The sequence below is a fragment of the Cryptomeria japonica genome, chromosome 1 (assembly GCF_030272615.1).
Source record: "Cryptomeria japonica chromosome 1, Sugi_1.0, whole genome shotgun sequence".
NCBI classification, from domain to species: Eukaryota; Viridiplantae; Streptophyta; class Pinopsida; order Cupressales; family Cupressaceae; genus Cryptomeria; species Cryptomeria japonica.
The window spans coordinates 536,072,084-536,216,262 of NC_081405.1; the positions used below are offsets into that span (position 1 = coordinate 536,072,084).

Below are 144,179 nucleotides of genomic sequence, written 5' to 3' on the forward strand. Positions count from 1 at the left end.
TAATATCATAGCCCGATCCTGATATTCCTTTAGCTCAAATAGTCATGTCACGCCCTAAAGGGCACCTATTTTTTTACCTTTGTCAAGAAATTGAACCAAAGAGGATTGCTCCTCAATTGGATCGTTATCTTGGGAGATGTATGGTGATTGTCTTGGGGGAGGATTCTTCCCCACCCTAGCACTATGATATTACAAATGTCTGGTTACTGACTTGGCAAAGTTTCTAATTCTAAGGCTTTTTAGAAAAGGTTTCATTTGGCACAGTGAAAGATAAACTCCCTCAAGAGGCTTCCCAACCTTTAAAACAAAGTCTTTTTGCATCTCAAGGATATTGGGGGAAGGCTATCAATGCACACTATCTTTGGAGGGGATTTTCATCAGCCTCCACTTTTAATTATATTGGGTTGGTAAACTTGGCTTTAAGTCGTTCCCCACTTAGGTCGTTCCCCTATCATCGACCTTATGGGCTTCTCCGGATAGCAGGAATGCTAAAGGTTGTATCTTACTTGCATGAATTGAAAGAAAGCTTGAAATAGTGAGTTTGGATTTTTGGTCACCCAATTAAGGGGAGAGCATATACCTATCACTTTCGAGATAAAGCAATCAATAGTTCATTTTAAACCTTCATAGCAATGGTTTTCTAACCTCTATTTGGAGATGTTACTCCAACAAGCATAGTGTTCAGTTTTAATCCCATATACTAATTTGTTTTGAACTTCAAATCAAATCCTGGTTAACAAAAGAAATCGCATGGTCAACAAAAGTAAAATCGCCTACTAAAACAAAAGGGTGGCTTGTTCTTTTTACTTGCAAGAAAATGAGATATTGATTGTTCTTTTTACCCCTTGTGAGAATTGAGAAGTTTGTTCTTTTTAGAGCCCAAAAAATGAAGTGTGGTCCTAACTTGCAAAAAATGAATGTGAGTTTTTGTTGTTCTTTTTATGCTTCCAGGAAAGAAAGGTTTGATTATTTTTAGAGCCCCAAAAAATGAAGTGTGAGGTTCCTTTTAATTGCACCAAATTAAAAGATTGAGTTCTTTTTAACCCTTTGTTAAAAAAAGAAGTGAATTCTTTTTACTAACTTGAAAGAAAGCAAGTAAACAAGCTTAAAATTAATTCCCTTGGAACCTGCAAAAACCTTTGTGACCTACAAAAACCAGTTAGTAAACATCAAAGATCAATGGTGGGCTAGACAAGCCTAACTTTCCAAACTGTTACAAAGTTTTTCTGCTTTTGTTTTATATGCACTACAACAGAGAGTATATGCGCTAAAACAACAATAAATTGCGCTAAAACAGAGTTCAAATGCGTCAAAGAAACTATTATATGTTCTACAAGAAACAACATATGCGATAAAATAATGTTCAAATGTGTCAAAAGATAGATTGTATGTGCCAAGAGATAGCTTGTATGTGCCAAGACAAAGTTCAAATATGCCAAAAAAGTTACTGTATACGCCAAAATAGTGTATGCATGCCCTACAAGAAATGTTGTATGTGCTAAAACATTTTTTGGTGTGAACCTGCGGAAAAATGTTAGAAATTTTGTGGGTAGCCCCACGGTGGGCACCATAAATGTATACCTGAAATGTGGGTTAGCCAATAAACAACATAGACAAGCAAGTATACCAATGAAACATAACAAAATCAAGATCTAAATGACAAAGCAAGTTGAGTCATCCATCTCCTAAGATTGTTTCATTGTTCTCTATCTCCAAGGATCCTTCAAATCAAGGTGGCTCTCAGCTTGGATGAGCACTCGATCTGTAGGATGACTACCTAAAGAATGAGGGATATATGATCAAAGATCTAAATGCAAAACAACTAAGATCTTAGCATGATAATGATATTGAAATAGCTATGATATGGTGCAAGATGATCGACATGAAAATGATGTTAAGATGATATTAAGATAGCATGGAAATGAAATTAACATGATATATTACTAATATAATATGAAAAACATGTTAAATATATATTATGATGCTACTAAAATGATCAAACTACTATTATCAAAGAGAGGCTAAAATGCTTGATGAAATGAGACTATAAATTAGATGCATGAAGACTTGGATTGATGATAATGAAGGAAATGAAGCCTATTTATAGAAGAAATTGGCAAATGAAGGGTTAAGATTGAGTAATCTTAGCAAGGGTTAGGATTAAATGATCTTCAATCCTTGTGAGATTTTTAACCCAATCCTAGGTTGACAAGTGTCACTATGAGGAGGCTTGAGAAGAGATGTAAGAGGCATTGAATGCCTGAGAAGACATGGTGGTTACCTTAGGAGGTAAGGTTAGGGTTGAGTTATTGGATAATGCTTTTACCCAAAGGATAAACTCTTGTACAAGAATTAATGGTTAACCATGGTTAAAGCAATTAATGCTTGAAGAGACCCATGGGTTAGATAAGGGTTAAGTTAGAGAGAAAGTCTCTAACCAAGGGTAGAGGTTGAGTTAACCATTAATGGTTATTGAAGACTTTGGAGGTTAACTTGTTGGAGACACAAAGCCTTTAATGGTTTATGAAGACTTTGAGGGTTTGAGAAGTGACTTGTTTTTGCTTAGGAATGTGATAATGTTTAGGATAGGATTAGATTTAATTAAGTGGGATTTAAGAGGTTCTAGCAAAAGGATTAGGATGCAAGTGGATTTTGTAGGACGATGCAAGTGGGAGAAAATAGGATTTTAATTAAAATAAAATGTTTTATTTCAACTAAAATGGACGCAACTTGTATTTGTAGGAAAATGCAAGTGGGGGGGGGGAGGGGGGCAGGGGTTATAAATAAATATTGATATATTTATATGCAAGAAAGGATTTTAATTAAATGTAGAAAGAGGATTTAATCAAATAAATAGAATTTATTCAATTAATAGAAGAAAGAGGAATTAATCAAATGTTGAATTTGATTAATGGTTGGATAGAAGAAAAGGGGATATTAATTAAATGATAATTGATAATTAAAAAAATAAAAATCATTTAATTAAGTGGATAGAAATAGGTGTCTACACCAAGTTTGACATATTAGTAGTGCATATATTTGAGGGTAGAACTAGAAGAAATAAAAAAAACTCTTGTGTAATATCTGACAAGACTCTTGCGTAATATCCAATCAATTTACATGTAATGTGATGATTGGGGCAAGGTGTCAACAATTGGAACAAGTTTCCACATAGATTGGCATCTTATAATTGACCTGCATATATTACAAGCTTTATATGGATTGTATACACCATAGGTGAATGCAATTTTTTTCACACTTTATCAATCAACCATTTGCTACATGCACAAAACCTCCTTCATATTTTGATTGCAATTATCATAATTCTACACAATGAGGACATGTTGTCATTTGAAATCTTTTTAGTCATGAATTATGTTGCACTGAAACATTCATTTTGAATGGTCTATGCAACATAATTCACAAGTATAAAGGTCTTCAAATGGTTGTGTGTTCTCGTTGTAGTCAATTATGGAGATCAATACTTGTAAGATGGAAAGCATGTCTTCAATTGATAGCTGAACTTGCACACTCCCACACTGAATACATTGATGGGTGAAAGCACTTGTGGGATAGAAAGGAATGAAAGTTGGCTCCATCTATGATGAGTCAGGCGTATTGAATGGAGCTTTGCTTGATTAATGTGAGTCTTTAGGTGCAAGTAAGGAGAGGTGACATGTAGTTAATACCACTGCACTCCAATTTTTTTAGGTGGCAAAGGTAATTTTTGACAGAGGAGGTGGTTGATTGGGTTGCCATGCAGTTGATTGCCACACTGCCACCCTGTTCAATACAAATTGAAAGCATGGTAGGTTCAGGGTGTGGGCCCAACCACATTCCAGTCAATGCACTGAAGTGGCATAATTTTGACAAGTTGGATGACTCCTCATGGGACACGTTGCAAAATGCCGAGCCAACATCCAAAATTTTGATTTGGGATAGCCACCTCAACGGTCTACTTGGCTAGTGGGTCAATTGTGGACAACTAAATACTTCAAAATAATAAAATCCTGAATCATTCAAATTGATGAAAACTAAAGCATGTAGTTGTTGACATATTTGCTCAATCATCCCATTACATGTTGTGAATTGCATCGACATATAAAAGAAAAAAATGCACATAATTGGAAACAAAAAGCATGTAGTAGTTGACATCTTGCTCAATCATCCCATTGCTTGTTGCGTATTGTATCGACATATAAAAAAGATACCAAATGAGTATAATTCGAAACAAAAGTAAGACATATTCACAATTCTTATCTATATTGCTAATCAAGATGCCAAAAAAATAATTAGATATCTCTTTTTAGAGGTCAGTTAAATCAAGGAAGAAAAGAAGTTCTTTGCAATGCAGATGGTACCCCTGAGGCTGTAACAGGTACCATGTTCTTGTCACCTTCTCTTGGTTGACTGCTGCCCAAATAACTTGCTCTTGGACTACAATACCCAGGCCCGTCTGCATATGCTGGCACCCCTACAATATAACTTTTAGGACTAGAAACCGCCAAGAATGGGGAAGTTGGTGGACAATTTAATGTTGTTGGAAAGTTCAGGATGTTTATGTTTATCATATCCTGCATTATGCCATGTCGTTTAGGCAAGGTAGTGGATGGACTATTTAACATCCTCTTTCTTGCCATAATTATTCTCTTCTCCTTGATGGCCCTTTCCTTTGCCTCGTGTTACTTCATTGCCTTCTCTCAGTTTTGTCTTTCCTCATTTTCCTTCTTCTATAGCTCTTTTAGCCTTTTGTTTTCCTTACGTAGTATCTCCTTTTTCTCTCTCTCTTGATCCTTCTTTTGCTTTGCCAATATGCGTACTGCCTTATTCTCTTTGGTCTACTCTTTCTTTTTTTCTTTGATCTCCTCTACTTGTTTCTTCCTCACCTCTTGCTCCAATACCAAATCCATGTACTCATTAGATGTCAACAATTACGTATTGTGGCTCAAGCAAATTCCATTATCAACCCCTTCCCTTATTTCTTGTTGATAATGTGAATAGGTAGCTTTAAAAATATTGGCAATCCTATTTCCTGTTGAGAGGTGGACATCTCACTGACTTGTGATAGTAGGCTTTCCTCTTCCTCATTACTAAATTTTATTGTATCTTTGTGTCAAATATGCATCTACTTGGCTATCTGATATGCCACAATTGACATAGTAATGCACCACCTGGCATGATAGATGTGGGTGGTGAAGGGAAAGTGAAAGTTCCCTTTTCATCTTGCCCTTGCAAGTCAACTCCTAAATCCATTGCCCCTTTGACCACCTATGTCAGTGGTATTTGCTCGGATGGAAGAGAAAGACCGTCCTCGACACTCACACTCGCGCTTTCAACAATGTTGTTGGCTGGCTGATCATAGTCCACATGTGCAATGGAATTAGATTGATGGATTTCAACAATATTTTCTGCAATAGCTTCAGTTGAAACATCAACACCCGATAGGCTAAGCATGTTTTGCGCTATCAAAACATCCTTGCCATCGTTAATATTGAACGTGTTGCCAGTTGCATATTCTCCATGAGGGCGTCGAGATTGAGGGGCCATATACCTATCCTTTGGAATCCAACAACAATGTTATAAACAATCAATGTCTTCATCAAAGACTTTTGGAAACCTTGTCAACCATGATGCTCTTTCTGATTTGAAGTAGGTATTGAATGGAGAGAAGACACTCACATCTAGTGGTTGTAATTTGTGAGAGGTGTGAGCTGAGAATGTGAGCAAATCTATACCTAACATCCTTTCCTCCTAGATGGTTGTCACTGCAACATGGCTTCCATGGCCATCATATATCAACAAGTGCCTGCTGGTGGGTGACACACCCCTTGGGACTAGATCGTGCAAAGTGGTGCAACCAATTAAAGAATAGTTCCTTGGTCATCCATGCGTGTTTTTGTGCTACCATGCAAGCACCTAGTTTGCATTTGGAGATGTAATTCTGTAAGTGATTCTTGCCTTTGAACAAGTAGAAGCCTGAAACACTTTGCCCGAAAGTGTTCATGCAGCAAAGAATGGTAATCCATTCACGACTCTTCAAAATTATGTGACACATTCTGGCTTCCTCTCCTAGCAAGCACCCTCATAGCCCCATTTCTACCCGCCATAACACCAGTTTCATCACAGTTTCATATCCAAGTAGGACCATATAGATTTTCTAGAAATACTTTTGATAATTTGTCGTAGAAAAACAACTACAACTGCTGGTCTCAAACTCAATGCCTTGTCTTTATCAAGGCCTCCAGCTGTCCATAAGATGAGTTCTAGATGTCAGTCCTTAAAACCAAACCACCATGACTTCCTAGGCATGCCATCCTTGAAAGGGGTGGGTCTACCCTCACATATCTGCGCTACAATTGCTTTCAAGTTGATGATCTCCATGCCATGACCAACTACCGCCATCTCTTGACACCACTCAACAATTTGTTCTTCCTCTTCACTGGTGAGGAGGATCGGGGGACCTTTCTTGGATGTGGTTGTGAGACCACCCAACCATTTCATCAATGTCATAGTTGGGATGCCCCATTTCTTTGCTCCAGACCTTATGGACGTGTCATTTTCCCCTACATCATGGAGTGCACTTTCCATGGCAGTTGTTGACAATAGCTTGTGTGGCATTGTAACTTTTGTCGCAGTTGAAGGTGTACTAACATCCATTGTGGGTGGGATAGACTGTGGACCACAATCCTCCACTTTCGAGGGCATAGGGTTTGGTTTGGTCAAATCAAGAGGTGGGGTATGTGGCTCAACTAGAAACTTGACACCTCTTTTATGTGATGGCCACCTTGTTGATGCTCTTTTCTTTCCACCACGGGTACTCATCTTATTTGCCTTCCTCATCTGTAGAGAACAAGAAGAACATGTATGTTAGATGTGGAAGCATGCCAAATTTACAGATCAATATGTATTGTACAGTATGTATGAAACAAATGCTTAAATTTATATGTAACTTGAAAAGTGAAATACAGTACAACATGGGTAAAATTAAGATGGAACCAACTAACCAAGTGATGTTTTAGACCGATGCCTAATGATCAATATTAACATTGATGTGTGTTGTGGAATTGTTGTGCATTTTAAGACTGGATGAGAAGGCATTGTAAGAAGACAATAATGTTTGAACAGTAGAAGTATGGTTCCCTGTACAAAACACAATCTTTTTATGAACATTTATGCTTGAAACTATTTTTTTTTAGTAGTTGATTGGACACTTATACAGTAGGGATTTAGAACAGTGGCAATAGTTAAAACGTGACACTTACTTTGGTAGGGATTCATGGTCAAAACAATCTGGGTCGATTAGATGTGGTAGTGTAGCTAGAATGGGTTCCTTCCAAAGAATTTGTTGACTGTATAGTTAGCAAGGTAGATTAGAAGACAACCCAGTTTGTCCACAATGAGGTTGAATGTATACTTTGGTAAAAATCCATGATGGGATTTGTTCATTAACTACTCTTCAAAGCCTCTATTGCCATGATAGATTTTCGGAGCTTTGGCGAACTTCTGGATCATAGTTTTCTAAGAAAAATCTATTCAGATAGTTGGTTTGCCATGATTCCATATTGACCTTGAATAATTTTGAATAGAAACAAGATCTTGTTCGAAAGAGATGATCATCATAGGGGTATGGATAGACAAAGAGTTGGTGAACAACATGAGCATGCTTAGCAATCCATTATTGTTGTGCTCAAATGTGTGGAAATGGGATGTGAATTGACCATTCTATGGGGGGAATTGCTAAATGGGACAAGGAGTAAGATTCATGGAGATATGTTAGGATTTTATCATTTCCATCATCTGGAGAGAGGGTTGCAAGAAGACCTTGACTTTTTAGTGTGTGATGGGCCTTCAAATAATTTTCATTGTCATTTTCATAATTTTGAACACTTTGATAGTGTTAATCTCTGTTTGACACATCAATGCTCAGTTGTGCCCATGTCCGTTGTCTCTAATGCATCAATGTGACTTGTCCATAGTCATCTGCATCATGGTTTAGATTACAAATATATCATGTGATCTAAAAGTTGAACTATGGAATGTAGCAATGAGTGGTGATTTACAAATAGGGACATGATAGTAAGCACGAGGATGATGATGAAAGGATAATGAGGATTCATGTGGAGGAAGTGAAACAATAAGGGTATAAACTCCGAAACAAAATGCTATATATATTATATGAAATTGTGTATTTACATACATATATGTACATCAATTCTATATGTACATGTATGTAGATACACACATGTATTTCCAATTAACATATATATTTGTTTTCATAGTTGTACGTACAAAATAAAGTTTGAATGTTTGTTTGAATTGGCATATATTTGGTTGAATGTCTGTTTCAATTGGCCTGAAGGCTGTCGATTTCCTTGCTGAAGGTTTCATTTTTCATTCTTTTACGTCTGCATGTACATTACCCTTAATTCTGTAATATATGCACATATATGCATATTCTTCAAAATACACTTATATGTATGTTCAATTGTGCATTTTGATGTTTCTGTTTGATGTTCTATTTGAGACATTGTTTGATTGACTATTTCATTGGCTGTTTGAGTCATTGTTTGAATGTCTATTTGAATTGGCCCGAAGGCTCTCAATTTCCTTGCTGAAGGGTTCATTTTCACTCTTTTACACTTATATGTATGTTCAATTGTGCATTTCGATGTTCTATTTGATTCATTGTTTGATTGACTATTTCAATGTATATTTGAATTGGCCTTATATGTATGTTGAATTTCCTTGGTGGAGGGTTTCAAAATACTTCAAAATACACTTTGATGACCGTTTCAATGTTTGTTTGATTTGGCCTTATATACTTGAAAATGCACTTATATGTATGTTTAGTTTCCTTGCTGAAGGGTTTAAGTTTCAGTGTTTTAGGGATCCAATTTAAGAAAGCATATATATATATAAAATTAAATATATGGGATTAATGGACATTGATTGTAAAATGCATGGGAAATAAATGTTGAGCCATGGGAATTGAAAATGGACAATTGTTCTGAGCAATTAATAGTGCTTTTGTAATTTCCCATGCATTTCGCAATTAATGGCACATAGTTAGTGGTATGAGGTGATGGTTGCATTGTTCAAATGGGAAGGGTGTATTAATTGTGGGAAGACCATCGAGAGATTTGGCTTGCTGGCATTTTTCCAAAGCATTTAAGTGGAAATCATGAATTTAAGAGGTTGGTAGTATTTATAGGGGTGAAGTAGGTTATGTGTGGAGAATGTAGTCTACTTCAAATACTCTGTAGGGGACGAGAAGCAATGGGGAGTTATAGGAAACCATGGAAGCCACCTTCACCCTTTACACAACAAGGCAACAACTGGCTTTTGTTGGCCAAATTTCTGACAAGAGGTTGAAATCTATTTTCAAGTACCATGGTGATGAATTCCTCACTCCATTGAAGGTGTTTCTTGGGGAATGCTTCATGCAAACACCACAAAAGTATCGCACTAATGTGGATATTGCTAGTATGGTGGCGACATGGGCACTGGAGATTGAGAATAATGTAGACAAAGTAGAGTGGATGTTGAAGGGAATAGTGGGGGAGGAATGGTTGCTTGGCTTGCAACCTTTGCTCGACAAGGCCATCACATGTATTGGATTTGATCTTCAGAATGGGGCCGATAAGGGAGGAGTTACTACCCTCTTCCCCTTTATTAGATGGAGAATTGGGGAAGACCAACAAATGAGGAGGTGGGAAGCGGTCGTGGGGTGGAAATTGTTGGAACAATATGTTTGTGAGAAAGAAGGTGGTACAGAGGAGTTAGGAGGTGCAGGTCGGGAAGAAGGTGATGAGCAGTGGCCACTGCAACCAAAATGGGAGTTGGCTGACTTCTGGGTAAATAGACCCATGGGGGACCGCAAGAAATAAAAAATGCTGTATGGCGATTTTGTTTTTCGAAGGTTTTTGGTAAGGTATGTAATAGTTGTTTTCTATAACATAGAAGTACATGTATATATAAATGATTGTATGAAACTGAAAAATAGAAATGAAACATGTATATACTCATTACCATAGGTAAATGAAAACAAATGTGGATTGTGAAGAAGATTAATACCTGGAAAAAATAATTTGTCTTCTTGCTCCTCTTCGACATGCTTTGTCTTCTTGCTCTTCGATTCTTGTTGTGTCTTCTTGGTGACTGCAATGGGATGATTTCATGTCCATTTGTATATATAGGAATTTGAATTTGAATTCATTTTGTTGTTGTGCCTTCTTTAATGTTTGTACTGTGTTGAATTTGAATTTTGAATCTCTGTTCAATTTGTAGACCCAATTTCTTTTCACCATTTAAGATTGAGTTGATTGATTTTGTATGGAAATTGGTGGCCTTACACAATTGTTGCGGTGGATGTAGGTGCGAATGCTGGTGACATGACCAGTATGTGCGATAAAGTGACCAGTTCATGCTTGTTCGAGCTAGATAGATATGATGACAGGTGTAGAAACGTGTTTAGGGGGTCGCATGGTACGAGGTACATGTGTACAAAAGTATCCTTACGTGACCTTTGTTGGGCCAGATTTGAGTCCATGGGTGCGCATGTGGCATGACAGTATTGTTATGTTAGTTGATATGGAAGACGATGTGTTATATTAAAAGTTTAATGTTTTCCATTTTAATCTTTTATGAAAACACTTAATGTTTAAACTGTGGGCCCAATCTTGAACACATTGGATTAGGGACTTGAATAGGACAAGTCAATTTTGAAATATGATGCATGTAACGAATGCTTATTTTTGAACTTTATGTTTTTTATTTTTTATATAAACGAAATACTTTATCACTAAAATGTGTAAAAATTATATGGGGTTGATTGATCTATTGATAAATGCACTAGTTTTGGGACAAGTGTTGACATGCATTGAATGATCAGGTGCACATATGTGACCCCTAATCGCACGACTATTTCGGCTCCAAAACGGACATTTTGTACAACATGATAGTGATGTGTTAGTCAATGGCAACCGTTTATTGCAAAATCGACAGTGTAAAACGCGTGTTAGTCAATCCGTACTGCCGTTTTGAAGCCAAAATAGACACATCCTAATCACACGTATTGGTCCTGCGCACGTTTGACTCCTCTCCCCTATACCCGCGATTCACTTTTGCTGACCGTAAGAACCTTGGTGCTGTGGGGTCGACTAAAAGAATTTTCCATCTAGGGCCGCCATCTCCCTCTTTTTCGGGGACGTGGAATTTCCTGACAGGTCGTAAGATTTAAGCGGCCCCTTGGTAATGGTGACTTTTTCTTTCTTCGGTTTGTGGGTGTAAGCTTTGGCGTGAGATGCTCCTTCCTGGCGCGGGTCCTTACTCTTTGGAGTGAACTCATGCTCCCAGCACGTGAGAATTTATCTTACCTGGAGACAAGGTTTGGCATAAAGAATAAAGGGAATTCGTGGACCTTGCTGGTGGTTCATTCGGAAAGGAATGCTGATTTCGTAGACCCTTTGAAGACACAGTTATGAGGGCGTTGATGTAGGTACACAATACATTAGTTTCTGTATGTAGCAAATATTATTCATTGTAATTTTCTGAGATTTGTTCAGCACTGGAGTACGCGTGGTCTTTGGTCAGATTCAAACATAATATTTTCTGCTGTTGTTATTGTATTTGCTGTTCTCTTATCATTGTTGGAAGCTGAGATATAGGCAACATTATTGATATCAAATAAGGTCAGAGATTCCAACTTTGAATCTGTATTTTGCACATAGAATATCACGAAGGAAATCTTTATTTTTGTGTTCAATACATGTTGCTATATCTGCATATATTTGTTGGGCATTCAGCAAAAATCATAATTCTATTTCCTCAAAACAAGAACAACAAAACAGTGAAAGAAAAACCTTGTGAATGAATCAGAAACTTCTTTAATATTTCAGTTTGATAACTTTCAAGGAATGATTGCAAATTGTTTTATAGAATTACTAGACTTATAGTTGGCAGGTTGATTTTGGACTTGGTCTTGGCACAAAAATTGGGAATTTGAAAGGAAAGATGAGATATAGAGATATTTTAAGGAAGCACATTTTTGCCTATGCATTCTTCTCATTCAACTTTAAGTACATGAAAAACTAATCAATAACAAGCTCACATACACAGGGATACATAAGAGAAATCTGTGCAAAAGTGGATCTTAGCTGAAGTAAACAAGATTCTTAAATACATAAATGCTCAGAAGTGTTTTGGGTGAACAAAACTCATGGATTAGCATATAGGGGAGCTTATATTACTTGAATCAACATCAGCATCTCTATGTTGGGTTTTGTGCTCACATCTTAGATATGTTTTCAATGTTGCTGCATCCATGATTCCTGCACTTGTCAGAAATATCCAAGGGATTTGCTCGTGCTCTCTCCTCCTCCTTGGCCACTGCTATTGCCTCTTCCTCAAGCTCAACTTGATCAACCCATGCATGCTTAGTCCTTGGTAAAACTAGATCCTTGACCTCAGTGATCTAATCTGATAGTGGAACAATGAAATAGCTTGTTCTGCCCTTAATTTTCAGTTTTGATGGTTTGGCATTTTGTCACACACTTGGCATGTAAACCTCTGAATTCTGATTTTTCTGGGTTTGATATGAATTTCTGAGTTTGTTGTTTGAATTTTGGATTGATTGTGTTGCAATTATATGTACCAAATAAGAGAGAACATAACAAACAACTTAACAATACCAAATGAACCCTTTATTGGTTAAATATGAGGTCTGATTACAAATAAATTAGGTATTTATTAGACTGTAACAGCAAGTACAAACCCTAAGTATTTGAGTGTTCAACAATTACAACATACTTGGATAAGGCATAACTCTAATGACAATGAGATGAGCAACGTAGTGTTAATGTTTGCATACGCTTCAGGAGATTTTATATATTTCTCCGATGGTTGTCTTTCTGTTTTGCTGTTCCTTATTTCTTGTTCGGCTATTAGCTGGGAATATTCTGTCTCCGATTTGTATGTGAGCTGGCAGCAGTTACTTCTTCGTGGATTTCTTCCATTAAAGTTCTTTGGCTCTTTGTGTATGTTGGTTGTGTAACTGACATCTTCTTTTGGTGTTTGGCCTTCCGTCTTTCTTCTTCGTGAGCTATATTGGGTTGTGTTATGTGTTATATATACGCCGAGGGATGTGAAGTTTAGTGTGATCGATATTCTGATGTATTTGATGATTATCGATGAAAAGCTCAGGACTTTGCTGCTGTGACCTTGCATCATCTTCAGTCTTCTAATATAATTATTATGTTCAGCTGAGATCATCTGTGTGTGAGGATTTGATCTCTTAAGTTCTATACACAATTTGTGCATTCAATAAAATATTTTTTTTGTGTGGCTGGGTTTTTCACCCTCAAGTGGAGGGTTTTCCCAAGATAAATTTTGTGTATCTTGTTCTTGTGAGATTTTCTAAGTTTCAGATTTTTGTGTCTTATGTTTCTGGTTCTAACATTAACATGGTATCAGAGCGAGTCTGAGGCAGTCTCCCTCACAGGAGGCCTCAGGATTCTGGGAGGGTTGCTTGTTTATTGTTTGGTGTTATTCGATCTAAGTTTTCTGAAGACAACGCCATTCTCTAAGCTGTGACTTCATTTCTGCCTATTTCGAATTTCTTGAGCAGCCCTGCAAAACATGACGGGATCTCTGTAATGCGATTGATTTGAGGGTATTGCATCGTGTGAGGTCCACTTTATTGTTTTGGAAGGACAAGATCACGGCTTCTCTGTGTCGTTGCTCTTATCTGGCATCTGCATCCTATCAGCTTGTATTTGCTGTTATCACTTATCACATTGTTGTCATTGCTATTGTTTGCAATCTCTGTTTTGTTCAAAGGAGAGAACACTCAGTATGTGGTGTATTTGGGCAGACCTTAATGCATACCAAAAGATTCTTGATATAAAGAACAATGCTGGAGGAGGCTTATGAGAAGATAAGACTTAGCTACAGGACTAACTCAATGGGAACCGACAATAAAGAAGTGAAGGCTACACATGTTCTAGGTCCCAAGATTGTGATCTTTTCAGCTTCAGAGGGAGCTTGACATTTCAGCTTCAGAGGGAGCCTAACATCTAGCTTCAGAAGGAGCTTGTCATTTCATTAGAGGCAACATTCGACGAGGAGGTTAGAAGGTTGATATTAGGAAGCCACATCATCATGAAGATTTTGTTAATGCATTTTTCTTTGTGATGGAGAAATTTGAGGTGAAGGCCCTTGTAATGCATTTTTCTCTGTGATGGAGAAATTTGAGGTGGAAGCCCTTTTAATGCATTTTTCTTTGTGATGGAGAAATTTGAGGTGAAAGCCCTTGTAATGCATTTTTCTCTGTGATGGAGAAATTTGAGGTGCAAGCCGTTGTTAAAGCAGTCTTCTCTGCTAGAGAAGTTTGAGGTGAAAGCCCTTGTTCCACCCTTTGGGAGTAGCCATGGTGGATGTCATGTTGAGAGACTCCATGACAACATCACGTTGAGTGACTCTGTGATGAGAGCTTGTGTTTATTTCACTCATGGGAGTAGCCATGGTGAACATCATGTTGAGAGAATCCATGATGCTATCACGTTGAGTGAATCCATGATGCTATCACGTTGAGAGAATCCGTGATAAAATGTTGCTTTTTACACATATGGGTGTAGCCATTGTGTTTGTCATGTTGAGAGACTCCATGATTTGAAAATCAGAAAATAATATCTCCTTTGCTAAGAGGGAGTGTTAATGTTTGTGTACGCTTCAAGAGATTTTATTTATTTCTCCGATGGTTGTCTTTCTGTTTTGTTGTTCCTTATTTCTTGTTCGGCAATTAGCTGGAAGTATTCCGTCTCCGATTTGTATGTGAGCTGGCAGCAGTTACTTCTTTGTGGATTTCTTCCGCTGAAGTTCTTTGGCTCTTTGTGTATGTTGGTTGTGTAACTGACATCTTCTTTTGGTGTTTGGCCTTCCGTCTTTCTTCTTTGTGAGCTATATTGGGTCATGTTATGTGTTATATATACGCCGAGGGATGTGAAGTTTAGTGTGATCGATATTCTGATGTATTTGATGATTATCCATGAAGAGCGCAGGACTTTGCTGCTGTGACCTTGCATCATCTTCAGTCTTCTGATATAATTATTATGTTCAGCTGAGATCATCTCTGTGTGAGGATTTGATCTCTCAAGTTCTGTACACAATTTGTGCATTCAATAAAATATTTTTTTTGTGTGGCTGGGTTTTTCACCCTCAAGTGGAGGGTTTTCCTAGGATAAATTTTGTGTATTTTGTTCTTGTGAGATTTTCTAAGTTTCAGATTTCTGTGTCTTATGTTTCTGGTTCTAACATTAACACGTAGAAGACCATGTAATGATGAAACAAACTAAAATCTGGACTCCAACAAGTCTGAGATTTCTATAGATAACTGGAAGGTCTGAAACACAATGCTGATTGCAAATTTTGTGATGCCAAGCTCTCCAAAATCTCCTCCAAACCGTATCACAACTTAGCAATGAAAATGCTAACAAACCCTTGCTCAAACAAATCTAAACCTGCTGCAAGCACTGTTCATGTCACTGTAGCAGCATTCATAGTACTGTTCATGCTAGTGTTCACGGCACTATTCATGTTACTGTTCATGGCACTGTTCACGCACTGCTCATGGCACTGTTCATATCATTGCAAATAAGGTCCAAAATGAATTCTAAATGAATCCACCTCTTCAAGGAATGTTGAGTTTTTATCCAACCTTCCAATCTCCAAGGAGTTTTCGTTCCCAAAAGTCTGATCTGCTGTTGAAACTCTTCTCCAAAGCTCAAATCCAATTTGCTGTTGTAAAAAAAATGAATGATTGAATGATGAAATGATGCCTTCTCATGTTGCTTTATTGACTCCCAATGCTAATTGAACCTTTTAGGGTTTCCACTTTATTTAATTAAGTTTATTTTATAAACTTATTTCTCCTGATCAAGATCGAACCCCTTGTGACTCCCTTATTAATAATAATAGTTGTTTTTAAAACAACTTAATTTAAACCTCCCTAGGCATTATGTCCCATGGTGGTCCACTTATTGGTTACTTTATTGAAATAAAATAAAGTAACTTTATTATATGTTTATTTATTAATTTATTCAAAACATTAAAGTCATAACTTCAATATTCCATTTTATTTTTGAAATCATCACTTGGACTCCAAATTGAAAACTTTGTGCTGCCACCAGTCCAAAGGTGATGTCTAAATATAGCAGGGTCACTGCTAGTCCCCTCCTAAAATTTAGGAAACTGTCTCAAACCATCCGGAATGACCCAAAATGCTTTTCGGACCATCTCCCAGACTCCTAAAAAATAGGGACCCTCCTAAAAAATGGGAGATTGCATCTACATATTTGGAAAGGTTTGTAAAGCCCCTTGCAAAGTTCCACTAACCCTAGTTGGGTCCTTGTTGACGTGTATTTTGTACACAGCCAAACACAGAATAAAATACCCAAATGGTACCTTATCCTCTCTTGAATAAAGCCTCTGAATGCTGAAGATATCGCGGAAAAAAGATCAATCAGGATGGCTTCAAGGTTCTTCGTTGTAGGATCTCTACGTGTGGATAAGCACCAGTGGTTGTTGTATATGCTGTTTCTTCAAGGGGTCTTACGTACTTTCTGAGAAAGCTTGTCCATGTTACTCTCTTTTGACTGCAGGAACAGGATCTTCCTAACATTAACGGATTCTCAAAAAAAAAAATAGCAAAAGATAAGGGTTTCAAGGGATGAATACTAATCTAATCCTAAGAATGACTCAATGTAGGCTAGACTTGGTAAGATTCTACCAGTTTCAGTATTGCCAAGAAATTACAACTCCACTGGAATTGATGCGATCTTCTAAGGTAATTCAGTAATTTTCAAATCATCAAGGATATAGATACTATCATAGAGATACATATCAATACTTCCAAAAATGATTGATGTTTTAAGCAATCTCAATATTTCCAGTTGACCACACAAGGCGTCCTTACAATCAGTAAGAAGCTAGTGGTTTGGAACGTGAATCTCACCAAAGATCAAGCACAACACTTAGTCCTTCCAACTTAAACTTAAATACTACTTCGACTGAGAGCGATTCAAGAAAATAAACAATCATGAAGATAGCCACAAGTATTGCAATAAAACACCATAACTTCAATATTTTATTGATCTCAAAGCCAAATAGACAACAATTGTTCAAAATTCTTTCTTCACTACTCAATCTTGCTACAATAACTTTTCTCTCTAAGCTCTCTCTCTTCTCTAACTTCTAACTATTATCAAAATGAAAATGAGTGAGGGTATATATAGCATCCTCAAATACAATGAATGGCCCAGGTCGAAAGAAGATCAAAGGCTGAGATATTGACACCTAAACCCTAATTAGGGTTTGTAAAAAAGGTCCCCATTTAGATGAACATTATTAAATGCATAGCCAAATATTTAATTGGCATAAATATCGAGGAAACATAGACCAATAGGAATTAAGTTGCCACATCATCCTATAACAACTTTTCATCTAAAATTTTGTTCCCCTTCCTATGCTCTTTTTTAGCATATCCAACGAATCTGGACACAATTCCCTCAATCTCAGCAATGGGAATCTCAAGAAGATTCTTCATTCGTTCTTCCAAGTGAAGGACTTGATCAAAAGCAGTGAGAAGAGCTGTCTCCCATCCAGGTTCAAGTTCTTTGATCTTCTCAATCATCAAATTTGCTCTTAATCCTCCATCATTTAGCCCCAATCTATTTCACAAGGTTAAGCAATGATCTTCTTCATTCATGCCATGCATGCTTGGTTTGTTATTGCAAGGCAAAATAGGTGTTTGAAAGATTTTCGCCCTGGACCCTTAGCAAGGGTCAGGAGCGAATTTTGCAATTTTGACTAAAAAATTCTCATTTCTTCATCTAAAAACCTCTTCACTACGCAAGACCATGTTCATTTCTCTTTTCAATATGCCTTTGATACTTCATTTCAATCAAACCAAGCAAGAAAAGCCTTCTTCAAAGTTTTTCGCCCTGGACCCTTAGCAAGGGTCAGGAGTGAATTTTGCAAATTAGACTCAATCCATCATCATCTTTCGTTGAAACTTTCATTCATCACTAGGTAATGTCCGTCCTTATCCATCCCATCCAAATTTGCCTTGTTTCTGCAAGGTAGAATAAGAGTTTTAGGATTTTCGCCCTGGGTCTCCTGAGAGGGTCAGGAGCGATTTTTGAATTTTAGACATATTTCCTCATGCTTTTAACTTGAAATCACTTCTAAGGCATTACACACATGTCTCTCTCCCATTTGAGTCTTGAGAACCAAAATATCATCTCGAAATGCAAGGAAAATAGGAAGATTTGGAAATTTCGCCCTGGACCTCCTGAGAGGGTCAAGAGCGATTTTCCCAATTGGCATCAAAATTTACATCCTTAGTAATCCAATTCCACTTCAAGGCAATTCAAACATCGTTTTAAACCCATGCCTAGGCTCAGCTTCGTTCAAAACTTTGGAGAAAAAAATAGGTTTTAGAATTTTCGCCCTGGACCCTCAGGAAGGGTCAGGAGCAATTTTCCTTTTTTGGGCTTGGTTGCTTCTTGTTGGCCATCCAAATTATCTTCAAAGGGTAAAACATGCCTTTTCACATCCACTCCAACCATAAAAATCATTTTGACCTTGCAAGAAAAAGGTGTTTTTTGAGAATTTCGCTTTGGACCTCCTGAGAGGGCCAGGAGCGAATTTTGCAATTTTGACCAAAATGTTTCACTTTTCACCTTGAAACCTCTTTGCCAAGTAAGATTTCATCTTGTACCATGCTATGAATAGGATTTTATGCCCAAGAAAACAAAAAAAAAAGTGTTTGAAAGGAATTTCGCCCTGGACCCTCAACAAGGGTCAGGAGCGAATTTGCCTTTCCTGGGCAAAACTCCTTCATTCCTTCATCTTCAAACAAGTTTGGGGGCTTCATCATGCTCATTTCGCCATTCGCTCATGTCTTAAACACCTCAATTTGACCAAACAAGGCCAAAGATGACTCCAATAGAAATTTTCGCCCTGGACCCTCAAGAAGGGTCAGGAGTGATTTTCTCAATTCATGCTTGTCTCATCATCACTTCAAGTTGATTTCTCCTCTCCAAGGAAGAAAACACTATTCCTCTCCCATCCATACCCAAGCTTGACTTGATTTTGCCAGGAAAACAGGTGATTGAAGGAATTTCGCCCTGGACCTTCAGCAAGGGTCAGGAACGAAATTTAGGTTTTCAACAACGTCATTCAGCTTTTCGAGTTGAAACTTTCTCAGGCGGGTAAAGGGAGATGCCTTTATTTCACTCATGTTCAAAACTTGATCTTTTTTCACTCCAAAATAAGGAAAATTCAAAATTTCGCCCTGGGCCCTCAGCAAGGGTCAGGAGCGAATTTGCCTTTGTTGCCCAAAATTCATCAATTTTCATGCTTTCAAACCCTCAATTGCATCAAGTGACGTCCAATCTTCTCTCCGGGAGACCCTGCACAAAACAAGTTAGCCAAAATTAGTGACAAATAAACTTAAACAAAATTTTCGCCCTGGACCCTCAAGAAGGGACAAGAGCGAATTCTTCATTTCAGGCTGCTCAAATTTTAAGTTTCAAACCACTTCACAAGGCCAAGCTAGGTCATTTTCAAGGCCAGGAACCAGTTAGCAAGTCCACTCAAAACAAGAAATTGTGTTTAGAATGAAGTTCGCCCTGGACCCTCAGCAAGGGTCAAGAGCGAATACCCTATTTCAGGCATCATCTTGCTCTCCAACAATCGATCAAAAACCTCTCCAGGTGAGAACACACAAATTCATCTCCAAACACGTTAAAACTTAGTGAAAATTATGAAGGAAATCCAATCTACAAAGAATTTCGCCCTGGACCCTCAGCAAGGGTCAGAAGCGAATTTGACATTTTCAGGCTCTTGATCCATTTCATTCCCTATTTAACTTAGCCCACTAGACTCACTTTTTTCACTAACCAAGCTTAGCTTACCCAGACTTAGAAACAAACTGGACCTTACCCGGGCAAACCCTTCCTTCAATCTAGACCTATCCTGAGTCCTGTCCTATCCCTGACCTAACCAATTTGACTCTCCTGAAAGGTATACCTCATTCGGACAATCCTAAATCCTCAGGAAGACCAACAATTTTCCAAAATTTGATTAGACTTAACTTGGATGAAACCCTAATACTAAGCTTCCAAGGTTCAACCCTAATCCTGCTAGCTCAGACAGACCACTCACTCACTCAAAAACCTAAAAGTAGAGAGAAAAACAAGCAGAGAGAAAGCAAAACAAAAAGCAAAAAAGAGGGGGGCCCCCATTCTAATGGGGCGATGTGTGAAATTGTCACAACAGTCCCCTAACCACTCTGCTGACCTACGAGAACCTCCTGATTATAGGCCAACCTCTGCTGTAGTTTGAACTACCTAAGGAGGGGAAATTACAGTCCTCCCTTTCCTGAATTGCTTGCCCTCAAGCAAACACCAAACAACTCGCTACTCCACTCTAATTAAAAAGCCCCAAACACCACAAATCGTGAAGCAACATAATGGTATCCATGTGAAATAATGTACCAAGTAAATCAATACTCGGATCCCAAATCAAAATATAGAACCTGCTGTATGAGATGTAGAAGAAGTTTCTTAACCAATCACCATAAAGTAACCATCCATGTATGTAGAACATCAAGACAGCGTGAAAATGAACTCCCACATGTCAAGATTCCAACACAAATGGCTACCAAACCCTGCTGTCATAACTCGGACCAACAACATATGTGATGTCATCTAACCAAAGCAAATCAAAATTATCCATCTCATACCTTATGTCCCTCCAATAGACTTCATGCCACACACTCCCAAGCGACTCGAAAGCTGATATAGACCATGCTAAATCTGAAAGTGCAATGGTAACTTAAGTAGGACAGCCACTAATCCGTGAAGTATCAAATAAAATGAAGTCACCCACCAACAAATATATTGCTGCCATATCATAAGATATTGATGACATAACCAAAGATGAGCTATGGATGCCATCAACACCCATCAAAGACAACTCTTGAGTGGCCGACCCACTATGAGTGTCATCAAAACAATCTTCATCATAATCATGAAAATGATCAACAACAACTGAATTTTCTGAATTGGCCAACATTTGCGCATCATCATCTATGGAGTGGTGAATGTCATGAATTTGTTGAAAATGAAGTTTAGCTTGTTGAGCCAACATCTTAGCTTGCTTTGCCTTTTCGAACCATCCTTCATATGACTTTTGGGACTGCTCTATAACAGCTGCTCCAAAGTGTCTGAAATCAGTCTTATGATGAGATGCATCATATAAATTACCATGATCAATGCATGCATCTTGTGTACCAACACTTATAGACTCTTCTTCACAAGTTTTTCCATGTGTAAGGGTAGCAATCTCATAAGAATGAGGAAGAAGAATATCGCTATCCCAAATCATCAAACAACATTGAGTCTCGATTCGTCTCATGCTTTTCCCAAGTGATTAGAGATGGAAGTGGCTCAAAGAAGTCTTCATCTTGGATGCTATGATATTCAAAATCAAACTGCTTGCATTATAAACTTGTCATTTCACTCTCAAGTGGGAATATATAGTTGTTGTCTCCATACTGAAAATCAGAACTTTTGTCTAGCTCCATTGAAGTAATTTCATGATCCTCAACACAAGTTGAATGTTCTTTATCAAATGCTGGCCCAAAATACTGATTTTCTACAACTATCCCAAAGTTGTAAGGTAATTCTGTATCCCTTTCATTGGTGATTTGATTCTCACAATTTCCAATGTCATCCAGATGGAGCTCTTCAATTACTTCATCAATTTGTTCAATTTCTATACCTCTTGCATTATCATTTTCCTTTATAGAAGTAGCTGTTATAAGTGACCGATTTTCTGAATTATACAATGAATTAGACATACACAAAAGAAGACAATGATCAGCTATCTCTTTATCCTTATCCTTGACCAATTTGACCGCCATGTGCTTGTCTCTAAGCAACTTCAAGTAATCCTCTTTCATCAACTCCAAAGCCTCCTTGAAAGAGTGCAAATGTGAATGAAAGATACCATGTCCCATTCCATTTTGTCTTTCCTCTCTTTGGGCTACCCAAATGAAGCCCTCTAGGTGTTTGTGGGTGTTATCCATTCTTGACAATACTTGAACATTTTATCCTCCTTCACCACCAAATGATCTTGCAAGTCTTCCCAAATCCAGGGCTTTTATTCCAACTGTCCTTGGCTGCTGTAGACTGATTTTTCATCATGTGTAGGTGAAGTAGAATCAATTATCACTCTAGAAGAAGCATTAAGATCACCCAAAGAATCCATACAATTGCTGTCCACATCACTAGCATGTTCCATGTTTTTGAAATCTTCAAGGTTAGAGTGCACTTGCATACACTTTGCTACCCCATTTAATAGCCTTTCAAGTCTTGAAACTTTGTCTTCAACATATTTTGTCAAAGTATCATCATCATAGGCTGATATATTTTCCATTACTAACCAAACCCAAGATGTAGTATGCAAAACAAACCAAACATTATCAAAATACAAGATCTTTGTAGTAAGCAACCTCTTAGTCTCTTTGTTCAGCTTTTTAAACAAAATGCTTCATAAGATCTTAACAATTGTCCTTCCAGTGTAGATGACGTAGGAATAACCGAAATGAAATCAAGTATATTCCATTTCACACACATGGACATATCACTTGTGGCGGGTCCATCCAGTGTGTAAATGTTATCATCATTGTTTTGAGCCTTCAAGGTGCTCTTTAAAGGAGGGAAGTCATAAACTTCATGATGCAAACTAGACCAAACTGAATTTCTTGAACCATACCTCCTATCTTCTTCACACAACTCAACATGCTCTTCTTGTGGGCTTACCTCAAGAAGTACTTCCCTTCTATGCTCATCATCTACACATTCTTCCCTTGGAAGAAATAAGGATCTAATGTATGACTCTCGTTGTCTTCTTGCATTATCAAGCTGATTGTATCTTTCCTTGACCTCATGCAAGAGCTGTCTTGCTTGGGCAGCAAGCAACTTGGACTTCTTAGCTCTTAGTGACCACCCATCACATAACCCTCGTGTCCTTTTAACATCTTCCATAGTATGGTGAACAAAATCAGGTCCTTTGTGGTCTAAATTCACAATATATATTTCATGTGTAACACTCTCAACTTGAGTACCATCATAGGAACACTCAACAACATCATTACCTTCATGTGAAATGGATGCTACCTCATGATTAGAATTGTTGCTGCAAAAATTAGAATAGGTGTCAAACCTTGGAGTCATGCTTTCAACACCTCTAATGGGCTGATCCAAGATTGTAATCATTTCCACTTTGTGATCAACATGATGACCCAATGGTGTGCTGATGCAGAGTGTCTAAGGGGTCTCTCAAACAACCAAGATCAAGGGTTTAAGCTCGAACTTCAACTTGATCAATGATCACTCAACTAAGGACTCTAGCCAAGACTACACTCCTCAAGGGCCTAATGAGACAACTTGATAAAAGGCACAAGCAGGGCTTGGGCAAGAGTTCCAACATGTTCACTGACCTATGTGGACCCAATACAACCATCCTCACCCCTTGAACAAACTCAACTAAGTCACCCCACACCATTTACCTTCAATGAGGCCTAATCTCTAGTAGCCCTACTTAGAGATCTTTTCCACAATATCTTTTGACTCATAGACACAAAGGACAAAATGAGACCATTTCCAGATATCCTTTTGGGGTTTACAAAGCATATGTCAAAATCAGTATGGGGTGCTTTGGAACGAAGTGTTCAAAACTTGACTGCTACAGTCCTCCAAGAGCCCTATTAGGTCTCCAAATGCACTATGGCCACCTCTTAGACACTCCACCAATCTGCACAACCAATTTGAAAGGTAAGGACATGTCAAATATGAATAGATTTCACAGGTTTTATGACCTCCTTGGTTGTTTGGCTACCCAAATCCTCAATGTTTTTCTTAACCTTGTCAAAATGGCTTAATACATAGAGATATTAAGCCTTCAATGGCTCAAAACACCACTTGAACTCCTTCCCTGAAAAAATGGTTTAAAACCCACCTGGAGCATCCCCATACCCACCATTCCACCAAGTCTTTAGTCAAGCCGTTGGTGGAATGACTAGATATGCATTATTCTTGACAAAACCCTCAAAACCCAGGGTTTCAGACTAGTTTGCACAAATTTGCTTGTAGAATGCACAAAACTCTATGTAATCAAGCCAAACCGGTGCCAAATGAAAGCTAACACATGGGCCTTTCCAGCAAGTCCAGCCTTGTGTGCTAATTCATTCAAATGAGAGAGATATGAATCAAAGAACAGTGTATTTTGCAGGAAATTGCAGAGAAAAGTTCATTGAATTGCTTCCAAACTTGAGATCTCCATACAATGTCATCAACCAACCCCTCTCCAGCCCTTGAGGGGTCCATATATACTCCAAACCCAACCGCTATAACCACCATTTGAATTGGTTGGCCTTACAACCACCGCTTGGGTGTAAAGTGGATTGACAACGTTGAAAAGTTGTCAAGCAACTTTTTGCAAAATTGCTCAAATTTTAAAAATGACATAAATGACCCCTAGAAACCTTGAAAACATGTCAAATAGGATACATGAACATCAAATACATGATAGGCACCCCCATACCACACTTTGGGAGGCATTGACCCATGTTGACCAAGACAACCTATTTGAGTACATGCAATCAACTGGCACTAAGGCCTTACAAAATAACTCCAAAAGACTCTAGATGTTGGAAGATGGTCCTTGAGACCTTATCGCACCACAAAAACACGAAAACACAAAAACAAAACACATTGGAACTTCATGAGCCTTCTAGGTGATCTTGCACCATGTGCTATGTATCTCCATTTGATCTAAAGTAATTTCTTCTTTAGGACTCCCACATGATGACTGATTTCTGCATTCATTGTGATCACTTGTAGGCTGTAAACTACAAACAAGCGATTCTTCTTCCTTTCCTTGTTCATACACATTAAACTCTTCACTTTTTCCAATGGCTTCTTTACTATCTTTTGATATTCTTTTCTTCCTTTGCTGCTGATATGGACTCGAAAACATCAAGCAATCTTCATCCTCATTTGGGTGAAAGAAAGCATGCCTTGTATCTTTTGAGGAAGAGAGTGATACTAGTCATAGCTGGCCATAATTGCTTTATTTGTTGGCAAGGCACGAGGACTATTAGTTGTTCTTTTAGATGGAGATGAACCATTAGTGTGCTTAATTTTCCTTGAAAGGGAATCTTTTTTTTTTGTTAGTAATAAGGAGTATATTTTATTAATATTTTGTAAATGTACATCTATCCAGCATGAGTAACAATATTATCACGTTTCGAGCTCTGTGCAAACAAAAAAGAGAGCCAACATCACCTACCTACCCAACACACCCCAACATCATTACAGTCAGTATTCCCCATAATCTACCCAGCCATGACAATTGTGGCATGAACCAACATCAAACACCCAAAGCTGGGAACAAAAAATCAAAATTTATCACAGGGGTAACCCAAAAAACATCAACCCTGATAAATTGCAGTCGAACAAAAGAAAAACATAGAGTGCCACAACCAAAGTTACAAGCCAAAAAATGAGGCCGTATCGTCCATCGATGACAGGACACTGTATCACTGAGCCCCGCCACCACCCACGTCTCCTGCCACCCGCTTCCTTCCCGGAACCCTGCCTCGCCTTTGCCTTTTCCTTCACATGTCGTTGTTGCCACCCTCGCCATCCACCACCACCAATGCACTACCCCCAGCCACTTCTCTTTGCCTGAGAAGATTCTTCAGCAAATCCCATGCAATGAGGGCCTCAGCCTGTCGTTCATCCCGGTTGAAGCCGGGGGGCCACCTCATGAAGGGAACCAATTCATGCAATTCGGCCATCGCAAGGTCTTCAGAACCCTCACTCATGTCAAAGCCTGCACCAGGAACATCCCACTCCAAGACTGAATTTAATCCCACCAGCCATTCATCATCCACAATCAACCGCACCACCCACAAAACATTATCTGTGGTATCACCCAACTCCAGTCCCCATGCCACCACCATAGTCACGATATCCATATTCGTCTAATATCGGTGTTTTGCATTCAAAAACACATCCACCAACAGCAATTCCATCAGATGAATGAATTTCTCATCCCTCAATTTGAAAAGGCTCTTCATTATCCTCTCTGAAACTAGTCCAAAAAAAGCAGCTTGGGGCTTGGAAGTGATAAGGGGAAAATTTGCCTCCATACTAGCTCCACTTACCTAGAAAAGCAGCAAAGAAAATGAGAAAGGCACGGTCGAAACCAAAGCCAACCAATTTATTGCCACCGCAAGGCTACCTTTCCCATCAATCAAATTCCTCACCCCTTCATTAATACCATTATCATCATTCTGAAAGCCAAATAATTTAATCATCAATTGGAATGTTATGAAAATCTTCAGTTCGTACCTCCCCAATCTCCTCAAAATTCATTGCCGACTTTGAAAGGGTCTCAGCAGTCTCATTCGCCAAACGCCTCACATGACAAACTTGGAAACTCCATACAGTGGCCAGCTCACTCCGAATTGCCATGATGTACTTCTCCACATGCCACGCTTGAATCACCCCCGAGATAATAGCATTAATAATTATTAAAGAGTTCCCCTCCAAATGCAATTTAGTGACCCCCAATTTCTTCCTAAATTTGATTGCATTTAAAGCCGCCAAGGCTTCCGCTACATTGTTTGCACCATTTCCAATTCTCTGAGCCCCGAAGGCAATGATGTTCCCTTTCCAATCCCTTGCCACGAATCCTATCCCAGATGGTCCAGGATTACCTTTTGATGCTCCTTCAAAATTAATTTTCATCCATACTTCCTCAGGGCAACACCAATCATTCTTGAAAAATCTAGCAGAGTTTGGCTTCACCCGATGAAGCCCATACACGAGCCTTGAGAGGGAATCTTCAACATGGTGCAATTTACGAATGATCCTGTGTTGTGTTTGTTCAAATTCTTTCCATGCTTGTTTATTGCTAAACGACCCTGCCATGATGACCTATCTCGCTGTCCCAACTGGAAACCAATCCATTGAAGTATACACAACTTGATTTAACCCAACAGTCTCATAGAATCCAAACTCTGATACCACTGAAATAACCCTGCTTGTTCTGCCCTTAATTTTCAGTTTTGATGGTTTGGCATTTTGTCAAACACTTGGCATGCAAACCTTTGAATTCTGATTTTTCTGGGTCTGATATGATTTTTGAGTTTGTTGTTTGAATTTTGGATTGATACCAAGCTTTGATACCACTGAAATAACCCCTGCTTGTTCTGCCCTTAATTTTCAGTTTTGATGGTTTGGCATTTTGTCAAACACTTGGCATGCAAACCTCTGAATTCTGATATTTCTGGGTCTGATATGAATTTTTGAGTTTGTCGTTTGAATTTTGGATAGATTGTGTTGCAATTACATGTACCAAATAAGAGAGAACATAACAAACGACTTAACAATACCAAAGGAACCCTTTATTGGTGAAATATGAGGTCTGATTACAAATAAATCAGGTATTTATAAGACTGTAATAGCAAGTACAAACCTTAAGTATTTGAGTGTTCAATAATTACAACATACTCGGATGATGCATAACTCCAATGACAATGAGATGAGCAATGTAGAAGACCATATGATGATGAAACAAACTCAAATCTAGACTCCAACAAGTCTGAGATTTCTGTAGATAATTGGAAGGTCTGAAACACAATGCTGATTGCAAATTTGGTAATGACAAGCTCTCCAAAATCTCCTCCAAACCGTAGCACAACTTAGCAATGAAAATGCTAACAAACCCTTGCTCAAACAAATCTAAACCTGCTGCAAGCACTGTTCATGTCACTGTAGCAGCATTGTTCACGTCATTGTAGCAGCACTATTCACATTACTGTTCATGACATTGTTCATGGCACTGTTCATATCACTGCAAATAAGGCCCAAAATGAATTTTGAATGAATCCACCTCTTCAAGGAATTTTGAGTTTTCGTCTAACCTTCCAATCTCCAGGGAGTTTTCGTTCCTAGAAGTCTGATTTGCTGTTGAAACTCTTCTCCAAAGCTCAAATCCAATTTGCTGTTATAAAAAAAATGAATGATTGAATGATGAAATGATGCCTCCTTATGTTGCTTTATTGAATCCCAACACTAATCAAACCTTTTAGGGTTTCCACTTTATTTAATTAAGTTTATTTTATAAACTTATTTCTCCTCATCAAGATCAACCCCTTATGACACCCTTATTAATAATAATAAGTTGTTTTTAAAACAACTTAATTTAAGCCTCCCTAGGCATCATGTCTCATGGTGGTCTACTTATTGGTTACTTTATTAAAAGAATATAAAGTAACTTTATTGGATGTTTATTTTATTAATTTATTTAGAACATTAAAGTCATAATTTCAATATTCCATTTTATTCTTGTAATCATCACCTGGACTCCAAACTAAAAACTGAGTGTTGTCAGCAGTCCAAAGGTGATGTCTAAATATAGCAGGGTCACTGGTAGTCCCCTCCTAAAAATAGAACCCCTTCCTAAAATTTAGGAAACTGTCTCAAACCATCCGGAATGACTCAGAATGCCTTCTGGACCATCTCCCGGTCTCCTCTTAAAAAATAGGGATCCTCCTAAAATATAGGAGATTGCATCTACATATTTGGAAATGTTTGTAAATCCCCCTGCAAAGCTCCACTAACCCCGATTGGGTCCCCTAATCACTCTGCTGACCTACAAGAACCTCTTGATTATAGGCCAACCTTTGCTATAGTCTAAATTGCCTAAGGAAGGGGACATTACACACAACCTCTTTTAATTCAATGGACATAGATATATTTTCTTCTTTTTCTTTGTTTGATGTCTTCTTCTTTTTGCTTCAAAGTTATATCTTTTTCTTGTTATTCATGTTTTGGTTTCTAACTTTTGTGGGTTTAAAATGTTAGCTGTTTTGTTTTTTTTGCTGGCCAGGTTGGTTGGACCATGAGTCCATCTAGTGGGACTTGTGAGACTTGCACCAACTAGCGAGTCTGTCAGAAACTTGCTGATTCTCTGCAGTGGATCTCTAGGCCTCATTTAGGCATGCCTAATATAAGACTTGGCAGATTCGTTGGGTAACCAGTGAGTTTGGTAACATGCTGTGGACATGATATAGAAGTTAAAAGATGAAAGTAGTTTTTAGGTTCCCACTAAGAAAGATGTCAATTTAGTGTATGAGAACCCCCTTATTCAAAAATTTCACAAGAAAATTGTTTTTGTCATTTACCTTATATTGTTTAAAGAGGCGTACAATTCCACCCCCTTTGGATTTAAATTTGTGACTGCCACCATTGAGTAAACATGTTTTCACTATCAGGCAACTAAAACTAGTAAATGCCTTTTCAGATTTTGCATGTTAGCATTTAAAATCTTCTTAAAAATCTTCCATCTACATTATTCTTAAGCTCCCCCCTCCACCTTTAAGAAATTAAATAAATGAGGCTTATATTTCAGGTGCGAGTATGGATATGTTCAAACTGTCAGGTCAGTAGGATCTTGAATGTTAAGAAATATATAATACAAAGGTTAGTGAAAGCCACTTTTGTTTTTGTTTTGCAGGCATGGCAAATCATAAAGAAAAAGGTCTCAAATCATGGCCAATTTATCTCTATGTTCCAAATCTTATTGGTAAATATACTATTGCTCCCTCCAAATCTATCTAATTTTTTCTAAAACTCAAATGCTGATTTTAGTTGTGTACTAAGCATACAGGATATGCAAGGATAGTAGCAAATATTATAGCATTTGGAGAGAGCTTCTCCAACAAAAATCTCTTCGCTGCTCTCTATTTTATCAGGTGACATTGTTTATGTTTTACTGTAATATTTTTTCTGTTCCATTTCACTTCATGTCAATCCATTATTGGGGTGTGAGGATTTGACTATGTCTGGAATTTGTAACCAAGAATTTGTGTTTGCAGTATTAAATTGCAGTGCTTTGAGCAATGGATTTTTTTGGAATATATTAGATTGCAATGATGCCAAAAACTAATACAGTTGAATTGAAAAAGCTCTCTTTGTTATAAATATTGGTTTGTTCAGTCTATCAATTTGCAATTTATTATGCATTGGTCTTTCTACTCTTTTCCTCATGATGGTTTAGTAGAGAGATTTGACACATCAGAATCAAATCAAACTAAAAAGTTGATCCCTGAAGAACATTGCAATGTTTTCATTTGTATAATATGATCATATGATAATATCTATACTTGATTTTGGAAATGCAGTTTTGTCTGTGATGAATTGGATGGACGTTTTGCTCGCATGCTCAACCAAGGTAATATCTTTGACCTATATGACATTCTTGCTTGATTGGAAGATGATTGCTTGTTGTTCAATTAGTAGCAGTGCTAGTCAGCTCCCTACAGCAATAATTCTCTTATCTATTGCTAAGATATTAAAGGAATTGAAGCAAATATTGTGTTTTACTTTTGATAATGTCCTGTTCTGTAAACACATCTCTCTTCCTTGTGGTTGACGTTTTCTGCTATGAATGATCTCTTGTTTCTTTTTTCAGCGTCTACTTTTGGAGCTGTACTTGACATGGTCACAGACAGGTGTGGATTCTTAATCTTTAGATTCTTTACAAGTATCTTATTATTTTTTATTCTAACATAGTGTGTTTAACAAATAGAATTATTCCTACTTTTCCTCCATCTTCCTCCCTTGGAACGGGATGTCTAGTACAATTGATACTAGAGATCTAGGTTTTCACTGTTGGTACATTTCCTTTGGTGGGACAGCTGCTTTTGTGTAGGTGATTTTTTTATTAGACTAATGTTTAGACATAAGATTACACATAAGGTTTATAATGTAGAAGCACAAATCTACAAAAAGAGTGGTTTATTGCCATATGGGATAATTGGTGATCTGATCTGAGTTGGATTACCCACTTTTTACTGTTCATGGGCATATATGCCAATACCGAATAAATTGGGATTTTTTTTGTGAACCGATGATCTACGGGAGTGCATCCCTGGGGATTTGGGTGACATCCACTTTTTGAAAGATTGCTTCATTTTGTGCAAAAAAAAGGAAATATTACATAGGGACACATACCTGGGGGTCTAAGTGATGTCCCCAACGTCTTGGGTCTTGGAGACTTGGGAGTGGATGTGCCTTTTCCAGTACTGAACAGTTTGCTCCATTTGGTGCATAAAAATTAGAAAAAAAGAAAATATATTATAAATAACTTATACATCATAAATATATTAATAAATAACTGCATTAGTTATGTCTATCAAAGCAAATTATACCATAGTTTACTCACTCGATGAGTACTTGCCATTTTCTAGCTCTCGTGAGCGGCTCGCTGGTTAACTTGTGGGTTGCTGAGGGGGTTTACTTGCTTGAGATCTCACCAGAAACTCACCCACAACTCGCCATGACTTGTGATGATTCGCCCACATCTCGCCAATGGAAAACATGTGATAGAAACGCGTGCCAATACAAAAAAAGCAGGAGAAATTCTGCAATGCAGGAAAAATGTGGATTCGATGCATGAATTTCCCTTTAAAACCTGTAATCAACTTGTCACTCACAGTCCCACACAAGAATTGACTTACAGGTAGGGCTTGGTGCTGCCATCGAATCTGGAGTGACGATTGCAATTGACTCAGAGGTAGGTCTGCCTTTGCAATTTTTTTTTCTGTTTATTTAATAAGCATTTAAATTTTAAATTCTTTTGGTATTCTTCCCAAGAACATTGTCTGTGTTTAAAATGATGGAAACAATTGACATTTCCTAGAACGTTAAATATGTAGTTAAATTTTAAATTATTTCTGGTAATCTCCACAAGAACCTGTAATTATTTTATGTCATGCTTAATCGATACCCTTATTTAGATATTTAATAGTGTCCATCTATAGTTTATACCCAATCAAACATGAGTATTATTATTATAATCTTTTTCTTTCACCGTGATTGAATTGTAACATTACTTGATAATATGTTTGAAGGAATCTATTTATAGTGTATTATCAGATTATCCAACTAAGTATTTGTATTGTTGAACTTGAAATAGTAATATAGTTCTTATTAGAGCCTACACTATTTTAGAGTGATCGTGAATTGTGATTGAACGATAGCATGTACCCTAAATTAGACATTTGAAAGAATTCATCTGTAATGCTAATCAAAAGAAAATACACATTCAAAAAATATTAATAATATTAATTTCTAATAGTTAAATATAGCCTAGTTTTTAATCTTCCAATATTATTTTATGACATGCTTACTGCATAAAATGTGAATGAATAAATATATATATATATTTTCATCTATAGCACATACTCTTATCTTATTATATTGTTTGCAATTGGTTATCCAATTGTCCTTCATGGTTATGCAGCTGTAGTGCTCTTTATGAATTTGCCTTGTTCACTTCTTATCAATCAATCAATCAAAATAACCTTTAGAACTTACAAAACAGATTTGTTCTCTATCTTTCTTCTGTTTAGGCAGTTTGAAAGATTTAATGAAATATCCTAGTAGTTGAGGAGTGGTAGATATCTATCAGGCTTTTCCCTTGTGTTGAGATCCTGTGGCCTGTGAGATTTAAAGTACTAATTTTATCCTTATGTTATATATGCCTAATAATTGTGCATATAGAATTTTATGCCTTGCTGTTTCATGGCTGTGTTTGGTGGTTCAAACTTCAAAATAACGCAGTTTAGTTTCTCATGAATATGCATATTTTCTAATGTATTTTAGTGCTTGTGAATGTGCATGATAACCATTTGGCGCTAAAGCAGTTAAAATGCTAATCAGATACTACCACTAAATTTATCCTTGGCTTTAAGTAGAGAAAGAGATGACAGAAATGTATAACTAATATTTCTTTATATATCAAATTTGAGTGGATTATATTAGGAACTGGGATCTGTCTAAAGCCAGTTTTGGTGGAAAATTCATGTTTTTATACTTGCTAATTTACACTTGAATTGTATGCTTGAACTCGGAAATACTCAGCCTATATATATGATCAACACTTACAACTTTAGCTCTATGCTTATGCTATTTTTTGTTATGATTGATGTTGTAATATAATATATAATCACAATGGCTTCTGTCTTTGCATCTGGTTCAGAATCATCAAGTGCAAGTCAGCCCATTGGAAAGACATCCCCCAGTACTCGTGACCTACATGGAAATGTGGCATGATGGGACTAGTACAAGGGAGTGTTATTTGTACCCGGTGCACGCAAAAGCTTAGTGGAGGCATCAATCGCCAAAAATACCATCTTGTAGGCATTCCTTGCCATGATACCAAGGAATGTCCAAAAGCTTTCGAAGAGGTGAAATGAGAGATGATAGCCCTTCTTGTAGATGAAAAGAAATTGGAGAGGGAAAAGATACAAGCAGCCATACAAGAAATCATTGCTCCTAATTTGTCAACTGAATTTGAGTTGGATATGCAACACATTGCAGGCTCTAGTCGCGGTCTATGTGTACGTGTCCTATCTTCCTCATCCACTTCAAGCAAAGTCCAGTTTTTTGTGCATAGAAATGAACCAGGACTACAACCTTAATTGGAAGCTACTGGGTGGAATAGGGAGGTGCACAAAGAAGCAGAGAAGACTTGTGCAAATTTTTGGTGTTATAACAACCTTCCCTTCAATGTGGTAAGGAGTCCATATTGGGAGAGTTTGGTGATGACATTGATAGTCGTAGGGAAAGGATTCAATGCCCCACTCCAAGAGATTTAAGTGGCAAGTTGCTCAAAAATGCTATTATAGATGCAAAAGAAATTGTGGAAGATGAAAAGAAGCAATGCCAAAATATGGATGCCCAATTCTTTCAGATGGGTGGATAGATGGGAAGAACTGCATTCTCATCAATTTTTTAGTGGCTTCAAATGATGAGATTTTTTTTTGAAGTCAATTGATGCCCCCAACATAATAAAGAATGCAATAAATTTGAGCTTGATGGTGGCAAAGGTTGTTTTAGAGGTGGGCATACAAAATGTTGTCCAAGTTGTTATTGACAATGCAACGACATATGTGGCAGCTAAAAGATTGCTTCAAGAGAGACACCAAACACTTTTTTGGACCCCTTGTGCAACTCATTGCCTTGACCTTCTTTTGGAGGACATAGGCAAAATTGATTGGGTGAAAACAATTGTAGAAGAAGTAAGATATATATATATATATATATATATATATATATATATGTATGTATGTATATATATATATATGTATGTATATATATATATATATATGTATGTGTGTGTGTGCGTGTGTGCGTGTGTGCGTGCGTTTACACACACACACATAATCACCCATGGGTTCCAATTGATGAGAGATCACACCAAGAAGGAGCTTGTGCGATTGGGAGCTACAAGGTTTGCAACTAACTTTCTAATTTTGCAAATTATTACTAGTTTATTGACTCCCTTGAAGCGGATGTTTGTGAGTCAACCATGGGTAGACTCAATATATTCAAAGAAGGCTGATGGAGAAAAGATTGTAAAAATAATTTTTGATGGTGATTTTGCAACTAGAGCATTAAATATTGTCAAGGTAACTTCAACTTATTTTAATTTCCAAATTGAATCCTTTATTTTTTAAAGTTTGAAAGTATTTTGTTTCATTGTAAGTTGTAATTTAAATTTGCTTCTACTTTACTTTGTACTTGGTAGTTGATTGAGGCTTGAGCCATTGGTGAGGGTCTTGTACTTGGTGGATGGTGAGAAAAATACAATGGAATATATTTATGAGGCAATGGATAGGGCCAAAGAGTCCATCCAATACTATTACTTGGGGGATGTAAATAGATTTGCCCTTATTTGGGAGATCATTGATCGGAGGTGGAACAATCAACTTGACCAACCCATTCATGCAGCAGAGTACCATCTCAACCCCAAGTTCCTCTTCTCTAATAGCTTCACAGATGCTAATGGAGGTTATGGAGGGCCTATCCACATGTATTGAAAGGATGACACCTATGTTGGAATGAGAGACCTCATCATTTTAGAGTTGCAGAATTATAAGGTAGCTAGGGGGAGGTTGTTTTCTTCCAGATTAGCTATACGAGGAAGAGAGATCCAAACACCAAGTAAGAAAAGTGAAGCCTTATATCTTGCAAGTTATGAATTACAATTATTAATAGAATATTGTTTATTTACAAAAACTTGAATATCTTATTTGTAGGTTCTTGGTGGGAAGATTGGGGTGAAAATACCTCAAATTTGCAAAGGTTAACCCTCCAAATTTTGTCTTAAATATGTAGTTCTTTTTTGTGAGTGCAATTGGAGTTTGTTTGATGCCATTCACATGAAGAAGTGCAATAAATTAACCCAACAACGCCTCAATGATCTTGTGTTTGTGCACACTTCACCAAAGAGTTTTTTTTTTTTTAAATATTTAAAAGATTATGTTATCAAGTGCGCACTTGGTGATGAAGTGTACACCTATACAAAGGGAATCAAAAGTGCACGTTCAATGTTTGTTTTACCATGTAGAGAAAAGTGTGCCCATCAAAGTGTTTAAAATGCCAAAGTGGGTTTTTTAAGGTCTTAGATGCCTTCAAAGGGTTAGCCATGACCAAAGAAAAAGCTAAAGAATCAAAGTCATCCAAAGCTTTATACAAAAGTCTATTTTTTAGTTTGCACTAAAAATATTCCATGCTATTTTTAGCTGTTACCTTTTTTAGACAAGAGAGCATGTTCATCGGTTTGCTATTTTTAGTTAGAGCTATTTATAGAAAATGCTGATTTTAATAGTCTCTATTCTTTGCATGAGAAGCTCATGCTATTTTTAGTTTTCCACTATTTCCAGCATTTTCTATTTAGAGCTTGGAGTTAGCTATCTTAGATCATCTATCCATAGATTTGTTGCCATGTGAGAGATGTGAGCATTATATCATAGTTTTTTATAAATTCGATCTACAACAACTTGTATGGTTTTAGTTTTAGTATTAGAGGACATGATTTTTTAATAAAAAATGTATTTCATGCAATCTATTATTCTTAGAGTAGTAGTGGTTAGTTTTTTATTTATTTTCATGCAATAGCTTTGTAAACATTATAAGTGCGTGCTATTTTGAACTTAGATTATGAATGGCAACTCTCAAGTGTACATATTGTTGAAATTTCTATGTAGTGTTATTCTTAATCTAGAATTCCATATCGGTTCAATAAAATTTATTATTCCTATCTTGCATTTAAATTGCTATTGAAATATTTGTTGTGCGTGTTGAGGAAGATTAAATTACTTTTAGCCAATTGCAAGCTTTGTATATTTGCTTGAAATTTTAAGATTGTGGCTTTGTACCAATCTCTTAATTTTGTTTACTGAAGTATTCATGTCTTTATGCGTTTAATCCTTTCAATCCTTTGTGTACTTGCATTATTTATTATTTGCTTTTAGCTGTTGGACATTGCTGCTGCTAGGATATGTTGTTGTCATTGATGTCAACATATTCCTGTGATTTATTGCTCTGGTGGTTGCAGATTGGTTTATTGGGATCATGGTTCGGTATATGGAGTATTTCTAGTATCATTATATCCTTCTGTATTGGTTTCAGTGATCCAAAAGCTGAATTGATCATATCATATGATCCGGTTTACAGTTTGGTTTTTCTGATCAGTGCTTTGCAGAGTTCGGTATTTCCTCCGGTATATTCTGGTGTGATCAGATCTTGAGTTGAGATTTTGGGAGATTGTTTGGGATGTTCTTGTGTATCTTCATTTCAGATGGATTGTGATTTGATGCTCCGCAAGTTATCTTTCCTCGTGACAGTTGCTGCTGTTTTAGTGTTCTTGAGTTTTAGATGTTGATCGATGAAGATTTGATAAGTGGTGTTGGTGCAACTGTTACAAATGATTCTAACGTGCTTGCTTGAGTTTCCTAATTGTGTCCTATTTGTTTTGATGGTCCACATTGATCCTTGTGCGCATTTTTGGTGTTTTTGCTGAACCGGTGATATTCTTTGTGTTATGTAGTATTCTTGGTGGTGTAGCGTGTTGCAGTTGATCTTGGCGTGATCGTGATTTTCGGTGGTGTTGCATGTTTGAGCATTTGGTTTAGGTCCATGCTATATCATGTATATTATTATATTGGTCCGATGGTCGATCTTTGTATCGTGTGATGTAATTTTGTAATCGTGAGTTGAGGGTTTGGTCGATCTTGTAGTCAAGGTTGATGAATTGTATAAATAGGTGATAAAGTCATGCAAGTTTGTGATCGGTGGCGTGTCTGTATTATCAGAGAGTGGTAAAGGTGCGAACAAGCAAATACATCCTTCGACATTGTGATTGAGCAGAGTTTGGAATGGTGCAGAGAAGACATATATGCATAACCAAAACTGTCATCAAGCATTTGCAGATGCTATTCTTTCAGTTCATTTGATTCCGGATTGTTGTCCGAATATTTTGTAAGTCAGTGAGACTTCCTTGTAAGGTAGTGAACCTTCCTTGAGGGTTGTAGCCTTCCGGGTTATTGTATTTTGAGCTGCTAGTGCAGAGTATCATCTTATTGTGGGTAGGTTCCCACCGTGGTTTTTCCCTTAACCGGGATTCCATGTCAAAATCTTGGTGTTGTGTGTTGTGTCAATTTGCTTATCTTTGTTGTTGTTGTTGCAGTTAATCAGATTTGTATTTGAGGTTAAGTTTGTTAATCCGGTGAAAACTAATTCACCCCCTTCTCAGTTTTCCTTCATTGTTGTTGCCAACATTAGCTATATAACACAATTGTGTAGCTATAGGGCATTGTTTTAGTTAAAAAGCATAAAAGAATTTTTGCCCAGCATTGAAGTGCATGCCATCCTTTCCTTAGGCAATCCAAAGAGAAATACACTTTTATTTAGCATGACCTTGAAACATTTCATAAAATACTATAATGATTGTGAATACCAAGTATACATTGTTCATACTTCATAGTAAGTTAATTTTTATTTAGAGTGAGCTCCCCCCTCTAATTCAAAGAGCAATTCTGCTACACATCTATTCTATTTTCTGTCACATTGAAAGGTGGGAATTAAAATGCTAAGATTACTAATAAAGCCGTTCCCACTTTAGATGTTGATGTAACAGAAACAAAACTTTTTCTGTTTATAACTTTGAGTTGTAGGTAGTTAGTAATATGCCAAGGACTAGTATTGTGGTTCCTTTGAAAGATAAGGGCTCTATTTCTTGTTGATCATCATAGTCACTCGTATGTTAGCGTCAAGCTGATGTTACTTCAACACCATTTGTCTATTAGTGATAAATATTTGTTTTGTCTTCAACTCAAGATGTGGTTTCTACATATTTGGAATCTCAAGTAACTTATCCTTCAAGGTTGAAGTGATTTTATTCCACTCTTTAGGATGTTTTGGAGGATGAACTTGCTAAACTAGATGAACAACCTTAGTGAGTAGTAAACAAATTGTTGGTTTAGATGAGCATCCTCACTTTATTCTTTTCCAATCAAATCAAGGTGCTTGAACAAAAATGATATGTAAAAGCTAAGCCTAATCTATATGGGAAGTTGCCATGTAGGTTAGCTATGATGTTAAAATGAAGAATTGTATTTGTGAATAGGTAGAGTTGTCTTTTGGTAGAAACCCATTAGATGCAAATGGGTATACAAAAGCAAGTGTAAAGATGGCAATATTTTGGATAAGTACAAAACTCACATTATTGTGAGAGGTTATTCTTGATAGGAGGGGACAAATTATGAAGACACTTTGCTCCTATAGTGAAGATGCCTTCTCTCCAAAAGAACTTGATTTGATTGGAAAGCATCTTAGCTAGATGTGAAACAGTCTTTCTTGAATGCCGATTCAGATGAGAGCGTTTACATGGTGTAGCTTGAGGGGTTTTAGGTCCCTGAAAGAAATCATCTAGTTTGGAGACTTAAGTCTTTGTATGAGCTTAAATAGGCTTCATGAATTTGGCGTGTGAAGATTGATCAAATTCTCTAAGATTCGAGAAGTCTCTCTGATCCAAATATTTATGTGAAAAGAGATGGTGATGACATGGCAATTCTTATTGTGTGGGTTGATGATCTTGCCATCTCAATAGTGGGGCCTTTGTACTACATCGAGTACTATCCAAATTTATGTTAGTTTTTGACATAATTGGTCTAGGCCTTCTACAATGTTGCTTAGGTGTCGAATTTTGGCAACATGATCATCTCATTTTCATGCGCTATTGATCTTTTGGAAAGCTTTCACATGATAGATTGTGATCCCTGTACTACATCTATGGAGGTAAGATTGAAGTTGTTAGCCTCTATCATTCATCATAGATCATTGAATTAGTCTACAGATAGTTTGTGGGTAGCTTGATATATCTTATGTCCACACAAATTCATCTTTGTTTTACTACTAGTTATTTGTCTCCATGTTTTGCACAATTGAAGCTAGTTAACTGGAAACAACAAAACATGTGTTCAGATGTGTCAAAAGGCATTCTATGTCAAAGGCATTGCCTTTGGCATTCTATATCAAAGGACATTGAATTTGAGTTTGACACACTATACAAACTTTGACTGGGTTGGATTATTTGATACTCGAAGATCAACTGCTAGCTACGTTTTCTCCTTGGGTTTAGAAGTTTTTTTGTAGCAGCTTGATGAATCTTACATCTGCATGACTGAATTTCTTTTTTGCTATTAGTTTTGTCCCAATTTTTTGCACAACTGAAGCTAGTTCATTTGATGTAGCAAAAACTTGTGTAGAGATATGTCCAAGGTACTAAATTTGGCATATTATATCAAAGGACATTGAATTTGAGTTTGAGAGGCTATATGATCTTTGATTGGGTTAGATTGGTTGATACTTGGAGATCAATTACTGGCTACATTTTCCTTTGGTTTAGGAGTTGTTTTGTGGTAGATTAAGCTTCATCAAATTATTGCTTTATCTTTTATTGAAGTAGAGTGCAAAGCCGCTATTTGTGCTAGCTGTGATTAGTATGGTTACATCAAGTTTTTGTAATCTCCAACTTCCTTGGATTAAATTGAATTTACTTTTCTATGTGAATCAATATGTCTTGAAGTTGGTGAAGAATCCATCTTATCATGCTTGCACCAGGGAGATTGAGCTTCATTGTTTAGTCCTAAATGTATGGTTGGTGAATGAACAGATAACACAGTGTTTTCCACACATACCAAATATTCATGTAATAGAACAGTCATACATCACAGCATAAGTGACAATGATACTAGTTAGACCATAAGAGTTATATCTTTATTCCAGTGTCCAGAATGTCCATACATCATCCCCCCTGCCGAGGTTCCAACCAAACAATATAAAGACCCGACGGTTGGTCAAGTTGCCAACCGTCACCAACTCACAACTACCCGACGGGAACCTCTCGGCGACAACCTAAACATAAACACAACATAACACACTTATAAATATTATTCTTACTAACATACGTTATTTACCCCTAACATTAGCCCCCCCAAAAACGTAGTCGTCTTCCAGACGACTACGACAATAAGAGCTGAAATATAAAACATAAACTAGGACCGAGAAGAGGGAGGAGGCGTCCCTGTAGTGGTCGGAGAAGAAAGTTGCTGTCCGGTGTGAAGTCTTAGGTTCTTTTTTGCCAGCAGCTGTCATTCCTGTGCCTTCTTTACCATGTGGGCAACTTCCAACAGTTTCTTATCTTTTTGCTCCATCTGTGAGGTACCGTACTGGCACCTCACATCCCCTGCCTCATCTTTCTCCGCTGGTACCGTAGTGGCACTTGGCGTACCAGTTCATGCTGGCACTGTACCAGTTCTTGTCATACCAGTACATGTTGGCACCGTACCAGTTCATGTTAGCACAGTACCAGTTCATGCTGGCATCGTACAAGTACCTGTCGGTATCGTACCAGTTCTTGTTGGTACTGTACCAGTACTTGTTGGAACAGTACCAGTACAGGTTGGACCTGCACAAGTACCTACTAGTACCATACCAGTTCTTGTTGTACCAGTTCATACTAGTACCGTACAAGTACCAATTGGAGCCGTACCAGTACATGTTGGAGCTGTACCAGTACCTGCTGGAGACGTATCAGTTTCTGCTGATGTTGTACCAGTACATGTTGGAGCCATACCAGTACATGTTGAAGTTGTACCAGTACCTGTTGGAACTGTACTAGTACCTACTGACACTGTACCAGTACATGTTGATGTTGTACCAGTACCTATTGGTACCGTACCAATGTCTTCCGTACCAGAACCTAGATATGCCGTACCAATTCCTTGCTCGACCATTGTGTCTTTTCTTGGTACGACCTCCTCTGCCACTGTCTGGTCTACTGTACTGGTACCCTCCGTGGTTTCTGACGCAAGTACTGGTTTCTGTGGTAATGATACCTGCCGCTGCGCTGGTGGTTCCTCTTCATTGATTTTTCGGAACAACACCCCTACTGGTCGTACGTCCCCCACAGGGCTGTTCACCATAAGTGCTTCCTGTGGTACCAAGTGTGCCGAAGATAATTTGGAAGGTGTGAACTTTACCCTCGTACTCTTCCATTGTGCCCGTAACCTTCCGTGTCGATCCTCCTCTTCCTCCTCTTCCTGCTGTTGCGACTCTGCTTCCCCTTAATCCTTCGCAACCGTGTGAGGTGCCATATGAAACCCCTCATCACCACTTTCCTGCTCCTCAGTCTCTTCTGCCTCCTCAGAATCCTCTGCGCTGCTGGCATCTTCGACCTCTACAGACGTGTCCAACTTTCTTCTCCTTTTGGCTGGCTGCGCGGTGTCACCTAGTGTGTCCAGGCGAGTATAGTAGTACATGGTAGGTTTATTCGGTTCCATCCGTCCACGCGGTTCGAAGGTGCCCCACATTTCTGGTGGTACTTGCAGGCGTATGGCATCCAGGAATAGGTTGATCGCATGATGGCACATGTAGAATGTCTTGTGTTCCAGCTTGAAAAAAACATGAATTCGTTCTGCTAGAAGTTGTCCTTTCGGCCTGGTACCAATGATCGTCGTACCAATACCTGAACATGTCGTACTAGCACATGGCGTACCAGTAACTGCTAGTACCGTACCAGTTATTGCTGGAATCGTTACCAATACCTGCTAGTATTGTACTAGTGCTCGTCGTACCAGTACCTGAACATGTCGTACTAGTACCAATTCCCTGTACAACGACCTCGTTTTTCCCTGGTGCGGCCTCCTTTGCTATTGTTTGGTTTGCCATACTAGTACGGACCATTGGACCAATTGCTGCCTCTACATCGTACGGATTAATTTGTGCACTTCCGCTCCTTGTTCGTACGACCTCTTCAACCTATACCAACTCTTCACTCATCTCCACATGGATGGCACAAATCTCTGCACAGATACCCTCACACTTTCTATACAACTGCTCCCTGCGTGTACGAACGCCGCGAAGGAGGGGATTGTACGGATCCTGCACGTACGGTATGCCTATTTTCTGATCGTACGGTCTTTCTCCTTTATTCGCTGGTAGTCGTACAAGATTGTACGACTTATTTTCTTGTGGGTGCAATGTTCCGCCATACGGTATTCCTCCCCTTGCAGGTCATACACCGTACGGACTATGCCAGTCTCCCTTCTTTGTCGACCATACGTTGTACAGATAACTCAAACACTCCCTCGACTGGCGTATGCTGTACGAGTGATCCAGTACGGGGTTCTAGTCATCCCCTACGAGTATCACCTGTGGGTCCTCGTCCTTGCCTAGATTGATTTTTTTCACATCCCTTTCCTCGTACTTGATGGGTTTGTCTCGTTCAAACTGGTGGGCTGGTGTGACATCCACCCGTGCCATCCCTTCCTGGTACCTATCGTACTCCGGGGGAAATGACTGTTCTTCCGTACTGTCGCTTGATTCCCCAATCTTGCATATTTGCAGCATGTGGCACTCCGAGTGGAAGACCTCGTAGTCCTCCATCTGCCAATGGAAGAGTCCGACCAATGAACTAGTTCCATCTTCAGAGCATCCGTCCAATTCCAACACTCCTTCCTCGTTGGGTTCCCTGCCTCCTCTGTCTCCTTCGGAACCCCACTCCCATCTGTTTGAGTCCTCCGAGTCGGAGTCAGTCCATGCAAGCTCTTCACTGACGGACTGATTCCTCAGGTCAATCACATACTTATGGCCTTCACTTTCGATTGACTATGTATTCTTCTTCCAGTTATTATTGTCTCTAGCCATGATCAGCCACCCCCTTCCCAGGAGGGCGTTGTATGCTTTTCTTTCCAGTGGAATGACCACGAAATCCAGAATGAATTGTTGTCTCGATCACTACCTTTTGTGCCATGAGTGTACTGAGAGGTTTGATACCATGTTGGTCTGCACTGACAAGATGGAATGTTGGTGGCCAGAGAGTAGGTTTGCCAAGGCTTCTCCATGTTTTCTCTGGTAGTACGTTGACTCCAGACCCGCCATCCACAATGGTGTTTGTAAGCTTTTGTCCCATTATGTCCATCTCCACCACGACAGGTTTCCGTCCAATGCTTACTGTGAGTAGCATAGGGTCCATGGCGTCCGTACCATGTTCCTTCACCAGAGCCATACTATGTGGTTCTGTCATCGTCCGGTGTTCCTGGCCGACGGTGGTGTCACCGGTTGCATTCATCAGGGCCATCCTCAATTGTGGCATGGTCTGTAGAAGGTTGGATACTCGTACGGGTATTGTGGTCTGTAACATCTGCTTAATGATAGTTTTCTTCGGTCCTGACTGGAGTGGTGTATTGGCAGCCGGGTGCGAGGCTCTCCGCTCTTCTGCCATCGCCCGCTCGATATCTGCCCTGGCTTCTTGTAGTCTTTCCTTCTCCGTGCAAGGATCAGGGTACATGGCTTTTTTGTTTTGCAATCTTGTGATTGCCAATACGCCTTCCCTCGGTCCTTCCACCTCCAGCATATTCAACCCTTTTTGCCTTGGACAGTCTATGTCCTCATGATTCCCTGGACCGCAACATTTGCATAGCAAACTTCCTGCATCACCCCCATTTTGACATTCCCGCGCAAAGTGACCCCATTCGTTGCACTTTCTGCATTGAATCATGCGTCGTCCCTTTGCGTCGTGTTGAATTCTACTCCTTGGCGTGTTATTATTGGACCTGTTGTTACCCCGCTGATTGTTCTTGTACCCTCCAAGAGAGGCGTCAGAGTTTGCTGTCGGCTTTGGAGGTGTCGCTGGCGGTGTGACTTGGTCAGGTTGGGCGTAGAGCACTTGTGTGCTCCATGTTTACAAGTTGTACGGGCATTCCTTAATGGAATGTTCCATTACTTGGTAGATGTCACAGAAGGCTTTGCAGGGACAACTCCCCTTAGTGTGTCCTTCCGTCTTGCAGTCGGTGCACCATAGCTCCTTTCCTTCCCTGCCACCTTCTTTGTCAGCCTTTAGTTCTTTCATCATTCTCATCATATCCCTTCGGAGTGCTTGCACGGTTTTGGACTCCCCATCATTGTCCTCATCTGTATTATCACCATCGCTCACCCGACGCTTCCCTCGGGATGTCTTATTTTCACTTTCAATATCCATCACACGGTTGTACGCCTCATCATACGAGGGCGGGGGGAACACCTTCATCTTCTGTCTGAGGGATGGTACCAATCCTTCAACAAACCATCTCTTCTTGAGATCATCAGCCAGCTAGTTCTCCATTTTATTGAGCAGTTCCCTGAGCCTTCTGTTATATGCTCGTACACTTTCATTTTTCCTTGTTTGGTGTTGTAAATCTCTACCACAATTTCATTGTCATCCCGTAGGAGTTTGAACTCTTCCTCGAAGGCCTTCTTTAAATTGCTCCAGGACGTTTTATGCTGGGCATCGAGTTCTGTATACCAGTCAATAGCTATTCCTCGCAGAGTGGCTGGGAATGCCTTCAACCAGTAGTCCCAGTAGTCCTGGCCATTTGCTTCCTAGATGGTCACGCATGTCTTACAATGTCGTACGGGGTCCTCTGACCCGTCGCCCATGAATTTTGGGAGTTTTTGCTTCTCCGGGGTGTGTGCCATTGTTCTTTTTTGGATGGTTTGATGCAGTGCTTGGAAATGGCTATATGCCGAGAAGGTATTATGTGTTCGGGAGGTACCGTACGCTCCTAGTCTGGTTGGGCCCCTGTTAGCCGGGCTTTGGTCACCTTCGCTTCTATAGGCCCTCCTTCCCGGGGTTTCTAGATTTGACCCTCCTATTTTGATGCCCTCTGACAAGGACAAATTTTTAATGCCAGATAACGTTGCTTCAAAAATAATGGCGATTTCCTCGTGCAGGTCTCGTACCGCCTCCTCTCCTTGTTCAGAATATTCCGACGGGGTGCTTTGCGACTCGGCTCCGAAGTCCTCTTCACTTGACGGTGAGTGTGGGGCCTGGTCGGCGAGATCTTCCTCCGCTACATCTGGAAGTGGCAAGTTCCTGGTGACCTCGGCCAACTTCTTCCACATACACGGTTTTTGCCTCTCTCGACTACGACTCCGACTCACACTTCGACTTCTGTTGTGTTTCTCCGGACTCTTCGAGTTGGCAACCTCCCTTAGCCGCCGTCTCCTTTCGGCTTGTTCTTTTATGCGGAGAGATCTTCGTATAGTTCCCTCGTTTACTCCTTCGGTGGTAGTGGTACGTTTGTCTTTGTTTGGCCATAAGGGCATCAAGTGCCAGAGGTACGACGCCGACTAGTCTCCCTCTCCTCTTCCTCCCTACGACTCTGCTCCTCGTATCGTCGGAGGACTTGTTGCCGCCGAAGTTCCTTTGCCGTCTCCTCCCTTCGGTCTTGTAGTGCAATTAGATTTCTGGCGAGTAACCTTGGAATACTTCCGAGTAGGTCAAAGACGAGGGTGTTGACAGTGAGTTCACTACGTACTGTGCCTTCCGAGACGGCTCTCTCCTGAGCCTCTTGTTGCACGTACTACGTGACCGACACATCCCACAACTCCACCAAGTCTTCCTTCAACTGCTCCTCTCGTTCCTCTTCCGCGGTACTCTCTTCGTGCGTGTCGCTGTCCACGACAATTAATTGCTGGTTAAATGGCCGGCCCATTAATTGTTTCTGCCTACCGCCATAGTTATCTCCAGGTTCGTTCAGGGAATGGTGCCAAAATGTTTAGTCCTAAATGTATGGTTGGTGAATGAACAGATAACACAGTGTTTTCCACACGTACCAAATATTCATGTAACAGAACAGTCATACATCACAGCATAAATGACAATGATACTAGTTAGACCATAAGAGTTATATCTTTATTCCAGTGTCCAGAATGTCCATACATCATCCCCCCTACCGAGGTTCCAACCAAACAATATAAAGACCCGATGGTCGGTCAAGTTGCCAACCGTCACCAACTCCCAACTACCCGACGGGAACCTCTCGGCAAGAACCTAAACATAAACACAACATAACACACTTATAAATATTATTCTTACTAACATACGTTATTTACCCCTAACATTCATCATCACAACAATTGACACGCGGTTGATCTTGAAGACATTTCTCTCTACTATTGCACATCTTAGGAGTAGTTTGCTGATCTAATGACTAAACCTATTGGTTCTACTTTCTTTGTAGTAGCTCACCTAGTCTCTCTTCTTGCATCATTGTTTGTTCAACAACTGCCCCTCTGCTTGTCCAAAAATTTAGAACAATCTTGGTGTTGTTTTTTGGTTTTGTCATTCAGGTTAGACATATGATTTATAATGTAGCAAAGACTTCTACATTATTTATGTCTAATAAATTAACCTAATGTAAGTCACAACCAATGTAACTTCTCTACTCAATATCAAATAAGAAGCATGCACACACATCCTAATATATACCTTATAGAGTACTCTCATTCTTAATGCATTTAACATTTTTTCTGATAGGATTTAAATTGTCACCCTAAGTTGACAATTGCTACTTTGTGTTCATCAGTTCAAATCCAACTTTGCCTTAATACTATCCATATCCTCTTGTACCAAATCTGTGAAGATCTATTTGTTTTTTCTAAATGATTGTATTTACTTTTCTTATTATATATTAGAAATTTCTAAATGCAATAATGTGTTTTAATGTTCTAGGGTGAGCACTGCTGCTCTATTGGTGGTCCTTTCACATCTTTACAGGTGAGATAAATTTGTTAATATTGATTAATTGGTTGGAACTGGTGTCAAAATTTTTAATATTAAATTGTGGTTTTAAAATTTTTCCTTAAATTTTGGTTGAACTTTATGATTGTTTAAATGAAGTGGTCTGGTATACTTGTGTAGGCCGTGCTTTGCATTTTTTTTAGCTTTGCTTGCCCTTGATATTGCAAGTCATTGGCTACAAATGTACAGGTATTTAAATTTTCTGTTGAACAGTTTGTTTTGTTTAATTTTTCCTCCAATCTATGTTGGAAGTTGGTCTGGTAGACCCTCTGACAGTTGCTTCTTTCCCATTCTAGTACATTCCTTTCAAGCAAAACCAGCCATAAAGATGTAAAGGATAGCAAGAGCTGGCTTGTTAAGGTCTATTATCAACACCGTCTATTCATGGGTTATTGTTGTATTGGTGCTGAGGTGATGATCTGTGGCCATTGTTTACAAAGTTCTTATTTAATTATAACAACGTATCCTCTTATCAATAATGGTCATTATCATGATTTTTGGAGGAGCTTGCAGGTTCTTTATTTGGTATTATACCTTATTTCTGAAGATCAACCACATGGTGTGATTAAGGTAAGGGGTTCAATATCTAACATTTTAGGCTCTTGTTGATAATCAATTCTATCTTGCTTTTAAATCTTACTTCTTCTTTCTAGGTATTTATGGCTGGCATAAAACAGAAATCTCCACTGATGCTTCTTGGCTTGTTGGCTTTGCCGGGGTGGGCAATTAAGCAAATTGTCAATGTAGTACAGGTAATCTTTAATTACTATTTTATTTTTGTGTAACACTCCATTTTTTTGCCAAACAGAGCAAACTACAGTGTACTAAACCTGTATATGTGTCTGTAGTCTGATACTATATATAATGGGCAATAGAGACACATGAATTTCTTGTGCTTTTGAGAATATTTGCACTTTTTTTTTCCCAGTCTTTTACTTCTAGTTCAGGCCTGATAATCAAGGATGGGTATTGCTTGCTTGATACACATATTGGAGTCTTGGACACATGTCTTATGTGACTATAAATATGCTTAGAACAAGGTCAAAGACAAGCATTGCAAAATATTTATAAAGTGCCAAAAGTAAAAGCTTTCAACAAGACACAGATATTGGGAGCTCCAATATAAACTCCATAATGTTGCAATTTCTTTCTTAATGCTTGCTTCTTACACATTTTGTTCTTATTGGATTGTTAGCAACTTAGCACCCCACATTTGCAATGCTTCCAAATATATTTTGCTTCTTGGGATTGGTTGGCCGTATTTCTAGGATTAGATGTTGTACACCTTACAAATCTAGATAACATTGTATATATAATATATGTAATATTTTTAATGTGTTGTGAACCTGTAAGTATGGGGCCACATGGAAAATGATATCTCACTTGGAAGGAATCCCATGATTCTTTAGATGACAAAATATATCACTTGGCATTTGTATCATGACATGTGTAAGAGCATTTGTGGCATTTAAAAAGTGTAAGAGAATACATAATGCATGTAAGAACATTGTAATGGGGTGTGGCGGGTTGCATAGTAAACTAGGTGGAGCATCTTTGATGAGTTAATAATATGTGTAAGGGCATCTTATAAGAGGTTTGAATGGATCAAATCGGGGTGTCAAAGTTTGGTGGGTGAACTCCTTGAATTGGAAGATACATACTATTCATGGAAGGCACATTCACGAGGAGGGGGTTAGAATTTGGACCATGAAGTTAGGTTCCTAAAATGGGTCCATAGTTTTGGCCCATGGTGTAGGAAATCAATATTGGTTTCCTAGATTGTACTTGGCTTGTATATTGGATGCTTGGGATGGAGTTTGTGCATGGGGAGTTTAGAGCATGGTTATGCTACTGGATCAACCCTAAAGCTAGAGTTGAAGATCTCTTGTATTTTCTGTTGAGAAAAAGAATACTCAGCGTACGTTATAATCTTGTTATTGTTGATGAATACATTGAGTGTGCTTTGGAGGTTTTCATTTTCCTCAAACATTTTTCCTAGGGTACATCTTGTGTTGGAGGAAACATTGAAACTTGTTTATTTAACTGCATTCACCCCTCTGTCTTTCACAACTGCATTTGACCTCTTTGAGCTCATGATTGAAGGGTTTGAATAAGAGAAATTCTGTAAATTTCTTCAGGTATTTTTTGTTCCAGCATTAGCATCAGGTTTCTAATTTCTTATGCATTTCTAAGATAATGTAAGGATTCTAAGATAATTTTTTTGCTCTATAGCTTTGTTTTCTGCCTTTTAAAAAATTATGAAAATAGTACCTTAGCAAAGGTTGTGCACCTAGAGGCTAGAACCATAATTTCAAATCTCATGACTCAGGAAAACTTGGAAAACTCAAATTTGTCTTGGATTCAGTGACTTTGCAAAACTTGGTAAATTAAAAAAGTACTTAAATTCATTAAACATAAATATCATGCAAAATACAGTTACAAAACATATGAAATGAGTCTAGAATTTTGGTGAAGTGTTATTTTTTAGATTTGAATTAAAAACGTATAATATTACATAAATACTAAATACAATTGATAATTCGATGAATAACATGATTGAAAGTCATCATCAAAAATTACAATTTTATTGAAGTTACAACATTTTAAATTTTTCTCTTTCCTATTTACATCCTACCAATGGTGATCGGGATCTAACTTGATCGTGTTGGTTATGGTGTTGGCTTTGGCCTCAAGCTACAAAGTAATGACTCCTTAGGACCATCCTCATCCCAATTCATGATCTTGAATCCAATGCTTCCTACTTTTGCTTCTGCTGCACCCTCTTGTGCTTATCTCTCAAATTCGACTATCTCATTTTTTTGTAGTCCATTTGCTATATAGATCAACATCATCCAAGTCAATAACTTTTTGACTAATTGATCCCTCTACGTTTTTTGTGAGAAGGTGAAGGTCATATTGCACAAAGACAAGCACACTGAGGCATTTCGTGTCAACCTATTGGATTTTTTTGTGAATGAAATAAAATAAACTCCAATTGTGCTCATATCTTGAAGCGCTACAAGTTGAGACAAATTTCAAAGGGCTATTCTTTAAAGATTTGTGGTTTTTCCACCTCAATCTTCCCAGCAAGTAGCTGCAAAAGAAAAACCTTTACAAGTTTGTAAGTAAGCAATCCAGTGGCATTAAAGATTTGAAGCATTAGAGATTAAGAGAGATTAGATTTCCACATTCCATTAAAATTGCTACTTAGTTTTTGGTTTTTGTTTGCATCAACATTTGGGATCATACTCAATGATCCATCATCAGGATGAGAGATCTGTAGGATGAAAATGAGTGAAATTGCAGACCAAGAAAGGTTAAATAGGGTTGGAGAGGGGGTGGAGGGGAAGGGTAGCACAAGGTTCAAAGATGGTGAGAAGAACCCAGGTCAAAAGATGGGGAAATTATAAAGCAAAAAGAACCAAAGGTGAAAAAAAAGCAAGCAGAACTAAAGGAAAGGAGATATTAAAAATGCAGTGAAATAAAATAAAAAATAAAAAATGATAAATAAAGATAAAGAAAACTTTAAGGTATGAGAAAAGGAGGAGCTAATAAATATATTAATGCCAAAGGATACTGTAATAAAAAATAAAATAATAAAATTTTAAAAAACTAAGGGTTAAAAGAGAGGAAGGAAATATTATATATATAACCTAAGTTACCGGTTCCGGTTCGGATTCAGGTTCGGATTCGGGTACGGATTCGCGGATTCGGCCATTTTTTTTTTTTTTTGGGTACGGGCACGGGTTCATCCGTACATATATATATATATATATATATATATTTTTTTTTTAATATATATATGTTCAAACTTCAAACATCAAAAATTATATATGTTCACAGTTCAAACATACAAATATGAAACATACAATGTAATTTTCCCATACAATGATACATAAATGATAACAGATAAATCATAAATCATAAATCCATAATTGCCAATGCCAATAAATATTCTGATATTGATATATCGTAAATCATAAATGTAATATCATATTCATAATTTGCAAAAAAGATAATTTTCAAGTTTCAAGTTTCAAAATGTTAAAATAAGATTAAAAAGTTTGTTTTTTAATTGTTTTTCTTTGTTTTCTAACCCGTGGGCCCCGTTTTTGGGAACCCACGGGCTTGGGTTCACCCGGGTCCCCCTTGGTTCGACTTGGGTCCCACCCGGGTCCTGCCCAGGCGGCTGGGCAGGACCCGGGTGGGACCCAGGTCGAACCAGGCTTGGACCAGGACCGGGCATGAACGAGGACCAGGACCCGGCCATTTTTGGCAAGAACCGGTACCTGAGTATATAACCTAATCAAACAAAAGAAATGAAAGGAATAATCAAACAAAAAGAACAAATAGCCTGGGCAGGACCCGGGTGGGACCCAAGTCGAACCAGGCTCGGACCAGGACCGGGCATGAACCAAGACCAAGACCCGGCCATTTTTGGCAAGAACCGATACCTGAGTATATAACCTAATCAAACAAAAGAAATGAAAGGAATAATCAAACAAAAAGAACAAATATATATAATTCTTATGTAATATCATAGAGCTGAACAAATATTGTATATCTAACTCCACTAATTTCAGGCAATTAATGATCAGATATATGCATAAGAGACATGGCGTGGGAGGTTGTAGTTGGCATAAATTGTCTATGGATATATTTGATAATATTTGTTATTTGACAATGTATTAGTTAATTGTATTAAGTGGGTTGTCACTCTCAGGTAGTTCGGTGTCAGTTGGTTGACAGTTGTGTACCTCTTGACAACCGTCAAGTCCTTCAAATATGTTGTGTACCGCCAAGGAATGTAGTACGGTATAGTCGGATCTATTGTAATCCTTGGCTGACCATCTCTGGTCTCTTCTCTATAATAATTGCATGTGCGAATAAAGATATATTTTAGTGCTGTGTCTCGTATGCATTGTCAAGTACATTATTATTTCCTGTATTTAATTTATCAGCTGTAGCGGTAAACGTTTTGGTGCCAGTGCATTAAAAGAAATCGGGTCAGCCTTGAGTGATTCATGCCTGTAGACCCCATTAAAGGTGAGAAGAGGCCATAGGATGGTCAAGACCAAGCGATTAGGTGATTTGCCGACCCTCGGCCGAAGGGAGCACAGAGACGAGTTAGAGCCTGGAAGTACTCGGAGTGTTAGGACGTTGGAGGTGGATGTGTATAGGACGTGCGCGTGTCTAAGAGTGCAAGGAAAGCATTAGAACATAGTGGTCGGAACAGTCCACCCAGGTCCAGCACACCTGAATTACTCGGAGTGTTGGGGACACTGAAGGTGGATGTGTAGAGGATGTTTGTGTGGCCGAGAGTGCAGGGAAAGCATCGGAGCATAGCGGTCAAAACAGTCCACCTAGGTCCGACACACAAGGCGAATATACACGGTACCTTCCGAGTGAAAAGCACACCTGAATTACTCAGAGTGTTGGGGACACTGAAGGTGGACGTGTAGAGGATGTTTGCGTGGCCGAGAGTGCAGGGAAAGCACCGAAACATAGCGGTCGAAATAGTCCACCAAGGTTTGGCACACAAGGCGAATACACACGGTAACTTCTGAGTGAAAACAATGGTGAACACCCAGGAGAAGCAAACACTCCCGAAGTTCACAGGGAATGGATCAGAGGACCTCGTACGACATTGTAAGATATGTATAACAATATGGGAGGCGAGTGGCCAAGATGACAAGGACTACTGGTTGAAGGCATTTCTCGCCACCCTTTGGAGGATCGCCATTGATTGGTACATAGAACTTGATGCCCAACACAAGATGAGATGGAGTGATCTGAAGGTGGTGTTCCAAGAGGAATTCAAACTCCTGATGGATGACAACGAGTTTGTGGCCAAAATCTATAATACCAAGCAAGGGAAAAATGAGAGTGTACGCGCTTACAACCATAGGCTCAAAGAATTGTTGAATAAGATGGAGAACTAGCCAGCCGACAGGTTGAAAAAGAGTTGGCTCACCGAGGGATCGATACCCTCATTGCACAAGAAGATGAAAGTAGTGCCTCCGTCCTCGTACGTTGATGCTTACAATCGGGCGATGGACATCGAGAGTGAAAAACAAAACCTCCTCCCGAGGGAAGAGGAAGACTAACGATGATGAGAGCATTGAAGGTAGCAGTGATGAAGAATCCAAAATGGTATGAGCCCTTCGACGGGATATGTTGAGAATGATGAAAGAATTGAAAGCCGAGAAAGGAACCAATTAAAAAAGTAATGGACTATGGTGTACTGAATGCAAGCGAGGGGTAATTGTCCTAGAAATATGTTTTGTGAGATTTGCAAAGTGTCGGGGCATTCAATCATGGAGTGCCCATACAATTTGAAGATGAGAAATACACAAGTACTCTTCACACAGGGAGAGTCCAATCCATCGAAACCACAAAATGTATCGCCTGGCGGGAATGGAATTCAACGAGGGCGAAACCAAATACAATACGACTCCAGAGGATGTCCAATCATACAATGCCGACAATGTAGCGAATGGGGACACTTTGCGAGAGACTACTAGAACATGAAAGACATCGTACAATTATTGTGCAAATGGTGTGGACTAGGTGACCATGAAGACACCAATTGTCTGAAGCAAAGGGTATTAATATGTTGTAGGTGGAGGAACAAGAGGATGTAATTTTGGCAATCATGAGAGCAAAAACAAAGAAGGCGATGTACCTGGATGCTTGTACGGAGAAGGAACAACTCCGAGAAGCCAGAGCCAAAGTAGAACAAGTGCTCGCGAAGGAACGAGTAACCTCCAATGAAACTATAGGTACATCATTGCGGGAGTCAGAGAAAAATATAGTTCGACAAGTGCTACAAACAACCATACTCATCAAAGTGGCAGACCTTCTTCAAACTATGCCGCAATTGAGAATGGCAATTGCCAACATAGTTAGTAACGACATAGTCATCCAGAAACAATCTAATCCACAAGAGGAGGAACTACCACTCAAAGGGAATGAGACCAATGATCTAATGTTGCTGACGGTGAGCATCAGAAGGAAGTCGACGGTCGTCGAGATGGAAATAATGGGGAAGAAGTTGACAAACACCAGTGTTGATGGAAGCTCAGGAGTAAATGTACTGCCAGAAGACACTTGGAAATGTCTGAAGCCGACGCTCTGGCCGCCAACCTTCTAGCTTGTAGGTGCTGACCAACATGGTATCAAACCCTTGGGAACACTTATGGCACAAAAAGTTGTTATCAGAACCCAACATTTCTTCCTCGACTTCATCATCATTCCATTGGAGAAAAGGGCCTATGATGCCCTCCTCGGAAGAGGTTGGTTGATTATGAAGAAGGCAAATCATAACTGGAAGAAGAACACACTCTCCATCAAGAGTGGAGGGCATAAATATGTGATTGACTTGAGGAACCAGGCAGTGAATGAAGAACTGGTATCCTCCGACTTAGAGTCTGAGGGTGGAGAGTTAGGTATGAATGAAGGGAGGAAAGACATGGAACCCAACGACGAAGGGGTGCTCGAGTTGGAAGACTGCTCTGACGATGAGATGAGTTCCTTGAACGGATTATTTCACCAGCAGATGGAGGATTACGAAGTTTTCCACCTCGACTGTAACATGCTATAGATTGGCAAAATTGAGGAAGTACAAAGTTTGTCGTACGGTATTCATCTTTGCACATCTGACGCTGGTGTGTCTGACCCGAAGAAGTTAATACCGTACGTTGTATGTTTCACATCAGTTGAGAGTAATTTTGTTGTACAAAAATCAGTCGAGAGTGATTCCATCGTACGCCAATCAACGGAGAGTAAGTACACTGTGCGGAAATTAGAATCGGATGTTGCCGAGAGTATGTTGACTGTACAACCCAAAGTTGCCAAAGGATTGTCACTGACACCGAAAGTAAAGTTGCCGAAGGATTGTCCTCGTACGCTGAGTAAAGGTGTTGAAGGATTGTCACCGTACGCTAGGAGTAAAGTTGCCGAAGGATTGACTAAATTCATATAGTATGCTGTACGGTTCACAACAGATGAAAGCAAGTTGGCTCTTGAGACCCTAGGTTACACCGACATGAGGAGGTTACCACATGAAGCTAAGAGCCCCAGCTACTCCGTACAAACTAGAGAAGCTGAGTGTAGGAGATCCGTATGGTCAAGGGAGTCAAATTGCAGACTATTGATACCATATGTCATATATTTTGGACACACAGGCCAAAGGAGGTGCTATGCACAGGAAGTCGTGCACTCGTATAGGCAGGAGGATGCCATATGGTTAATGGAGGAGGCTGTACGGATTGAGGAAGAAGTCGTACGAGTAGATTGGCAAGAAAGCATCCATACCACCATTTGGAGACCGTACAGAGAAACCATAAACATGTCATACACGTACAAAAAGGGAGACAATAAGTCGTACGGACATGAAAAACCGTACATGGGACCAGCCCACATACCGTACGACCAGGAGAAGAGGACGCATGGGTTGAGGTCAAGGTTGCAAGTGAGTAAAAGCTGCAAGTTGTAAGTGGAAATGCCACTTGGGCCGTGGTTAAACATTGCGAAATATCCATTTTTTGGCTCCATCAACAATGTTTTTGGTGTCTTAAAAGCTCAAGAAAATCATGTGTGCCATGGAGTTCTGTGTGGTTTTGAAGGTTGTAATTTGGTGTTGGCGGCAGGGGCGCTTCTCCTCGACCCCGCAAGGGGCATGCCCTTTGACTCTACTAGGGGTGCTGCCCCCAGACCCTCGCAAGGGGCGTTGCCCCTTGACCCCATTGGGGGCGTTGCCCCCAAACACCCATTTGATTTGGTAGGTACACTACAAGTTGGAGTTGTCCAGTACAAGTCATTACCTACACTCTTGTCATTAGTCTTTCCACATATTACTTGATGTTTACTTGTCGTCTGGAAGACAACTTTTTTCTTTTAGGGGGGATGATGTAGTTGGCATAAATTGTCTATGGATATATTTGATAATATTTGTTATTTGACAGTGTATTAATTAATTGTATTAAGTGGGTTGTCACTCTCGGGTAGTTAGTGAAAAATAAATTGAATGAATGATTCAATATTTGGATAATCTATTCAACAATATACAAATGTATATAAAGAGATTACAAGGACGGCGTTCTAAATTAAGAACAAGTCATTTAAAGTGAACTCCTAAAAAGCTAAACACTAAATAAAGCTTGAAAGCTAATTAACTAAAAAGAAAAAGCTAAATGCTAAATAAAGCTTAAAAGCTAATTAACTAAAAAGCTAAATGACCATTAAACAAGGAACTAAATATAGGTGACTAAAATATAATTAAATATTCTAATACCCTCCCTTAATGGTCATGCTGTCTACTAACTACCCTACAAAAGACACTGCAAGTCTTTTGATCACAAATGAAAAGAACACTTTGCTGCGGTGGAGACCCTCCCTGGATCTGAAAAGTGTTAATGACCAAGAATACCAGAATCCATCCAACCTGATGTTGGGTAACCAAACTAAAATTTCAAACCATGATTTTGAGGAAAAATCAGCAAACCCTCCAAAACTGAAGATACAAATCATCTTTTTTTGTAGAAAAAAATGGTAAAAAACCCTGAAACGTTGCGTGGTAAAACCCCAAGCATCACGCAGTAAAACACTAGTCATCATGCGGCAAGACACCAAACATCACATGGCAAAACATCAAACATCATGTGGTAAAACAACAAACCTCACGCGGCAAAATAGCAGACATCCCGTGGTAAAACAACAAACCTCATGCGGCAAAATAGCAGACATCATGTGGTAAAACAACAAACCTCATGCGGAAAAATAGCAGACATCATGTGGTAAAACAACACTCCCTGATTTTTGAGGAAAAATCAAGCAAAACCCTCCCATGATTTTTAATGGCAAAAAATCAGAAAACCCACGCAAGCTTTGTAGATGACAGATAATAATTTTTAATGAAAAAATTCTAAACCCTGCGAACAATTTTTGAGGAAAAAAAATGTGAAAACCCTAGGCCCTATAGGACAAGGTCTGGCCTAAATCAATCTGATCAAGGCAGCGATATTCAGATATCGTGAACATGCACTGTTTTCAGATGTTGTGGCAGTTGTTGAACTTTTGTCTGTGTTCTAACATGATGCTGGTCAAAGATGCCATCACGGAAACCGAATAGAAGCAGCTGCTGGAAAAACCGAAACCTTTGGAGGAGAATTCTGGTACGAATTTCAAGGTTTGGAAGAAACCCACAAATTAACTTTTTTTGCAAACTTAAAACCTGAAATTTTTCTTGAAAATAATCAGAAAATAAAAAAATACCTTTGATTTTTTTGTAAAAAAACTAGAAAAATATTGATGATATTTTTTTTCAAAAAAAAACGCAAAAAAAAATAGGGGCAGAAACCCTAGGTCGGATGTACAACATAAACGGCGACCAGAAGACACCAAAATTCCCGACGTCCACAAAATTAGCAGAAGTCACTGACTGTTTTTAAATTCTAAGGCAAATTCGTTGGCACAAAATTTGAGGCACGTAAAAGGAGGCACCCCGAAAAATCTGAGACCAACCCAAAAAAGATCTCGAAAAACCCACCAAGAATCTGAAATCAAAATGCAGATCCGACGGCTCAAAAATTGAGGCACCCAAAAAAATTTGACAACGACCCAGTTGAGGTCTCAAAAAACCCACCAAGAATCTGCAACCAGAATAAAATTTCAACTTGAACTGAAGGGTCAAAACCCTAGTCGAAAATTGCAGAAACCTCTAGGGAAATTTTCAATCTGCAAAAAAAAACCTCTAGGTTGCAGGTCCGAAAATCTCTAGAACACTAAAAAAAACATGAACTGCTGCCCAACACAAAAAATTCGCCCACGAACCAGAAACCCTTAAAAAGCCTTCAAAAAAGCAAAATCGTTTTTTTATAAAAAAAAACAATAAAAAAAAACTGGAAAATATTACAGAAAGGCCATGAATTTTTATTAAAAAATTCGCCAGACTTTAAAAAATCCCATCGACCCGCTCTGATACCATGAAAAATAAATTGAATGAATGATTCAATATTCGGATAATCTATTCAACAATATACAAACGTATATGAAGAGATTACAAGGACGACGTTCTAAATTAAGAACAAGTCGTTTAAAGTGAACTCCTAAAAAGCTAAACGCTAAATAAAGCTTAAAAGCTAATTAACTAAAAAGAAAAAGCTAAATGTAAATAAAGCTTAAAAGCTAATTGACTAAAAAGCTAAATGACCATTAAACAAGGAATTAAATATAGGTGACTAAAATATAATTAAATATTCTAATAGTTAGGTGTCAGTTGGTTGATGGTTGTGTACCTCTCAGCAACCGTCAGGTTCTTTAAATATGTTGTGTACTGCCAAGGAATGTAGTATGGTATAGTTGGATCTATTGTAATCCTTGGCCGACCATCTCTAGTCTCTTCTCTGCAATAATTGTATGTGTGAATAAAGATATATTTTACTGTTGTTTGGTATGCATTGTCAAGTACATTATTATTTCCTGTATTTAATTTATTAGTTGTAGCAGTAAACAGAGGTGGTCCTCTCCATTACATTGTTTCTTAAATCTGATTGGTATTTGCTCCCTTAATTAAGGTTTCCTTTTCCAATTTGGTTGCTGACATCTTAGTGGGGATATTTCTTCTATTAGTTTTTCTTCACATTACAAGGCTTATCTTTTACAAATCCATACATGTATTATCTCTAAGTAGCTTATAAGCAGCAAGGTGGAGTTAGGCCCCCTTTTCGGCTCATGAGAGTAGTAAGGTGAGGATAGGGCCCTTTCCTAGCCCCTAACAAACCCTTCGATGCATTTACCTTTTGCAGATCCAAATACTTATTTCTTCTTTGATCCTGCCAACCTACAGGGTAAAAATAAATCAATGGATGCATTCTAGTCAATCCATGTATTAGCGGTTATGCTTCATGCTTGCATATATTCATGCGTATGCTTTGTGTTTTTAGGTGTATGCTCCGTGTTTGGTTCATACCTAATGTGTATCCAGCATGTCTACTCCATGTGTGTCTATGATTACTTTATGAAAATGTTCAGTATAATAACTCTTGATGCTTTTCAGTAAACATATTCTTAACAGCATGAGATTTCTATTTTTGGTTGACCTAGAATATGATAATAATGAGAGTGAACCAAAAGAGATATGAATTTGTTTAGAAAATAACATTGCATTTAAGGTCATAGATGTGTGTCATGCTTCTAATCCTCATCTTAATATAAACTTTGGTTCACATCGTTGAGAATTATTAGGACACCTCACCAGGGAGTAAAGACAAAAAAACATATCTTGTTTTAAATTTGCAATTTAAGTTAACTATCCCATGGAGGATCTAATGATGACAAATCTTCAAGGATTAATTTAGGGACACTCACATTGAAAGGATTTAATTGACATTGCTTGAGGACAAGCAATTTTAGGAAGGGCGGACCATCATGCCCCACCTAGGGTTCATACAGATCGCAGCGTTACATATATATACCCAGACGTCCAAATTAAAAACAAGGAAAAATTGATAATATTTCTTGAAGAGGGCCGACCTAGATTAAGACCATGTTTAGGGCCTACCAAAGGAATAAATAGATAAGTAAATAATATACTTCTGGCCAACCCCTCTTGGTTCTGGTGCCCTTCTTGGGCAAGGAAAATAAAATAATAAGGTAGTTGCTGTCTTGGCCGACCTGATCAGAAGGGTTGCATCTTTGGTGAAAGGGTGCTCTTGAAGGGTATTAAAGGAAGGTTATTGTAATTCATTTGGGCATTAATTCATTGAAAAACAATTCCTATTTAAGAGTAGATTCACAGCAGAAAGAGCAGATTATTGGAGCAGATTTCACGAGGATTTATTTCAGATTCTTGTGCATACATTAAAGAATCTATTGCAGAACTATAGTTAAATTGATCAAGAGCGGACTGGAGCAGATCCTAGTGCATACAAAGAGTAGATTAATAGCAGCAATCAGGCCATAAGATCATATCAGAGTTTTCTATTTATTACAGGCAGCAGTATTCTTGTTTCCCTTGTGGTCAAAATATAGGGTAATTCAAAAAGGGGACATTACAGGTGTTGTAGCAGCACTCCCCAAAGTGGAGCCACTTAATCCATAACATTTGCTGCCCCATAACATAATTCTTCAAGTACACTTCAGCCCATTTGTTCAAAATATCTGTTTGTCTATCTATTTGAGGATGATAACTGGTGCTTGTAGTCAACTTTGTACCTGTCAATTGAAAAAGTTCTTGCCAAAAAAAACTAATGAACTTGCTGCCCCTATCACTCACAATATTCCTTGGTAGCCCATGCAATCGAAACACCTCTCTAAAAAATGAATCAGCCTCCTGTGGAGCCGTATATTTTGAAGAGATATAAAGATTAACATCCTTGCCAAAACAAACTAATGAAGTTGCTGTCCCTGTCACTCAATATTCCTTGGCAGTCCATATAGTATAAACACCTCTCTAAAAAACAAGTCAACCACCTCTGGAGCATTATAATTTGAAGATATATCATAAAAATGAACATACTTAGCGAGTTTATCCACTACCACAAAATACGATCCTTATCTTGTACTCTTGGAAGGCTCATGATAAAATCCATAAAGATACTCTCCTATTTTTGATATGGAATGGATAGAGGCCGGAACAATCCAATTAGAAATACATGTTTTTCTTGGTTCTATTGACAACCCAAACATTCTGTAACATGCCTCAAAACATCACCCTTGAGTCCATTCCATGAAAAATACTTTCGCCTGCTTATATGTCTTGCGATATCTTGAGTGCCAGCTAATGGTGTGTCCTGACATGCCCTCAAGAGTTTTTCCTTCATCTTCAATTCTAGAACAAGATATACTCTATCCTTATAGAGGATGATCTCATCCACCACCTTGCACCTATCATCTTGCAGCTCACCATCTAAACTATTAATAGCAAATGTGTTCTTGGCATATTCTACTATTATAAAAACATTGCAATCAGCAAATATATCAGTCATGGAACACAGTAGGGCTTCCTTGATAAAGCATCAGCCACCACATTATTCTTCCCTTGAACATACTTAATATCAAAATGATAGATGTGTAACTTACCCACTTTTGTTGCCTATCATTCAAATCCTTCTGATTGAAGAAAAAATTCAAGTTATTATGATTTGTTTGTACTACAAATCTCCCATAAACCAAATACTGTCTAAACTTGGCCAATGCATGCATGATGGCTAACATATCCTTGTTGTAGATAGAAAACCTCCTTTCTGACTCCTTGAGCTTTCTATTCTCATATGGTATGCATGAGAATGCTATGTATGAGGTGTTTGTTTTGCACGAAGATCACTCCAATCCTCTCTCCTAAAGTATCACACGCTAAAACAAAAGGAAGTGAGAAATCTAGAATAACCAAAATGAGATAGGAGGTCCTTACCTCCTTGAGCTTATCAAAAGCTCTTTGTGTTAAATCACTCCAAGTGAAGGCTTCCTTCTTCATCAAGTTTGTCAATGGGCCAACTGTGAAAATCCCTTGACGAACCCCCTGTAATAAGATGCATAGACCTAAAACCCCTCTCAAGTGTGTTATATCTTTGGTGGAGGCAAATCCATGATTGCTTTAATCTTCTCATCTTCTACACTAATCCCTTGGGCACTAATTTTATGACCTAGATATTATATCTATGTCAACCCAAACTCATATTTTGACACCTTGGTAAAGAATGATTGCTACTCTAGAATGCCAAGCATTTCATCTATGCACCTCAAATGATCCTCCCATGTCTTTAAAACAATGCGAGACACGCAATGGATTTCAAAGAATTGATTGAATTAACAGAATGAGCAAGATGCTCATAAATAATACAAGAACATTTACAAGAATAGCAAGTTTCTAAAAAGAAACTGCTGAGAAGATCGAAGACGATCTAACCAAAATAAAATATACACTATTGAGCATTAATACTAAAATTAACATTATTTTAATATTCTATTACCCTCCCTTAATGCTCAATCTATTAACTACACCTATAGACCCCCTGAATTTTACAAATTTATCAGGACCAAGGGGCTTGGTGAAGATGTCTGCTGGCTGCTTCGAGCTAGGAACATACAGCAACTGAATGGATCCGTCTTCAAACAGCTGTCGAATATAGTGACAATGAGTTTCCACATGCTTGGTTCTTTCATGGAAGACTGGATTCTTGGCGAATTTGAGCACTCCCTGATTATCACAGAACAAGGGAGTAGGACCTGCCTGGGAGACATGCATATCCGCAAGCATTCGTCGAAGCCAAACCGCCTCACAAGATGCCTTAACTGCTCCCCGATACTCTGCTTCTGTCGAGGAGAGAGCCACTGCCTGCTGCTTCTTACTAGTCCATGTGACAGCACCAGATCCCAAACTAAACACATACCCTGCTGTAGACTTACGGTCATCAACCGAACCTGCCCAGTCAAAATCTGTGTAGCCACTGAGTATAGGATCAGAACTTCGAGTGTACAGAAGTCCATAATCAGGAGTGCCACTCACATAACGCAGCACACGCTTCGCTGCTAACCAATGATTAGCCTTGGGAGCTGTCATGAAGCGTGAAATGTAGCTCACTGCAAAACTGATGTCAGGTCTAGTGGCAGTAAGATAGATGAGGCTGCCCACTAGTTGCCTGAACAGAGATTCATCCACAACTGGTGAGGATGACTGAGCTGAAAGTTTGAGCCCGGGTTCCATAGGAGTAGAGGCAGGTTTGCAATCCTGCATTCTGAACCTGTCCACAAGACTTCTGGCATACTTGGACTGAGAGAGAAAGATACTGTGCTCAGTTTGCCAGACTTCAACTCCTAAGCAGTAATGTAGAAGTCCCAAATCTGTCATATCAAAGGTACGACACAAATCCTGTTTGATCCCAGTGATCAATTGTGCTGAACTGCCAGTAATGATTAAGTCATCCACATAGACAACTACAAACAGAATATCATTACTAGAATGCTTGATATACAAGTTTGCATCAGATGGACTCCGCTGAAAACCATGATCTGTCAGGTACTTATCAATTTTCATGTACCAAGCCCGAGGAGCTTGTTTCAGACCATAGAGTGCTTTGACTAGTCTACAGACCTTCTGTTCTTGACCAGCAACCTTGAATCCTGGGGGTTGCGTCATGTAGACTTCTTCCTGTAAGTCACCATTCAAAAAAGCACTCTTGACGTCCATCTGATGGACTTTCCAACTGAACTGGGCTGCCAAGGCAAGAATGAGCCGTATGGTACTCATTTTGGCTGTAGGAGCAAAAGTCTCCTCATAGTCAATGCCTTCTTTCTGTGAGAACCCACGAGCAACAAGGCGAGCGTTATACTTGTCTAAGGTTCCATCAGCTTTGTATTTGACTTTGTACACCCATTTGCAGCTAATGGGCTTCTTCCCTGAAGGAAGATCAGAAAGGGCCCAAGTGTGATTCTTTTGAAGACTCTGCAACTCAGCTTCCATAGCCTGTTCCCACTCAGGTATACCTTTAGCCTCTGAGTATGTCTGAGGCTCAAAAACATTGTGTATGTTAGCCATGAGAGCAAAATTGACTGTATGCTGCTGTTTGCTCTTATTACGGGAGGTTCTACCCTCAATGAGCTCAGTATCCCTGAGATCACCAATGGTCTTGGCCCACCATTTAGGCCGGAGAGTAGAAGTGCGAACATCTGGAGGAGCTGGAAGAGGCTCAGGATCAGGAACAGGAGCAGCAAGAGGAGGATTATTCTCCGGAGGGAACTCAGGTAGTGCGTCATCGAAAATAGATTCTGCATCATCCCTCCCATCAGGTGAACCTAATGGAATAAGAACACTGTGAGGCTGATCCTCAGAACTCTGCTCAGAAGGTGACTGAAAGAATCCTCTGTCTTCATCAAATACAACATCACGACTGAAGATAAGACGTTCAGTGTCTATATCTATCAGTCTGTAGGCCTTATGGTGATCACTGTATCTTGTCATCATGAGTTTCTGACTTTTGGAATCCAACTTGGAGCGCTTAGCATCTGAAATCCAAACATAGGCAACAAAGCCAAAAACCTTCAGGTGGCTGATCTGAGGCTTCCGACCAGACCAAACCTCTTCTGGAGTCTTCCCCTTAACAGCCTGAGAAGGAGAGCGGTTAAGAAGGTAGACAGCAGTAAATACTGCTTCAGCCCAATACTTATTCGGAACACTCCTGTGTTGTAACATAGAGCGAGCCATCTCAACAACCATACGATTGCGACGCTCGACAACATTGTTTTCCTGAGGAGTGTAGGGTGTAGTCAACTGGCGTTTGATGCCATGGGTATCACAGAAGTTGGAGAATGCAGAAGAACAAAATTCCCCCTCGTTATCTGTCCTAAGAGTAATGATACTATGTCCAGACTCTTTTTCAACAAAGGACTTAAACTTCTGAAAGATACTAAATACATCTGATTTATGCTTAAGAAAGTACACCCACATCTTTCTACTAAAATCATCTACAATAAGCAAAAAATATTTGCAACCAGTAACAGAAGATGTATTCATAGGACCACAAATATCAACATGAAGTAATTGAAGTACCTTAGATGCGCGCCAAGACTTTCCATGTGGGAATGAAGTCCAATGCTGTTTGCCAGCTTGACAGGCGCCACATACTCCAAGATGCTGAGTCTGAATATCAGGTAACCCTGAAACAAGTCCCTCCCGAGATAGCTGAGAGAGATACTGAATATTGAGATGTCCATATCTCTGATGCCACAAAGTGCTGAGAGGAGACACACGAGCTGCCAGAGCCACTTCAGGAGAATCACCAGTGTCAAGAAGCCTATATAGGCCATGATCCTCTAGACCAACAACAACAGTAAGACGAGTCTCCCGATCAATGATGGAACACTTGTGAGCACTGAACACCACATCTAGTTGAGGAGAATTCCTCATAATCTGGCTGACAGAGAGTAGATTAAGTTCCATTCCAGGAACATAGTACACATTCAGAAAAATGAGAGTCCTGCCACCAGACTGTATCTGAACAGTGCCTTTGCCAACAACTGTATACTCCTCACCTCCGCCAAAGACAACGGAATCACTGAAAGGTGAGAAGTCTGTAAACCAATCACGTCGATGAGAAAAATGACATGATGCACCAGAGTCGATGTACCAAGCAGAAGACCTGGCATGATCTGAAGACCTCTTAGCCATAAAGGCATAAAAGGCAGACTCCTTCTGCTTGGAATGTTCAGCAACATGCGCCTTCTGGTGTGACCCTCCCTGCTTCTTTTGTTCAGAAGCGAGCCTCTGACGACAATCTTTCTTCATATGGCCGTACTTGTGACAGTAATTGCACTGCACATTCTTCTTCTTAGCTCCATCCTGTGTCTGAGAAGAGCCTTTCTGCTGAGAAGACTGAGAGGACGGAAATTTGCCTTTATCCTTCTGAAAGGATTGAGCTGTGAAGGCATTTTCCGAGGAGGCTGATGTAGTACCACTACCAAACTGTTGTTTCCAGCGATCCTGCTGTAGAAGTTTGGTGCACAATTCTGAAAACTTCAGATCAACATTAGTGGAAGTAATATTGAGGGTCTCAATGAAGTGTTCATACGATTTCGGAAGACTTTTCAGAGTGATTACTACCATGTCTTCTTCCTCCATAGTCCGACCAATAGCTTCGAGCTGATCTCGAATGTCCTTAATCCTCGTGAGGTGTTCCTGTAAGGACATACGTTCGTCCATCATAATGGAGAACAGCTGATTCTTTAGAAAGAATGCTCGGCTCTTGTCGGATGTCGCATGCAATTCCTTCAGATGCTTCCAAATGTCAGAAGCTGTCTTGCCGAAAGGAATCTGCAGTAACTGATCATCAGTCACTGAGAGTTTGAGAAGCATAACTGCCTCCCGATTGCGTTCATCAAACTTATCTTGATCTGCACTAGGTGTACCAGGACTGAGCTCTTTTCCCAAAACAAGCTGGTCAAGACGCCTATATTCAAAAATGGTCAACATACGCTATTTCCAGATGTTGTAATTGTGGCCATTAAAGCGTTGACTGCCTTCTAACATCAGGTTGGTGAGAGAAGCCATTTGCACGTTTCCCAAAAAAATTCTCGGCTGACCTAGAAAAATCCAAGGACAACCTAGAAATGCGTGCAAAAAACCCAGAAGGATTCTCCTGTCAGAATCTAAATCCGTGGGCTCGAAAATTGAGGCACGAAAATCGAGGCACCCAAAAAAAACGGACAACTACCCAGATTAGGTTTCGAAAAACCCACCAAGAATCTGCAAGAAAAAATTATTTTCGATAAAAAAATGAAGGTAAACACCTTAATCGAAAATTGCAGAGGTCGTGGGCGCCATGGTTTTCACAGAAAATGTCATCGGCGTTGCAGAGAGTGGCGAGTTGCAGGTGGCGACGCTGGAGGTGGCGACGCCGAAACCTGCAGACGTGCACAGAGCCGAAGTCTGTTGCAGGTCACCGAACAATGCCGTGACCAGGTTGCAGGTGTCGAACGACGCCAGGAACAGGTCGCGACGTCGGAGGTCGCGAACAGGCGAAGCGGAGGTTGCAGACGACCTTGCAGGCACGCGAACACAAATCGCGAAAAAACGCGACGACCCTGCAAACACAGGTTGCGAAAAAACGACGATCCTGCAGGTCGAGGACACAGGTCGCGACAACACGCGATGATCCTGCAGGTCGAAAACCGACGATACCATCCCAGAAGCTAAAAAACTTTGATGAATTTTTTCAGAAAATAATTTCGAAAATTTCCACTAATTGGAAATTAGGATTAAAAATTTTTTGGAAAAATTTCTCCTATAGCTCTGATACCATAAAACAATGCGAGACACGCAATGGATTTCAAAGAATTGATTGAATTAACAGAATGAGCAAGACGCTCATAAATAATACAAGAATATTTACAAGAATAGCAAGTTTCTAAAAAGAAACTGCTGAGAAGATCGAAGACGATCTAACCAAAATAGAATATACACTATTGAGCATTAATACTAAAATTAACATTATTTTAATATTCTATTAATCTTACTATAAATCAAGATGTCATCAAAGAATAGTATAAATTTTCTCAATTGCTTTTATAAATACCTGATTCTTGAAACACTGAAATGTAGCTAGTGCATTGGTCAACCCAAATGACATGCCAAGAACTCATAATGCCCACAATGACACCTGGAAGCTATTTTATGCACATCCTCATCTTTACCCTTATTTGATGATACCCTATCACAGATCAATCTTGGAGAAGTACACTGCACTGTGAAGCTTGTCTATCAACTCATCAATCTTGGAAGAGGGTAGCAGTTCTTGATTGTCTTCTTGTTGAGGCTCTATAATTGATTCACATCGTCATAGTACCATCCTTCTTGATTGATACCATGGAAGAATCAAATGGGCTAGATCTTGGTTGTCTATGTTTCCTATCCAACAACTCCTTAATTGCCTTCTCAATGTCTTCTTTGTGCCTCCTAGGATGATGATAGGGTATAGTAATGACTGACTTCATCCTTCAATTCAACAAAATGCTGAAACCTCTATTTGGTGGCAACATTGAAAGAATATTACTAAACACCTTTCTATGCTTATTAAAGATATCTTGGTTGTATATGTTTCCTATCCAACAACTCCTTAATTGCTTTCTCAATGTCTTCTTTGTGCCTCTTAGGATGATGAAAAGGTGTAGTAATGACTGACTTCATCTTTCAATTCAACAAAATGCTAAAACCTCTATCTAGTGGTGTTGATGTGTGTTTTATGCACATACGAACACAAAATAAAATACCAAAGTATTTTACCCTCTCTTGAACAAAATCACCTCAAATGCTAAATATTTGATCAACTAAGACGATTCCAAGGTTTCTACGGTTAGTTCTTGACATGTGGGTAACTCAATGGCTGATGTGATTTGCTGTTTTCACTTGGGGACTTACATAAATGTTCGGATTTGTTGAGCTTATCATAGATAGGAATGGGTTTGCCAATGACTTCAAATGATTTCACAATTTGAGCTCAATCTATTCTTACAAAGATTTTAAATAAAATGCAAAAGGGATAAGGGTTTAGAAATTCTATTCTAACCTAGAATGAAAGAGGCAATGAACGATTCAACGAAATCCTACTAGGCAAGGTCTCACCATCAAAGAACAATTTGACACATGCTTAGTGCAATCATTTAAGGTTAATTTATAGATGTTCAAATTATCACCATCAACATCAATACCATCAAGGCAATGCATACCAATGGACGTGTAATAATTGAAGTTAAGTTCAATTCAATTTCTAGTTGACCACAAAAGGCGAACTTACAATCAACAAGAAGCTTGGTATGGATTATACAAATTTCATTCAAACGCATTCAACACTTCTTTCATTCAATCTAAAATACTTGAAACAAATTCTAATCTAAATTCTAATATAAATTTGGAGGCAATGAGAACCACAAATGCATACAAAATCTAAACAAAACCACCAAAATTCAATGATTGTATTCAAATTTGCAGTATATAGGTGACAATTCTCAAAAGTCTCTCCCTTACAACTGAGAGGCAAATGGGTTTATATAGAGTCTCAAATGAAATGAATGGCCAAGAACTTGCCAACTTTGCCCTAAAATAACCCTAATTAGGGTTTGCAACAAAAGTGGGACCCAAAAAAGGAGTTCCAATAGAATGACACCTAGTCATCAAGTAGGGAGTCTTCTAGAAGATTTTGTCTTGCATCCCTCTCTCTAGCTGCATACTCCATGAATTTGACCAAGACTGAATCAAGCTCTTCCATGTTAACACTAGGTAAAGCCTCCTGTTGCGCATCAATCACATCCAACGCATTTGAGCAAGCATCAAGGGCATTCTCCCAATTTGGCATAAGATTTTGCAAACTGTTGATGTGAACCACAAGAGAAATCAAATCATCAATCTCACTCTTCTTCAAAGATTATAACTAGTTGAAGTAAATGAAATTCATCTTTTCTTTCAATTCTTCTCAGTGTAAACTGTTGGAAGCATGGACATCCATCCCCAATAACTCATTTATAGATGTAAGGATTTTGGATTGATTCTCTTGGATCGATCCTTCCATCTCTGCACAATCTTGTCTTGCATGATCGTAAGCTGATTTCCGCATAGTCAATGAACAATACCATCCCTGGAAATCATAAACATCGCCTGCATGTACAACTCCCTCTTGGATTAATGTGGGCATTGGGATTCGTTTCAGCACTCTGAGACGAGGAATTGTCTTCTCCTGCACTGGTTGGAAATCATCCCAAACTCCTTCCAAATACTGTATTCTGAACATGAGCATTGACGGCTTGTCAAACGCTTGGACAAACTAATATATGAAATCATTTGCCTTTTTTGATACATCTTCAATCCATTTTCCAACCTCTAAATGTGTATTCCTTGTTGCCTCATAGTCAAAAGGAAATTCGTGATCAATGGCGATAGGTGAGACAAAAGTAGGATCCTCACGCCTTTGGGAGTTCATCCCTTCAATATATTCTTTGAGTCTCCTGTTCTCACTTTTAAGCATATCCTTCTTCTCAATAGTCCTATCCAAGTGCGCCTTGATTGCTTGGATCGTATCACCACATTTCTGGAACTCTTGTTTCTTTGTAGTAGGTCCAAGGTCAATCGTGGTGATTTGATAATCCATAGGAGTGACCACAACTTTTGCTGTATCACCTATGAGGATAGCCAATTGTGCAATACGCAACCTGTATCATCTCTAGCAATCCTAGAGAGCACCTTAGCCTTCTTCTGTTCCTTTCCTTTATCTGTCTTGGCTAAGAAATCATCAATGTCCTCTATAGATTGTACCTCTATCATCTTCTTCTTTTCCATGCAGTGCAACAACCAATCGAGAATAGTAGAAATTTCTATCCTGTCCTTGAGACTCATATCATAGTCAAGTCCTCTCAAGGCTGAAATGACATCATCATCTGCATCCTTGTCCTTAGTTAAATCCACCACATTGTTGCGCAAACTAACCTCCAATTGGATTGTCGGAGATCCTGGTTGTTCTTCGTAATCATCCTATGGTGCCGATTGTGCTGTAGCTTGTAACTCCTGATTATTCTCTGGTATGATTTCCGTATCGGAAACCTATATTTCTCTATCATATCTTTTTCTCTTACTAATGAGGAACTCGTGGTGGATTGAGGAGTGTTAGGCCTGTATATCTTCTATCTTGAATTTTGACTAATTGTCTCCTTGCCTTTCGCTTGCGATTCTCTAGGCATACCCTTCCTTCTCTTGGGAGCTTGACTTTCCTCATCTTCATGTATCCTTATATCATTGATTGTCTTTTCATCATCATCGAGGGAGGACTCCTCATCTTTCATCTTCTCATAGGTAAAGGTGGCATTCATCTCTCTTAGCTTATTGACGTACTTGTCCACCCATTCCTTGGAGCAATCATTCACTTCTCTCATCAACACATTCAAATCCACCAACTCAGGTTGCATCAAATTAGGTAACAAGAAAGGCTTGTCCTTTTCATTTACATATTGTGGATGAGTATGATCACCATCATCATGAACCTGATTTGGAATGGAGAAGAGATTGCACCTCCTCATAAAGTCAACTAACATGCGAGACCACATCCTCTTCCTAACTGCAACCTCATCTATAAGATTAGCCTAATAGTCCTCGATGTCGATTTTGTGTACAAACTTTCTTCCCTTGCTCTTCACAATATTCCGAAATGGATCAAATAGATCTCTGCTCTTATAGGTTCCAAGGCGATAGAACTCTAGTTCTTCAATAACTGAATCTGTTGCGACTGTGGCGTGGCATACCTCCAATGTCTTCCCAAGTGCAATTGGGAGAGTTATCCTTGTTCTGTGCTTTTCCTTTTGGAGGAAATCATACTCCAAAATTTGTCTTACTACCTCAAGTAGGATCATCTTGTCTATCAGATGCCTAGGAAGTCTATATGGTTCGGATCTAAATCCTTGAATCCGTAGGTATTTGAAAGTAGGAAACTGTATATACCATGATCCATACTTCTCATCAAGCTTCATTGCCTCCTTGGACAACCATTTGTGGATCTCGCCTTGCAATAGCCTTGTGATGTACATGGTAAAAGCATCGTTCACCCTTTTATAATGTTCAATCTTGTGCATATGGAGTTGTGGATAACACTCATAAACTCTGTACTGCCTTGGTCCATTCTTGACTTTGCCCTTGCATATCAATCCTTTGTACACAACAAATCTGGCTAGTGCGTACACAAGGTAGGAGGTCATGCTGAATGTCCACTTTTTCTCCAAACCTCTCAACTGGAAGTCGAGGTTATCACTTATAATTTTGGCTCAATTAATCACTATTCCTCTTGATATGTCCTCAATAAAATAGAACATCCAGTTCTCAAACAATGCCCCTTGAGGTGCTCCCATCATTCGATTGAGTAGAAATATCAAATCACTATATTCATCTTTGAAGTCCAAACATAGAAGCTTCTTGGGTAGCCTAGAGTGGTGGTGCGTTGGCTCAATGACCCCCTCTTTGTTGACAACTGTCATCCATGCATCTGCCTTAAAAAAATTAGCTTTGTATTTATCTTTGGTTTTCTCTTGCATATCCGTACTCTTGGGGATTTCAAACACTTCTGCTATTTCTTCTTTGGCTAAGTATGCAAGCACTGCTCCCTTAGGCAATTTGATCATTCTGGTTCTTGGGTCAGTGTGTTTCACACACTTGACGACAAGTTCACTGCATTGTACGGATGGTGGAAAGACAACTGCATTGTATATTCCGCTCTTCATGATATTGGCTGAAAGAGTTGAAGGGAGATGATTCTTCACTCCAAACATTCGTTGTCGCATTTGCTTCATATCACGGTACTCCATGTTCGTATCTGTGATCTTCCATCGGGATGTGAGCAATGATTCCGGATAAAAGCCCTCTTGTACGATCTTCAATTGTTCTTTTCTTGCCACTATTCGTGCCTTAGACATGGTACCTATACGAAGATCGAAGTCAATATCCTGGAAATAAATAATTTTAAAAGTTTGTTTTCAGAATTTCCCAAGTTTTAATTTTTAACGTTTTTGTCAAATTTAAGGGTCTAAAATAGAAATTTCACCAATTAGTAACATTAATTCTGATAACAATATGAATTTCAACCAAAATAGGGTATAAAACCCTTCTAAAACCTTGATTTTCAGACTTAGTAAGGTCTAATCATGAAATATAAGTCTGAAGACACCCTGGTATACTCAGAAAATGATGAACTAGGAGCTCAAAAAAGTATACCAGGTCTGAACACACTCAGAAAATGGTGTATATTAGTCTGATTTTCTGATAATAAGGTCTGAATACACCCTCCCAAGGTCTGAATGAATAATTTCAGTGGCTGGAAGTGGTCACAGCCATGGAACACCCTCACATTTAATTTGTTTTGTCATCCAAAGCTCTAAAATGGCCAGGCTTGGGCATAACTAAGTGACTGGAAATGATATATCAGTCTGAAAACAAAGCTGGAAATGATGTTTCAGATTTAGGCCAGCAATGGCGTCTTCAGAAAATACCTTCAATTCCTCAAAAATGATGCTCAAAACAAATGGCCTTTTGCAAGTGATAGCTGGAAATGGACTGAGAACCAGCTGGAAATGGACTGAGAACCAATCAAAATGATGTCAAGGAGCTGGAAATGATGTTTCGGATTTAGGCCAGCAATGGTGCTCTCCAATGGTGTCAAAATTCTCCCAGCTATGGCGCCAAACATGAAGTCAAACAAAGTTGCTCTCTCCACAAGCAATGGCACCACAAAATGCATTCAAAAGTCACCCAAATGTGGGGCTATTAGCCACACACAAAAATCGCAGCCCCTCTCCAATGGTGGCGCCAAATACAATTGGGCAAAATCGCCCTCTCAAATCTGCATACGCTTGGAGATCTTCTCCAAAAATGGCACCAAGCACACTTAGATAAAAATCGCCTTCCAATGGTCTTCAATCTGCCTCCAATCAACACCTTCAGCTGTCACATCAGGGCAATATAATAATATTATAATGCTGGCTAGGTGTATTTATTCTTGTTTTTGCCTTGATAGTTCACCACACAAGCAATGTGGGATAAAAAACTTGCTTATAACAGCCTAGTGGAGAATCAATTCTCATTGGGATAACACATTTGACATTAAATGTATTACACTCATCATTAAATAATTTCAAGAATGCAAAAATAATTTAATTTGGGGCACACTTGGCATTTAAATCTTCCACTTGCATTAAATTCCGGCCACCTGGGGAGAATCAATCCCTATCTGGACAACAAAATTCATTAAAATTCATCATAACTCATCACATAAAGCCTTGGGGGAAAAAACGACCCCTATCTGGACTCAAAAATTATCATCATTTCACTCAACTCGTCCAAAAAATCTCATTTTGGGGAAAATTGACCCCTTTCTGGACAACAAATTTTCATTCATTTATTCACTTTGTCCGCAAATCTGACTCCAGGGGAAAATGTGGCTCATCTGGACAATAAAAACTTGTCAAAATTCATCATACAGCCTCCAAGGGAAATTTGACCTCCATATAGATAATAGAATCATGTTAAAACTTCATAAATTCATCCAAGGGAAAAACGTACTTCATCGGGACAATGTTATTTTGTCCTCACTTAACTCTATCACTCATTTTTCTCCTTGGTGGAAATTTGCACCTCAGCCGGACAAACTCTAGCATTGCACTTAGTCACTTTTACCTTTGGTGGAAAAATGTGGTCCATTTGGACAAAGTCCAATGGCCTTGTGGAAAAACGTGGTCCATCTGGACAAAGTTCGTTTGCCTTGTGGAAAAACATGATCCATCTAGACAAGTTGATTTTATGACCTTAATTTCATGGGGAGAAACGTTTTCTATTCGGACAATGGTGTTTTTCACACTGCAAAAGCTCATACTTATCAAATTTCATCATTTTGCATCGAGACTTTCATCATTTTAGCTGAATTTGAGTGGGGGACAATAAGGGTCCATCGGGACTATGTGCAAATTGACCAAATTTTACCTCCTAGGAGCAAGAAAATGACTCCTATAGGGTCCCTTGACGCTCTTAGCACAAAATAACACTGACTTGCAATGCTTAGACTCATTTATTTGCATTTAAAACCTGTTGCAACCCCTAGACTAGGCAAAATTTAGGATCACATTGACATTTTGACATTTAAAACACTTGATCCTATTGACTTCAAAATTCAAAATTCAAAATTCTAAGCAACACATGGCAAACCCTAAGGCAAGATCACTTCAAAACGGGACTCGGGCACCTGAAAGCTCAAAATTGCCCCCTGACTATCAAAACCCTAAATTATCAAAGCGCGGAAAGCAGCGAAGAGGGGGGGCTCCCTGTTTGCAATGGGGTGATGTGTGAAAAGGTCACAACAGGTGGCAACACTGAAAGAATATCACTGAAAACCTTTCTATGCTTATCCAAGATGGATTGGATGTCAACATGGTAATATCTCCTTAATTTGCCATCTTTTTCTTCCTTTTGCCTGCTATTTAGATACCAATTTTTGTTTGTGCAGCCTTAAACTCTTTTCTCTCCCTTTTTAAAACCCTCAGATCTCCTTGACTCAACTGCATGCATTCAAAAATTGTGCCCACAGGCTGATAGTGAAATATCCTTGCTAGAGATTATTGCCAATAGCAAATATAAACGGACAACCAAACAGAAAAATAATTCATTTCACGAAGTTTTTCACAAATTACAAATAGGTCGATGAGGTATTTATTGACATTCAACAAGGATTATTAATACCAAGTCTATCAAGCAAAGCTTCAACCAAAGACAACATTAAATAGCGAAGTATTGAGCACAAGGCATAAAATATTGCATCATAATCAATTTACAATCTTTGACAAATGCTGATATGATTCAGACGCTGTGAATGGCTTTTCACAGTTCGAACTGCACCTGTTAATGATAACTGATCTGAATTAGCAGCTAAGGAGGGCCTATGTATTGAGCACTGTAAACCCTTCATCCATGCAACGATACCAAATAGGCTGTGATGTCTCCAAATCACCCAGAAAATCACCTTCAACATTGGCAATAGATATTAGAACAATTTCATGGCTTTCAAAACTAAAAAGTTGTTACTGCAGGCCTGGGGCTACGTCTAGAACTGCCATGACAGGTGTTTCGTCCTGTACTTTCATCTCCATTTGCAGAGAGTAAAATCAGAAGATAAAATTGATAACAATAATGAATGAATCTCTTTCCTTAGATGTTTTTATCTCTCAAACTCAGCGACTTCAAAAGGCAACTTTTACCTTCCTTCTATCTTGGGATGGCCACTCGATGGGCATATTTCTAAATCCAACTCTAGGGCATATTTCTAAATCCAACTCCATCTTGCCTTATTGTGGAAACGAGCTAATCTTGGCATGAGAAGAAGATAAACATGACCACAGCCTAATAAACACAAGTTGCAACTTAAAGTGGCCCCATCCCCAATGACTGAAAAATAGGACTTAAGCTCCTAAGCTGAATAACATCTTATCTCCTTTATTAACTTAATGCCTTAGCCTATGGGAGTTAACAAACAATAGGCTAGCATTATTATTTATCTATTAATTGAGATGCTAGGTGAGAAGGGACATTACAATCCTCCCTTCTCGTGATTGCTGGTCCTCTAGCAATCGCAAATTAGGATGTTGCAGAATTTCCTCTGTCATGCCCCGCCATGAGGCCCAGAGGACTAAAACAAAATAGACAATGAAAAAACAGAACAATTTATTTATTTATTTAGAGATTACATTACACATGTATAGTGATACATACAACAAGATGAATAATGATACACACAAAACATCTAGCAACCGTCCTCAAGGCCCCATAACGATGCAACACAAGGTTGAACAACATCCATAACCCAACAAAGATCTGCTATACAAATAACAACATTGTTCATTTACATAGGTACAAGATTCTCATTACATTGCTTGAAATTATACATATGAACATCCATCTAACACGCAAAAAGTCCATTGATTCAAAATATTAGGAGAAACAGTACATCAATGACCAACAATGGAGGCTCGACTACCAAGGGAGTCATACAAGATGCCAAACTCAAAACATCCATGACAAGGGAAACCCCAGTTAACAAAAAGAACTCAACATAGACTTAGCCTCCGGATTCTAAAGGTATTAGAACAACATATTCGAGCACCCACACTGATAGACAAGAATCTAATTAAACTTAAATTCCCCGATAATCCAAATTCAAAACATGATAATAATTTGTTCTATTTTTATTCATTTGCATGTTAAAACATTTATTTCATTTTTCAGTCTTAAACAAAAACGTCATATATTATTACCAAATTGCTAACATGACTTCGTTCAATAACAAATGCAAGAAGGAAATTCATATATTTATAATTTCATTAAGAGTGAACACACACATATAACTGAAATCAGTTGATGCCATTAAACGATATCTATATTTACGCATTTACGTATTATATAAAATTTCCTAAATATAATATAAAAGTATTAACATAATTCCAAGTATCAAATCAGAATCTAATCTCATTACTGCAACTGCATAAATCATAATCAGAAATGCATCAACAAACACACACACACACACACATATATTAACATATTTAAAGAAATATTAAATGCCAAACAAAACGCACAACACAATATAATTATGGCCAAAGACTTAATTTTAACACGACAGAGGAGGAAGGGAGCCGTGGGCTTCCCACGGCTGTGGGAATGGCTCCCCACAGTCGTGGGCTGAGCCACCCACAGGCTGTGGGGATGGCTCCCCACAGTCATGGGTGAGCTCACGACTGTGGGCTGAGTCACCAACGTCGTGGGTGGTCTTTCCCACAGGGCCCGCCCATCGAAATTTAATCAAACACTAAAATAGATACAAATTCTTAGAAGAATAATAGGGTTAACAATGAACAAACATATAAATATATATATTTAAATATATATTTTTTAAAACAAACCCATCATACAAAAACAAAAATGATTGGCAATTGCATTGAATGATTCAAAAGAAATCAAGATGCCCATTACACAAATATTCTTTTTATATAAAACAAAAAAAAACTGAAATCAAACAACCACAGGTTTCGAAAAGGTATAGAGATTCCACCATGAATTTCGATCTTTCCCCAAATTTATTTCCCAATCTAAAACCATTAAAATTTGACATCACCCAGATTCGGGAGAAATCCATCATTTCAACTATAGACCCGAAATTAAATACAAAACTCTATTAAAGAAATCAATATCCTTTTACAATAGATCAGTTAACAGACAATCCCCAAATTCTACCTTCTAAAACCATAAACATCAATTAAATTCTTCTTCCTGGAAATAAAAATTAACATGCAAGGATAGGATGAAATCCCTACCTCAACAACGCTACCCGGAATGAGATAAAAAAAAGCAGAAGCGACAACCAATTCCAAATTTTTTCCCCCAATTTCTTCTACCAGAACCCCATAATCAAGAGAGAAAAACATATACAGAGAAGGAGAACCATAAACTTCATGGCAAACCTCCCCCTCCCACCCCTTTTCATAAAAGCAAACCTCAAAATCCGGAAAAATGCTATTTTGTAGAGCTCCCCCAAAATTTTCATGGGAAGACCTCTCCTCAAAAAGCAAGCCATCCATAATGAAATACCCTTTTTCAAAATATAACCCCCTAACATGCAAGATTCTTTGCATTTAATCATTAATTAATTTACTTAATTCTTGTAACTCCCACTCACAAGAGATTTGAATATAATTAATTAAATATTAATTATTTTCTTTAAATTTAATTTTTAAAACAATTAAGTGATAATTGTATTTTTATTAGATTAAGAGTAACGAAAATACTTAATTAATTATTTGTAATCTTCTATTTATTAATCCTTCTAAATTAGATAATTTATTAATTAATTAATCTTAAAACACAAAAAGATGTTATTATTAATTCCCTTAATAAATACCCTTTTCGAATTAATTAAATTAATTTAAATAATTTATGTTCCACAATTTTCAACTTATTAATAATCAAACAACGACACCCAAATATCATTAAAATATAATACTAATCTTTTTCACAAAATATTAGATAATTATCATACTACACATAGGAGCAGCAAAATACAACAAATCAACACACTGAGGACCAACCGAGCTAACTACTGACATGACCGGACAAACACTTTACAAGGATACCTAATAGGGAATTTGTTCCATAGGAACGGTGATACCACATAGCCTAATTGATATCTCCTTTTTCCACTTTACCATTGGGTTATAGAGCACGCTCAGACCTAACGATTCAAGTGGAGTCGATGCTCGGTACCTGCAATTCGACATCATAGAGAAAATATACATGCGTACATAAATCTAACATATACAGGCACATTGGTGGAGGAGAATCGTGACAGTTTGTGTCCCTCCGAAGTGGGTGATGAAAGATCGTCCCCTTGCACCCCATACAGACTCATACTCATTCAAGAAGACGAACACAAGAAGTATCTCATTCATAAAGAAGATATGTTAGTCTGAGATCAGTATATACACATATAATCCAACATCTAACTATCCTTCAAGATGAATTGCATAATCAACATGATAAAAACCATCACATAAGAGAGTAGCATTCAGTCACATATTCCACCAAGACATCACCCAAAGACAAATTAAGTTATTCGGAGTCTGATTGAGGGAGGGGCACTACATCCTCGCCTTTCCAAGTTGCATCCTTAATAGGTAAATCCTTCCATTTAAGCAGATATTCCTAGACCACCTTATGTCTCAACTTCTTCTCTCTCCAATCAGCAATACCTTCAGGAATTAGCACCAAATTCCCTTCTTCATCTAATGGAGGCGAAATGCAATTGTGTGTTTAGCCCAATTCCTTCTTGAGGCATGAGACGTGAAACACATTATGTATTTTGCTGACCTCTGGCAATTCCAACTCATATGCAACCTCTCCAACTCTTCTCAGTATCCTATAAGGCCCATAGAAACGTGGTTTTAGTTTTTCTGCGCCACTGGTCTTCAATGTAGATTGCCTGTATGGCTGAAGACGCAAGAAAACTAAGTCTCCAACTTCAAAAGACCTCTCAACACGATGTTTGTCTGCATACAACTTTTGCTGGTTCTATGCGTGTTGAAGATTGTCTTTCAGTGTCCTGAGGATATCTTGGTAGCTTTGCATCGTCTCTTTTGCCCGAGGGACTTTGCTATCTTCAAAGGCTAAGTCCATGAATGATAATGCATCATATTCGTAGAGTGTCCTGAATGGAGACATGCCAATGGACATATGGTAGGTGGTATTGTAGCAATACTCACCCAGATAAAGCCATCTCACCCAACCACTCTGTTTTCCTGAAACAAAATTCTGCAGGTAAGCATCAATCCACTTATTCACTATCTCCATCTAATCATTAGTTTGAGGATGGTAGCTTGTGCTTGGAGTCAATTTTGTTCTTGCCAAATTGAACAATTGCCAAAACATGCTCATAAATCTACTATCTCTGTCACTCACAGTGGTTTTGGGGAGTTGGTGCAACTTGAACAACTCTGCAATCTACGGTGTTGAAGAGTCTGTAGGGATAGTGAAGAAGTGTGCATATTTTGTTAGCCTATCAACGACTACGAATTGCAATCTTTCCCTTGAACACAAGGAAGTCCTGTAATAAAATCCATTGATATTCCTTCCCACTTCTGCTCAGGTATCAGAAGTGGTTGTAGAAGGCCGGCAAGTAACGTGTGTTTTGACTTGTTTTGTTGGCAAATCAGACACTCTCTAACATGCTGCAATATGTCATCCTTCAATCCCTTCCAAGTGAATCTCTCACAAATCTGGCAATAGGTTTTGAAGAAACCTGAATGTCCTGCTAGAGGTGCATCATGCAGTGCTCTCATAATTTTGGCCTTCAATCTCGAACCTGGTACAGGATAAATCTGTTCTTGTAATAGATGATGTCATCAACCACTGAATATCTATCATCCTAAACTTTACTGTCAACCAGATCACAAGTAAATGAATTCTTTGAATGTTCAGATAGCAACTAAGATTCCCAATTAGTTGAAATCTTGGTGAGAGAGTAGAGCGTTGGTCTTCTAGATAAAGCGTTAGCAACAACATTTTTCATACCTTTTACATACTCTACATCTAAGTCATAAGCTTGAATCTTGCTTACCCACTTCTGTTGCCGTTCATTCAGGTCCTTTTGCTCCAGAAAGCACTTGAGACTATTGTGATCCATTTTGACTACAAATCTAGTTCCTACTAGGTACTGCCTAAATTTGGCTAGCGTGTGCATAATCGCTAGCATCTCCTTATCGTATGTAGAATACAGTCTCTCATTGTCTCTTGGTTTCTTGCTCTCGTACACAATTGGGTGTCAATTTTGCATCAGCACCACACCTATCCCCTGACTTGATGCATCACATTCCAAAACAAATGGCTGTTAAAGTCTGGCAATGCTAGTATTGGACACGAGCTCATGGCCTCCTTGAAATCGACCATAGGAATGCACCCTTCTTAGTCAAATCTGTCAATGGGGACGCCAACTGTGAAAAACTTTTTACAAACCTTCTATAGTAAGAGCACAACCCCAAGAAGCCCCGCAACTCTATTATATTCTTGGGTGGCGACCAGTCTATGATTGCCTGTATTTTTTCTTGATGCACTTTCACACCCTTTGCACCAATGACATGCCCAAGATATAATCTCTGTCATCCCAAACTCACTTGGAAGCTTTTGCGTAGAGTGACTGAGCCTCTATGATACTCAATACCACATCCAGATGATGTAGATGATCACTCCAAGTCTTGTTGTAGATTAATATATCGTTGAAGAAAACTATAATATATTTCCTCAAATTGATCACGAAACACGTGATTCATACAAGACTAGAACGTTGTCGATGCATTCATGAGCCCAAGCAACATGACTAGGTATTCAAAATGTCCATAATGGCAACAAAAGGAGGTCTTCTGGATGTCTTCATCTTTGACCTGTAGTTGATGATATCCAGAGCGGAGATCTATTTTTGAAAAGTGCATGGCCCCGTGTAGCTCATCGATCCTGGGTATGGGGTATCTAATTTTTATAGTCTTCTTATTTAGTGCTCTGTAGTCTTCTCAATCTCCTCCTTGAAGTGTCATAGGTGTCGATAGGGTGTGGTAATTACTGGCTTTGCGCCCTTCTCTAATTCGATCACATGCTCAAACCCACGATTAGGTGGAAGTCCGAGAGGTAAATCACCAAAGATTAGGCTGTGCTTATCTATCATTGTTTGGATATCCACATGGTACTCCGGTTTACTGCTAGAAGTTGGCCTGTTGGAGACAGAACACTGCGCTGCCCAATTGACATCTCCATGCCTGAAGAGAGCCTCCATCCTTCTTGCTGATACAACTCGTGGACCACCATCAAACATTGCCTTAAGCATCGTTTTCTTTCCATCAATCATAAATTCCAGTTGCATTTGTTTAAAATCTTGAACATAACGTTCAAGTGACTCCAACCACTCCAGTCCCAAGACGACATCTATGTTACTGAGCCCAAGCACATAAAATTCACATGTCAATGTGTAATATCCAATTTGTATACTCAACTAGGGAACTACTTGGGAGCAAATCAATGGAAAACCATCCGCAACTATGACATTGAATCCTAGAAACTCTTTGGCAAGAAGTCCACACTTTAATACTAGTCCCTCATCTATCAAGTTATGTGTGGCTCCATTATCCTCTAAGCACACCATTCGTTGTCCCTTAAGGACACCCTTCAGCCGAAAAGAGTAGCTGTGAGGAACTCCAGAAAGAGCGGCAATGTGTGGAGTCTCTTTGGTTGTAGTATCCTCCAGTTCTATCCGAGGCTGATCTATTTGTGCAACATCCTCATCAGTGCTGGCCTCCTGCTCCTCTTCTTCATCATCATTAGAGATGACATCAATTAAATGTGTTGTGCCTTTACCAATGCAACGATGTCCGGGCTCCCATGGGTCCTTGCAAGAGAAGCATAACTTCTTCCATCTTAGTTCATTCCTTGTCTCCTGATCAACTTTGGGAGGTGTGTTCTTTTGTTGATTAAAACTCTTCTTATCAGACTTCTAGGGGCTGAAACTCTTTTTCTGGGGCTGAAAAGGTGTAGTTTCCAAGTCCAATGCTAGACCTATGGCAACATGAAGTGTACTAGGCTTATGAGCCGTCACCAATCCTCTTAGTCTATCAACTTTCAACAAACAACATAGTAACTCGCCTCTCCGACATATCAGGGACCATCACTGAAATTTTCTGAAATTTATTGATGTAATTTTCAACATGTCCCACTTGCTTGACTTGAGCCAACTCTCTATAATAAACCTCTACATCTTTCCGGTCAAAGAGGGTAATCAATTTGTTAACAAATTCCTCATAGGAATGAATCAAAGCATGATCTTGTGTCACTAATCCATAGTGCCACCAATCACACGCTACCCCTTCGAGTGCATGGTAGCAAACTGTATTGCCTTATTTTCTTCCATTGGTTCGAGTGCTAGAAATGTGTCTAACTTATGCACCCATGACCTTGCACTAATCTGTCCACTTCCATCAAAGGTTGGTAGAGGGATCTGTTGATGTGTTTTTCATGCACATGCGAACACAGAATAAAATACCCAAAAGTATCTTATCCTCTCTTGAACAAAGTTACTCAAGTGCTGAAGATTGGCTTAAGGATCACTTGGGACAACTCCAAGGTTCTTATATGTGGGGTCACGACGTGTGGATAAGCTCGTTGGTTTGATGTGATTATGCTAGAATCACGAGGGGACTTACGTTGAATTGTTGAATGCCTGAATCATTGGAACTTAGATTCTACCTACTCGCTTGGAGAATAAAAAAGGGCTAAAGGCATTGGGTTTAGGAAGTCTATTCTAATCCTAAGAATGTAAGAGAAGAGTGATTGATTGGATGGAATCCTACTGGGCGAGGTCGCACCATCAAACTGAACAATTTGACACAAGCTCAGTGCAATCTTCTAAGGACATTCAAAGATTTCCAAATCATTATCATCAAACATTGATTACCATTCAATTTAATGCATAAACAATGAATGTATAACAATTGAAGTTAAGCTTATACAATTCCAATTGACCACGCAAGGCACACTTACAATCAGCAAGAGGCTAGTGGTATGGACTAAATGGATTCTATATAAATGCATTCAACAAATTCCTCCTTTCAATGTAATCAACATGAAAACAAATAAGAAGTAGAAACCATGGGACTTGTTGAAATAGCACATTTCACCATAACTTCAATGAAAAGAGTATCTCATTTACAAGTCTTAACAACAATTCCTCCTTCTAATCTATTCTAGCTTCTAATTCCTGCTAAACTATTCTTGAGCTACTAACTATTCTATTCGTTTCTATTTTTCTATTATTATTAATTATTCTCTCTTACTATTCCTTTACAAATGAATAGCTTGAGCCTTTTATAATGCTCTCAATACGATCCAATGGCTCAGATCAATTTTAGATCAATGACCGAGATTTTACAATGAAACCCTAATTAGGGTTTGTCACAACAAACTCAATTTTGGCCAATGAAATAATTACAACATTTTGACACATGTCATCTCTGGAATATTCCACCAATAAATAATAGGGGTAGGTGTTTTGAAGTTTGGGCAATCATGTACAAGTCAAGTTCATTGCATCTAGACGTGCTAAGGTGGAACTCCTTGATTTGGTGAGTGGTGACTGGGATGATGACTAGGATGCCACTTCAACTTGCACTTGTAGACTTCTAACTTTGATTAACTCTTCTGAAACTATCCTCTTGAATGCCTCAATCATGGAGGTGCAAGGTATAGATTTTGACTTCCTCTTAGTTTTGGATCTTGATACCACCTTGGAATGAACTCTTAATCTGCCTTGAAATGATTGTATGACTTCTCCTTTTTATGAAATCTTTTGAATATCTTGAAGTCCTCACTTCCTTGATTCTCTTGTGTTTGCTGATGAAGTTTGCATCTTCCTTGTATCTTGATCTTGATGTTGAAATTTTCTCCTTGAGACACTTGTTCCAATCTTCATCCAACCTGATCCTTTTGATTTCTTTCTTCACCTCCTGCAAAACAAACAAATGAGTATCAAACACACATGATATATAACCTTTTCATACTCGCATTTTGACATGATCTCCTATTTTATGTGTGATAGGTCTGATATGTGTTTCTATAAGGGAGATCGCTGTCTCTGTGATGGAGTTTGATGCTATCTCTTGATTACTGAGTCTGCAATCTCTGTGATTGAATTCGTTTTCCCTATGATGAAATCTGCTGCCAAAGCTGATTGAAATCGTTGCCTTGCTTGTGAAATTTTCTGTCTGCTGATCAGATTCGCTGTAGGAGAAAGAATTGCTTTGAATTGGTGATTGAATGAATGCTTTGAGTCCCTTTATATAGGCGCCTTAATGGAGAGATATCTCCTTTAGAGTGAAGGCCGACTTGACCTCAAGCAAATAAAAATTGAATTGTCCTTCCTTACGGTGGCCGACTTGACAAGTTTATAAGCATTTTCGTTTTCAAATTCATGTTGGCGCTAAAATGCATTTGGAATTATGCTTGCAATGGTTAAAAGAAGGAATTCGCTCTCAATAAGGAGCACTTGAAGTGATTTTCGCTCCTAGAGAGGAGCACATGAAGTTCGCTCTGAAAGGAGTGCACCTGAAGTTCGCTCCCAAAGAGGAGCACTTTAAGTGGATTTCAAATCTCGCCCTTCATCATCTTAAACTCAAAATTGTTCTTTTCTAAACAAATGAAGATATCAAATCGGCTCAAGGCAATGATCTATAAGCAATTTCGCATCTTATCTTGGGCAAATGAGGCAAATTCTCTCTCAACTAGGAGCACCTGAAGTGGAATTCGCTTCAAAGAAGGAGCATTTGAAGTTCGCTCCAAAGATGATGCACTTGAAGTTCGCTCCAAAGTTGATGCACTTGAAGTGAATTTCAAACCTGAAACTGAACTCGCTCTCACTCACTTCTCTTTGCTTCGTCAACTATAAACCTTAGGTCTTTCAAGCATTCATTCATGAAAACATGACAAACTAACCTTAAGAAAGGCCTCTAGAGGAATTTCGCTCTGAGAGCTGAGCACATGAAGTAGAATTCGCTCCAAAAGAGGAGCATTTGAAGTGAAATTCGCTCCAACTAGGGAGCACTTGAAGTTTTTTCGTGTACTTAACCAAATTTTGCCCCTACGACCTTCTTCTTAATGAAATGCAATCAGGCTACTTGGCGGCTTTCTTGTGTTCCTTTGGACTTAATATCCTTTGCCTGGATCATGTTTGATGTGGCAGCAATTAGCCTTTGTTATGCACATACAGGCCAGAATTTTGATGTTTTATGTACAAGCATCCAGTAACCTTCAAGATCTTTGTACAAAATTTTCATCATGACTGCATTTTATCTCTTGTTAGCATAATCAAGTCGGCATTCTGAGCTTCATGTGCACAAGAATTTCGGCATTTTGACATCCAACTGCACAAGAGAGGTGGTATTTGGGGCCTCATTTGCAGGAGCAAGTCTATTTGATCAATATTGTTCACCTTATTTCACTCAAGCAGATCGGTGTTCTGTGCTTTATGGGCACAAAGTGGCATCTTTCACCTTTGTTTTGAACATAATTTCCCTTTGCTTGTGAATTTCAACTTCCTTATTGTATTGTTGTTTAATCCTTCTTGTGATTATATCACTATATTAGTGAGGTCCTTCCTTCATGTTGTCTTATTGAGAAAATCCCGTATGTTGCAATGGCCTTCCTCTTTTATTCATCATTCAATTCCTCTTGAGCATGTAGATCTTTTCCCTTGTGTTGAAGAGTCTCCATCCTTAGTTTGCCATCATCTTGTATTCCTTGCATCACACAAAAGAGAACATCCCGAATCAAAACTTGAGAATGAAAATAAGATATAAGTAACCGAGACAAGATAAATGTTAGCAAATAGCTTTACAACATTCATGACCATCATTGTCTATCCAAAATCATTGACAATAGACTTCCTCATAAGCCTCTCCTTTTATTGAAACTTAGCAAAAATTTCCTCCATCTGCTGCTCTGCTATTGAATTTAATTTCTTCTGAAATCTGATATCCTTATCTCAGGATCTGCCATGATTTATTTGTATCTTTGCTGTAACCTGCTTCTCTGATTCACTTCTGTATGCATTTTCAGATTTTGGAGAGGCTGCGTGCAGAATGATGGAACTTTGAGGAGATTCATATAATATGGGGTAGAAAAACCAGAATGCCTTGCTTCGCATTCACCTCCACTGCTAGTACTTGCATCTGTGTTGATTTGCATCATACAGTGAGATAATTGTTTGGACCTTTCCTTTACTGCTGTGACTGAAATTTGCAATCTGCTCTCTCTATGTTCTGATTTTGAATTTAAATCCCTCCCAATGTTTTGTTCGTGTGACACATCTTTCACTTCAGAGGCCAGCTTGTTTATTTCCTTAGTGCCACACCTTGCCTTTATATTTTACCGTGGATTTAAGGGGCTTGAGCATGTGTTATAATGGTGAGGTGGATAATGAAAAAAAATGCCTTAAAACTTTTTCTCCATCTTAGAATTTGCTGGGGCCCAAGCATGCTACGTGGTAGAGGGGATGCAATTCTTAAAAAAAAAAGGTTTTAAAATCCTCACATTAAGGTTTTTGGTAGGCCCCAATAATATGTGGCATGGTAGAAAGGGATCAAAGGCAATGAGGTGGATGGAAAAAGGTGGCAAGGAATAGTCACGGGGTAGGATGTAAGGAATGTAGGGGGAGGATAAGAGGGGTGGGAAATGAGGGGTAATTGAAGGTGGATACGGGGTTATAAGAAGTGCTACGGTGGGAGGTAGGAGTTAGGAAAGGGAATAAAGGGGTAAGGAAGGCGGTAAAGGGGGTAGAAGGTGATAAGGAAGAGTTTGGGTGTAGAGTGTAAGGGGTTGTGAAGGGGCTGACGATAGGTTAGGATGTAAGTTAAGATGGGGTTGGGGTTAGTGAGGGTGGAAAGGAAGGATAGGAGGTATGGTGGTAGGGGAATAAGATAGTGGATGGGTAGGATAAGGGAGAGGTAGTGGGTAGGAAAATAAAGGGAGGTCTAGAGAATGTGGGTGAAGGTAGAGGTAGGTGGAAATGTAGGTGAAAGGTAGTGGATGAGTATACTAGGATGGGGAGAGGGTTAGGTAGGTAAAGGTATAGGTGAAGGTAGGGAAGTGAATGAGATGGAAGGGGACGAAAACTAAAGGTGGTGGAAGGGATGAAAATGGTGATGGCAATGATGAGGAAGGGAAATGGGAGAGATCGGGTTTGGGCGCCCATTGGCAGCGCTGGGAGAAGTGGAAGTGATTATGCCTTGGCTGGGCAAAGGAAGTGTTGAACCTCACTTCATCCTTAAGAGAGAGACTTGATCAGCTCATGAGCAACTAAAAACCAAAAGGTTAATAGCAAAGACTCGACAACAACTGACAACTAAGCTAAGACAACTAACCCAGAAAGCGAAAAAGTGGGGGTCCCCATTTGCAAATGGGGCGATGTGTGAATACGTCACAATAGGATCTTATTCAACACATCCTTATATTCCACATGCCAAGCACCTTGTCTAATTTTTCCTTTGGGCCTCTTCTCTTGCCTTGCCAAGCGGTACCTAGCCTTGTCCTTTCGTTGGTCCATGAATTGATCTAGATTTATTAGTTGTCTTACATCAAGAGGGAGAGATCTGCATTCTTCATAGGCTACCATAACATCATCAGTGATGTTGGTTTCCTCTTCCTCAACTTCCGGAATCGCTTCTTCGTCAACTTGCCTTGGTAAAAATACAGGGTGTATTGGTCAGTCGGATTGTGTGCTTGCTGTCCTAACACCATTAGAAGCTGTTCTATCTTGGTTTCCTCGTCCAACATCACTTCTACTGGGAGCACTGCTTAATCTTCTTGTTCGAGAACAATCCACTCTTAATTGACCCATGGCTATGATCATGCGATCCTGGAACTGTTGCATCATTTGTTTCTGCTGCTGGGCAAAGGTTGTCAAGAAATCATTGAGTTGATTGTTCAACTCCCTCGGTGGGCTTTCTGATCTTCTTTCTCTCATCACTGTTCCAGTTGGGTTAATTTCAACTCCCTCTTCTTGTTGTCCAGGCCTACTTCTTGTGTTATACCTGTGTGGTCCAGACCCTCTAGAGTGCATAGAACCAATTCAAGCTGACGTGCAATTGGCTAGAAGTAATATGCAACCATAGATTCTAACATGCAAACACTTAGATCATTCCCAAATTGACATGCACAAAGATTACCTCATATGCTGGTAGGATTGGTGGCTCTGATACCACTAAAATATCCTTGTTAGAGATTATTGCCAATAGCAAATATAAACGGACAGCCAAACAGAAAAATAATTCATTTCATGAATTTTTTCACAAATTACAAATAGGTCGATGAGGTATTTATTGACATGCAACAAGGATTCTTAATACCAAGTTTATCAAGCAAAGCTTCAACCAAAGATAGCATTAAATAGCGAAGTATTGACCACAAGACATCAAATATTGCATTAGAATCAATTTACAATCTTTGACAAATGCTGATATGATTTAGACATTGTGAATGGCTTTTCATGAAAGGAAAACTGCAGCCAACTTTCACATAACTCAATCTAGATTTCAACAAAATAATCACATAGAATCCACATGCAAAGAATAGACAACATACCCATCAAAGATGACACAAGATATATCTTGGAAAAATTCTCGTGAGGGAAAAACCCAGCCTCCAAAAGCATCCATCACCATGTATTATTCAGCAATGCAACATTACAATACAACCGTGAAAGCCTTCGAAACCCCAACCATCAACAAGCCATCAACAAGCAATCCATGTGAACAAGCATGTAACCATACATTCCATGCCATGCTTTGGCTAACTTGGCTCTCTGGCTAATCCAAACAACTACTCTTGTGGTTGCTTTTATAGACACAAACTCCCACAAAACCACCAAGTGGTATTACATCAAAACCATGTGCTAATACCATGGGTTAACTACCCCATTGACCCCACATCTAATATTGGGTATTTTATTAAATTAATTTTTCCAATATTAAATAAATACAATATAATAATCCCAATGTTACAATACAACTCATCAAGTGGTCCTGAGAATATTCCCAAGGAATCTCTACATGTTACATGTCCATGTGCAACATCAAATAAATAAATATTACATTACATGTCTATGGGAAACACACAATAAATAAATATTACAATTACAAACATTATTATGCAAGGTGTACAACACCTATTTTTCCCAACATTCTCCCACTTGTTGTATACATTGCATAAAGGGCAACAAGTAACCACAACATGAACAAGGGAACAATCCCTCAATCATGGAATCAAAGTGCTCCATGTGCTCCATCAAGATACTTGCAACAAGAAACAAAGTGACCACCATCTCATACATGAATGCTTTCACTCTCCACTATGCCACTGCCACTGGACATAAAAAAGGCCATCCAAAGAGAAAGCCACACAATCTATCACAATGAAAATATAAGTCCTGTCTCAACTGATATCCAAACACAAACACTCAATCCAAAGGTAACCAATGCATCGGTAGCTATCAAGAACCAATAACCATAGCTGAAATAGCACCCACAACTAGTGCTAACACATCCAACTATCCATACCTCCAAGGTATACACACAAGTGAATCCCATATCATCAATATATACAACCCATAACATGCAACCATAAGCCCCAAGTGCAATACCTGTCACATACACACCTAGAAACTCCCATTGCATAGGTAATGTCAAATCCGAAATGAATCCACTAACAACATCTCATAGAAAGTGTAACCATAACCATGTAGTATTAAAGAACATCCACAACAATATGAATAACCTGTAAACTAATAACCTGCAAGTACAACTCTCACTACAACTCTCCAATGCTCTCCCATGTTCTCCACAACCAACAAAAAAAAAAGAGATAAAGGAACCTCCATGTCATCTCCCACATGACAACACATGAACACAAACTAGTGAACACATAGCTCCAAACAACCTCAAATCCAATGTAATGTGAAATCGAACATCCAAGAAAATATCCAAGACCAAAGAGAGAAACACTGCAAATCAAAACCTGTAGCATGTCCTTATGAAGAGGGGAAAATGGAATGAGAGGTCAAATGATAAAAAACACAATGAAATGAGCAAGAAAACACTAAAACATCAAAAAGATCATTTATACCTTGCTATTTTACCTCTCCCTCGGATTGAGCCTTCGGTGAAGTTGAATAGCGCCTCTCTTCAACTTGATTGGATGGGCTTCTTATTGATGGATGTGGAATGCTCTCCAAATGCTCAACAAGGTAAGTGGATTATTGGATTGGATTTGGATGATGGATAGAAGGATTTGATAATGGAGGATTATGAGGACATGATAGAGGGATGATTAGAAGAGGATGAGAGGAGAAAAGAGCAACATAAGAATGCCATAGAAGATGATTTTTTTTGTGAGGAGAAGAGGCTCCTATTTATAGATTGGAGGAGGCCAATGGAGGGCCAAGATTGATTTGCTTATGGAGGGATGAGATTGATTTGAGATAGAAGGCATGGATCAAGGGTGCCTTGGGAAAATAAACAGGAATATAAAATTCCTTGGGAAAAGGGGGGAGAAATTTGAATTCAAAATGAGGAATTAAAAATTTCAAAATAAGGATGCATTGAGGGATTCAAAGAAATTTGAATTTCTTTGAGAGACTCAATGTTGATGTGACATGAGTGGGAATTAAAAATTGGAGAATAATGATAAGCATGATTATGAGAGATTCAAGAAGGATTAATTAGGTTGAGTGGGATTAGGAAAAATGATTTGTAGGAATCACATGACTAGGTTACTTAATTAGAATTAATTAATTGAGTGGGTTTAGAGGAAATAATTATTGGAGGGGACTTTAGAAGAATAGGGGAATAATTAATTTATTTGATAAATTAATTATTGGACAATAGTGATAGAATTAATTAAATTGGATTTAATTAATACTGAGAAGAATAAGGATAACACAATTAAGTCAATTAATTATGTTGATAGGCTTAAATTAATTAAATATTAATTTTAGGTGTCTACACCTTCTACATACACCTCTAAATGCCAAGTGTGTCAAGAATGATCTCCTCTATAAAACCTCAAATGAGAATAGCATAACAACACCCAAAACCGTTTAGTCCCTTGGACCAAACAAACATACATATTATGTAATCAACATGAATGTAAGTCTCTCATAATCAAGAAGATCAAACTAATACCATTCCCAATCCCAAGGGAATATGCCCAATAAACCATCTCCCAAACTCAATCATCAATGAATGCCATCATAATAATAACTCAAATACACAAAGAGATAACCAATGCCAAACATCTCTCAAACTGAATCCTCCAGAACTAACCATCTATCCATAGCTCAAGATCCATATTTATGAAAGATAAGCATAAACATAATGCACCTAAAAGGAACAATGGGCAATACCTCTCAAGTAGTAAAACCGTCGAGTAGACCAAGAGTGAGGAATGAGAATGCTCATCCTGTTGGCAATTGAAACTCATCCGGGCTCATGGTGTTGTCATTGATGGCAACACATCATTTTGGGTTGGATAGTTATCTGGTATTCTAGGATTGACGTCCGGCATTTAAGGAAACCGGCATTGTGAAAAGCAAGGGAAATCGGCAAACTAGGAACCGGTATTTGGAGGTTGACATAGGAGATTGATCCGGCAAATGTTAAAGCGGCAACGGTCATAAAGATTAATGTTTATATTTTATTTTGGGCCGACATGTATTTATCTTTTGTAATATGATTGTAAGCCGACATAAGGTATTCATGTTCATATATCTAAGGGTATATACGTCAGTTCGGCTAGGTCATTTTGGGATATAGATGCGATATGATTTATGCAATTGTGTGAGTGAGATCTTGATCGACAGAATGCGAATGTAATGATCTGTAGTCGGTATTGGTTATTTGTGAAGAGGATTGGAAAGCGAATTAGGTTACCGGTAAGGAAGGAGACATTGTTAACCGGTACAGTCAGTGCTTAAACCGGAACTCATCCAGCATATCAGATGCACACTCAGAGTTCAGAATTTTGTTTGTAATTCAATATTTTATATCTGTAGTCAGTGAGGCTCCTTTGTGATGAGCAGTGCACTCTAGGCAGTGTGCCTTCTTGCATATGTAGGCCCCCTTTTTATGTAATATTTATTCATCTGGCTAGTGGATAGATATTATGGGTCACAAATCCCACCGTGGTTTTTCCTTTTCGAGGTTTTCCATGTATAAATCTGTGGTGTTATGGTGTTGATATTTGTGGTTGCTTTGTTCTTCATTATATCTTGTTTATATGCTTATCGGTTGTTAATTGGAAAAGTATCTAAAGGAATTAAATTCTTAATTATCGATAGAACACTGATTCACCCCCCTCTCAGTGTTCTTGGATTCCAACACATCCAAGATATCCAAGTTATCATGACTCATCTAAGAACAATCTCCTCTCAAGTCTATACTAGGTGAATGCACCTCGGTCTTCTTGCTGAAACCATCAACCATCTCAACACATGTCTTTAATCACAAGAGAATACCAACATCACCTATATCTCCATGTATCCATGAGTACGTGTAAACAATCAATCCATGCCAAACTCCAAATGCAACATAGCACCATCATGAAGTAATCAAGCAAATGATCATGTACCCAATACAAAGAGAATTGCCAAGATCAATGTCAAAGCTCCAACCGCAGAATCAGTAACATAAATCTAACAACATGATCTAACCATCCCCTCCAAGGAGATAACATGCTCCATATGAACATATCAAATAACCATATCATGCCAAAACTCTAAGCTAGCCATCAAGAGTATACAATGACATAATATCAATCATCCTATCAAACAAGGATAACATGTCAAATGAAAGTATAAACCTCACCTCAACCAAGAACTTTGTGAGTCCTCCAAGATGTCAACATCCTCAAATATCATGAAGATCACCATCTCCTACAAGTGTACCCGCAAATGTGAAAGACCCTTTTGCAGCAACAGGATCTAAGACATCCTCCAAACATCTATACACTAAGAAGATCATCCACCATCCAATGGTGAATACACATCACTGCTACAATTTCCCACTGAACTGTGATACCAAGCTCTCCATAGCATCGTGATAACCATCTCCTAAATGAAGATCATCCAGGTCTACACACATACAACTGAAAGTGTCAGTAACATCAAGTAAACCATGAACTCCAAGCCAAGAAGATATAAAACTGCCAACAAACAATCAGGAACCAATCCTACACCATTACATCATCACTATCAAAAGCTCCCACTGCAAGTGTAAACAAGTTAGACATGACATTTTGATAAAACCATCCTCTAACATGAGAATCAACCAAAGCCATCTAACAATCAAAGAACTCAAGGTGCACATCATGAGCTCCCAAAAGCCAAAGTAACCATGATCCTCAAACAAGAAGATACACTACCATAACCAATCAGGAATCCAAATCAAATCATCATCAATCAAAGCACCTACAAATCTAATCTTGTCATGTCAAAGTCCCTAGACATAAGGAACATCTATGACATCATGATCACCTCCATGAAACAAGCATCTAACTCCCAATGTGTCCAACTTGTCAACATCACATAGTCAACACCATAGGTCCTCCACCATGACTGTACTTGGTAACATCTCTCCTCCTCAACATGCCAACAAAATTAGCAAACCATGTGACTAAACCAAGCTACCAACCTGAATATGCATCAACAATGAAAGGTCTATGGGCATAAACAACCCATATCCAAGCCATAAATGCAATTTTGTAAGTATATACCGCCTACAACACTACACAACTTGTAGACCCAACAATGCAACATATATACTCGTCTTGTACTTTCATCTCCATTTGCAGAGAGTAAAATCAGAATATAAAATTAATAACAATAATAAATGAATCTCTTTCCTTACTCCAATTTTTTTATCTTTCAAATTCAGCGACTTCAAAAGGCAACTTTTACCTTCCTTCTATCTTGGGATGGCCACTCAATGGGCATATTTCTAAATCCAACTCCATCTCGCCTTATCATGGAAACAAGCTAATCTTGGCATGAGAAGAAGATAAACATGACCACAGCCTAATAAACACAACATTGCAACTTAAAATGGCCCCATCCCCAATAACTGAAAATAAGGACTTAAGCTCCTAAGCTGAATAACATCTTATCCCCTTTTTTAATTTAATGCCTTAGCCTATGGAGACTTAACAAGCAATAGGCTAGCATTATTATTTATTTATTAATTGAGATACTACGCGAGAAGGGACATTACAGACAGGACTGATTGCTTTGATACCGATGTGATGTGCCAACTGCTACTTTATTAAAGTTTGTCTGTAAATCTTTATTTTCCACTAGGGTAACTGTCAAATGGACAGCGCATAAACTGGGGAGGCAAACTCCCTAATGATACAAACTTGAAATGTAACAATAACCCTCTTGGATTCACCACTCAGTCAAAATCATTCAATAATTACCGAGACTGCGAGTGTTTAAATCTAGTTCTTCACTGTAGATATAATTGTCAACAACTCATGCTAACATTTGAGGTAAACCTTCGCAATACATATGTTAATTAGTTCATTGAAATGGCGTTTAACCTTCGTTACAATAAAGTCAAGTGTACGGAACCCTACTTACAAGCTCACAAATGGTTGTAGCCATTGATTTGGAGTTCCACAACAAACTGGGAGTTCCACCTTAAGTGGAGTTGGAAATCTGCTGCCTGTGTGTTCTGATGGCGACCTCAGTATTTTGTCTACATCAACCTCATAGATGGACCTGGATGCTGGCAACGTTGGCATGGAATGTATGCTCTAATCTGTTCTCAACAGACTGGTGCGCCTAGGGTAGTTTACAGGTCATGTGAGCAATCTAACTCCAATCACTGATCCTCTAATCTTTGCTTTGTTCATAGACCTGCAATGACTGGTAACATTTTCCTAATGGTACTCTCACCCCTCATGTTAGATAGTAGGAAGACCAATATCAAACGAACCAGGTGGGTTGGTGTGGCTCCTGTCACAGCTCCAATAAGTCAATGGAGACCCACAATCAGCAATTTGTCTCAGATCTGCTGTGTAATCTTGATTGCTCAATTTGCCCAATGTTTGAAAGATCTCAATCAGCAGTAGAACACTGTGTAAATTGACCAAATGAGGTAGGGGTTTCATCCTAACCTTAGATCTCGCAATCAAGGTGTGTTGTCCTTGAATGCTTGCTAATTCTCCACCGAACAGTGAGTAAAAATCATACAACTCAGGTGCTAAAAAATGACTCTAGGTTTTGAAAATATACCTGCGAGGTTTTAGGTTCCATGGGCCCAAAGCTGGCGCCCATATTTGAAATTTACTTATTATATATTTAATTTTATACGTTATATATATATATATATATATTGAAAAACACTTTTAATAATAACATTGTGCTGTTAGGATCGGCTGGAGGGAAGGGATATGATTGCAATCTCTATAGACCCAAAGATGCTTCAGTTGGACCCAAGTTTCTAATGTCTTCATTCCTACAAATATCCCCATGGATCGACAGATCAAGTCTCAGATCCAGAGAATCTTCAGCTCTCTTGAACCCAAGTTTTTAATGCCTTTTGTCCTAGAAATGCCCCCACGAATCTAGAAATTAGGTTCTGTCCTCTAGGAGCCACAGAATTTCTTCCATTTCATCCATGGAGATAGAAAGTGAGATCTTAGAGTAAGTTTCCATCCTAAGATAGCAGCCATTTTCCTTGGTCGGAAAAATGTGCCTTTGGACAGTCCTAGGAGCATGGTATTGAAGGAAACAATTAATTCTTAGCATGGTATTAAAGTGAATGATTAATTCTTCTGTACAAACCTCATTTGGCTCTTTAAAAACAATATATTTTATAATTTGATTTTGGATTTTGTGAGAGGCTTGTGAGGACGTCATGGCATCCTCTAAAAGTGCTGTTCTTTGGGTCTGTCAGCCTTTCACTGGTTGGGATTGAAGCTTGCTATTTTTGCTGTAAGGCAAAGGCTGGTATGGTGGAAATGATCTTGGATGTTGTAGGTGGAAGCTTAACTTGGTGTGCTATTGATTCTAATTGTATTCTGAACCTGTCAAAGGTTTTGATTGTAAAATATATTTTAGTGTTTCAAATATTCATATTGATCTAACCAAAATATCTTTCTATATGTTTGGTTAAATTAATAATGATTCTAATATTCCGAGCATGATGGGTTTGGCCTGATATTTATGGAACATATAGATGTTTGATTGCCTTTAGTTTATGACTAGCTATGTTCAGTGATCAACTCAGTAAACTCAGTAACTGTAGTAGTTCCAATGGGAAAAGGCCTAATATTTATTGGAATATATGCATTTATTAGTCTCTTAGTTTCTGATAAGCTATGCTCGTGGATCGACTCACAGTCACAACAGTAGCTCCAATAAGAAAAGGCTAACTTGATTCTTGTGAAATCTGTAAATAGTTATTGTTGTTGTGACACCGGATCACTTTCTATAAAATACATGGGAAGGCCGTAATATGATAATTTTCTATTCATAATATTTAAGCTTCCCTTGAATCAAATTTAATGAAGTGTAAATAACAAGCTTTTGTGGAATAATTCAACTTCATAAGGCACTTTTGTAGTGGAGTACATGTAGTAATTCTGATTATTTTTATTCTCTATGGCATGTGCTTCTCAACTTGCCTTTTCCTTTTCTTGGACTGGAAAGACCTGTAAACACCTGTATCTTGGAATAATTAGCACCTTACATGTCGTTGATTACTATTGGCTTTTGAATATGTATCTGAATTGGGGATTCGACAATGATAACTGTTTTAACGCCCGACACATCTCTACTGCCTTCCGCATGGGTTGTGGACTCGAACATTTGAATTTTTTAATTGGCAATAAAGCTTCCTTGCCATTTCCAATTGATTCTGTTCAAAAGTTAAGGTGGAAGTTCAACTCTAGTCATAATTTTTACTGATACATTGGAATTGAAGATTGGACATTTGTTTGAAACTTGAGTATGAATCTCTCTTTCTTCTGTTGCTTAGACTTGGATTACGTCAGGGGTCTAAATTAACAGGTTTGTTTATATGTTGCAGTTGAAGACAGCTGCTGACATCTGTGTTCTGTATGATCTAGAACGGAATCAGAGGCCCTGAGAGTTGTACTTTGAACTGTGTTTTGATTTAGTTTTGGATATAAAATTTCACTTTTATGGAGTCTCTGCCATTAATTTTACAAGACGATGGAAGCCTCACAAAATACAAATGTAGACTGCTAGAATATCAGGGTTGATGTACCATATTTAATATTATCAGGTTTTGTTCATGACATATGTCAGTCTAAGATTCTGTAATGAACTGCTTGCTTTGAAGTTAGCTTTTGAACTTTCACTATAAATGAGGTAGACAATTTAAGGCTGTTCAATGAATAGCAGCCAAGTATAGCAATGACAATTAGATTTTGTTACTCTCAAGTTTGTCCATACGCTCGTTTACATGAGAAAATTCAGGAAAAAATAGTGCGACAGTACACAGTGGTAAAAAATAACCTGTGAGATGGCCTTTAAAAAAGCAATATGTTCTGTTCTGTGAAAATAAGCACTCAAAAACACCACCTCGGAGAATGGAACTTTAAATTTTGATGACCTTTTCGATAGTTGGTTCTTCTTGATAAATCTAGAGGCACGGTTAATGAAAAAAACAAAATTAATTTATTAATTTGGAAAATGTAAGAAATCTTGTTACCCCTATAAAATAAAATATTGTGACCTACTTGCTTTAGTTATCTTTCATTCTAAAAATCTTCATAGAGATCATTTCATAGTTGTATATAAGAGCTATTTGTTCAACCAAGTAACTATAAGAACACAGCCAAATCAGATAATTTGGACAATTATTTTCTTTTTAGTTCAATGTTGGTTGGATCAATTAAAAACATAATTAAATGAAAAGATCAATTGTACAAGTCATTTATGGAAATTATATGAAGATATTTTGGACAATTATTTTCTTTTTAGTTCAATGTTGGTTGGATCAATTAAAAACATAATTAAATGAAAAGATCAATTGTACAAGTCATTTATGGAAATTATATGAAGATTGAGAGTTTTTTTTTGTTGTGTATATTAAATGAAGAAAATATAATTCTCTATAATATTGCTAACCAATCATTAAAGTGACTACAGATTGATCATGTGATAAACTCATTTCAAAAGCAAAAAAAAGCCTTCCCTAATAGCGAAGGCTTTAATTATCTCAATGGTTGAATTGAATACCTAATCTTATTGGTTGTAGGATCTTTGAGAGTTAATGCACCTCAAGTGAGCATTTAGGTCTTTTTGGGCTTGAATCATGTACCAATGTAGTGCTTCCTATGTTGGGTGGTGGTTGATTTGTATGAAACTAGGAGGACAAATCTAAGACTAGTCTACACCCAACATGGTGTTCAAAACATATCTAAACTCGTGATTTCAAAAAGTAGCATAAATACATTAAATGTACACAAATATTCAAAATCATTCTCAGTGAAAGTAATGAAGGTCCTAGTAAAGAAGTCTCCCCTTAGAAAAGGAAATACTTATGAAAGGAAACACCTAAGCAACTATTTTATGCAACTTAATTTACTGCATTCATCATTACAAGGAATTCTCTTGGATTTGATTCTCCATCTCCAATTGAATTTGTAGTCTCACAATACACATGATAATCATGGGGCAGTTATGCACAATAGATTGTCTTTGTTAGAAGCTCATCAAAAGCTAAGCTCTTTCCACACAATCTCAAGCTTTGTGAATGTTGATGAATAAATGACCCTTATTTTCTATATGTTTGGCAAAATAAAAATTCTTAATTGAAAATATTTCTAAATTTTAATAAGAGATTAAAGAACATCAACTTATTTCTTTATCTTATTGTATGTTTTTATACACCTTAAAATTGAATTATTTTTTCCAAAATAATATCTCCATCTTAAATCAAAATAAAATAAAAATTAACAATTACTCATTCTTTAAAAGTACTTATTATTGTGTTTGGTTCTATTACAATAAGATACTGAATAAATAATGCAAAAAATTATTCCCAACCCTCTTGAAAGTAGCACCCATGTATAGATATTTTTCCAAAATTTGCATTGATTCAAATACTCCAAAAAAAATATTAAGGAACTCGTTGGCCTTTGACAAATGGAGCCACAATTCAATACTGAACTCTAGTGTTACCTTGCCCATGTGTCATTAAAGGGACGAAATTATGAATTTACCAAATATTTAGGGGAACGATCCCTCGATTAAATTTAGCATTTGAAGTTTGTAAGGAATAGGATGAGTTATTATGAGTCAAATGTTTGAGGAGCCCAATCCAAGTATACGAAAAGTGCAAATATATCTTCTCTATTTTTTGCAAGGAATTTAAATCTATAAATAGATTCTATTTTTGTTTACATGGTCATAAATTAAGTTTTCCAAACATTCTTATTCTATACATTATCGAAAGGTTATCAAGTTGAAGTCATACATTTTACATGATATTTTTTATGATCTAATTTACTACTTAATTGGAAGAGATTTATGTTATTCAATTTGAAAATCTAAAATTTGAGAATTTATTATAAACTATAAGTAGATGTCTTTATGGTTGTCTTATTTAATGCTTTTTCTTCACATTCTTGATAATTCAATTTATCTCTAATTAGAAGAGAGATAATATTGACCATTAAAATCTTAATTTTGAAAACTTCTTCCAAACTATAGGTAGATGTCTTGATATTGCCTCATTTCATTGAACAACTTCTAAAGATTCAAAACCTTCATATAGAGAGCCCTCATTGTTGGAACATATTTGTAATTCTAGGATTTGCAATGTGAGGTGAAAACAAACAAGAATGCAAGTTTTTATTCAAATGAAAAAACCTTCAATAAAGCTAACAATGAAGTTAAAAATAAATAAAATCATAAATACTAAAAACAAGTGTTACGAAAAACTTTGATGTGACTTGATCTACTCCAATGATGGTTGTTATGTGGATGCTATTTTCTTGGAGATTACTTGTTTTGACAACACGCAACTAAGCTCAAAGTGTGATGGATGGAAATAGATGAGAATGTGCCTCTATTTATAGATTTTTGGGAGAGGTAATGGATGATTGAGATGTGGGAGGACCAATAACAGGATTTCCTTAGGATCATGGAGAGAATGTAGGGTCGAGCTAGAGGCTCTTTGAATGTTAAGAGATATGATACATTTAGTAAATTTAATGTGGTTGCAACCATGAGGAATATAAAGGATAAGTGTGTCTACAAACTCTTTATTTTTGGAATTGGTGGAAAGAATATTGGAATTATGTGGATAAGTGTTCTTAGGTGTCCTTTATTCTTAGGATTAGTGGAGGAAATATAGCCATAATTAAACAATAATATTTAATTATATTTAGCCATATGTGAGGTAAAGGATAGGTGTAAATAGCAATAATTTTTAAGAGGAGATAAAAATGGAATTGATTAAATAATAAGATTATTTAATTAAGTAGGAGATATTAGGTGAAAGGGATTTGTCTAGATGACATGTTTGGTCAATTAGGACAAAAGTACATTAAGGAAATATTTAGGTTTATACAACACTATAAAGAGAAGTTGGGGGGAGAAGATCTGCTAGGCTTGATAAGGCTTGTTGTAATGGAGGGAATTTGCCACCTCAAGGATGATGTGCCCTTGAGGACAAATTGTCCTTCTGGTTACCTCTGCGAAGTGGCGCTAAGATGAGCCGGGGGATAAAATAATAAACCAAGGCAATTGCCCATGATCCGGGACTCACAGACGGCTCTATCAAGCCTCTGTCTCGAGGACGAGCACACGGAGCTGGTATACCAATGCGACGCGTTGTCGTCATGTACGGACGAAGTACAAAGCGCATACGGAAAGTTTTGAATACGTGGACAATATAATGACACACAAAAAACTAATGAAGGAAGCTAAAAGTTGCGAGATGCGAAATGATTGAAATAAAACAAAGGAAAGGAGAAAGATGAAAACACTCACAATTGGTCCACGATTGAAGCCTCCCGCTAAATGATGATCCTCACACCTTCGTGAACCTACACTCGAGCAAGAAGGGAAAATGTTGGGGTTGTGTTTTGGAGCCTGCCTAAGTCAGGCCCCCGATTTGGTGTTTCCACCTCCACAGACAACCCAAGAAGTCATGAGAATAATAATATGATAAAGATAATTGAAAGGATGCAACAAAAAATTGATAAAAGGTATTCGAAAATGGAAGAAAAAGGTTAAGGAAAATCCCCTTTTACAAACAATTGTTGGAAATGCTGGTGTAGTGTGCTTGAGATGTTGCAACAATGGTGGTGTTGATGGAATGTTGTCCAAAGTGGTCTCCAAGAGCTTAACCTACAAGAAGATTGCCAAACTTGCCCAAAGAATCCCTTAAAAAACGCCTCCAAAGTGAAAGATAAAGGCCGAGGAAGGAATTCGAATGTCAGTGGGTGCATGCAGAGGTGTTACGATTCCTTCCAGGCATAAGTGTAACACTCGAATGACCACCTGCAAATTGTCAGATTCGTGGGATGCTAGCGCGATGTGCGAACGTCTCCGCGCCGCACCTATGTCCCTGAAGGTGACAGGTTGGCGGAGTTGGTAATGCTTAGGCCAGAGCTAACATGGATGGTTTGAGTGGACAAAAGGACACAATGGTAGATCCTGACCTCCGATGACATGGAGGAAAAGTGTCATTTGTCTCATTAATTACAAGGGATATATTTTTTATGTTACACTCGTGCTATTAGAAATGAAATTTATTCTGATAAAAAAGGTAAGAATGTGAAGCTTGATATTGAAGGGGAGCATAATGAGGAAAAAACTAAATATGAGGAAATGTAAGACTTTTTACTGTAATAGGATGTTAAGGAAGAAGAATAATAAGATGAAATGGAGGAACATGAAGATGATGTGGATGAGTAGGAAGTTGAGGAGGAAATTTAGGAAGAAGATGAGGAAGAGAATGAAGATGACAAGGAAGATAATATGGTTTTATCTCTTGAAAATGAGCTTATGGATTATGATTCTGGAAAAGAGGACTTTGAGTCCATAGAGGAAAACTCAAAGAATGCATAGGAATGTGGAGGAAAACCAAAGGGATGAAAAAAATGAAAAAGTTAAGTAAGATGAACAATTGAACATCAAGTTGACTCTCTAGATTCTCTTAATGTGGAAATTGTTGTCCTCAAAAACATAATGGAGGCTATGAAAGGGAAATTACAAGAATAGAATGAATGTAAAAGATGTAATAACAAATGGAAAAAAGATATATTAAACCATTAATCAATATTGGGGCAGAGTCAAGAATATGAAAAATTATTTCTGTAATCTTGTAAAAATCATTGATGGAATTATGAGAAAGCCATCATGGGTACAATTATTGGGCACTCAAGGATCAATAAATATAAGAAAAAGGTAGTACAAGTCTTAAGAAATTGTTGGAGAAAAAAAAATGAGAGGACTCAATGGACTCCTTAACTAATAACTAGAATTACATCAACTAGATTATTTCGCAACTACTAAGTTGTTTTAGTTTTTGTATGCTCAATAGTGCTTTTTTTTCTCAATTTGTTGGGTTAATGTTGGCTAGGGTGTCAGTCTTATTATTTTTGTGCTCCATTTTTATGCTTAGCTAAACTTTTTGTGTACGGTTCAAGGCCCTTCCCTACTTGTAATATCAAAATCATTAATTTTTGTCCATTTTTATCAAATATCATCATCTACATAATGAACTTGATTACACAACCTAGTTAATAGTTGTATTGAAATGGTATGAAAATCAAATTTGTATATATTGTACAACACACAAGGTGTATTAAAATTTAAGAAATGACCCTCACTTAAGGGTGTGCCCTTATTACTTAGATGTCTCATTTTTTAATGCGTGCATGTTTATTCACTAAGTTAAGGACACACATGTCTTGCTATGTTGTCCCACACCTTAGAATCCACATATAAATAATTTAATCACATAAATTAAGTGGAATATGACTAAGAAGGTATTGTGATAACACTACTTAACGAGCTACACTTTATGATTTAAAGGGATGAAATGGATCTCAATTAATTGAATCCAAATTTGATTGGTAATCATGATGCATTAATTTACTTGGTAATAAGTAGTTAATTTAGAAGTAATAAATACTACTAAATTAATCAATTTTTTGTTTTGAGTACTAAATACGTTAATGGTGTTACAATGCATGGAAAGTGAAACAAAGAAAAATGGAACATTACATACTAAGTGTTCAATGTTTACACTTTTGTTCACTAAAAATTGCCTTATTTGGTTATTTTTGATACAATAATATAGTTGAATTGAAGCTCTCATTTGGGTTTCATTTGGGTTGTGGTTGAGTAAAAATTTGACAATTAAAGATTTGTCTACCTTTAATGTTATGTGCTCCAATGTTTTGTGGGCATACATTCAGATATGTTTTTTGTGTTTCCAATTCACTTTTCTTAATTTTTAATTCAAAGACTGATAAACACAATTTAAATGGCTTGGGTTCTTCATTTTTTTGTAACAAAGAAAAATGAATCCTTGTAGAATAATTTTAAATAAAATCTTTGAAAGTAGTATTGAGGAGGGTTATTGATGGTTATTCAATCTATAAATGATAACATTTTGTTTTTATTCTATTTAGTTTATATTATATATGGGGAAATTTAAATTAGAGTTGTATCTACATTCAATTTGACATACATGAAAGAAAATTTATTTCAAATTTTACAAATTTTATTATTTTAATAAAAAATCAAATTTATCTTGGCTTTTTATCCTCATCTTGACTATCTTATTTTTAAAAAATGTGTATATAGTTTGAGTAAATTAAATTTTGAGTGGTGCCATTTCTTAGGCTTGAGGGATTATATATTTGTGTTTTGATTCTTCCTATATGGTCCTTTTATGCAAAAATGGGCTAATTCAACAACTTTCTATTCTATTTCACATAGGATCAAAAGTTGTTTGTATAAATTTAAGTTATAATATATGTATAATAATTGATGTAGGAGCATCTTTAGTGTCAAGTAATCTTGGATCACAAAAAAATATATCTTATGTTTTTAGTTCTTTCAACATATTGCCTTGCATCTATTTTTGGTTGGTATGTGGTGACTAATCGTGATGTCAAGCTTAAATTTTGGTGAATTTGTCAGTTGCATTTTCCCCCCAAATCAATTGCAATGGAGTATTGGGGGCAGAGCCTCTCCTGTGGGGCCTGGGAGTAGAGCCCATGGTAGGGGTCTAGAGGGAACACACCCAACTAGGGACTAGAGGCAAAGCCCCCAATACAAAAATTACCCATTATTTAAATAAAGGAGTCAGTTGTTATTTTGGTATGTAAAATGACCTTTGTAACCATAAAATTGTCTTGATAAATAACTGTTTGTAGAATGTAAAAAGCCTTGAGATTGTAATTTGTTTCTTTACTGGATAATAGAAAAAATAGGATGACTATTTCTCAATTGATGTAGCCTACATTGGGTGAACCATATTAAATCAGTGTGTTATTGTGAGTTGTTTATTTATTTATTCAACATTGTATTTAGTATTGTTTATTGATCTAATCCACCTAAACCCTAACATTTGGTATTAGAGCCATGTATTTCAATCACTTGGTGGGAGATTTTAGATATGAGTGAGAGAAATGACAAATGAAGCCAAGTTTAAGGTTGAAAAGTTAAATGACCAAAAATACCACTTATGGAAGATGCAAATGGAAGACTATCTATATCTAAAAGATATTTTCTTACTATTAGGTGGAAAAGAAAATAAGTTGATAATTATGATAGATCAAGAATGGGAGATTATCGATAGAAAGACATTAGGAACCATACGAATATGCTTGGCATCGTTGGTGGCTTTCAATATATATAAAAAAATGATGGACCTAATGTTGGAATTAGACAAATTGTATGAAAAATCCTCAACTTCTAACAAGGTATTTCTTATGAAACATTTATTTAATATGAAGATGTTAGAAGGTGGTTTTGTTGTTGATCAGTTAAATGAGAACTTTAATACAGTCACTAGTTAGTTAAGTTATATAAAAGTAACCTTTGATGACGAGATTAGTGTTCTGTTGATGTTGTGCTTATTGCTAGAAAGCTAGAATAGCTTGGTCATGGTTGTAAGTGATTTTGTCTCTAGTTTAAACACTTCAAAGTTTGATAATTATGTTGGTTTATCCTTAGTGAGTAAATGCAATTGAAAAGAACAAGTGAGGCATTAGGTAATGCTTTGATTGTGGAGAATAGGGGACAACAAAAGGAGAGAAAACAAATAGCCCAACAGATCGTGGGAAACCTAAGAAGGGAAGATCGAAATCTAGAGTAAGGTTGGAGTGTTGATAATGTGGGAAGAAAGGAAACCTGAAGAAAAGTTGTTGGTCCTAAAAGGAAAAACAAGGAGATGGACTCCAAGAAAATAACAAGGAAGAAAATGTAGTAGGTAATATGTTGCAAGATTCTTTAATTTTTTATTTAGATAATATTATTGATTCTTGGGTGTTAGGCTCGAGGGATTCATTTCATGCTACACCACATAGGAAATATTTTTAAACTATTTTCAAGGTGATTTTGGACAAGTTTATTTGGGTGATGATGAACCATGCAAAATTGTCAGAAGGGGAAAGATACAAATAGAATTACCAAATGAAAATAAATGGTTATTGAAAGAAGTGATGCATGTTCTTGATTTGAGAAGAATTTGATTTTAGTAGGACAACTAGGGAGTGACGGCCGCATGATTACATTTATAGTGGGATGGTTACAATTCATTTTCCCCGATTTTATCTAATAATTTTATGTAGAGGTATCTCTAGGAGCACCTGATGGTAATTATCTATGTAAGATGGATTCTCAAAGGATAATTTTGGGCACTAGTCATCCTCATCCTTTTGTGTGAGTGTTGTGTTATGAGTCTTGTGAATCTATCTTGTGGTAATAATGTGTTGATAATGTTGTTTTGGCTATTTTGATGAGAAACCAAGTATTAGAGAATAACAATTAAAGAGGGGATTTAATGTTTTCTTAAACACTATGGGTATGATATGCTGATGGCATGATGTGATGTATGGCTTCTTGTTAAGGATCAAGTTTACATGAGACATTTTTTGACAATGAATGATATTTTTTTAATTATTGAGTTTGTTAGTGATAACCTAATGGTCTTGTGTAGTTAAAACCATATTGGGTGTGACTTGTTCCCCTTTTTTGTTGTTAAATATTTGTAGGCTATATTGGGGTCTTGTACTATATGTTGTGTGTATAATAACCTAAGAAGAATTTCTTGTCACTCTTTATTATGTGTAAATGCCCTTGTCAGTGTTTATTTAGTGATGTTGTTCTAGTAGGCAATGTTGTGATACTCTTACTACTTACTAAGGGAGAAGTTTGACCTTGTCACCTTGTATATTATCTCAAGGGGTGGGCACTTTATGACCTTACTAACTTCTAGGAGGAATTTTTTTCATAGTGGGGGAGGATATGAGGCCCCACCCATAGTTGGATATTGATACTTCATATTTTAATGCTACTTGAGATACTTTACTCGATTATACTATTATAGGCATTTGTCTTATTATTAGATCTTGATTATGACTATTTTGCATGTGTAAAATAATCTAGTCATGTTTCTATAATCTTATATACATAAGAAAAAAAATGAAAATGCAAGATGACTTAGTTGATTTGTATTGTTAACCTCAGATGAGCAAATATTTTCTTTCAAGTGATAGAGTATATTAATTTGTGTGTGTGTGTGTGTGTGTGTGTGTGTGTGTGTGTGTGTGTGTGTGTGTGTGTGTGTGTGTGTGTTGGTAGGGAAGGACCAGAGACAAAGATGACTTGGGCTACCACACATGGTTTGTGGTATAGAAATAGAACTCTATCTGTAGAGTAATATCCCAACTTGGGAAGTGTATATAATGTCATTTTATTTGTTACTGAGAAGATATATAATAGATAAGAGCTATGATATGAGATATAGAGTGATAAATTGAGATCCATAATACTGGAGATTGATAATATAATACAATGATGTTGTTGTTTGTCTAGTTATCTATGTTATGATTTTGTTTATGAGTTACTGAGATATGAATGTTATAAATAGAAGAACAAATCATTTGTGAAGGGTGTCAATTTAGTCTAATGGAGTAATTGTGCAAAAAAGGGACTGCAACATCTGTCATATTTTAGATGTATCTTTTATATTAGTTCATGTTCATGTCTTTCATTGAAATTTTCATGTATGGTACTATAAAATAGTGAATCTCGTTAATAAATCTATGTATCTTTCTCAACAATTTCATCAAGGAGTAGTGAGTTTTCTTAGGAAGTGAGCCTTAAAATAATATTGCAAAACTTGTTCATTTATATTGTGAGGTAGCTCTCAAAATGGTTTTTCCCTCATTGGGTTTTCGATGTAAAATTGTTGGTGTCCTTGTGTTGATCATTGTACTACATGCTTTACTTTTAGTTCTTGTTTTTGCAAATGGTATTTATTGTTTAATCTAAAAATGGAATGGTTTTAAGTTTTTAAGTAAATTCTAATTTACCCCCCATCTAAACATTATGGTGTGTTCAACGTTCCTCTTCGCTATAGGAGATTTTTTCTACTAGTCACTTAGTTGTACATTGTCACAAATATCGCCATAGTTATGTGACATGATTAAAAAATTCTCTCCATGACCATCTAACTATGAGAGAATTTTGTAATATTGAAGATGATTCTAAGGATGAGGAATTCATTTTGAAATTTATTGTCATTTTTGTAATTCTATATGGTCCTATTGAGTAATGGAAATATTCAACTTTGTCTCTAGAGCCTGTTGTGGCCAGCAAGCATGAAGATTTGGCTATGGATACTGCCCCAATCTCTCTACCTTCTAAATCCTTGGTGGCTTGTCCTCTTGCATCCCCTTTCTCTATACCTTCAAAGGATGGTCTTTCTTGGATGGTTGTCCAAAGAGAAAGGTTTTCCTAATCATAATGACGTCTCTCAATCCTTGGTCAAGGGTGCTCATGGTGGTTAAAAGGCTCCAAGGGTGGTGTAGGTTCTATCTCTTTAGTTTGTCCTTCAGTTGTTTCTATAAGGTTTTCGTGAACCTACTTATTTTTTTATTTGCTATAAGTTGGCTATTGTTTGTCCATGTTTTATCTTTTACAAGCATTCTATCAATGGGTATCTGATCTTGACAAAATTTGTTTGTATAGGGTTTTGGGTCCCTTCATCACTAATAAAAAAAAAAAGTTTATAATAAATAAATATTTTAAAATATATTGAACATTATCTACAGAATAATTGGTGCTTTTTATTTTCCCCCTAAATTATGTAGGTTGATGAATATATTGTTTAAAAACTTCTCTACAATTTTCTATGTCTATGGTCATCTTTCAAAGCCTATCATTTTACAAATATACAACTCTCTTGATAGAGCTAAGGAAAATTTGATAATATAATGAATAGGCTTAAAAAATAATTGAAGCCTCTGGTTCTAAGGTGGCACCACACAAATCTATTGTTATAGGGTGGATTGATTTCCCTCCCAATGGGTTTATTGATAAAGGGCAGGGTTGGTCTAATCCTTACAAATTGGTCAAATATTTGGGTATCTCTTCTCATTTTCTCCATCTTTGAAGGGAATGTGGGATTGGTTATTTAAGAAGATTGAAAAGAAACATTTAAAGTGACAAACACATATGTTCTCACTGGCTGGCAGGGTGCAAGCGGTCCAAAAAGTGTTAGCTTCTCATGCTATTTACCACTCTTATGCTTGGCCATTTGTCAACTTCTAATTTAATAAGCTTCAAAATGTTATTAGGGAATTCTTGTGGTTTGATGGTAAGGGTTGTAAGAAGAGGCATAATGTCTCTTGGAACTTGTGTTAACTACCTAAAATGTAGGGTGGGCTAGGGTTGAAATACTTAAGGATGCAAGGCATGCCTTTGAGCTCGAAATGGATATTTAATGTCATCCAAGGAGATAAACCTTGGAAGACACTGGTGAGAAATAATCTTAGGTTGTCTAAGCCCAAGAAAGGAAAGATGTGGTCTCATATTAACATTCATGACACCCTTTTTGGCCAATTTGAAGTTAGGATTTATGGCTCTATGGTTTTCAAATCCCCATGGAAGGCATGGTCACTAGTGAGACACTTAGTTTGTGATTGGGCAATAGTTAAGCAATCCCCCCTATTATTTTTCTTTTGCAGATCTTTATGATAAGGTCTTGTGTCAAATGAGAAATTGCTTGCTTTGACTAAAAAACACACTGCAAAATTATGGGAATCTTATGGGATGAGTATTTTGTAATATATTTGATTTATGGAAAGCTTGGGACATGGGAGCAATTGCGTGATAATTTTGGCATTCCTCCTACTCATTAAAAGACACACACAGTGATTTGCAATATACTGGGGGACTAATTCTCTGGTAAAATGATAAGTGATAGTGATCTCATTGCTTCTATCAAATGGCAAGATGACACTAAATTAAAAATGGTATCTTAGTCAACAAGAGTTATAATATGCTAGTTGTCTCAAGAGACATATATGTGTGGCTTAATAAGGTTTGGAATTTGAATTGGTTAGACTCCAAGTGGCTTAAATCCTTAACCATTTGTGGCACAAACCTGCTAAACCTAAGAAGACCTATTTTAGATGGCTTCTTTGGCTAAAAAATCTTGTTGTAGATAATGTTTTACATGCTTATGGTTTGCCTACTAGAACTTGTGATGAATGTAATGTTCTTGAATTGTTTGAGCATATATTTTTTAAATGTAAGTTTGGCATAGATCTTTGGTCATTAATGTTTGGTTTACCTATTTCTTGGGATGATAATCATGGTTTTTCATGGTCTGAGATTTTGGTCGGTTATGTTGAGTTGTTTGATCACATTCTTAATATATTTTAGCTTGTGTTTACTAATGAGGTATTGTGGTTTTTATGGATAAGGAAGAATGAAGAGATTTTTCAGTCCAAAGGAAGGCACCTTACTGGGTTTAATAGTGAACTCACCTATTAAATAACATTTTGATAGGTTTTTTCTACTATGAAGATTTCGAAGGATAGGTTTATGATCCCGGTGAAAGAGGGCGTCATGCTACTATACAAAAAATATATTCAATCAACACACTTCTTCCCTCATGGAAAAAATAATTTGAATGTGGAAGAGGTGAAATTTCTCAACAAGTACCTGAAAGAGAAGTAGATCATTAAGGCTAATATTGAGTTGAGAAATAAAGGATGCTTGATACTAAAGGAGACCAAATGGGATGTGACTATTGATTTGGATATTGTGCCTCCGTTAGGAACTTATGAATGTGATCATGCTAAATGTAGCAACAATGTAATTAGGTCTTGGGAATAGGATAAATATTTGGTTAGTTATTATGGGTCCAATTAAGTTGAACATGTGTCATATTTTTTTTAATTTTTTGGTCTCTTGGTGATAAAGCTAAAAATTGGTTAGATAATTTATTTATTATGAGTCTAATTTAGTTGAACACATGTCATTTTTATTTTATTTTATATTTTAGTCTCTTGGTGATAAAGTTGAAAATTGGTTGGAGCATGGGCTCCTCATAATGTAATGTGTTTTGTGCATGATCATTAATATAAATAAATAAATCATTTTATTAGATCCTACCTTAGTCTATGGAAATATCAGAATGATCACTTTTTCATGAAATTAAATTTAGTTAAAAACGGGATATTACACTCCCTATTTGAAAAATACCTTAGACTATCAAAGTTTAAATTTTTTGTGCACATCAATCTTGTGGCTTTAGATAATTTTTGTGCAACTATGAATACATTTAATAATTCAAGAATCCCATTTGGTGAAACAAACACTTTGACTCTTTAGTTAATTAGATGATCTCTATTTATCATTGATTATTAAAGATTAATAATATTTAGCATTACCTTGGGAAAGTTGTTGAATTGCAAGTGTCGGATTCTCCTAGGTCATCTCCTTGATTGGGCCAACTTTACAATCACAAAAGTATCAAAGACAATAATCTGAATCAGTGTGGATATCCTAGAATGACTTTGATGTAGAATAGGTTCTTTTTAGTTGTCCAAATTGAAAGATTAAATGTTCCTAGAAGTGCCTAAAAATTTGAATGATTCCAAGGTGATCTGTGAATAGTATTTATGCTCAAACAAGTTTCTTTAAATACCAAAATATAACGAATGGTCAAACAACATGTATACTAAATAAGCTCCCAATAACTAATGTAAAAAGGAAAGAGTTGGAAATTTTGAATTTTAAAAATTTGGATTTCAAGTCAAATTCAAGCCATGTAGTATTACTCCCATACATCACTAAAATGACTTGAGACACATAACGAGTGGCATCAAGGTAGGGGATCAATATGTGTAAGTCTAGGTAAAAAATGAGGTGAATAAATGTAAGTGTAGATCTAGGATAAAAGTAAGTACTAATGTATGGGAGTGTGTGGAATGAGGAGTAAATGCATATGGATAGGTACTAGAGAAGTAGCCAAACTTAACACAAAAGTGTGTCATGCATATTTATATTTTTCATTCATACAAATAAGGGCAAAATTAATTGGAAATTGGCATGGGTATGAAAATTTTACCATTATAATGATTAGTCACACAAATTATATTTAATGAGTATTCCTTATAACAAGTAAAGTGTAAGTACAAACAATAGTCAAATAATAAACAACTTAAAAGGACTATTATCAATTAGTTTCATATGTGAAAGGGCTAGATAATGTAATGTTCACCTACATTAGGGTTAATTATTATGTTATAGCCTCTAAAAATATTTAAAATCTTTAAAACCCACCAAAATATAAAATGCTAAATACTTTAAAAATAACAAAACACATACAAGCCCCTAAAAACTCTAGAATTCTAAAAACAAAAAATCATAAAATGTTACAATTGAATTATATATATTTTTTTAAAAGAAAATTAAAATGACGAGTAAGCATGAATAGGGAGACATACTAAAAGTTGGAAAAAAAAAAATCTTGGAACCTTAAAATCATAAAAAATCTAATAGATACAACTAAATAACATCTAGATAGGGACATGTTTATCTTCTTATGTAGAATATTTTATAATGAATAAACATACATATGTTTTAAAAAGCATTAAAATTTATAAATGAAATTAAAATCTTAAAAACATAAAACAATTTAAAATCATAAATATCCAATAGTTACCTTTCTAAACACATTTTAATAGAATTAAAAAAATACATTTATTCCTAGCACCTTTAAAAATCTTAAGAACAAAAAAATTATATATCCTAAAATTTAAAAAATCTTAAAAAGATTAAAAAAATTATAAGGGCGAGGTCCTATGGAGGGGGTTTCAAGATCTATTTTCATGGAGCAAGAAGTCCCATGAAAGAAAAAAAATGTAATCATTTCTTGAAAAATAGCAACTCTTATTCTTTAGTACTACATATTTTGGGGTGGACTAGAAATTACTCCATGAGAATTTTTTTTGCCACTTGTCAAAGAAATGGAAGAAAAGTGATGTTTATTTATTAATTTTTTATTCTCAATCATTCTTCCTGAGACCACCAAGTTGCTAAGCTATATTACACTACAAAATTCATGATACCAAAGTGTTAAAAATTTTCTCAAAAAATTTAGAAAGCCCTCCTTCGTTTAAATATTACCCTAAATACAATTGGTTTGTACATCTAAATATATACATCTCCAACTCGCATGAAGGTGAAACCCTAGACTAGAACACTAGGGGAGAGGGACCAATAGTCGTTAGGGATAACTTCGTCAACATGTAGCCGTCACATGAAATATCGTAAGACCTCTGTTTTTTTTTAGGAATGTAACATGGGCACTTAACTATCTACAACTAAGGTTTGAAGTCGTAACTCATCATGCAAGTTGTCAAAATAACACGTCTAGTACGAAGGGTAAAAAAAATGACTTGTTAAAGATTCGACCAAAACTTAATCTAAAAATCCCTAGTTGTTAAATAAAAAAATATCATTTGTAATTAATATAATATCGTATTTTTATGTAAAATATAACTTATATGAAACTTAAATGGACCAAATACCTATTAGTAATCATAAATGCGTGTTATCTCTAACTTTTATATCCAACACTAAAGGACAAATAGTTGAACACAAAAACAACATATTATGATATAAAATAAAACTTATAGGAACACAAAGGGACCAATTGTTGAACACTTAATCTTTGGACAATCCCTCACATTTCATGGAGAAAAACAAGGTATTTATTGTGTTCACCTTTTATATTTGTGATAAGACAAATTACTAATATGAAATACTCCACTACATATACATTGCTACCCCAATAGTTGTACACATAAGAATAATATTTTTACACTATGATAACACTACTTGTTTAAGTGAGTATCTTATTTTATATATGACATACTTATAGTGGATAGCTCTGATATTTTATTTGAAACAAAAAATGATCTATTTCACTTGTTAATTAATGCATTTATGTCTTTTTAATATAACATTTATGGGTTCTCTTATGTTCAAGTATTGGTCTATTTTGATCAACATTTGGTAATTTTTTTATTTACATGTGGATTGTTTATTTACATTATATAGTATAAATATGTGGCAAGACTGGATATTATATGCACAATTGCTATAACGACTATTGGACCCCGTACAACTACTGGTCCCTCTCCCCTAGCATGTTTTGTTGGAGAGCAAAGTTGTCGTCTTGTGTTGCTTTGCCAGTGCTCAACCGACGTTTTGGTAGCTAGTGAAGTGCATACGATCCCTAAACCATGCTAGGAAAGGGCTAGAAAAAAAATGAGATTGAAGACAAAGGCTTGTCAAGTAGGAATTGATTCGACCTAGGGAAAGCTAGTCACCCCTCAAGCTGAGAAGAGAAATGGAGTTCCTTTTGATCCAACAAAGGATGGGTCAAAGCAACCTATTGATTTGGCAATGGTTGGAGTTGTAAATGTTTGGTTGGAGTTGTAAACGTTTCATCTTCTTTTTCCCCTGCAAATGCTAACAATAAAGACATTTCCATGGGAGGGGAGCATACAATGGAAACAGTAACTAATGAGGAGGCTAGTAAATCCTTTGAATTTTTACTTTCTAATGAAGTAATTGAATGCATTCAATATTGTCAACACAATTATGTTATTCTATTTTTCTTAAGAGACATACCGTCTAAAACTAATTTTTGCAAATGGGCTAAACTAAACTAGGAAAATAAGGGGTGGGAGATTAAGGCTTTGAGAGGGTTGGGGAATGGTTATGTGTATTGTAAATTCAAGTCTACTAAGCATGCTCAAGTTGTATTACAATATGGTTCCTAGATCATTTATGGGCAAGTTTGTTATCTTCAAGCTTGGACTCTAGATTTCCATCTTGAAGGGTCGTTTAAGTCATGTTACCCAATGTGGGTTGAGCTTCCCCACTTGAATTTGGCATTCAAACCTTTTCTTGAAGGACATAGTTTACTAGCTTGGAAGAGTAACTTGGTGTAAGAACAATGCAAACAAGTTCTGTAGCCTAAGGGTCCACCCAAGAGTATGTGTGGAAATGAACCTAAATAATCTACTTCCTGAGAACATCAAGTTAATCGAGCTTGGGTTCGAATTTTCTTAGCCTCTAGTTTATCTTAGAAATAAGCCTAATGCCTGTTTTTACTATCACCGAGATGTCTGTTTGATAAGAGATTGTCCTATTAGACAAAGTAGAGTTGTTCAACCTCAAGCTATTTCTACCACTAGCTCTCAATCATTACAAAACCCGTCTTAGCCTTCATTGCAACATAAGACCCCTACGATTTTACAATCACCAACTAATTGTTTGGATATCCCATGTACAAATAATAATTCTACCGTCTCCATGTTCCTTCATATAAGGAGGTTGTTGGGTTTGATGGATGGACAATAGTATGGAAAAGAAAAGAGCCCTCTCCATCTAATTTTATGGGAGCCGTTATTACTCAAAATGGTCCAAATTTTTCACAGCAGTATCCCTCCGCTGAGGTGCATCCTTCTACAAGATCTCAAGTTCAAAATTCTAGGTCTCCTCCTCCTTCAGAGGCAAAGATCAAGATATCCCCCAATTTTTACAAAAGAATAAAGTCCTAATCCTTTTGTTATTCTAGTTAATGTGAGACAAAGGTCGTTGAAGAGTTTGACAAGTGGTTGAATTATCGTAATTATATTGGGGTGGTTGATCCAATTCATAACAAGCATATTAGTCATGCCCATAACTAGTTCACATGGTCAAATTGTAGAATTGGAAATGAGAGGAATTTTAGTAGGTTGGATAAGTTTCATGTTTCTCCCAACTTGCAGCCTATTCAATAGCCTTCGAACATTTTGGTTAAAGTTGACTATTCTACTACTCTTTCAGATTATTTTCCCATCCTATGCTCTATTTCTGGGTCTAGTTCTGGTAGTAAAGAAGCCCATTTACCTTACAAGCTCAATGTTTCCCATTTAAAAAATCCCCCATGTGTTGTTGTGCTTATTGGCATTTGGAACTCCTTACCCAAGCCTCAAGAAAGAGAATCTTATAGAGATTGATGGCATCATGCTATTTCTCAATGTGTCAGGTTCCTTCAAGGATTTGAAAGAAGACTATCTTGACAAAGAAAACGTAAGGAGAAATCCCTTCATGAAAAATTAGAACATTCTAGAAAATTGCTTCTTTCCAATCCAAATAATACCAGCATTTAGTCCTCTATTACTTCTATTGGAGCTCAACTCTGCAAACTTGACATGTATAAGGGTCAAGGAGCTAGATTAAGATCTAGATTACACAGGATTAAAGAAGATAATTGAGGTTCCACGTATTTCTTCCAATTTTTAAAAACTACAAACATTGGAGCAATACATGATGAGTCTGTTCCCATTATACAAAATCATATGAGATTAAGACGTTTAATAATTTCTACGAGAAATTTTTTTGTGAAGTCCCTAATTGGCTTGATGCCAACTTACCTTGGAAGAATACATTCAAGATATCATTCCCAAAAAGGTGGATTCTGAGTATAGTCGATTTTATTGATCATGAGTTATCTATTGAAGATCTTGAACATGTTGTCTTCTCTATGCCCCCTTACAAAAGTCTTGGTTTTGATGGGCACTAAGTTGAATTCTATCAAACGATGTGCCCATACATTAAGGAGGACTTCAATTATTTTTTATACATGGAGGCTTTGGAGCAAGGTTCTTTAGGGCCTTTTATTAATAAAGGTTTAATTAAGTTTCTCTCGAAAGGGAGAAATGAAGACTCTCTCTAGATGGCATCTGATTACTTTACTTAACACCTCTTATAAAATCATTGCTAAAGCATTAGCATTATGCATACAATTGGTAGTGAAAGGTATAGTTAGAGCCAAAAAAACAGGTTTCCTTGGTGGTAGGTTTATCCTCAATAATCTAATGTTGACATGGGAGACCAGTGAGTGGGCTCAGTGATTAGGCCAAAATGCATTGTTGGTCAAAATGGATTTTGACAAAGCTTACAATAGAATGAGTTGGAGATTTATCTTAAAGATGTTCCAATAGTTGGGCTTTGGTCCTAAGTTGTGCAAACATGTTAAGATGCTTTTCCAAGATGCCAATGCTTAGTTAGTTATTATTAATACTTTGATTTATCCATTTTTACACTAAACTAGTTAGTTAATAATAATTCTCAGTTAGTCATTAATAATTCTTCTACTTGCTCTTGCCTTCCCAAGACATGCTTTTTATCCTTTGAAGAAGGGGATTCACCATTTCGGTGATATTTGAGATTGTAATTTGCCTGAGTGGGTTGCTTGGCAACAGATTAATGGTGCTTTTAGTTCAAAAACTTAGATTAAAGGGTTCATTGTCTTTGTGAGATCCTTGGTTACAATGGAGCTTATAATGAAGCTATGCACCCTTTTGCATTGTGATTTTTCTAAAGATTGGGTATGGTTGTCTAAATTTCATTTTTCAAGTTTCCCTCTTAAAAAGTTCTATTTGAATCTCCTTCCAAAGTTTATCTCTTAAGCCTAGACTAAACCAGAAATGGAGTTGTAGATTTCAAGAAAAAACTTGGTGGAAGTTGAATTCTCAAATATGAAAATCTAAGGTTGAGGCTAACACTCAAGTTTTATCTTGGAGGATACTTCATCATAAGCTACCTGTAGGTGATAAGTTGAAGCATATGCCATTTCATGTAGTCAAATGTCCCTTTTTTCAGTAGGTTGAAAAATTAAAACATGTTTTCTAAGGTTGTTTTTTTTGGCTAAAAAGAAATGGAATGTAATTTTTATTAATTTTCTAATTATATTTGTCGTTCTTTGAGTTGGAAAGAGGCAATTTTGGGTATTGGTCTTGATAATGATATTGTGGTTGGTTCAGTAAGACAAGTTATTTTGTTAAATAAAAAGCAGATGTTTGACAATGTTTTCTCATGGCAAAAATTCAAAGGCTTTAATCTCAAGATTGTTGTTTTGTGCTTTCAGCTACAAGGGGCAAGCAAAACTTATAAGGAAGTCAGCTGGTGGTTGGACAATATTAAATTGATTGTTCAATATCGTAAAGATGACAGTTTTTGGTCCAAACAGCTTAAAATATTGTTCAAATTTAGACTGTAACAACAGTTACGTATTTTTTTTTTTTAAAGCAAGTGTAGTTCTTTATTCTGCTTCTTTAGTAATGGTGGACAAATTTGGTTGTATTCATTTCTTGTATTGCCTTTGTGCTGTTGTTTGAACAACTTCTCTTATATATTTCTTTTGGACAGCTATAACTATTGCTTATTTGTATAATTTTATATTTTTTAAAAAATAAAATAAAAAATTGATCTATTGAAAAGCTCCCCACACCCAAATTAAAATAGATATAAACTGATTCCGTCTGCATAGAGATACATCTTTAATCTTTAGAGTAAATTAAAGTAATGAATAAGCATATTCCATAACCTTCTTGACTAAATTCCCACGGAGAGGAGGACCAAAATTACTTATGATCAAACCTAAGCCAATGTCTCCATTTCAAATTGTGTGCTGCACCTACCACTGGTTTACGCTAACAGCAATTGGAGAAGCTTCGCAATAAAAAAGAGAAGTAGAAGTGTAGAGAATTTGTTTGAGAGAGATAAATATGGATGGCAAATCGAGACTGACAGGTAGAAGCAGTGCAGAGGATGTTGAATGCCGTGATGAATTGATTACTGAGATACTTACTAGGGTTTCAACAAAAGATTTGCTTAAGATGTCCACAGTGGTAAAGAGATGGCGCAACCTCATTTTTGAGCCAGATTTTGCTCACACCCATTATAAGAACTGTCATCAAGAATCAATTTTCATTTACATCGAGCAATTACCAGTGCCACGACGTGTGGTTAGCTTTCAATTCCGCACCCACAAAACCCAATCGGGTAACCTTTCACGTGTTTCTCTTTCTTTGGAGAGAATAGATAGTTTTTTTTTTAATAGGAGTACACGTCTACTTGCTTCATCGAATGGGTTGATGTGTTTCTGTACATTTGTGACACCGGAGAAGATCCTAGAGTTTTTAGTGTACAACCCCGTGACAAAGATTTTGAAAATTTTGCCACTGCCTCCTTTCATAGATAAGCGGAGCATGACTTTCCCATTTATAATTGGCATTTGTCCTCTGCAGAGCACTGGAAAATTGGTGATAGGAGGCTTCTCTCTCGATGAGGACGACACATATACCCTGGTATTTGATTCTCAATCAGATTCGTGGTATAAGGGTCCACCTGTGGCTTTATTTTACGATAATAACAAACCTAGAAATTCTTCTCGGCATACAGTCTTTTTAAATGGTGTTATTTATTTCCTTGTTAGAACCCCAAGCATAGATGTTCAGGAAGGGCAAGGATCTAGAGATGTGGATGCCTTATTTAGAGATGAAGATGGTCTTTTTTACAAGATTATAGGTTATGACGTGAATCAAGACCAGTGGTGTTTTTCTGTTTTCATTCCTACCTCGGTAAGTTATCCATATTGCCTCTTTGAATGGAAGGGAAAACTATTCATCTTAGCATCTAATTCTACCCACGAGGAAAACCTATTTGTACTGGCAGCAAGTTCCGCCCAAGACCGCAAACGGAAAATTAGGTATGGCTGCGATGAGGGTGATGGGCATTTTGTGTTCTGGATATTGGATACCGAACAAAATCTTTGGACACGAGATCGGGAGTTGGATTTATCACATGAGATTCACAATTCCTGGGAGGTATTTGCCAGCGGTGGTGTGGTATGGTTTGCAAAAGGTTACAATTCTGTAATAGTTTACCATATGAAGACCAGACACTGCTCAACTCATCGACTAGGTGACGGTCCTTCTTGGCAGAAGCTTAAACATATTCCATGTGTAGCTTTTGAGCCTACTCTTTTGTCATTCTGAAACTTTTGTGAATTTGGGAGCCTGGTAACAACTTTGGTGCTGTATGCATTCAAGAAATATTATTTTTCTTTGTGACAAATAGCCTTTTTATAATTAGTGTACTTGAAAAACACTTTTGAGCCCAGTTGCTGGTTGTCTGATTCAGTTGAATGCAATTGTGAATTGTAAGCACTGTCAAAGTGTAGCAGAGCCAGCTCCTCCTGGATTGGTTGTCTATTTTTGTACCATTCACACATGGTCTGCATTGCTATTTTTGTGTTTTATGAAATCCTTCGTCTCTGCGGCACAAATTTGGGCTTATGCAGAAGATAGCAAAATTTGTAATCAAAATTTCTGTATAGTGCTGATAAAGTTTAATAGTTCTTCTGTGTTTATTTGCAGCAACAAAAAAAATGCATGTAGCCTGTAGGCTTTAATATTTAGTTGAAACTCCTAAAATATGACGTTCATCAGATATGACAAAACTCTCTGGGATTTCTCTTTTCAATTCGTTATAATTTATATTCATATAACTTACAGATATAAAATTGGTCGAAACCTCTATTTTGAGGCGTAAGTGATCTTTCTTGATAAAACCCCTATTTCATTCTGTTCTTAATTGTTCAGTTCCATTAGTTGATTATTTTCTATGAATTACATTTTACATTGTAAGTAATGGTTTGTTTACATTGCGTTATTCACTTGTTTTTACTTTGCAAATAATTCTGGAAGCCACTACAATTCGAAATGGAACGAACTGCACTTGTGACTGTTAATGCATTGCTCAAAGTATTTAGTTACAAATTGGGGCTGTAACCAATAGTGATGATTCTGCTGGAAAGAACATTGACTGTTCTTCCTTTAAATACAAATTGTAGAAAGAAGATATACTAGATTAGAGAAGACTAATGGCTTTACAATTGTGTTATTTCAAACTCTCAAAGCCTCCCAGTTCAAAACTATCCCTAAGACTGAAAGATTGAAAGTGTCTAAAGTTTTGACTGCAAAGCTAGTGTAGTCTCTTAATCTATATTATGTGTTAGTGTTATTGATGCTCTTGGGCTTTCTGCTCCAATTTCTTTCAATATCCAACCAGAACAACGAAGTTAAAAATTTTATAGGCAAAATGGCTTAGAGAGTACCCATTTTTGGGGGCAACCAAATCGGATTCTTGCTTTGCCACAGCCTTTGTACACTCTTTTTATTGGCTCTAGGAGACATTCTCCAAACCATAATTGTGATTGAATTGTTGCACCTTAAGAGAATCGCTAATTTGCATCCATGCATGTCAAGTGTTATGTATGGATGATGAGGATGGGTATATTTGTCCAATTGTTAAAATCCTGATTGAAGATCTTGTCAATTTGTTTCCCTTCATTATGGCTCTACTACCTCATGAGAGGCTAGAGCATTCAAAGATCGCATTCTGCAGGTTGTTCTCCTTGAAGATTTCCTAACAACTTTCTAAGTTCAATATCGTGAAAAGGGCTGATAAAGAAAGCGTGTGCACTTCTGGCAAAGTTTAAAGATATTTACTATCAAATCCCTGATAAAACTGAGTCGGTGGAAGCAAAAACATTGTGTTTCTTTAGTATCTCGTTGACTCCTGAAATGTCAATTAATCAAGGAGGTTGGGATACAGATATTTAACTAAGCATGTTGTAGATCCACTAGAAGTGAGCATAGTAAGAGAAATCTGGATTCAGCAGCCCAAAATTTTGACTGGGACTCTGGATTAGGGATTTGGCAAAAACTCAGAAAAATCCTGCTTAAAAAAACAGAAATTAGTGCATGAGAAACACAAAGAATGATTCAGAGAACACATAAGTTTATTTTGATTATAGAAGTTTTATTTGGAATCAGGATTGACTTGGCAAACCAAAAATGTAAAGGGAACTCAAGTACTTGGATTTAATTGAGAGATTATAAACTGCTGAAGAAATTATAAAAATAGGGAAAAAATGTCATTTTTCAATTTTGTTGTTTCAAGCCAAATAAGGGGAAAACTCTATTTTTTCTTTGGGCAAAGCCCAAAACAATTTTTATGATTTTCTTTTTAGAACCAGATCAGTGATCAAGGAACCTTCATAGCACATGGCATTTTTCATAATTATATTGCATCTAACCAACTATCAATGAATCATTTTTAATTGCATTCCCATTCAGATCATTCTATCCACTAAGATTGCGACTGCTGAAGATGAAAATGATGAAAAACCCCGCAAAACCACATTTTCTGTGGCACTTTTCCTTTAGCAGGCGAGTCCCTAAGCTTTCTGAGTCCGACTGTAAATCTCAAATGATTTTTACCAACAAACTCATGACTAATTTGGCAGGAATCGACCTGTGAGTCTTTGGCAGATTGCTCAAGGCTGGAAAAGCTTGCAAGTCTCACTTGATCTCGCTGAAGTTTTTTACTATGGTACTGATGATCATATAAAGTAGTTGGGCAAGTGGAGGAAGCCTCAATGTTCTCTTTTGACCATGTAGGAACCTCTGACTATGAAAATCTGAGTTTGTGATATAGTATATACGCTCCCTTGTTGGCCAATGACTTAGTGGAAGGTTTTTGTAGAATCTGTCAAGATGATTATGATGGCCAATCGTAGTAATTCTTTCAAAGAGCACAATAAGTGCTAAAATTACAAGTAGGATATGTGATTTAACAATAGGACAGATGAAAGAGTCCTTAATGTAGGAGCTTGTTGATCTTTTCATTTTGAGAATTTAGAAGAGTAGTAAGAAGTTAAAGGGAAGTGTAAGCCACCCAAAAGAAGAGTCCTTATGATAGGAGCTTGTAGGAGATTGTTGATCCTTTTATTTTGAGAATTTAGAAGAGTCATAGAAAGTGGAAAGGGAAGTGTTAACCATCCAAAACAACAGTTTCCTTACTAAAAATCAGGTATAAAAAAAGCTTAAAGCTCCTATTGATATGCCATATTCTTCTAACAAAGATACAAGTACAGGAGAAAAAAAAAGAACCTCTCTTTCCTGGTCCGAGAATGAAATATAATAAAGTCATTAAGTCAGCTAGAAGGTATCTAAAATTAGCATTTGCAGAGTAATCGACAAACCTCAGAACCAAAGAATTCCTGCTGAAGCATCATTGTTAGGAAAACAAACTTGATTCTCGGTAAAATTGCTTTCCTTGATCACAGTACCTCACCCTTTTACTTGACTTTGAATTTGCATTACGATTATAGAGCCTTCAATCATATTATGCCTAGTTTTAAAACTCTCTGAATACTATTTTGATAGTTTTAAAACTCTGTGAGTACTCACCCAAGTCTCGTGAGCAAATGTACTTGGTGTGTTACTCAGCAGGTGAGTACTCACTGAATTTCGCTGAGTAAAGTAGCCAGCTAGCAAAAGTAACTTGTTAGTTTTTTTTCAAATTCTGTTTCTTAATTTTTTCCATGCTGTGGGTTTGAATGATTTTTCAACTATTTTCATATATAAATTCATTTCTTATACTTTTTAACATTGTAGCAAGATACTCCTTTGCCCCTCCCTGGGCGCACGTATCCCTGTATTCGAAATGAATACATATCTGATACGGCCCAGATACATGTTGGATACTGTACCCATGTGTGCCCAAAAAACCTTGATTTTCCAACCGTGCCAAATACTATGGTATTTGATTTTTTAAAGTTTGACGTAAATTTTCCTAAATTTAATTTAAAAAACTTCATGCAATTTTTTTAAAAATAATTGGTATAAATAAAACCTACACCAAATGAGAAAGACAAATGAAATGTTTTTCTATTTTAGCGACCCATTTTTTTGGGTTATCTTCTAGTGGAACTCTACTATTTTTGCATATTGTAAATTTTTAAATCAACTTATAATTATTTACGTAGCAATTATGTGTCTATATTGCTTTTGAAGTAATGAAAATCTTCTCTAATAACTTAGAAAATTGTGTCAAATTATGTGTATGTGTTTTTTACTAAGTTACTGATTCGGGTACAGATACAGATATGGATTCGGGTACGGATTCACGGATTCGGCAATTTATTTTTTTTTTTGTACGTGTACGGGTACGTCTGTACACACACAGATATATATATTATATATATACATGTCATATATTATATATATGTTCAAACATCAAAATTATATATGTTCAAACATACAAATATGAAACATACAATGTAACTTTCCCATACAATGATACATAAATGATAACAAATAAATGATACATAGTTGTTTTTTAATTGTTTTTTTGACTTCTATGACCCGTGGGCCCTGTTTTTGGGAACCCACAGGCCTTGGTTCCCCCAGGTCTGCTTGGGTTCTCCCTGGGTTCCACTCGGGTCCTGCCCAGGTGGTCGGGTTCTCTGTGGGTCCTGCCCGTGGGGCCTGTTTTTGGGAACCCACGGGCCTTGGTTCTCCCGGGTCCACCTGGGTTCTCCCTGGGTTAGCCACAGAGAACCCGGCCACCTGGGCAGGACCCGGGTGGAACCCAAGGAGAGGGTGGAACCCAAGGAGAACCAGGCTCGAACCCAGCCTTTTTCCCCAAGATCCAGTATCTCAGGTTTTTAATGAATGTCGTATTCAGCCGTGTTCATATTGGGGGACTTAAAAAATGGCTGTATCCGTATTTGTATCTGTATCCATGTCCATGCAACTTTGCTTTTTAACAGTATTTTCTAAATTTTTAAATTTGTTTAATGAATTTGAATACATTTTTAATTTGCTGAGTTTTGTGAGTCCCATGTCTGAGTCAAAATTTTGGGTTTCCAAATTTTAAAACTAGATATTATGCCCCTTAGAGGTACGAAGAAACTTGGATTGGTGTGATCAAGAACAAGTGGAAACATTTATTCATGATTCACTTTAATTTTTGTTTGGCCAAACTTAGTTACTCTTTGATGAATATTTCGGCAGTTGACTTACTAGATCTGTATAAAATGTTATTGAGCGATAATTACTGGGCTGATATTTTAGGCATGTTATGTATGGATTGGTCTGAGACGATTAGACCTGTGAGAGAGAAGATCAACAGTCAATGAGAACTGGAATACAGTAATTTTTATGTGATATGATGACAAAATTTCAGGAGGTTAGATTATAGATATTTTAACCACATGTGATAGATACGGTAGTACCGGCAATTGTATAGAGCAGTCTGGATAGATTGGAAAGCCTAAAGATTCTTATATAATTCTGTGAGATCCTCTGAAAATGAAAGATCTGTAATGTCAGTGCAGCTCATCGGTATCCACTTTCAGCTTACCACCATAAAAATGCAAAATCTAGCACCCCAATTACCTCAAGAGAAGATCCTTCTTTCCAAATAGATTTAGGTATCATCTAAAACTGAAAGTACTTAATGAGAGTGAAAACTGTGCTCCGTTTTTGGCAAACAACTTGGTGGAAGTTTTTTATAGTAGCTGTCAAGTTGATCATGTGGCTAATTGTTGTTATTCATTCAAAACGAACAAGAAGCAATGAAATTATAGGGACATAGGGGGCTTCAGAACACAACAGAGATGAAGTAGCCATTGATATAGGAGCCTGTTGGTCATCACATTTCAGTATTTAAAAGAGTAGAAGGAATTAGGAAGGGAAGTGCTAACCGCCCAAAAGAAAATTTCTTCTCTAATCAAGTCTTGCAAAAAACTTAATGTTTTACTGATATTTCATATTCTTCTGACATGGATATGAGTAAAGGAGATAACACAACCTCTCTTGTCTGCTTTAAGAATGAGTTACAATTCTCATTAGGTTAACTAGAAGGCTAGCCAATATCAGCATGGGTGAAGTAATCAATTAAATTCCAGAGGGAAGAAGTCCTGCTGAAGCATCTTCGTTGAGGAGAAACTCCCTAGATTCTTATTAAAATTGACTTCCATGATCATGGTATCCCACCTTTCCCTGAGACTTAGGAATCATACCATGGATTCTAGATCCTTTGATTTTATATTATTTCCCTTATGAAAAATCTTGGTCGAGCATGTTGGAGATCCAGCAAGGGCACCTGTTCGGGATTCACATTCGATACTTATAATTATCAAATTACAGGTCAACTTTTAAAAATTTAACACTTAAAAGAAACAACTGTAGGACAAGTTTTTCTCTATGTTCCACCAAGTTTCCGAGACAGCGATGGCAGGGGACAAGGGATTTTTCAAGAGGCCATTTTTTTAGGAGACAGCTATGCTAAAATAGGGAAAAAATCTTTATAATGTAGAAAATTTCAAATGTTCATATGATAACATCGATAAGTCTGATAATTAGCTTCAAATGGCCATGTAATTGATACAGCTCCCTCAGGAGTATATTACCACCTTAGTTGACCTTATAATACAACTGCATTGAAAATAAAAGGACAACATTTTTTCTGTCTCCATTTAAAATTATTAAAAATATATACACAATCTTACCTGTCAAAATCACACAAACTGATTATGAAATCCATTTAAATGCTTTTCCATTTTTTGGTTTTGAAATAGAAGTTCTTGGAGAAAAATCCCAATATTTTCACAGTTTCCAATTTGTTCCTCGGATAAATTTCATACCCAGTTGAATATCGCTAAGTATGCAACTGCAAAAACTGCCAAATGGAACGTAGCTTAACTTTATGATACTTTCTCAATAACATTGCATGTCTGGCTAATAAAATTTTGTGGTCCCTTAGAAAGTTGATTGCTCTGTTATGTACCTTGCGGTCCTTGTTAGATTGGCAAGGTGCTTTTCTTATGAGTTAGTCAAATGTGACCACTTAGTTGTAGCCATAAACAATGAAGCCCGATTTTCAACCAAGCCATTATTAAAATCAAATGGCACCCATCTCTGACAGGCTTGGTGATGGGCCATAGTCTACTCCTCACTCAAGAGTTTGTTTAAAAAAAAATCATAAAACTTGCCCCCCTAGATCTGAGCAGGCTTCATCATTACGATACAGAGAAAAGTGCATAAAACCTACATTTGTCTTGACTGCTTTCCAGCGTGTGCCTCTGCTAGTCTGATTGCTCTCTGATGTGACCAGAAATCAAGAGTTCTCCACTCCAGTGGTAATAAAGGCTGTGAAGCTTAAGTATTTAATGACCTTATGTAAATGGAAATAGAGACCAATATGGTTGGGAACCATTCCTTGGATATCAAAAAGTTTAATCCACTTAGGTTGACAATTTGGAAAGTAGATAAAGCAAAACGCAATGCCAACATTAGATAAAAACAAAGTTATGAAAATTGTGCAATCAGTTTTTAAAGTTTTAAATCAAGTTTAAGAAGTTATGATTGCAGTGCTGCATGATTGGTACCCAGTTTCTGGAATCAACTGTATAATGCTTTCTAACACCAAGCTTTTTAAGTTTTAAACTTTCCAGGATCAGTCAAGAGAACAGTCCTAGCATTCATTTTTAAACTATATACAACACCTGAAAATATATCAGAAGTGAGGAGTATCAAAGAAATAAAAGAATTTGCCCTTAAAACATAATGATGTACATGAAAAAATTTAAATACAAAACTAGGAGCATAAAATTGCCAAACTTATTGAAAAAAAATGGAGTGTTTTGTGTGCTGGACCATAGCTGACCCCGGGATGGTCAGGGAACATGTGGATGTCCCCCGGCCATCCCAATGTGCCCAGCTGTTTCCTGTGCAGAATTTGGCATATCTGAAATGTTTCCTAGAATTTTGAAAATTTGGGGACAGGGTGGGGATGTTTCCTTCATGTCCCCACATCTCCGAAATGCTCCCTTTATGGGATGGGTCCAATTTTGCAGAGGATTGTTGATTTATACAAAGATACCTACTCAAGTGTAAGCCCTCACTAAGGCAGAGGGTGGCTTCATGTCGACAAACAGATTTTGCAGGTAGATAAGAAACAAGAAGACGTGTCAGACAGTTTTTGGTGAAAGAAATATAATGCACTAACCTCAATGTGCAGAAGACGAACCCACTAATAGTATGGTTCTTCCAACAAACTGCTCTACAATTCCAATTTATTTACTTCATAAACCACTAATGTACTCTAACTGCCATTGGAGAAAGTCAGTTGAAAAAGAAAACAAATAATTGTAGACTGCTCGGTGGAGAAAGATGAAAATGTCTTGCATTTCCAGATCGACATTAGGAAACAGTTTAGGGCAGGTGGAATACTCTGATAAGCCGATCACTCAATACTTTTGAGGGTGTCAACAAGAAACCTGCTTAAAATGTCCACGGTACTAAAGAGATAATACACCCTCATTTTTATCCCAGATTTTGCCCCTACCTAACACAAGAATTGTACCCCACAATCATATTTTATTTTCCACGAGGACACAAACTGCAACGACAGATGCATCATGGAAGTAACTTTCCACACCCATAATCCTCAATGGTCAAACTTCCCAGTCTTCCCTTTTCATGTGAGAGCATAGGTATTTCTAATCTAAATGTGAGTTCATCCTAGTTGCTGCATTACATAGGATACTCTGTTTCTCTTATGCTCTACCTTAGGGCACTCCAGGGTTTGTGGTATACAACTCCATGTTTAGGTTTTTCAAAATTTGCCCCTTCTGACCTAAAATTTATGTTACCATTTTTTGTTGGTATTTGTTCTCCACCAAATTCTGGGAAATTGGTGATGATGGGCGAATGAACCCATCTAAGGGAGGGCACATTTACTCTTGTATTTGATTCTGAAGCAAACCCATAGTATCAGGGTCCACTTCCAGAGAAATATTGTATGACTACTGTCACATCCCTCAAAGGTGATGCTGACTCCGGTACTGTCAATGAAAAAGATTCACAATGCTAGACTAAGCTTGCCTCTGTATTCAAGCAGGATGAGCCTTGGTGGAGGCTCACAGACTGAAAGCACTTTGCAGGTACTTGTGTCTGTTAGTAGGGACCATGTTTAGTCATTAAAACCTGGAATTCTTGTCGTCTGTTACGCTGTATTCTAGATGTATATAAGGTGAAGGAAATCAAGGGTGATCATTATATTTGGTCTCAAAAGCATGGACTTATGAGCTCTTGACAAATTGAAATGCTGCATGTCAACAAAAATTATCTATCCATATATATATATATATATATTTCAAAATCAAAAGGAAGCATGCAATGTACCCACTTTGAAATAGAATTTAATGATAAATAACAATAATAAATTCACAAGAGTAAGAATAAAATTAAAATATAAGAAAGTATAATTAAATACAATTAAAATTTAATTAAGTTAATGAATGGCCAAAAGACATGGAATGAAAAGTTGTGACTCCCTCAAACATGAGATATAAAAGGGAGAAGAGTATCTCATTTGAGAGGGGGATAATTTGCGAATCAGAAGTGCAGATCTGACTTAAAGGTTGTGTCCCTTTCAAAGGACAGAAATAAAGGACATAAATAAAGAAGAGTTGCACTCTTTCAAAGGGGTGGTAATGCTGAAAGGGGGTGTCTCTTGTCAAAGGGCATCCATAATTAAGAGGTGTGACTTCTCCCTCACATTGAGAGAGATAAAGGAAAGGAATCAAAAGCATCCAGTGATATGACCATCGATTAGATTAGATCGGATCTGTTATTAATTTACAGGAATTGGCAGCCTTCTAGTAGAGGACATTACACTAGCAATACTCATAGATCATAATATGGGGTCTTGGTCTCTTAGTGAAGTTGAATGGTTCTTAATGAGTCCACCAGGGATGAAATCTTGCTGAGTACAAGGCTCTGACATCATAAGGATGAGGTCAGGATCATGTCCGAGACGAATTTGGTGAAATGGATACCCTTCGGTCCTTGGTGCTTAGCCGAAAAGGTTCCAGCCTAAGGCTCGTGGTCCCATATCAGATAGCTAAAAACATTTCATGGATGAAAAATATTCCATCAAAAAAATAAAGTACTGTTGAGGCAGCTAAGAAAAATCAAAGGGGGAGTTGTGCATGCACTCTAAGCTGTCTTGAATGAATATGCCCCCTAAATGTTTGAAAATTCAAACACTTTGGAGAACACCAAGTCAAAGAACCGCATGAGAGTCATCAGCAAATTATTTAATGAGAATTAAAATTATTGGACACAAGTTTGTTGAGGGCTGAATTGGCGGGAAAGCAAATCCATAAATAGAAGAAGACAGGAAGGAAAAGAGGGAGAAGTGCTTCTAACGAGGCAAGATAGGAGTGCAGTTCATTGGGTTAAGAGGACTGTAGTAGCAGCACTTCAAGAGATCCTTGACTCTGTGCTTTTCGACAGCTCCACTAACACCACGAGGGAACACCGTGTTGGGATTCTTGCTGCTTTTTTCCAAGGGTACAGATAGATGAAGAGGCAAAGAAAGGTCTTGAATTTGTGGATATTAATAAAATGGTTAATAAAAATGCTGCACACCTCAAGGAAGCGCTGGGCATTGGCAATCTTCACTTTTTAGGCTCATTTCATAGCAGATGGTAAGGATGCATGATGTTCACAAAATGGGATCATGAGTTTTGAAGGATTTGTGGTTCTAGACAGATTTCTGAGGCAGCAAAGAGAAGGGATGGGGTATGGTTGGGAGTTTCATAATGGAGAGCAGGGCTCTCTACAGGAACCTGCAAGTTGGAGCTAGCACGTGTGGCTAGAACCAGGTGAATGAAAGAAATTGCAAGCAATCTGGAAACAGCAAAGGTAGCTGGTCAATCTTTTTCCTGATAGAGAATATGCATTTTTGCTGGTTTGGCGGCAGCTACGAACTCTACGAACTCTAGTTATAAGTATGAGCTAAAATATGTTTTAAAATGTTTGTATTTTACTGCTGCCATGACACATAAGCACTACGTATTTTGCTTACTATATAGCTTTATCCATATAACTCTTCCTTCAGTGGCTATACTTATAACATATTGAACAATTTATCACTATTCCTGCATTCGGGAGGTTATAAGTCCTGTGATTTTTCCAGAACAAACTAGGTGATGCACCGGCAAGAGCTGACTGCATCGTGTTTTATCATTTATGTGAAAATATATACATACTTACCAGAAGATGTTAGCTAATATATTCTATACATCAAAGCCATAATTGTGCCCTTTCTAAGTTTATCATTAAATTCTTGCTTTCAAAAAGCCCAAGTTAAACACTACTACCACAGTAGTGGCTTGAGCAATAAGATTAATTTATACACGAACCAGTTTAAGTGCCAGCATAGGCCGAGGCTTTCTACTTCACAAAGCCTTGATGGTTGTTCTATACATACAACAACCAAGTTCATTTATTGTTTTGCAATTACTGCGATTGAGGATATGGCATGGCTTACAAGACACCCCACTGTTTCCTACTGAATGTGCTGTCTTTGCTTAACATATCTTAGCATTAATTTATCCATGTGTAGCAGTAGTTGGGAAATATGGTATAAGAAGTTAGAGATCCCAAAAATAAATCTCCGTTATAGGGAACAAATGAAAAAGTAAACTGTTTTGAGTGTAAAAAATGATGGTTTAAATCACAACAACGCTTAAATAAGGAGTCACACTATTTTTGAATTTGGATAGATGGCGTCGCCCTTGGCTACCCTGGGCACGTCTACTTCTCGTGCGTGCTTCCTCCTACACTGCTCACATCAGCCATGGCTCTCTCATCCCTTGGTGTGGTGGCGGTTGTCCCTGCTCACCCCTTGATGCCATCTCTAGTCTCACAGTGGGGTGCGACTACTTTCGGGTTCTGTGGGGGTTGCTAGTCCCCCCCTCATCCCGCCTGTAGTTCTGCTAGGTGTTGTGCCAGTTGTGTGGTCATTTTAGGGCTTCTGTAGGGATTGTCGGGATTATCGTGCCTACTGCTGGAGGGGTAGTTGCTTTTGGGGCTGGGGCTGAGGGGGCTTCTACTTCCGTGGCTGTTGCTAGCGTTTCTGGTGCTTGCAATTTCGCTCCAGTCGTTGGGTTAGCTGGTGATCCCCCTCTCAAGAGGAAATCTTGTCCACTTCTTTCTGTCAAAGAGTCCTCTATGCTGGGTTGTGGTCATCTATGCTGGTTTGTGGTCAAGATATGGAAAATGAAGAATTTTATCATTGTAGATCTCTGTTCTACAAACTTCCCAGTCTCTAGCCTTATCTTCTTAATCTTCATAGACGGGTTTTGATTTCTTGGTGATCCCTTGTCCCTTGTGATTTGTATGATCAGACTTTATCCTTGTGTCAAAAGTTTTTCAATGTTTACATTAATTGTTTATGAAGGATAGAAAACTTGGTCCTGTTTGGGGAGAGCACTCTCTCTTTATTGAATCCTAGACAAATTCCAATTTAACGTGTGTCAACCCATTTTTAAATTTTTTTATCACAATTTGGATGATTATGTTATAATTAAATTCTAAATCATTAGATAGATATTGGGAGGAATAAAGGAATATCTCTTTTAAAATTATATGTTTTATTTGATCAATCTATAACTAAGCTTTTTCAATTTATGATTATTTTCGTTGTGTAACAAAAATGAGTCTATTAATAGAGAATTTTCTAAGGTCCATTTTTTAAAGTCGCTTTTTTAATGAGAGCTTATTTTAGTGATGTTGGTGAGACATTATGGGAGATTGTTGGGGAGCCATTTTGACACTTATTAATGAAATTAGTAACTACTCTAGGGCAATTTTATAAAATACATATATGTTTATTTCTTACTCAAGAATTTGAGAGGAAAGGGTTTTGGGAATTGAGACCTCATGTTTGTAGGAATTCAAAATCGAGTGTTGCAGTCAATAATAGGCTTCAAGAGAAAACTCTATGGAGGTCCTTACATGTGGTATTAGAGCTCTAGGTTTAGCACTAGGGCCTTGAATTCACTATGCTTAGTTGTGACACTCGATCACCCAAATGTCTAGTCAAATAGTATTTAGTGCATGTTGTGTAAGTGGAAGTTGTATGAGTCAATAGTTGCATCAATTTCGATCAACTAGAATAGTAAGGAAGAGAGCCCACTAGTTATTGTTACACTTTACAGGAAAGGGAAAGATGTCCCTTGCTATAGAATTTAATAGAAGCAAAAATAATCGCTCTCAGGGCGATACCTCTTGAGTATAGGAGTGTAATGTGTGATTTCTTGGTTGTCCTTGCTTGATTTTAAGTTGCAAAAGTTAAAAAGAACCTTGAAGTGCTTAGTTATGTTTTTGCATTCTCGAGTTGTATGATTTCGCAACTTTTTCTTAAAATTGCATGTCCATAGAATCTGATTGTAATATGAACTATATTGTGTGAGTAATGCATTTTGAAGTAAAATGATTCTTCTTGTATGTTTGAACCAAGAAAGAAAGTGAGATTTTGTGATTTCTGTTGCATGATAAATTGATGGTTATCTCTACATAAAAATATAATGTGTTTATGTTGAATTTGAACCTATTTGTAAGCCCTAAAAAGATCCAACCACTAAACCATAGATCTACAAGCTAATTCAACACAACATCAATGAAGAATCTGTCAAACATGCAAATACTAATGAAATTAAACAAAGTAATACCTTCGACATGTCCAATAGGTTTGTCTCCATTGTTCTTCTATCCTACATGACCTTGTATTTGATAATATTACTCTCAAATTTGTGTTTCACTTGCACAAGAGCTCAAGGAAGAATGGATGTGGTTGTGATGATGTATTGCTATGAAGAGGTATGCTTGTAATGATCTATGCTAGAATGATTTGACAAAATGTAGGTATGCTCAAATGATTATGGATGACAAAATGGAAGGAGGAAACCTTTTTTATAGAGATCTCAAAGAGAATCAAGGGCTTAGATTAAGAGGTTAAAAGATGAATGACCAAGATCACATAGATGAAAGAGACTCAATAGAACTAGAAGGTAGGTAAAGATGAAGAGAGGAGAGTAAGAGGTGAAAGGTAAAGGATAAGAGTGAATAAGATTAAGAAGTTGAATTTGAAATGGAGGGCTAAGATTGAGGAGTAGGTAATTTAGGGAGACATGTTGTCATGTGGATGAAAAGAAAAAAGGTAAATGAATTAATTAAATAAATAAAAATATTTATTTAATTAGGGCTAAATAAATTAAATTAAAAAATTATTTAATTTGGGAGAGGAGGTGAGATTTAAATAAACAATAATTATTTATTTAAATTAGAAAGAAGGGGCTTAGTAAATCAATTAAATAAATAAATATATTTAGTTAATTAATAGTGAAAAGGCCATTGGATTTGTTAAATAAATTAAAAGTGTTTATTTAATTAATAGTAGAAGAGGCTAATGAATTAGTTAAATAAATAAAATATTTATTTAATTAATAAAAGACATTAAGATAAAATAATTAAATAAATAATAAATATTTATTTAATCAAAGGAAAATTTTAAGTGTACAATATGTAATCACAAAAACATTGCATGATTTCATGAGTAGCAAATGAATGCATTTGCATAAAAAGAAAGACTTAGTTAAAGAGCATATGCATGTTTGATCATTATGTCTCTTACAAAGAAAGCGGTTTATTTTTATTGTGTAGTGAGTTTACTTTTGTGATGAGTGTTGAATATGGAATAACAAAGAAGGTTAATCCTCCATTTAGGAAAAAATGGATATTTTCAAGTGTTTTGGCTAAAGATGTGTATTCATTGAAATAGATGAATGTTGCTTAGCTCAACATTATTTATTAATATGTTTCTCTATCATATCTTGATAGTAGGACATAACATGATCATATGAGAAATGCAAGTAGATATACCAGGTTGCACCAAGGTTCCCTCTTGCCAATTGTTTCCAGGTTGCTAAGCATTTAGTATAGGGTCAGGTATTCTTCGAGTAGGAAAAATCTTGAGGAAATGTAAGCTTTGTGGTTGAGCGAAAAATGCTTGAACCATGTTCTTGTCTCTCGGACTTGTGGATGACTGTTGGGGTTGGTGGCAGTCAAAGACTCTTTGATTATATTTCATATATGTATATTACTTGTATTTGTTCATCATCATAGAATAAAGTTGACTATAAGGCATGAGAGTCTAAGTTGCACTATTCATATCTCATGTCATTTGCTAATACTTGGATTAGGCATTTTTATCTATAAGGTGTAATATAATATTTTTATATATGTATTCAAGTTATTTCATTCCATTCCCATAATAATGTAAATTTGAGCATTTATTTATTTTGTGAGATAGTTAAGGGGTTGTGTAACTTACATTTGGTTATTTATATTCTTATTATTGTGTTGTGACGAGATGGGCATGAGAACTTGGGTTAGATAAATTGCTAGGTGGATCCACTAACTTTTCAAGTGATTGCAAGTATGGATGGATGATTTGTGGACACACCTAGGTATCACTTGTAAAATGGTGCATATAAATAATTTATTCATTAATCTTTATATATGACATGTCATAATCTAGCTTAAAACTATTCTTAGAAGTTTTTAGTCCTTTATGATCATTTTCGCTTTAAAATATTGAACATTAAATTATCTTTACACGAGGTAATAATATTTGTGAATGGGCTAAAAATATTGCAAGTGTACATAAGGACATGTCAAGAACATTGATAAGAAATACCTTGTAACTTGGCCAACTCATTGAACCACAAAGGGTATGGTAAGCACATGTATGAATGCGGAATAATGCAAGGTAGACGTTATGGAAAGCATACAAAATAATTTTTGTTTATTTAAGCATTGAGATAAGTAAATCTTATTCGGACAAGGAGAAATGTTTCATGTAATATTTGTTTTGATTTTGATTACGAGCACTAAAAGGGACTGTTTTAGTGTTGTTTCTATGAGTGTGACAGATAGGTCAACACATTGCGAGGAACAGAACATTATCAAAGTGAGGTAGCCTAGCTTTGTGAAACTAAATGGCACTAATGGAATTTGTACACTCACATAGGAATTGTTATTGAAATGATTATTTGATGAATGCGCATACTTGAATTATCCTAAGTGTTTACAAAAATGAAAATTAGATTGTATTTAGTTAAGTGGAAATTCTAACCATGCTTAGAGTGAAATTTGGTGACTTGGCATTTGGAAGGTGGTAAGTTCAACTTGATTGATGCATCAATAGGATGCATGATTTTAGGGGTCGGGGGGGTATGTCAAAACCCAAATTTCTTATTTTCATATTTTTATCATAACTATGATTATTAAGTTATAATTAAATTTGAAATCATTACATATTGTTTTGAAATAGAGGAATATCTCTTTTAAAATTAAATAATTTATTTGATCAATCTATTAACATGAACATTAATTGAACCTTTTCAGTTTACAATTTTTTTCGTTGTGTAACCAAAAAATGTCTATTAATAGAGAATCTTCTAAGAAGTCCATTTTTTTAGTCACTTTCTTTATGATAGCTTAATTAGGTGATGTTAGTGGAACATTATGGGAGATAGTAGGGGAGCCATTTCAACACTTATTAATGGAATTGGTTGCGACCACTCTAGGACAATTTTATAAAATGCATATATGTTTATTTCTTACTCACCAATTTGGGAGGAAAGGGTTTTGGGGAATTGAAACCTCACTCTTTGTGGGAATTTAAAATTTGGTGTTGTAGTCAAGAGAAGACTCTACAAAGGTCCTTACATCAATGTGGGTTAGACTTCCTAATCTTCCCCTACAATTCTAAGAGGAGTCTCATTATGAGGCCATTGGAAACTCTATTGGTTGTTTCTTAAAGGTTGATGAGTCAACTTCCTACATGGAACATTATACCTTCATTTTTTTGTGGATGTTGACATCTCCAAGCCTTTTCATGGAGACATGGTTTTGATAGTTGGGGATAGGCCTTGGACTCAACCACTAGATTATGAGGGCATCCCTTTCAGATGTAATCATTGCTTCACTACCAGTCACTTAACTTCAGATTGTTCTTGGGGGCATTGGAAAGGTCCTTCTACTAGGTGGAGGAATGTTGATGGTGATCATTTGATTATTGATGACCATGTCTATTGCTAATGTGATATGGCACAATAAGTTGTCTTCACATTGAGAGGTGACAAGGATGTATTTTTTCCCTACATGGGGAAGTAGGCATCTCGGTTTGTTAGAGATATTTATGTGTCGGAAACTTAAAAAATTTTGTGTCATTAATGTATGACAAGTTTTTATGGCAAGTTATGGCGGATTCCTATGATAGGTTGGAACAAGTGTTAGTATGCATCTTGTATGGATAATATAGGCGCCCAAGTTGGGTTATGATGAGTTGTAAGAGAATTAGTTAATTATAGTCATTGATGATATATTCTATTACCACAATAAGTGTTATCATATATGATGGATTCTATGATAGTTGTAAGGTACATAAGAGCATCTATCATACCTATTTTAGCAAAAATGAAGTGCCCAAGTTTGGAGATATGTGATGTTGGGATTAAGGTGTATCAACCTTTGAGAGTCCTAGCATTTATTTAATTGATTTATTTAATCACACGTTGCATATTTTATTTATTATATCTTAAGAGATATGTTTCTAAGTTGCTATGTCACTTTGTGGGGCCCGTTTGAGAATTGGCTTACTACATGTGTAGTGCAAGGCATGAAATTGAGGCATGAAATTGTGCCACTTGGCACTCATTTGGAAAGAGGAGTTTGTGAAAACCTCTCAAAGGTGCACTTGGGCTAAGTGTCCTTGTTTGTTGAGATAACTTTTGGCGAGATATGGAAATTGCTATATCGAGACTTGCAAATTAAGAGGAGTTAATGTTTTGTAGTTTATATTTATGGTGAGTTAATTTGAGTAGGTAGCTTTACACATATTGGACACCCAAATGTGGATTTGGCAAGTTTCTATGTAATAGGTGTTGTACATGAAAAGCTATTGTTATAGAAGGGCAAGTGTTAGTGGATTAGAAAGTTCTATTTGCAACGTGTTGAGAACATGGAAAATTGTTTTTTTGAACACTTGACTACTTAGGCATGGGAGATGGTTTTGTAAACCATGGGGGCCTACCTTTCATGTGTGGGCTATATAAATATGTCGGTGCCTTATTTTTTTTGTGTGAGACACTTTGATTATTTTCTTAGACATCGTTATGTTGCCAGAATAACTCTAGGAATCTTTGTTGTTGTAACTACACCTGAAAGAGAGTAGAATCTGATATTGTAGTGTAAATGGTATTGTTGATAATAAAATTGATTTGTGCTTTGGTGTGTGGGTTTTTTTTCCACATATATATGGTTTTCACTATTTTATATGTTTATGTTTTTGAACTACTTTTTCCTTTGTGCATCTAATCTATAACTAATATAAGGGTTTGTAAGAAATTTTTGTATTCACTCTCCTATGACATTTTGTATTTGGGAGAATTATTCTACACTTAGCTTCCTTTCAGTTGGTATCAGAGCTTGGCCAACTTGGTTATTCTTGTTGTGTTGAATTATTTTTTGTTTAGATCTTGTTTCAGTAGGATTTTTGTAGAGAAAGGGTTCATAACCTTATTGCAACTTTGAGATGGCAAGCACATCTGACATAATATAGGTGGAAAAGTTTAATAGCAAAAATTTTGAGATGTGGAAACTCAAAATGGAGGACATTCTTGTAGATAGAGATCTATGGGCTATGATTTCATCAACAAAACCTCAAACTTTAACTTAGGATGTATGCGATACAATGTAACAGAAAGCCAAGGGTTTGATAAGACTCTATTTGGCTGATTTTGTGCCCATGAAAGACTATAAAGAGAAGACCTCAGTCAAGCTTTGAAAAAAGATTGGAGATATTTATTATGGTAAATAAGTTAATCTCGAGAAAGAAGTTGTATTCTCTAAATATGGAAGGAGGATTCCTCACAAATCACTTGAATGCATTTAATATGTTGGTTTCCCAACTGAGTTTTGTTAGTGTGAAGATTGGTGAAGAAGATAAATGCATCCTTATGTTATGTTCTTTGTTAGACTCATGGGATCACCTTATTATAGCCATTGGAATCACAACAACCACTTTCAAGCTGGAGGATGTAGTTGCTTTGTTGTTATTTGAAGAGATACAAATTAATATTCTAAGATGGATAAGGATGCCCTAGTTGATCATGGTATATCAATGGAGAAAGGAAAGAAGAAGGACAAGAAGATTAAATCCAAGTCTCTGGGGAGATCTAAATCTCCTAGTAATAAGTCTAAGGTAAAATGTTGGAATTGCAACAAATCTAGTCATATCCATAAAGAGTGCAAGGGGGAGATGAAAAGAAAGGTAAGATGGATTTCTTTGATTCCGATTCTAAAAAATACTCTCAATATGATGTAGATTTTTTTTTCATAGCCTTAGGAACACATTCCTCAGAAGATGTGTGGTTGACAAACTCAAGTTCCTCTTTCCACCTGACCTCTCATAGAGGTTGGTTCTCACAGTATGAGGAGTTTGATGGTGGGAAGGTATATCTGGGTGATGACTCTCACTTGACAATTGTTGGTCATGAAAGAGTCAATATTGGATTCCTTGATGGTAGAGTAAAGATGATTGATGGTGTCTTGCATATCCCTAGTTTGGGACAAAAATTACCTTCAATAAGTAAGTTGAGTGATGGGGGTGTGTAGGTTGTTTTCTTGAGTGGAGGGTGCAAGATGCAAGATGACAAGAGGTTCTATAGTGCTTGCTAAGGGTGTTCAAATTGGAAACTTCTATAAGATGGATCCATGCATAGTTCAACACAATAGTAATTCTATGAAGTCAAAGAAGAGGGTTTGGATTCTTCATTCTCACTATTAGATCGAGAAGAGAATAAGATTGTTGTTTCTACATCTAATGGTCATTCTTTTTGGGTACTTAAGAGTGCCAATTCTTTGGAGATGAATCTCTCAATGGAGAAAACAATGTTACAACACCAAAGGCTCGGTCACATTGATGAGAAGGGTCTCAGAGCCCCAAAAATAAGATCCTTGTTGAAGTCCTTGATGATTGCAATCTCGATTTTGACTTTTGCGAGCATTGTATGTGTGGAAAAAACATCATGTTTCTTTTTAGTCCACTTCTCACAAGTCTTCTAAGGTTTTAAATCATATTCATTCTGATGTGTTTGGTCTTATTAATGTTCCTTTGATATCTAGATATTTGTATTTTGTCTCATTCGTAGATGACTATAGTAGGACATTTGTGTACTTCCTCAAATGTAAATCTAAAGTTTTTATTCATATTAAGGAATTAAAATTCTTGGTTGAAAACTGGACTAGTAGAAAAATTAAATGTTTGAGGATTGATAACAGTGGTGATTTTTGTTCGACAAAATTCAATAGGTTCTATAAGGACTACGTGATTAAGAGACACAAGGCCACTCCATACACCCCACAAAAAATAGAGTTACAGAGAGGATGAATAGAACATTGACGGAGAGGGCTAGGAGTATGATGAATGGCATTGGCCTTTAACATAATATCTAGGTTAAACCTATAGCAATTGCATGTTATCTGATTAATTGATCTCCTACTTTGGTGCTTATTGAAAAGACACAAATAAAAGGATGGTTTGGTAAGAACCCCTTGATGAGACATCTCAAATTCTTTGGTTGTGAGGCATATGATCATGTTCCTAGCGAGAAAAGATCAAAATGAAGAACAAGGCGGTTAAGTGTATCTTCATCGACTATGGTGTCAATGTGAAAGGTATTAAATCAAGCATTCAAGAAAATCTCAAGTAACAACGAAGCAATCTAAGATATTTACTATGGTATTAAACATTATTTATAAATTTTTTTATGACTATATATTAGACTTCATTCTATGATTATGTGGATTGTGACTTTGGATCTTTCATTGTATTATTTCCTTATCGTGGTTCACATTTTCATACATTCATATTTCGGCATACTAGGTGGGACTCACATCCTTGATTTTAACAAAACTTTCACAAGTGCTATTTTTAAGTGCGAGAAAGATCCATATATCAAACTAATAACTTGTGTATCTAGGATGACTTATTGTACATTCACTATATATGTAACCATTATGTAGAAAAAATAGGATTCACAAGCCTTAACATGCAAACTAGGAATCAAACCCAATCCCATCAATTAGATTGGAGAACAACCAATTAGGCCTAGCTTCAGTCTGTTAGGAGAGTTGGGCACTTTGATTAATTGTTTTATTTTTATTGTTGATGATTGGATCATGATTTAGATGTGGAAATATAAGAAGTAGTTTAAATAATGTAAATTTAACAATAATCAACATAAACAGTAAGCTATAGAACATATATACAAATTTTGAAGACATATCTAGAAAGAGGATTCATAAGGGAACTTGTGTATGCAATTTGGGCCTAAAAGTGTCAATCATTGTTGATAGGCATCCTAGTCAAAAAAGGTGTTTGGAAATAGGAGTCAAAATTGATCTTAGGATCCTCCAAATTGACTTCTAGTAAAATTACCTGGACTATGGCATTAGGCACCATAGACCAGGTAGTTTAGGGTGTTATGTTCCCTAGACCATGCCTTTTTATAGAAAAATTTTTGTGGGAACCTCTGTCTCAATCTTCTCCATGTTCTTGTACTTGTAACTAAGTCTGAAACTTATTCCTAAGCCTACAAATGCACAAAATAAGAGGAAAGTGGTGTTGGGTTGTAGAGAGGTTTGCCTAAGTGAAACCTTGAGTAGGTATTACCCTCCACTACAACAATGATGAAAAGAGAGCTTACCCTTGATAGGGAATAGGCTAAATATAAATGAAATGTTGGATTAAGTGTTGAAATGAAATGATTATACCTTTGATTAGTGATGCAATTCTCTTTAGATAAGCCCTCCGAGTGTTGATGCAATGACAATAAATCATAACAAAAACCATCATGAAAATATACTTGAAGACAACTTGTTATAGCTTGATTCTCCTTGTACACTCATATCTACTCTTAAATAAAGGAATTGAGTTCTTGAATGAAACTTGTGGATGTGAAACACATGTCCAAATGAATTATAAATGATGTCTTATATAGGGTTTTCAAGGTTTTTTTACATTTAGGTTAACTTATGATGGTCATATCCCAATTTCAAGACCAAATTCGACAATGTTAAGGCCAATATGTTACTCTCCCAAAATTTTGGACAAAAAGAATCAATCACTATGGCTAAGCCATAGTGACCCCACAAAATAGGCCCCCATTTTTAGGGAAGTGAGATAATTGGGCCCTAATATTGGATCTAGAATTTAAGTTTGGATTGATGATATTTAAGTGGGGAATAAAGTGCCTTGTAATTTAAAATAATATAGAAGCCAGATAAGCATGAAATGACATAGAAAAAGGTACACTAAATCAAGGGCTCAAAAGGAGTGTGAAATTAAAGGGGTTATAATTTATGATTCTACATTTATCCCCCATTTTAGTTGGAGTATGAACTTACACTCATACTTATGGTGAAGTAGAAATGAAGAGATAGAGAAGTCAAGAGCAAGACAAACTAGGGATAGGATGAAACTAGGTTTAAGGGATGCACAAGCCCCCAAGCATAGGATCCTATCAATCCATGAAAAACCCTTCAAATATACACAAATTAAATAAAGTTAATAGTAAAAAAATGAAAGATTCCAAGTTAGCTAGCTGAAGAAACCTCGATGTAAAAAATGTCTCAATTTCTAATATCATTCTCGACATGTTACTGCAAGAGCACAAGTGGACTTATAGAAAGAAAAAGGACGTACACCAATTGATCAGATAAAAAGGCATGAATTCTATTGGTCAACAAGGAATGTTAAGTTGGGTGATTCATGATAAGGAAGATTACAAAATCAAATCTCTATTTCCTAGATAATCGAAAAACATAATTGCAAAATGGGTGTTATAGTGTACACCAAACACAAAGATTTCAAAATAAAACCTCTATTTTCTAGGTAATATAAAAATGCAACTACAAAATGGGTGTTGTGATGTGCACTAAGATATGATACTACAAAATGGGTGTTGTAGTGCACACCAAGAAAAAAATTGATATGAGACTACAAAATGGGTAATGTAGTGACATCAAGCACAAATGACAAGGAGACCATATATGCCCCCCCTTAAGATGTCAACATACCTCCATGTTGATATCTTAAGGAAGATAGAGATCCATATTAAGGACAAACATCTTCATCACCAAGGAGATATCTTTAACAAGAATGTATTCTTTCTACTCTAGGAAGAGGATCCATTAGAGGACACAATTCTTTAAGCAAGAAAAAGATAGTTGTAAAAGAGATATCTTGCTACAAATGCAAAGGGATGAAGGAGATCAAGAATACGAAGGAGATCAAGAATACATACCTTCCCAAATAATAGGAGAGGGGATTATCAATGAATGATTACATACTTTCTATTATCAAGGTGAGATCATTTTAAATGAATACACTTAATAAAGAAGAGGTCCTCGATTCAATGCAAGAAAGTAAAGAAACTACAAAAGATGCAACTTAACAAGGGGAAAGTGGATCCTTAGGAAGGAAGAACAGTTTGAAAACTATTGTTGACCCCCAATGTAGAGACAAGAATAAATAGGCTATTATGTTGCTACCCATGTATGATTTCACATGAAATTGCACCACCATGAATAATAATGATACCCAGAGAGGTGAGCTAAAAGTGTCACATAGTGAGGAGTAACATAATAGGACACAAATGTTATTTAGAAGGGACATGATAAAGGTGTCATTCAGTACAACTTGTCATTAGAATGATTCTAGAATCAACTAATTTTTGAATTTACTCTTCAAAGCTTGACATTCATTTGTGAAATGGTCATACATTAGATGATACACACAAAAATGAGAGTTTCATGATTTTTTTTTATGTTTTCTTATTTGTATTGGACAAGAGATAGTAATTAAGTTGGTTTGAAGAAGATCAAGCAAAATACTCTTTTGTTTAGATGAAAAGTTAGGAGAAGAAGACATATATGTACTAGATAATGGGGGAACGAATGTCGATAAAAGGAGAAGGTTGAAAACCTAAATCTTTTTTTAAAAAGTGTGATGTATATTTATAATGAGCCTTCATACTTTGTTGCACACATTTTAAACCATGTCTATTGCATCCATGATTAGAATCAAATATAGGCGTTGAAATGTCAGAAGGAGAGGGCTCATTCTTAGTTTCAATTGGGTTGAAGTCTAAAGAGCCCTAATCATCATCAAGAAATATGTTGGAAGAAGAAGAGGTTTGAATAGACTTAGAAGAAGCTTGAATAAATGACACACTAGGCCCCTTCGAGGTTTCATGTTTGAATTAAGAGACTTTATACTCTCCACAAAAGTGGGGTGTAAAGTCTAAATGACCCTAATTTTTCTCTAATAAAGCATCGTCGATAGGAGATTGTGTTGAAGAATGAATCATAGTGTTAAGGGATATAGATCCTACCTCTTTTTGGACACCACTATATATATATTTTTATCACCTTCTAGAATGTACATATATTTAATGTAAATGAATTTGAGATTGTGATGAAGGGTAGGAGGGACTGCTTGCATAACATGGACCAATGGTCTACCTAGAATAAGGTTGTATGTAAAAGTGCCAAGCAAGAGATAGACATGTGTGGGTAGGATCGCATGACCTACTTTAATAGGCAATGTAACTATACCTAAATATCATTTACCAACATTATTAAATCCACAAATAAAGATAAAATTTGGTTGAATGAGGGAGGCGTCCATCTTGATTTCATGCAACAAGTTTATGCTACAAATAAT

The 144,179-nt window shown here is 37.1% G+C and overlaps 2 protein-coding genes across 8 annotated transcripts; both read left to right on the top strand.

Moving 5' to 3' along the window:
- Window positions 1–11,092: 11,092 nt before the first annotated feature.
- On the top strand, window positions 11,093–97,718 carry LOC131044676 (probable CDP-diacylglycerol--inositol 3-phosphatidyltransferase 2). Of its 7 annotated transcripts, XM_057978050.2 has the most exons (13): window positions 11,096–11,497; window positions 11,656–11,690; window positions 29,029–29,178; window positions 29,656–29,724; window positions 29,809–29,893; window positions 30,323–30,372; window positions 30,613–30,652; window positions 47,047–47,091; window positions 47,236–47,304; window positions 47,412–47,526; window positions 47,629–47,685; window positions 47,769–47,867; window positions 97,342–97,718. In XM_057978050.2, the coding sequence occupies exons 4-13, from the start codon at window positions 29,658–29,660 to the stop codon at window positions 97,399–97,401; spliced, it is 687 nt and encodes a 228-aa protein (XP_057834033.2). In that variant the 5' UTR covers window positions 11,096–11,497; window positions 11,656–11,690; window positions 29,029–29,178; window positions 29,656–29,657; the 3' UTR covers window positions 97,402–97,718. The 7 variants fall into 7 exon arrangements, with proteins under 7 accessions (XP_057834036.2, XP_057834033.2, XP_057834034.2 ...); XM_057978051.2 differs by lacking the exon at window positions 29,029–29,178 and having other exon boundaries at window positions 11,097–11,497; XM_057978049.2 differs by lacking the exon at window positions 29,029–29,178 and having other exon boundaries at window positions 11,097–11,493.
- A 20,454-nt stretch (window positions 97,719–118,172) lies between these two features.
- Window positions 118,173–120,043, top strand: LOC131044678 (F-box/kelch-repeat protein At5g43190). The gene has a single exon (XM_057978054.2). The coding sequence runs from the start codon at window positions 118,400–118,402 to the stop codon at window positions 119,669–119,671; it is 1,272 nt and encodes a 423-aa protein (XP_057834037.2). The 5' UTR covers window positions 118,173–118,399; the 3' UTR covers window positions 119,672–120,043.
- Window positions 120,044–144,179: the final 24,136 nt, after the last annotated feature.

Excerpts from the sequence above, each read along its gene's own strand:
- LOC131044676 (XM_057978050.2), top strand. The coding sequence starts at position 29,658 with ATGGCAAATCATAAAGAAAAAGGTCTCAAATCATGGCCAATTTATCTC. Across the intron at positions 30,373-30,612 it reads TGCTCGCATGCTCAACCAAG|CGTCTACTTTTGGAGCTGTA; the intron begins GTAATATCTTTG and ends TTCTTTTTTCAG. Across the intron at positions 47,686-47,768 it reads AACCACATGGTGTGATTAAG|GTATTTATGGCTGGCATAAA; the intron begins GTAAGGGGTTCA and ends TCTTCTTTCTAG.
- LOC131044678 (XM_057978054.2), top strand. The coding sequence starts at position 118,400 with ATGGATGGCAAATCGAGACTGACAGGTAGAAGCAGTGCAGAGGATGTT.